Raw genomic sequence first — 144,179 nt, forward strand, 5'->3', positions numbered from 1 at the left:
TATATGTGCCTTTTCAATAGTATTGCACTACATTAAATTCAACAAATATTTTGCAAAAACGATAGCTACTGGAAAAAAGATTGCTCTCTTGTGTATTTGCATATTCTCTTCGAAGCAAACAAGTAATGCAAATATCTGTGTTTTACTCTGACAGCTGTTCTTGCGTGAAATTTAATGTTTAAAATTTTTAATCTGCTCGTTGTTGAAATCATGCTTAACATTTCTAACAATTTACTAAGTTTCTTAAATGATTTTTGTTTTGTTCCTTAGATTTTGGAAGTCAAAATTCGGTGAGATTTATTTATCCAAATATCTGATGGTAAGCAAATATAATAATTATTAAAATTGTTAAGCAAAAGCTAGAACCACAACTTATCGCAACTGAGTAGCAGTTTGCGGTTAATACTCTTCAATTGACAATCAAGCGTAGTTATTTGTGGACTTGCTGCATGGCTCGTCTTTCTCTTCAAATTTTTAAACGCTTTTTTTCTCGATCTTAAATATCTGATCTCACCGGAGCTTGGTAAACCTTCTAATCCAACATTCCCAGTGGTCTAAATTTCTAACGCATGATCCATGATAAATTAATAGTCTCAATTTTTCAGAGCAATAAAGTCTTCCTGAATTTGTGTGATTTATTCAAAACGATATTGTCACCGTTAGTATTTTCTCCGCAAACACATCAAGAAACTTCACCACATCATCATATAGTTCTCTATTTCTGAATCATGTAAAGAATCCAACAAATTTTCAGTAACATACATAAAGCCTTTCGCAAGCCACTGTGCAATTGTCTACACTACTAAATATTGAAGAAAATTCGAGACTGGCACGTCATGGATACAAATTGGAAACCAATTACTTTCGAATAGCAATCATGATATTATTACAAATCTTAATTTTGAAAGAAAATCGAATGGCAGTGATTGCTTTACATAAGTGTGAAATTTATGAGCTTCTCAAAATACTTAAGCGTTTTGCCCAAACATCTACAGTTGATGACAGAAAGAGAAGTGGTCGTTCCCGCATTCTTCGTAGCAATTCAGCCATAAAAACTGTGTACGAACCCATTCGCAAAAATCCCTTTAAAAAACAGAAAATGGTATCAAGGGAAATGCTATATTGGCCAGACCAATATCAAGACTTAATCAAAATGATCTCCACCAGTCGGTTAACTAGTAATCACATGGCAAATCTTAAGCAAAGCAAGTGCAAGTGGCGTCTATAGTGGTATGCAGTCAAGGGTCATGAAAAGTATTATTTTTACAAATGAAAATTTCTTCACTTTTAAAAAAGTTTTTAATAAACAAAACTTCCAAAGACGCAAAAACTGATATTACAAGGGTTTGATATGGTCACTGTCCAGCTGTTTAATGATTTGGTAAATAATATTCTGTAAAGGCGTTACACCTTTTTAACTGTGAGGTTAAAATTTCGAGTTACACTATTTACATCGCTCATTTAATATATGCATTATTTAATAAAACTTACCGTATTAGAAAATATATTATTATTTCATTTTTGTAACGGCTGAGCTTCTAGCAGAACTTATAGTAGAACTAAGTCCTTTAATGAAGTGTACACTTACTCTCTGTTTGTTGACAGTAATCTTTCACACAATACGTTCGATAGAACCCTAAATGCGACGTTGAAGAGGCTTATCCCACGACAGTTGGCGCAGATTATGGGATCTCCTTTTTCCTCCTCTCTTCCTTAAATAGTGCCAAGCTTTTCGTACTCACGCATTTCGGACTGTCTCTTTTTTGTATACTCTCGCAACAATGTTGCTAACGACAGTATTATAGTTTTGTTCACATAACGGTTGTTTGTAAGTCCTAAAACTAAAAGAGTCAGATATAGGGTTATATATACCAAAGTGATCAGGGCGACGAGTAGAGTCTAAATCCGGATGTCTGTCTGTCCGTCCGTCTGTCCGTCCGTCCGTGCAAGCTGTAACTTGAGTAAAAATTGAGATATCATGATGAAACTTGGTACACGTATTCCTTGGCTCCATAAGAAGGTTAAGTTCGAAGATGCCACGCCCACAAAATGGCGGAAACCGAAAACCTATAAAGTGTCATAACTAAGCCATAAATAAAGATATTAAAGTGAAATTTGGCACAAAGGATCGCATTAGGGAGGGACATATTTGGAAGTAATTTTTTTGGAAAAGTGGGCGTGGCCCCGCCCCCTACTAAGTTTTTTGTACATATCTCGGAAACTATTATAGCTATGTCAACCAAACTCTACAGAGTCGTTTTCTTCAGGTATTTCCATATACAATTCAAAAATGGAAGAAATCGGATAATAACCACGCCCACCTCCCATACAAAGGTTATGTTCAAAATCACTAAAAGTGCGTTAACCGACTAACAAAAAACGTCAGAAACACTAAATTTTACGGAAGAAGTGGCAAAAGGAAGCTGCACCCAGGCTTTTTTTAAAAATTGAAAATGGGCGTGGCGCCGCCCACTTATGGACCAAGAACCATATCTCAGGAGCTACTAAACCGATTTCAATGAAATTCGGTATATAATGTTTTCTTAACACCCTGATGACATGTACGAAATATGGCTGAAATCGGTTCACAACCACGCCTTCTTCCAATATAAAGTTATTTTGAATTCCATCTGATGCCTTCTTTGTATAATACGAGTATAAACATTAGGAACCAATGATGATAGCGGAAAAAAACTTTACACAAATACGGTATTTGAAAAATATGTAAATGACGTATTCTGAAATCTCGATTATCACTTTAAAATGCGAAAGTATAAAATGTTCGGTGACACCCGAACTTAGCCCTTCCTTACTTGTTTTGTCTGCAAATGTGTCTCGCTTCCCTCTTCAGCTCTCGGTATCTATCCCATCTCGCACGTATTTTGGACAATTGTAACACTGCGAGGTATGTATGTGTTTTTTGCTGCAGAGGCGGGTGCGTAACTTCGCCGCAACAAGATAGTGATCCGAGTTTATGCTAGGGTCTCAGAGGTACACTCTAAAACACCAGAGACGTGTGTTCCGTCTATCACAACATAACCGATCTGGTTGTTGGCTTAATAAATATAACCAAATTTCGGTCGCCGGCGAAGCCTCAACACATTTGTTAATGTTTCATCATGGATGCTTAATTTACCGACCGTTGTATCAAGCATGCATTCTCTGACCACCCTGTACTCTTAGAAAAAATCTTTAGTCACATCGCCCTCCTGTTACATAGGGCAAGGGCGCAAATCATCGATATGTTGAAGAACATTGCTTTGATGCGGCTTGTGGCTATACGTTCATTAACGGGGGTGAATGCCAGGATTCGGCGACGGAGTCTGTCTCTCACCACGAATCTCTCACCGAATTTGCGTTCCTTTATAGTCCTTGTCCCATCTATCGCACTTCTTAGACGGCGGTGATGTCAGCCTTACCCTTACGAGGACATCAATCCTCTGTGCAGCGGCATCTTCCCAATTAAGGGACCGGACATACCAGATGCACGCCCTTAAATCGTATTCATTAACACGTTTGCATGGGTCGTGATCAAAAGGGGGGTCTCTCATTTGAGGCTGTTTTGATCCTTTCATTGGGATAGCGCACAACTCTACGGAGGGAAGTCGTGAACTATTTGAGCCATATGGAAAAGCATCGTTTCTGGCTACTTTCAAGTGAACGTCGCTCAGAGCACTTCCCTCACTTATGTGAACTTCTGCACATGACGCCATCCTGCATAGCTAAGCACCAAATTTAGACATAGAACTATAATTTGGCTTAGAGAATTGCAGTAACAAGTGGCACTTGTGGTCTGAAAATTTCAAAAAGTGGCCGTCTTCTAATAGGTTTAATATACATATCTCATAGACCACTACAGCTGCAAAAGCTCAGGACAATTCTTATAAGAACTTTTACCGACAGTGTGAAAAGAGGAGCGTGGTATGAAATTGAAGCCTACACGAGATGCCGAACGTAACTCAACGTGTACATCCAGCGTCATTAACGATACCGAGCGTAGTCGTCGTAGCACGCGAGCGTCAACGTATACGCCAGGACATTGAAAACGCCGGCAGAAGTAGTCGAGCGCAGTAAAACGTGTACGATAAATGAATAACAAAATAACGTCGCGAAACATTGAATTTTAACGGGCCACACAGAACCGTTACCCTGACAGATGGTATTTTGCAACATAGATTAATACATATTATACATTAATATAAGTTGAGTGAAATAAAGTACGATTCGCAGAAGAGCCCCAATATTTACAAATATATTGTAACGAACCCTGGACACGGCGAGTATACCTCAGCAATTTATACTTGTAAGAAGCAGGGGCAGAAAAAAGCTTCGTTACAATATCTACTGAATTTGTCGGTGTAAAGATTGGATCTGTTAGCCCACTACATAGTTCGAAAACTGTTTGGTCGTACTCCACCTCAACTTATTGACTCTTAAAGCTTCTCGAAATCATCTTTTTTCTACATTATTAGCACAAAATATAAATTTAGCTTTACCATATATAGCTCGCCAAAGCATCTGCTGAAAAATTTATTTTGCCTCAAGTCCACAAATTTTATTAGCCGATATTACAATTTATTTCCTTTAATTACTGCTCTCGCAATAACCAATGATTTATATTAAAGAAAATAATAATCAAAGCAATTAAATCAATTCAAGAATATCTTCAATAGCACTCATACGCCCCGTAGGACCACATCTATGTACACTGTTTAAACAAGTTGTTGATGTGCACCTAAAAAAACTGTAAATCTATATTGCTGCAGATATATATGTATGTATGTATTCATGTATAGCTTAACTGTGCTGCACAGATAAATGCTTGAAAGCATTGCAAATCAACATTCAAATTCTTGCATTCAACATTTTTTGCATGTCTATGCGTCCATACAAAGCCGCAACCACAAATTGAACCGACTGCAGAATGATATCAAAAATTCCAAATAAGCCAGTGACAGACTGTTGGTGAAGTGGGGCTAGAAAAAGAATTGCAATGACAATGTCAAAGACAAAATCATACTTTCCTTGTGGTCGTACTTAATACAGTTAAGCGAAATTTAATATTAAGCAAATTTGCAGTCACGCATACAAACACAAAACAAACACACACAAGCACGCACTTATACACAAAAAGGATATAAGGACGACATACATACAAAATCCACAGACATTTGGTAGAAGTCTGAATTGTTCATTACGTCTGGCTTTTCAGCCGCTTTATTCATTTTTGCTCGTTAGTTATGCAATGCAAACGCAGACAGAGACGATTTAATGTTGATAAAACATCACGGATGCAAATCCACTATTTCCACATTTTTTCTCTGCTCTCCGAACACACACATTTTTCTCTCCAACAGTGTAAATTGAGTTGAATACACTTATAGCCGTGTATGTGCGTATGGCTGAAAGCCCATGCATTTGAATGCAACGCTGGCAATTTTGTCTTGGTAGTGCGTTAGCAGGCTAGTCGTCGGCCTCTGGCTGGCTGGAAATACAAGTATAATATGCCATCATTTGACTTCTTATTTGACCTCGCGTTGTTAAATAAATTTAACATTTCACGAAAAAGAAATTCATTAAAACGCATGCCATGGTTTTTTGCGTGGATTGAAAGAGAGATATAAGAAAGGCAGGCCTTTTCATAGGATATGTATACCAAGCGGAAGTAAATCAAGAGCTTTAAGCCTGGACTATATATTTTATAGTAAATGATGTTTTAAGACGTGTGGTTTTCAATGAGGCAATACTTTGGTCGACGTAATCGCCCAGCAGAGTCGGTAATTCGAGCAACCATGGACTTCCAACATTTACTCTAGTGGACAATGTGTTTTCTTAGAGACGCTGTAGAGCAGAGTATGGAAGAAGAACCGACTAAGTTCATCCTCAATTGCAACAATTGAAACTCTATCCATCCACTTTACGGAAGGTTTTGTGAAGGGATCTTTGTTGGGGGGTTAAAAAATCCAAGTCCTGCAGGAATTGAAGCCTAACGGCCATCAAGCGCGTCGCACATTCCGTGAATGAACCCAAAACGAGAAGGCCACCGATGATAATAATCCATAAGCCATTGATAAGAAGTCGTTAGATCGTCAAGAAGTTACTGTTTGGTTTGCTCTATGAGCAGAGGGAATCAGTGGCACATATTTTTGAAAAACTGTGGGCGGTTTTCTGTTTCAGTATTGTTTCAGTCAATGTGGACACTATAGAGCCATGATTAATGACTTCTTCTTGCTTGAATCTTATCATGTTGAAGTGGCCGATCTTTGGTTCATAAAAGATGGCGCTACATGTCATACAACCAACGAAACAATCAATTTACTGAAGGAAATTTTCGGAGCGCATTATCTCGCGTGCATGATGAGTGGCGTGGCGTCCAAGAACCTGCGATTTAATACCGCTAGATTACTTCTATGGGGTTATGTGGCGGTGTTTGTCTAAGCAGGTAGGTCCGAAACGATTAATGTTTTAGAACAGAATATTCTTTACTACATAAATCATTCTTAATATCGTAAATGGATGGATCCATTTACAAAAATTACAAATACGTAGGTAGATAGGTAGGAGTGCAGCCCTATCGGGCTCAATTAGCACTTGATGTGCCATTTTGATACACTATTCGTAGAACCTCCTGTATCTGCTATTCCGTTTCACCTTCTCTCTCAAACCATTTTGAGGCTTCGATGAAACTACTTATGTCCGATATGCTTTTAGTGGAAATCCATTCAAGGTTTGGTGCTTGATGGATTCAAAGTGTTTTGTGTCGGATCTGTGCTAGAGCTGGGCATTCGCAGAGAAAGTGGAAGATTGTTTCCTTGTTCTCTGCTACTCCGCAGCCACGGCAGAAGTCGTTGTAGGGCATATCCATTTTGGATGCATATTCACCAAATGGCCAGTGCCCTGTTGTGGCAGCTGTTAGTCTGTAAATGCTTTTTCTTGACCTATTTAATAAGTCGTTGGTTCTTTTCCTGTTATATTTTGGCCATAATTGTTTAGTTATACGTTATTTGCTGACCATTTAGTAAAAACCATTATGTGTAGTTAGGGTGTAAAATATTTCATAACACAGTTGAGAATTTCGGAACATTTGCAAATAAACTTTCCATTTCCGAAAACTCGGCAAGCAATATTTCAACCAAACTAGCAATATATTTCAATAATTGTCCATTTATTTGTTGTAGGTGAGTCTGTGTTCTAGCAAGAGCGCATTTTGCTCTTTGTCGGAGAAATTCCAACTAAAGCAAGTAAGAGTTCAAAAGATACAGGAAAAGCCTAACCGATTCATTTCAACTAACAGCTTTTCCATTATCGCCTTTCTACTCATTCCACTTAAGTAAATATTGATTACTTGATGGTTGACCGTGCGTAAATTAAACGAATAAAAGTCAAGGTGCAAACGCTTTCCGTTCACGACTCAATAAAACTGCAACGTTACACAAAAGGATCATGCCACCATACGATGAACAAATCAAGATAAAAACACCAGCAAAGCCTGGATACGATCTGGCATATTCGCAGTAAGAAATACACTCGCTGCAGATGTATTTATTCATCTTGGATATTTTTTGTCGACGCAGGAGCACCTTTCGATTTTCCTGCTAACGCTTTGTCTGACTGTGAAGAAATTGACTGCAGTTATCTTTTCGAATGCATTCGACCAGAAATTACTATGACTTTTTGCTATCGTGATAGCAAACTTGCAATACCTAAAACTACCGCTATTCTTTCTCTTGCAGAAATTTTCTCCTTGCCCCGATTTTGATCCTTTGTTTGCTGTCTGCTACTGAATTGACGACAACATCGCCGAATGTTTGCTGGTCGGTTGATTTGGTTGGCTCGACGCTTGTCGACATTTGACTGGCTGCGTAGTTGACTGCTAAAGCATTTAGCATAGATGAGCGACTGCCATCTGTATACATATACAATCAAATAATCGAAGTATTGAATAACCTATGTTGAACATTCTTTTTGCTGTTTCAGCTATTAGTAAAGCCTTTTGTTCTTTCATCAATTTGTTTCAATCGGTAGACAAAATCGTTTGTATGTTCTTGTACAGTAGCTGTATAAGATAGTTACTCACGGGCATTTACGTCTTGGTAACCCTACCCTGTACCCCACCAATACCAATCACGCAGTGTCTAGTTAGAACTTTTATTACTGTGGGAAGGTAAACTTTGGTGATGCCAAACGGATCCTGTACTTAGTCGCGTATTTGCTAGTATCTGACCAGGGCTTTCCGAGCTCACCTGAGATCAAACATCCAGAACCGCAAGAATGCAGTGGAGCCCCTACTCATTCTTATTATGCAAATAATGTGACAGAAGTGTACTGGCCTTCCTCTTGCAATCTCCTGCAAATCCGCTATTACCAGGTACTTTAGGTATAATCAGGAGTCGAGACATCCCTTCGCTAATCTTAAGCGTACGGTTAATCATAATACAATAAAACGAGGAAACGTGATCTCCCTAATTTTCATTGTTTTTCATTTAAACTAGTTAGTGGGAGCAATCATCCCGATCCGAGAGAACCTATATTTTATATGGACTGAGTAGACTATTGAGGAATATTATACTAAGATCCACCGACCAACAAAGTCAAAAAAAATGCCTTACAATCCGAGGCTTGGACGTTGATGTGTCGACATTGCGAGTTTTCAAGAGAAAGGTTTCGCAAAAAATGTATGGTCTTTTGAAATATACGACGACATGGACATAGTTCAGCGAATTAAAATATAGCGGCAACGCTGGCTAGGTCATGTTGTCCGGACGAATGGACGAAAACACTCCAGCTCTGAAAGTATTCGACGCAGTACCCGCCGGGGGTAGCAGAGGAAGAGGAAGACCTCCACTCCTTTGGAAGGACCAAGTGAAGAAGGACCTGGCTTCGCTTGAAATATCCAATTGGCGCCACGTAGCGAAATAAGAAATGGTGTCTACGCCAGTAAAGAAGAAGAAGAAGCGTGGATTTCGGGTTTATATGCAAGAAGAGTTCCGACCATAGCGCCTTCCCCGAAGAAAATTATATTTTTGTACTCCCTCATAGATAAAATTTCCTTCGAGCCCTCTTTAGTTCGTAGTTGCAGTAATGTTTGATTACAATATTCAAACAAACCGGGAAAAAATCTAAATCCGACGCTGCTCAATTTGTTTGCCATCGCCTGCTCGCCATTTGACGTTATTGGCACAAAAGCGACAGGTGGACATTGAAGCTCAATGGACAGCAAATGGCTTTGCAAAAATTGCAATATGAAACTATCAAAGCGGAGATGCTGAAAACGAAGGCGGAAGCGAACGCAGCGTTCGGAGGCAACCAAGCAGAGCACTTTTTGCTTATAATTTCGCTGTAAAAGCTCTACTCCTGCTGCCGCTGCCGGATTAGACAGCTGCATGAACGTTGCGCAGCATTCAACGAACGAGCTGTTTCTTGCACTACAACTAGCCACATAGCTACACATTCCATGCCACCACTGAGACGAGAGGTGTGTACCACAATCATGGCTTTAACTGTGCCACACACTGACAACGTCAATATTACCAAGCAGCAGCAAGTTATCATCTCAATCAGTCGTTTCTTGCGCATCACTGATTGCTCATTGCACAGTTTGCAAGGCGTCGCTGCACACTGGCTGATATGAACGCCATACCCGGTCGTTCAAATCATTCAATCTCCCAGTCACATACTAGTTATTGCTCCGCAATTCAACTACTGCGGCAGCACCCCTGCTCTGCCGCCTGGTCTCATTCTTTTTCTCATCTAAACAGCTGGCAGCAAGCAGCCATTCAACAGCTTTTTGGAAGCCAGCCATACGCTATAGTTGGTTTCGACTAAGAGTCAGCCAGCCAAGTAAAGCCGCACGGCACATAGCACACTAACTGACTGACAAATATTTTCGCATGGTTGAAAAGAATCGCAAAAGAGTGTACTAAAAAGCATTATCGATCAGGCGGTCCCTGCTGTCTTCGATTGTCTACTTTACCTTTTTTTCGCAATGATAAGAAACTGCAAACTATCGATGCAATTGTGTGTGAAGTTGCAAGAGGTTAGAATTATTAGAAATGACGCGGTATGGGCGTCTCGCTTCGAATATTGGTGTCATTGCCAAGTGCAGAAAATATATCGCAAACTTGTAAGCCAAGGGAATAGTAAGAGTATCCAGTAGCTTCGTATGTTTTCTGCTTTTAACATTTTAGCACGGAGACCACTGGCAGACTTCAATTTCCTAAGAAAGCAAATTCAGACATACATATAAACGCATATCAATTACTTTTAGTGGAAGAGGGTGACTGATTAGAGAAACTGTGTATTAAATTTAGATAAACAACTTTTTATCCATAGAGGAACGGCTGTAATATCCGCACGATTTGTGCTTTGATAGAAAAGTTGGCAGTTTTCTGGAATTTAGCCTACCTAGGACGAGGTGCTTCATAACTACTTACTACTTATCATAAGTAACATTTCTTAAAAATAGAATAACATAGAGAAAATATCACTGAGTATGGCATCTGAATAACTTTAATTAATTCTGACTTATTTCACCATTCAACTGATGATGAAACGTGTCCACAGACTTAAACATTATGGTTGCTAGATCTGAAAGCCTCTATCTTTATATAATAAAAAATTATACCATATACTACAGCAAGTTTCGGCTTGGCTTGGAACGAAATGTCTCAACCAATTGGAAGGATTTTATTTAAATATAAACTATCCTATAAACGGATTTTATGGGACAACTAAAATGCAACAATCTTTTTTGAATGATTTGAATTAGCTTACAAAGGCATACTTTCAAAATTACATATGTCTACCACCAGTAAGCCCTTTAGAAGTCTTCTGACCTCACATATAAATTTTTTTGAAGCCGGTATGCCTCGGACAGGTAGTAGTGATAAAGCTGTCATTACGAGTATTACCCAGTTTGTGCCACAGTCTGATATACATTAAGTCCACTCAGTAGCTCGCAGGATTTACAATTCCTAAAAAAACTTTTTTCTATTATATTGAACCATTGGGTGCCATGGAAAAAATACCATCTCAACTTCTAAAGTCTGTGAATTTATAGAGGAAATGTCGTGACCTTCTATCATACTGCACACATATTCTGCATTCTGCCGATTCCACTTTTTCAAGGTTTTCAACTTCTGAAGGACGTCCGCACGTCCGCTAAAAGACATCTTAAGATATATTTTTTAAAATAAAAAACACTCTTCAATATCAACATTAAAAAAATTTAATTTAATTAAATTTAAAAAGAAGTAAGGAAGGGCTAAGTTCGGGTGTCACCGAACATTTTATACTCTCGCATGATAAAGTGATAATCGATATTTCATTATCCGTCATTTACATATTTTTTTATTTTTAAAAAAGCCTGGGTGCAGCTTCCTTCTGCCATGTAAAATTTAGTGTTTCGACGTTTTTTGTTAGTCGGTTAACGCACTTTTTGTTGACATAGCTATAGTAGTTTCCGAGGTATGTACAAAAAACTTAGTAGGGGGCGGGGCCACGCCCACTTTTCCAAAAAAATTACGTCCAAATATGCCCCTCCCTAATGCGCTCCTTTGTGCCAAATTTCACTTTAATATCTTTATTTATGCTTAGTTATGACACTTTATAGGTTTTCGGTTTTCGCCATTTTGTGGGCGTGGCAGTAGGCCGATTTTGCCATCTTCGAACGGACGGATGGACAGACATCCGGATTTCAACTCTACTCGTCACCCTGATCACTTTGGTATATATAACCCTATATCTGACTCTTTTAGTTTTAGGACTTACAAACAACCGTTATGTGAACAAAACTTAATACTCTCCTTAGCAACTTTGTTGCGAGAGTGTAAAAAGTATTAACCGATAGATCTGTGATGAGATAAGCTTTAAAAGACTGAAAGCTTGTTTTACATTATAGGCGGCATGTAATGTAAATCTGCGAAATAAGATAAAATTTTGGTTAACTAGGCAGTGAAGTAGAGAGAGTCCATTCCTGTAGACATAGTGTCAGATACCGATTATAGCCGAGTTAACAACAGTGCGCCAGTCCTTTCTTCTTTTCGCAATGTGGCGCCAATTGGAGATACCTAGCGAAGCCTGGTCCTTCTCCACCTGGTCCTTTCCAACGAAGCCGAGATCTTCCTCTGCTTTCCCCGGCGGGTACTGCGTCGAATACTTTCAAAGCTGGAGTGTTTTCGTCCATTCGAACGACGTGACCTAGCCCGCGTAGCCGCTGTCTTTTAATTCGCTGAACTACATATGTTAATATCGTCGTATATCTCATACAGCTCATCGTTCAGGATGAGAATAATGAGTGACTTAAAGAGTTTGATTTTTGTTCGTCGAGAGAGGACTTTACTTCTCAATTTCCTACTTAATCCGAAGTAGCATTTGTTGGCAAGAGTTATTCTGCGTTGGATTTCGATACTGACGTTGTCGTTGCTGTTAATACTTGTTCCAAGATAGACGAAATTATCTACGATTTCAAAGTTGTAACTATTAACACAGTCGTGAGACGACTGTTTTTTGATGAGAGAATAGCCCTAGTCTACTACCAGACCCATTTGCTTCGCTTTCTTATCCATTTTGGTGAAAGCAGAACTAACGGCGTGGTTGTTGAGGCCGATGATATCAATATCATCGGCATACCCCTGCAACTGTACACTCTTATAGAAGATGGTACCTTCCCTATTTAGTTTTGCAGCTCGAATTATTTTCTACAAGAGCAGATTGAAGAAGTCGCACGAAAGAGAGTCGCCCTGTCTGAAACCTCGTTTGGTATCGAATGGCTCGGAGAGGTCCTTCCCGATCCTGATGGAGATTTTAGTGTTGCTCAACGTCAGTTTACACAGCCGAATTAGTTTTGCGGGGATACCAAATTCAGACATCGCGGCATAAAGGCAGCTCCTTTTCGTGCTGTCAAAAGCAGCTTTGAAGTCGACGAAAAGTTAGTGAGTGTCGATCATCTTTTCACGGATCTTTTCCAAGATTTGGCGCATGGTGAATAAAAAAAAAAAACAAATTAAACCCACAAAAAGTGTTTTGCAGCATGCGTATTCTAAGGAAAAATCCACAGAAATAACTCTAAGCTGAGAGGTAGCAGAGAGTGAAAAATTCATTATGGTAAAAGAATGCACCCTCATAGCTTTCCTAGACGCAGAGGGCGCTTTCAACAACATCCAGCCTAAGGCCATACTGAGCGCGCTTAAAGATTTTGGCAGCTCTGGTAGGTGGTGTCTTTTCTTCAAAACTATATACCAAAACCGCTTTCCGTGAACCAGGCCGCTGCAGTGTCTTCCAAGCTGTCATCTCAGCAACTAAAAACCTTCTTGTTCTGACAAGGACTGTTGTACTGATGAGGAAGAATAAATATATTTATACAAGTATATACAGATAGCCATGTGGCTTTGAGATCAGTGAAGTCTTTTCATGTTTCGTCTAAGTTAGTGAAAGAGTGCTTTGTTATCTTAGTGGATATAACATAATATTTTACAATAAATATGCACTGGATTCCAGGACTTACTATCCCAGGGAACCGTGAAGAAGATGAACTAACTAGAACAGGCACTACCCTACAATTAGACTCCGAAAAATAGGGAATTTATATGCCTCTGGCTACTTGCAGTTGTCTAATCGACAAATATCTTATAAACTTAGCTGAGTCTCGATGGAATCAATCCCTGGCTTGCTCAACAAGCAGTCAAACGTGGCATGAATGGAATATGGGCCGCACATGCCGGAAATTAAAATTTAAAGAAATTTTATAAGAATTCTAGTTGAAGTACTAACATCTTCTATGCGACTGTAAAGCTATATATAGGAAAAGAATCGCAACTATCGGTCGTGGGTTTCTTGACGACATTTCGGAGTTTTCACAGCTAAAACTTTTCCTACTGATGAACTTTATCAGAAGCACGGGATGATATAGAGAGGGCATCCCAAAGGCATAGGTGCGTCGTTAGGCAGCCACTCTACCAACCTACCTACCAATGTGCCCACAACAGACACTCAAACTTGAAGAGAAACTTCAACATAGGCTCCCTTAAAACTATAATAATAATAATAATAATAAAGTTTTTGAAATCCGTAAACACCCTGTATTTTCATACCTACAAATTTAAAATAATCTTCAAAGAAAATTGTGCCACTTTATTTACATTTGAATTGCTATGTGTCGATTAAACTTATTCATTTTATGCGAGAGGAAATTGAATTTTACCAGAGTAAATATTAGCTTAAAAATTTATGTTATATAGGTACATATGTATATTTGAATTTTGTTACAATAGTTATACGATGGCATTCAATAAGAGTTGAGAAAGTGCCACACATTAGCACATACCATATATTGTATTTTCATAACGCCGAGTGCAAGCGGAAAAGTTAAGGCAAGAATAATACCGATATCGAAGAAAAATATATGCTCTACAAACAAACAGTAACAAAAGTCAAACACTCACACCACAAATATAAAGAAATACTTCATAAACTTAAAATGTTAGTGGTTGAATTGCGCATGTATTTGTGCATTTCCATTTAGGCGTTAAGATTATTAAGGCAGCCGCCAAAAGTACAAACAGGATCAAATTGATAGACTGGCAGTCAAGAGGTTGCCAGTCTGCTAATGTGTATGTCTGTGTATTTGTATTTTCGTATGACTATATTTAGTTAAGGCTGCCAGTCAATGAAAACTCACAAGCACGCATTTATTTGCAAATATATATGTATGTATGGATGTAAAGCGCTTGTTTGGCAGCGTAAGAAAGCAGCTAAAAGTTAATTTTTAAGACAAATTAAATGCAAATATTCCTTACTTTATGCATATCTTAATATTCAAATGCACACAGACACTCACACACTCTTACATACGTATAACTGTCATAGGCAGCAAAGTTTATTTGTATGTGTAGGTATACATACATATATGTATGTATGCATTGTTCTCTATGTTTTCCTTATTGGCAAATTTTGAAGCTTTTGAAAATTGAAATATTTTAATTGAATCCCTCAAAAACGAGCAAAAAACAACAAAATAACAAATGCATCAATGCGTAATTTCTCATGCATATGCATAACTATAGAAGGATACATATTGCCTAAAGGCAATCATGTCATTTGCAATGCATTGAATTCATGTAAATACCAAAACACCCGCAGAAGAAACTCTGCTAGTAAAAGAAATGCATATATGCATATTTTTGCCAATTTCTGAAATATTAATATTGCAGTTAGTTTGAAATCAATCACGTTGTGGCACAGGCAAAGCAGCAATTCGACATTTTGTTAGTGCTTACTATGCCAAATGTGCTGAAAGGAATAGCTAAGAAGACTAGAGTTTGATAGATTTTCGCCCGACCCGATGTACAGATCTTCAAATAGTATTTTGGGTATGGACTTTTAACTGGAATACATAAATATTTTGCCATACAACCAACTATAAGAATTTAGACTTTAATCAGGATGTCCATTTGTACGAAACTAGTGTTTTCAGTGAAAATGATAGCTGAATAAAGTGTCCATACCTAAATTCCTGTAGAAAACCAAAACAAAGCAATTACAATACAATTCAGTAGCAAGAGGCAAGAGGTTGGAGTCATGAGTAGAAGTTCATGCAAGTGAGGAAAGTTCTCTGAGCGCCATTTACTTTGGAGTGGCCAGACACGATTCTTTTACATATGGCTTAAGCAGCTTACGACTTCCGGTCTTGAATCAAGTATCCTCTGGGTAACCAAAGAACATCCGTTTGAAGACGAGCTAAAGTTAGAAGCTGATGAAAGAAAGGAAACAATAGCCTCGAATGAGAGACCCTTTTTGATGACGACCACTGCAAACGATTTAAGGATTACGATATAAGGGCATGCACATGGAATGTCCGGTCCCTTGATTGTGAAGGTGCCGCTGTCCAGTTGGTTGATGTAAAAATGAAGGCTGACATCACTGCCGTCCAAGAAGTGTGATGGACAGGACAAGGACTGAGTTGAGTAGATTCCTGTGACATTTATTACAGCATTCATATAAAGGAGCACAAATTCGGTGTGGAATTCGTGGTGGGAGAGAGACTGCGTCGCCGAGTCCTGAAATTCACCCCACGTCTAGCCACAATCCGCATCAAAGCGAAGCTCTTTAACATATCGCTGATTTGCGCCCACGCCCCGACTAAAGAGAGGGACGATGGGACAAAAGATGGCTTCTATGAGCGCTTGGAAGGCACGTATGCAAGCTACCCCCGCCTCGACGTGGGCAAAGAAGTAGTACTAGATTCTAGTATAGGAAAATTCATCAAGCTACCTGAATGTCTCCGAATCAAAAAACCACCAAACAGATCGATCACGTTCTGATAGACGGAAGATACGTCTCCATTGTTTTAGACGGGCGTATGCTACGAGGTTCTACCATTAACTCGGACAGTTTCTTGTTGCTGCGAAGATTCGCACCAGCCTCTGAGCACCTAAAAACGTCAACAAACACAATGCAGATTCGACGTCTAGAAGCTGCAATCACAACAGACAGCCGAACGATTTGCTACTCAACTTGCACTCCTGTTCTCTGAGAGCACTCGTCAACAACTCAGTATAAGGGAACTGTGGGACTCCTTACGTATAGCTGCAACCGAAACCTTGGTTTTCGGAAAATGCAAAAGAACAGCTGTTACGATGAGGAGTGCCCTGTCGCAGCGGAAAGAAAACAGACTGCCTACCTCGCAACGTTACAATCGACCACAACACGTGCGGGATGGGATTGATACCGAGGTTTGAAGAGGGAATCAAAAGGCATTTGCGGACAAAAAAAGAGAGAGACCGAAATTGGAGTACCAAGTGCTTGACAAGCTGGTCGACAAGGGAATGCTCGAAAATTCTACGAAAGGATGCGGCGACAAACAGAAGGTTTCAACACCGCAGCATACTCTTGTAGAACTCCCAGAGGTGACCTAGTGACTGATGCCCAGAGCATAATATTGCCGGCCAAGCTATTCAAATACGACGTCGAAGAACTGATAAGGATCAACTGCTTTGTAGAATATGGTCGAACGAAAGCATGCCTGACGATTGGAATTTAAGTGTGCTCTGTCCAATTAAAAAAGGGCGACCCTACCATCTGCGCCAACTACCGTGGGATAATCTTCTTCAACATCGCATATAAGGATCTATCGAGCGTATGATGGAAAAGATTAAAGCCCACCTTATCACTGTTCCTTTAGGTCTTGAAAATCAACAACTGACCATGCGCCAAATCTTTGAAAAGAACATCGACACACAGCACCTCAACGATTTCAAAGCTGCTTTTAACAACACGAAAAGTAGCTGCCTTTACAGCGCTGTCTAAATTTGGTATCCCCGCAAAACTAATACGGCTATGTAAACTGACATTGAGTAATATCGAAAGCTCCATCAGGATCGGGAAGTACCTCTTCGAGTCGTACGCTGTTGATACTGATATCAATGTAGTGAACGAGGGCAAAGACGATATATCTCCTGTCAACAAACAAGCAGTTGTCGAACTCGAGGATTCGCTCCCACATCACTGTTAAACTTCGAAGTCGTAGACAATTTCGTCCATCTTGGAAGCAATACCAACAACAATGTCAGCCTCGAAATCCAACGCAGAATAACTTTTGCCAACAGGTGCTACTTCAGACTGAGTAGGCAATTGAGAAGTAAAGTCCTCTCTTGACGAATAAAAACAAACTCTATAAGTCACTCATTATTGCTTTCCTGCTATATGGTTCAGAGGCATGGACGATGAAAGCATCGGATGAGCCGACGTTACGAGTTTTCGGGAGAAAGTTTCTGCGGAAGATTTATTGTCCTTTGCGCATTGGCAACGCCGAGAATCATATTCGATGGAACCAGAGGACATAAAACAATGAGAAGATGCAAATTGAATTTTGTAAGTATGAGGCAAAAGTTTTCTTATCTTTTTAACAATTTTTTCAAAATACATGTACACTTATTTGATCATTCCTTTCATTTTTGGCCTTTTGGCTTATATTTTTATCGGTTTATATGCAATCATACATATGTACATACATATGTATATAATTATAATGAGTATAATTTTGCCAATTTATTGAATCCATGCAAAGTGATATTTATAGTCAATTTTCACTTGCATATTACTAAAAGATATTTTTGTATTATATTGCTTTCTAATAGAAATTAAATTTATAACAACAATACGTAGGTTGCTATATATATTTCTGCCCTAATAATGTAAATAGGCATATTTATCAACGAAAATGGGGTTTTTTTTTTTCGTCGATTGCTGTTTTGTTTCGGGCTCATACGCATAGATCCATGATTCGTCACCTGTGACGATCTTATAAACGTCTTTTGAAGCACCGCGATCGTATTTTTTCAGCATTTCTTTACACCAATCCACACGAACCTTTTTTTGAGCGATTGTCAAATTGTGCGGGATCTAACGAGAACAAACCTTTTTTACACCAGGTGTTCAGGCAATATCGAATGCATGCTGGCGGGAGAAATACATAGGCATGCCTCTATCTGAAGGTATGTTACATGACGGTCTTGCATTATCAGTTCACGTACGGCATCGATGGTTTCTGGCAAAAAGGCTATTTTTGGACGACCTTCAAATTTTTCTTTGAGCGAGCGTAAACGATTGAATTCGTTTACCAGTTTTAATATCAGTTATAGGTTTGGTGCTTCATAGATAAAAGATTTTAGTTCATCGATGCACTCTTGTCGCGATAATCCACGTCGAAAGTTGTGAAAAATGATCGTACGAAAATGTTGTTAATTCCATTTTTTGGCCGAGATGATTTTTTTAATTCCCTGTAAATTCACGATTAAATGACAAAACGTTCTGAGTGATGTTATGCTAAAAATGTCAAACTTTCCAATGGAAATGTCAGATTACACCTGGCAACTGTATTTATACATGCACATATGAATATGTGCGCATTCTGAAATGCAAATTATCATTTTATCACTTATCAATATACTGCATGTGCGCGCTTTGCTATATTTGGACATACACACATACTACATATATGTATATTTGTATACATTGCCGAACAATCAATACACAAGCATACATACATACATATGTATGCGTTTTTTTTTGTTTTCGGATGGAGAATCTTCAAAGATATCGTCATTTTTCCAGACGATATGCACGACTCGTATTGGCCGCACGCCCAAGCAGGACTTGAGGCACAGTACGCCTACGTACTGAACCTTGAACTGCGTTGTCACTGCTTGTATTTGGCCCACGGAACTGCCGTAAAGCATTACACCGTGGGACTAAGTTTAGCTATTCGGCTCTTCATTCACGCATTTTAGCTCTAATTCCGAGTAATCCTTCTGTTTTCGTTGTCACTCTTTCTTTCTTAACTCTTGCATAGCTATAGCTGCCCACGCTCTCATTCTGTCCCAGACCACCTTCAATTCGGTCATGTAAAGCACTATATTCTCTGGTGGCACTCGATCGTTTATCACATTCTCTATTTGTAGTCTTTCTTTTTCATATTTTGGGCAGGAAAAGAAGATATGCAAGTCGTTTACGCCGCGGCTGCTGCAGAAGGAGCAATTTGTTTCGTCATCATGTCCATATTTGTATAAATAGATAACAACTACGTCCTGTTAAAAATTGCGTAAGATAAAAATCAGTTTCCCCATGTTTCCGTTCTATCCATGGTTCTATGCTTCTAATAAACCTTTGCGTCTGTCTCCCCGTAGTTGCTTCGTCCCATCTTTTCTGCCATTCGTTTAGGCTCCTTCGTCTTTCCTGCTTCCTCTCTTCTTTCGTTAAGCGAGCGCCAGTGCTTTTCGTTTTATCGAATACTCGCTTAATTTCCATGACCATTGATGCTTTTTCACAGGCTTTCTCTATATGCGTCTTGTAACTTAACCTCGAGTCTATCATCACTCCCTGATATATCAAAGATTGCTGTGTGGTAATCCGTCATTATTAATTTTTCCTGCTTGAGATTAATACTGCTTCTGTCTTTTGGCCAGCTAGTTGAAGCTTTGACACCATAAGACATTCTTTGATTTTTGTCGCTGCATGATTGCACAGATTGCTCTATTTCATGAATTTCTTTCGCTACCACAGTCACCGCAATGTCATACGCGTATCCAATTATTTGCACCTCCTTGAGCAATGGGAAGCGCAGCACTCCATCATATAAGATATTCCACAAAAGTGGATCCAGGACTAAGCCTTGTGGAACTCCGCCCGTCACCATATAGCTTTGTGGTCCATTGTCTGTGTCGTATAGAAGAACCAGGTCCGACAGGTAGTTGCAGATGATCTTCAGCAAATTGAGTGGTGTTTTCTTTAATTAAAGAGCTCTTATTATATGAGACCAGTAGGCTGAATTAAAGGCATTCTTAACATCGAATGTGACCAGTACTCTTTAGAGCCATACATTTTCCCCACCGTATCTAGCATGAAGAGTGGTCGGTACGAGTTTGGTTGTCCAAGCGGTTTATTTGGTTTTTGTATTGGAACCAAACGTTGCATTTTCCAAATTTTTGGAAATATGCCCTGTCGTATGTACTATGCGAACAGTCTTGTAAACGGGTCAGTGTTGTGTTTAATCGCGATCTTTAGGGCCTTGTTAGGAATACCGTACAGCTCCGATGTCTTGTTATTGGCAAACCGTTCTACTGCCTCTACAACCTCTTTGTCAGTGACTGGTGCAGACATTGTTCCAGTTTCTTATAAGTAATATACATACTTCAAACGGTTGCGCGAGATATAGAATTTCTATTACAGACTTTAGTAGCGTGGGATAGGTTGGAGCTTGACCTTCGTGTCCTCGGACTTTTGTCATCACTATGCTGTAACCGTCATTCCATGGAGATCCGTCAAGTTTATTGCACAGCTCTTTGAAGCAGCAGGTCTTTCTCCTTTTTATAGTTTTATTTGAGGTCGTTTCGCTTCCTCTTAAAGCATTTCTGTAGCACTGCGTAATTCGTCGATGGTCACTGCGCGTGTATAGGACGCTTACCTGCCTGGGAGCTACTGACAAAAGTTATGTCAATCACAGAACCGCGCCCGTTACCAGTATTTAACAGCACAATGCCCAGCGTTGAGAACGCCTTCAGGAGCGCATCTCCTCTCCTATTTGTGTGGGTGCTGCCCCATTCTATTGCCCACACGTTGAAGTTTCCTGCCACAATGTTCATTGTTGTATTTGCAATATCTCGTACCAGATTATCTAGAACTCTTTAGTATTCGTTCCGTTGGACGCTCGGTGGGATGTAGCAGCTGTAAAAGTTTGTGTCACAGATTGTTGTACGTGTGTAGTAGGCATGTCCTGATAATAGCTTATTTTGAAATACCTTGTCCCCGCAGGCCTATACAACTGATTTTTTCGTTTGATCGGAGCTCCATTTTTCAGTACCAAGATTTTTATACAGCTCGCTTAGTATTGCTATGTCCACTTTATGCTCAAACAGCGTTTGCGTAAGTGACCCTTGCTGCTTCGTAGTGGTTGAGGTTAAGTTGCAAGACTCTCATGTTTTGGCCCCATGCACGCTTGTTGATACATAGGACATTTTTTGCTGCCAATTTAGTGGTCTATGCTCTCTCGAATATTTTTTCTACACGCGTCGCAGAATGGTTTCTTGTCGCATGTCTTCACAAAGTGCCCCTTTTCTCCACATTTGAGGCAGCACTGACCTCTGTCGCCGTATTCTAAGCACCTATAGGACTTCTTAAGGGTCGATTTCTCCCTGATCCGGCACACAACCTAGCCGATTTTTATTTTACTCGCATCAAGCAGTAATTTCGTTTGCAGAGCAGGAAGACTAGCATGTCTGTTTGCGTGCCGCATAAGCTGCTCTTATGCTTTTAATCGATGCTTTGTAAATGTCGCCTATCTCCTTTATTTGAGCACGTATAGCACTACACAGAGAACGTTTATCATAGACAGAGAACACGACACGGTAAACGTAAAAATATTTTTGGCTAACTCGGTCGAGATGAGCTGAGAATGAAATAAAAACTATGCTCAGAACTATATATTGCTGTTACCGACTTATGTTAGCTTGTTTGCTTTTATTTTTTAACCCTTTGACGACCACGGGGACACCGGTGTCCCAAATAGAAATAATACAATAAAACAGTAATTAAAAAACTTATTTTATCTTTTTGTTATTTTATCTTATAGTTTTTGAACGTACGTTTTTCATTTTATATGCTGGCAACACAAAAAAAATATCGTTCTTTGTCTATGGCTATCGAAAACTGAGACTTCGTTAAGCGCGCGAATCGAGTATTTTGTAACAGTACATAAAAGGTGTAAAACTATTTTTTAAGAATTTACAGTGTGAAATAATCATAGCCTGGTAAGTCAATTTTTATTTTATACATATATTTATAAAACTATTATTTATGTTGTGTATAACGATAAGTCATAATAAACATAAAGGGACACCGATGTCCCCATGGCCGTAGAGAGATACTATTTATGAGGAATAATTATGTTGTCGTACTGATGTTTTTCGTCAATTACCCTTCATTTTCTTATTCGTGTCGTTACAGATTATGTTTCGCAAAGGACGCGGCCTTTTCGAACTTAAAGAAAATGAAGTGCAACAGATTTTGATGGCTGATAACAGTGACGAAGAGGACAATTTACTGCTTGACGAAGAGGATCAAAGGCTTTTGACTCAGGATGATGATCAAGGGATTGTGGACGTGGAAATTGACGGTACGATAACTGAACATACTGACTCAACAAGACCTGAGCCTTCCACATCAGCACCTGTAAACGAAGCACAGCATCAACCCGTCTTCAAGTGGAATTCGAGAACATACGCACCAAATGTTTTTCGTGATGTGGAATACGACTTCGGGAAAGTGCAAATCTGTCAAGAAGCTGAAAATGGACTATTGACTCCCTTTGATATATTTTGTTCAGCGACAAATTTTTATAATTTAGTGCAATATATAGTACCGGAGTCAATACAATATGCTCATCAAAATGGACGGGAGTTTACTATTGATCTCGAAGAAATGAAAGCATTTCTTGGGATGAATGTAGTCATGGGCTATCATATCTTGCCATCATTGAGGGACTACTGGTCTACAGAACCAGACATGGCAGTACAATTCATATCGAATGTTATGCCAAGGGCTCGATTTGAAGACATTCGCCGGAACCTACATTTCTGTAACAACGAAGCGGTAAGAGACACAACTAGCTCTAATTATGATAGGGCATACAAAGTTCGGCCAATAATAACACAGTAAAACAATCAATCGACGAGCATATGATAAAATTTAAGGGTCATAATGTAATGAAGCAATACATAAAAAATAAGCCTGTCAAATGGGGCTTCAAATTATGGTGCCGATGTGATGCTGCGACCGGTTATCTATTTGAATTTGATCTATATACGGGCAAACGAACTTCTGGAATCGAGTATGGATTAGGTGAATCAATAGTACTACAGCTAACGAAAAAGGTTGAAGGCTTAGGATGTGAAATTTATATGGACAACTTCTTCAATTCACCTTTACTACAATATAAGCTGATTGATCAGAATACTAAGGCGTGTGGAACAATTCGAACTAACAGGAAACAACTTCCAAAAACTGCACCTGCTGACAAAACAATGAAGCGTGGCGATATTTACTCAACGAGTTTCCATGGCATAAGTTATGTCAAATGGATGGATAATAAAGGAGTACATTTGTTGACCAACTTTTTGTCGCCTGTAGAAACGGACATCGTAAAGCGCCGCAAAGCTGATTCAGCCGACAAAATTGATGTCAAATGTCCTAGGATTGTGTCACATTTAATAAAAATATGGGTGGAGTAGATCTTATGGATCAACGTAAGGTGTGCTATAAATAGATCGAAGATCGAAGATAAGATAGAGTACTACCTTCGCCTTTTCTTCGATTTGTTCGATATATCGGTAAATAATGCACATACCATATATACTAAGCTGCACAGTGAAAAGCAATTAGAGGGAAGCCTGCTGTCCACCTTACAGTTCAGACAGGTAGTCGCAAGGAGTTTGGTAAACGGCTACAGTACTAGACAACGTGGAGTCCCTACTACAAAAAATAGTGCAGTGAGCAAATATGTGAAGCGGCAATTATCGATGCACCCCATGGAAAAATCCTCCACCAGAAAGAGGTGCGCAAATTGTGCGAAATATAAAAAAGAAAATCGAACAAACAATATGTGTGTTCTGTGTAACGTTCACCTATGTTATACCAATGAGAGAAATTGTTTTGCTGATTATCATAACTAATAAACAGTATTTCTATAATATAAGCGTATTTATTAACCTATTACCCCATTCTCACAAGCAAACTTAATAAAAGTAAAATTGAGATTGTTTGAGTGAAACGTATCTATTATCGACCATAGGGACATCGGTGTCCCAAAAAATTCCAAAAACACTATAATAGTTTAGTGTGTTTTGATTTGAAAATTTATTTTTTATAGACCTAATGAGTCAATATAAATAGCTAAAATACTTGCATAAGGTCCCATAACCTTATGGTTCTGAAAGGGTTAATACGCTTTTATTAGCTTCACTGTATGTATGTTTGTTTGTAACTTTTTTAAGTGGTACTGATACCTAGAATATTTGAGCGACACTGTAGGATGGCTACAGTAAGTTTAAGCAGTTCACCAAAAAGATGCGCTTGAAAGTATGCAACATTTATATAGATATAAATAATGAATAATAATAATGAAGGAAAAATTCCTGCATTATTGTGAGAAAAGCATGGGGTGCTTTGTGACATATTTTTCATATATCGAGCATTCCACGCTATTTTCACAGTAATGCAGGAATTTTTCCTTCATTATTATTGTTAGTTTATACAAAGAATTATTTTTCACTTTTTAGTTTGATATGCTTGAAAAGCGTGTTTTTTTAGTTTTTTTAAACTATATTTCTATAACTTTATATGCAAACATATGTACATATGTATGTATGTATGTATGTACTCAAATGAATTTGTTCTGTGCATATTTATGAATACAGGTGCAATTGAATACATTTTAATTAATTAACTTTTTCAAAGCAATATATGTACTTATGTATGTATGTAGTTAATGGAAAAATAAGTCATACTTTTTTAATTATTTCTTATATTTGATATACATAATTATTTGTATACTTTATTACATATGTATGTACTTATGTATATATAAAAAGCAATCATAATGTACTAAAAAACTTAATATATTACAATAGTGATAATTGTAAGTACATAAATCCTATCATTTATTATCCAAACTTATATTCACATGTATCATGACCATATTCGTTTTCGCGAATTCAAATCATACTATTACCACTTATCAGTAATAATTTGTGCGCGCTGCTCATATGTATGTACATACTATAAGTATATGTATGTGCCTATGGCATTGACACACAAATTATGCATAAGCAAACCTACATAACCATATGCGTACACATGTAAATATGTCGCCCACAGAAACTACAAACATTGTTCTCCAAAAACAACATTTGTCTCAAATAGCACTTTCAACAAGCAAATTCGCTTCATTCCTAAAAGCAGCCACCGTCACATCTCCCCGAGCATGCCTTTGTCCACAAGCGTCTTATCGCGACGATGGCAAAAGCTAAAAATCATAAATTGAACAACTTTCTGATGATTGCTCTAGAAAGGAAAACTGACAACCGCGCAAACTCGCAAAACACAGAAAGAAGTGACAAAAGTGGCAACATAGCTGTTGTCGATTTATAATATTTGTCAATTCTAAAATATTTTTCAGTGGCTCGCAAACATCTGCGTCGATATAAATGCACGCTCATACATATTTACCCAAGTTTGTTGGTAAAGCTGTTAGAGCAGCAAGGGAATCGGTGACAATCGGCGATCGTTTGCTTATTTTTTCGGCACAGCTCGGATTTTCGATCAACAACACAATGTTGTGTCGCTTTGACGTCGCGTCAGTCAGTTCGACAGATTCACTCTTCGACATGAAAGCAAAGCACGCGAGCTTCGCTATTGGTTATCCGTGTCAACGGAGATTTCGCATGAAGTATTAAGTGTACATATTTACATACATATGTATGTACATATGTTGCATCTAGACAAATTATGGCCTGTCATATTTGTTTACATCCACACATAATTATAAATGAGCACATGTGCGAACGCTTGGTCTTTTTACATGATATCGAAACTTTTAATAACTCACTCTATTATATGTATGTATGTATACTTGCAAAGATTTTATGGAATACATCATAAAATAGGTCAATTTTAAAATACATACTTATGTGTTTTCATAACTAATATATGTATGTATGTATGTATACCGATCCAAAAATTATAAGCAGAGTCGTTTGTGCATAGCAAATAAGCGAATTTGTAAGCATACATTCCTTAACATTGGAATTATCATCATTTTTCTCATTTAACATTGAAAATGCTCAATTCTGCTATTTTCAAGTCCCCTGATGTAAAACTCTGGTGAAACACGCTCATAATTTGTCTGTGGTGAAACTCCCTCATCTCTGCCGAGTACCCCTACCAAAAGTTACGATATTTGAAACGTGATAAACGTTCTCACTGGTTCTGATACGTTCTGTGTTACCATTCTGCACAGGGTGGTGCTTCCTTTAAAGTAAAATGATTGAAAACTTAGCTACAATAAATTTATTCGCAGCGCCCTCTAACGGTTGATGTTGTAGCTTATATAGCAACAATCTGGGTTAACAGCGCCGGCTCCTCAATTTGTGGTTATTAGTCATCTGTCAGTTAAGTTCTTGTTTAAAAAGAGGTTTTTTGCCCAAAGAAGAAGTGTTGGTTAAGTTAACGGGAACTTAACTGGCAGATGGCAGCAAACCAGACATTGAGAAAACGGCCTTTAGTGATAGAAATGCAATTCAAACAAAGGACTTAAGCAACAAACTTAATTTAAAGCAAAAATATTTTAATTTAACACAATTCAACTGTCATCATATTCGGTTACATCATATATACTATAGTCGTCAAAATTATAATTAGCTCTCGCCGATGCTGCCACCGCATTTACGCCCGGCAAACCGCGCGGTCCTGGCACACCTGGTGGGCCACGCGGACCCATTGGGCCAGCAGGACCCGTAAAACCACGCGGACCACGACGACCGCTCTCACCTGTCGGCCCACGAGCACCGCTGCGACCATCATTGCCACGCTCACCCGGCCTGCCTACTGGACCGACATCACCGGGATCACCGGGCGGACCCTTCTCACCCGGATCACCATCCGGACCGACTTGACCGTTCGGACCAGGCAAACCCGGCGGACCAGGTGGACAATTACAGCCACCAACACTGAATCCAAAGCCACCACCACCGAAAAGTTGACGCGGCGTTGCGTAGAGTAACGGTGCATAGTAATTGAATGCTGTGTTGTTTCCCAGCCCCTGCTGTAACAGTTGCATATTGTTGATTGAATACGCTGCATTGGCATAAGCCTGTGACTGTTGGGGAACAAAGGCGAAACAGGAGCGCCAGCAGCCAATGAATACTAAAATAATGAAAAAGTTGTATTGAATTTCTTGAGTGAGGATTATTGGATGAGTGTACTTAGCAAAAGTTTGTTGACGAGCTGCATTGTTCCGTTGGAAATGCTGACGCGCATACAATTTTCCCGGCTTTTATACCTTCGATAAAAGAAATTTCGAGAGAAAATTATTTTGGTCTGAGATTTATCTTAGTTTAATTAAGTAGAACGCATAAATATTTATGGCGGCCCTTCTGGTTCATCAAGTATTTATGGCTTAATCAAGTTAATGCATTTTCATTGCGTTTCCTTAATTTCCAAAAGCTTGTGTCTTTAAAATGAGTGTAATTAAATGTTTAGTATCATTAAACTTCAACAAGTGCCATTAGATTAAATTTGAAAATATATATGTATAGTATGTTAGGAAATTAAATATAGGGAGCAATAAATTATTTAAAAAAATAAAAAAAAACTCAACATAAAGATAAGCACCAAATTTGAAAAACTAAATTTTTTTTCTAAATTCTCCAAGCAATAAAAAACCGATTTTTTATTTCAAATTTTTGACAATTTTTCTATAAATAGTCGACACAGCGCCGTCCTCACGCGCAAACGGCTGGAAAACATGGCTCTAACAACAGTTACTTTGTTCTGTAAGTAAAAGAAAATTGTTATTTCACACAGTTTACTCATCCACACATCTTACAGCTCTACTCATACCCGCCCTCATCAACGCCATCACTATAGAATCAACCGAACGTGAGCCACGCCGTTTACTCATCAGTCGAAATCGCAACAATCTTCCCAGCTATGCGACACCACAATGCATTTGTATGCCGGGCGCTCGCGGTAGTCCCGGTGAACCAGGTACAGCGGGGGTGAAGGGACCACGCGGCGAAACTGGTTTGAAGGGACCAAAAGGACCACAAGGTGCTATTGGTCCGCCGGGACAGCAGGGTGCTAATGGGCGTGACGGTTCTATTGGTGCGCCTGGTTTGCCAGGGCCCAGCGGAAGACGTGGCTTCCCCGGTGGACGTGGACCGCCAGGGCCAATGGGTCCACCTGGTCTGCCAGGACCGCAGGGAGCGCAAGGGGCACCTGGTGTTACTATAAGTGCAACGTCCACAACATCGTCGTCTTCAACATCGTCATCTTCTACGCGGCGTTAAAGTGAATTCATTTTAAAGCTTTTATGTTTTGTCGCAATCGTATTTTGTGTAATCTGTATAATAAATTATGTAAGAGTAATATATGTTTGTTTAATTTTATGCAAGAGAAAGATATTTGGAGGATAGACATAGGAGCTCCTCCCATAAATCCTGATTTAAAGTTCTTGCACCATAGAAAAGTGTTGAGACATTGGCTGTATAGATTTGAAGTACCTAAGCTCTCTTTGATCTCTGCTTCCAAACATTGTAAAAACAGTTGTTTGAAAAAAAATTAAATTGAACATATGGGTTAAAGCTTAAAAATGATTGTTTAAATTCGGCCGGATCTTAACCATACAGCTGTTGAAAATTCTTTTAGACGAATATACTACATTGAGCAAAAAATAGTAAGACTTTTTTCATAATTTTAAAATGTTTAATTTATTCTTCAAAATCTATGTCGTCTCCTCATGTCCCCAATACATTTGTGCCAATGTTATTTTTTTCAATCCTCTAAGGAGTTGTTAAAGTCAATTTCCGAAAAGACTTCAAAGCGCATTGCGATTCAGGTGAGATGTATTCAATTGACTCAAAATGGTTTCCCTAGTAGGTTTGCTGAATAGCCAGAACTACAACTACTAAATCAGACGAATACGGGTGTTATGGCACGATATTGGTTGAATAGTTGGCGAAAAAGTCATGAAGAATCAATACAGTATACGACGGTGCATTATCGTGGTAAAAAATAAAAAATAAAAAGTTGTCGGTCCATTATTTTGGCCTCTTGTTACGAATAACTTCGCGCAAAGGACGCATAACACTCAAATAGTATTCCTTGTTGACAGTTTTTGTCGGTCGGAAGGAATTCGGGGTGCACCACAACTCGATAATCAAAGAAAACTGACCATAACCTTAATTTTTGACTTGCTTTGACGTGTTTTTTTCAGCTTCGGCTCACATTTGCCACGATTTTCGGCCGATTGATCGTATGTTTCCGGGTCGTAAGCATAGATCCAAAACTCATCGCCAGTAATAACATGATTCATGACGTCGTGGTAGTCAGAAAGCATTGTTGCACAGAAGTTAACGCGAAAAAAATGAGTGATTTTGGAAAAAACGTGTTTTCACTTTTCTTAGGCACAAAGGATCTTTCAAAATGGTTCATACTGATCCTTCCGATCGTCGATTCTCAAGCACCAATTCCTTTATTTTATTGACGTGTTGATCATCAGTTGATCTTCATGGCCGTCCTGGACGTGATTAGTCGTCAACGCGTTCTCGATGATCTTTGAATCAGAAAATTAAAAGACAAAGACATTCTGAACTGTTGCCCTATCTCGAAAAGTCGAAAAGAGTTTTCGCCGCCATCACAGCAAACCGATGTTTGTTTTGAGACAAAATTTACAAGACACCAAATTCAGTTATTTAGTTTTATCAAAAACACACTTTTAGGTTAGGTTACTTCAAAAATGGTTGAGAGATCGTAGAAGACTTCCCTTGTTTTGGACGACCTTTGAAGATAATATTAAGAAAATCGTCAGGTAAGTGTTAGAGAGATGGAAAGAGTGCTCGACATATACTAAATTCGTTCAAATAATTTTGCTGGATATTTTGGGTATGAAATGCGTTCTTACTCGACTCATGCCGATAAAGCTGAATTTTTTTTTTTTCAAAAATAGTACGATTGCGAATGAATTAAAAGACCAAAATTCAATGGGTAATATCGATCAACTACCATATTCACCAAACTGAAATTGCCGCTCCGTGGAACCCATTTTCAGTCGATGGAAAAGATAAAATGATATTCGCTGAAGGAGCTGAATGCAAAGTGCAGAAAGTGCTTATGAAAAGTGTTGCGGGGACTGGAAAACTCGTTGACATAAGTGTATTACATACATCTGGTGGAGATTACTTTGAAGGGTACAAAATAAATATTAATGAGTGATTACATATTTTTCGTTTTATTTACAATTTCCAGGTACTTTTTTGTAGATGTATATGTAATGCAGATCAGATAACCCATTTTTTCCAAAAAAACAATCGTCGTATGCCCTTAAGCATTGTCTGTCAACTTTTTCATTGCAACAATATAACTTTAATGAGCCTGTATAGAAATACATAAACATGCACACACACGAAAACAGTTTTGTTTTTGAAGATCACTCAAACTTTCCTCCGCGCAATTAAACCCGCTCTCCCCAAAGGCTCATAATACTCTTCTCTACAACTTTCAACAAGTTATTTATTTTTGTTTTTCTATTCCTATTGAGCTTTACGTACAATGAAAGATTGCAATTCCAGCATCACCTTAACGCCGATCATGATCATTAATTATGCATAAGCCAAAACGATCTTTTCGATCTTGTCGAATATCAACTACTGTTGTGATGCTCGCGCCTCTGTTTTGGCTATATTTTATGTTTTGTTTTGATCTAACTTTATTATTATTATCTGCCTTTTTGTGTTTCCTTTAATTTTTATTATTTTGTGTGGAAGGTTAATGCACCTTCTGTCACTAAGCGCCCAATCAATGTGTGTTATTGTGTCTCTTGGTTCGTTGAAAGGCAGCGAATGCACACAGAAGACGATGGTAAGTAAAATGAAATGAAATGAATATTCAAATCGGTCCATAAAACCAATAAGCAATGACGTTGCTTTTAAGTGGCAAAGAAGAAAGTTTGGCGTAGTCAATCTTTGAACTTGAAGAAAGTTGTTGAAAAGCTATTAAATTAAAATGAAAAAATATAACGCTGATGTAAAGCAAGTACTTAAGGAGCGCTAAGCCCTGGCAGAAACGAACGCGCCACAATGAAGAACTAATTAGCATAAAATAATTCTTAAAAGACCTTCTGGCTTAAAGTGTGTGGACAGATTTTGGATAGCATATCATTACTATTTTTAAATGCATACCAGATACTAAAAGTGTCTTAAGATTCAATTCAAACGAATTTAGATTAAAATATTCATATAAATATGGTAGAAGTCATATTTCCCGAAACATTCATCATTAGTTGTTCCTATTCCCTATGTCCTTTGTTTTGAACGGTAAAATTAATATAGGTTTTGAGAAATTGTGATCTGATCTGAGATTGTTCTGTGTATTACCCTAGATTAACTTAGTGTGACTTCACTTGTTGTCAAGCTATTCAGCTTCATTATTTCCGTATAGTATCCCCAAAGAGTTAGTCAGTTGGTACGATTATTAAACTTACTATATCCGATTGATTTGGATATACTTAATACTTAGTGACTTTGGTATCTGCAAGATTTCCTGGCTTTGCCAAATGATTCGAAGACATATTAAGAGATAGGGAAAGGTCACATAGCGAAGGATAAGAAAATTGTGCAGGAATATAACTCTCACTTCGACATTTTTAATTTCGAATACGAAGGTGTTGACTCAAACCATAGAGTTATGGTCTTCTTTAGTCACTTATACAAGGGAACTCTTTCCAAAGAAAACTTAAAAGCAATTCGTTTTCTTCTCTTTGATTAAATTAATTTTATAAAAACTGACTAAATGTCAATATTACGGTTGTTCAGTATTAGCGCTGTCAAGGTGAATGCGAATCATACTATTTTTCACGGTTTTGCTCATTCCAAAATCTTTCACGGAATGTTCCTTATTAAAATTTAACATTTAACATGACTTTCTGAATTTATTTAGCCTTTTCCGCCAATCAGGTTTTCAGATAACGAGCTAAAATTTCGCACACGTCACTTTTCTTCCCAAAAAGCTGCTCATTTATCGGAACCGCAGATATCGGACCACTAAAGTATATGTCTGCCTTACAAATTGAACGAACGGGATAAACTTCTTGCATGGAAAGTTTTCTCATTTTAAGAGATATCTTCTGAAGACTTGGCATGAAAACTTGGCACTTCAAGGAGCCGCTATAGCGCATACAGCGACCATACAAACTGACGAACAAAATCAAATGCTTTTAAGTATGTTCTGAACTAAAGCAAGTTTTGACTTGTTTGAGGCCTCCAAACGTCTTTCACTTTATTTCAAACGAAATTTTCAAGACTGAGCACCTTTTCTACATACATATATGTATGGTATGCATGTAGTTAAATGATAAAAATAATGATTTAGCGATGACACCTAGTACTTATTTTAATTTTAATGCTATTAGTAATCACTCGTAAACCCATTGCCCAGCCTCTCCCCAGAATTATATCATATAATTTTTTGTTCAGTATCTCGCTAAGGTCACTTGATGATTTTTTAAAAGATAAACGTTGGCATTATTCACACTTTATGCATTATGTAAGAGGAGGTAATGTCTTTACAACCGTTGGACAACTTCCATTTGACTATACATATGTATATACATACTCGTATGAGTATAATATATACAGACATTTTACGCCAATAATACAATTTACTATTTCTTTCTTAGTGCAAACGAATACGTAACAAATCATAGTGACTTAAATACAACAACACTGAGTCAACAACTAAGGTGTCAATACCAAAAATCAATATGCCAATTTTAAGTCGATTATTTAAAACGAAATATTAAAAGCAAATTTAAATAAACAAAAAAACGAAAATCAGAAGTGCAAATAATTTCGCTTTCTTTTGAAAACAGATTAACACAACAAATACAAAACCAAAACCTTAAAATGTAGGTTCGAAATTTCAAGATGAGCTGCGGCGCTCTGTGCCAAACAACTCGAGCATAAAACACATTCAGCAATTTGAAAGATGCTGATCGAGAGCATTGCGAGCAGCATTTTTTCCTGCGGCAAACGCGCACTGAGACGCCGCCAGCACGTCACCATTATTGTCATTGTTGAGCGGCGAAATTGATTTTGGTTTTTACTTTCATTTTTACATATGCCAACAACTGCTAGTACTATTTTTCGTATACGTACATATATACAATCTGGTGTATGTATGTGTATATATAACTGTGAATGTGGTTATATGTATGTATATCCGCTAAATATCCAAACATAGCTGGGTATATAAAAGACGGCGGCGTTGCGCTGAATTCGCTCATAAAGATCGCGCAAACTGCAGACTGAGAAAGTAAAATACGAAATGGGTGTCCGTGTCTTTAACTGCTGTGCCGGTGGGTTTCACCAAATTAATAGCAAATAATAAAAATAAAAAAACACTGTAAAAAATAATATAGAAGACACACATTTTTAGTGTTTCCATTTAAATTTTGTATTTTTCAACAATTTTGTCGCTTTCAGTTTTACTAGCGGTATTTTACGTGTGCTTTGGCGCCACTGACGCCGCCGCCATAAATGGTGGTCCTCGCAGCGCAAGCGCACGCGCCTTGACACCAGCCAACGAAAATGTGCACGCGGTGCGCGTCGCCCGTCAAGCATACTCTGATGAAGACGAATCTGAGGAGGAAGATGATATACAAGCGCAAAATTTCGCACAACAGCAGCAACAACAAATCCCCGACGATTCACAAGAAGACAGCGATGAGGATGATGCCGATGATGATGGTGATGATGACGGCACACGCCGGCGTCGTCGCGATACACAGGCCGCAGAGAGTGCGCAATCTGAGTCACCAATGCATGGGGAAAGCGCCACAGTACCAGAACCTTTACCAGCGCCGGCCACAAACGGCGTGACCGATGCAATCGAGAAGGAACCCGAACACAGCGCTGAGGCTAACGCACCTACCGTGGCTGCTGCGCCTAACGCACCCTCACGCAATACTTCTGTACTCATACTCATACGCGATGCATTGAAGAAAGTGACCACACTGCCCACCGAGCAAGTGGCCACCAATGCGCTACAGTACTTCCAGCTCTTCGAACATTTCATACAACAGACCATAGAGAATGTGATTGGCGATGATGATGATGATGAGGATGAGGCTGCTGGTGTTGCGGCAACCACTATCAAGCCGGATGGTATTTTTACGCCGGAGGAAGAAGAGATTATTGCTGGTGTTGAAGAGATTCTGAAGGAACCCGAATTGGTCAATAAGCAACCAACTCAGGAACCGAAACCAGCTGAGACACCGGCGGCAGTAGAAAATGTAGTGGGTGAAACGAAACCAGCTCCTCTTCCGGACATGGTTACAGAAGAAAAACCAGCAACGGCTGCGGTAACAGCTGCAAGCGCGGCTTGATTGTAGCAGTTTGAATGGGTTTCTTCAGACATGTAGTTGTATGTATTTATTTATTGCATAGTTTTTTAGGAAAATAATAAAAAAAGTTGTTCGTAAAATTAAATGTTTTTTTTGCCAATATGCGTAGTCTTCCGATTGCTTTCTTCCAATTCGCATAGTTTGTTGTTCCATTGAAATACATTTTTAAAAAAATTTAGACAAGAAGATTTAAGAAAAAACCGCTAACCTTCCTTTCACTCACGTAACCATCATTACAACAAAAACAACGAATGGATCCGAAGTTATATTTTTGTTCAGGCCGACTGTAAGAATATTTATGTATATAAGTTTCAACTCGAAAAAATTTCGAAATTGATTCCTCCAGAAAAGTTATTAACCACAGATAAGAAATTTCACTTTATTAAATTTCAAAATTATCGGAGTGTGTTAATTCGACAATTGATAGACGATTTATTTTGAATATTAATAAAAATGGCTTATCTGTAGAACCATTTACCGATTTCGATTTTCAAAAAATATTTAAAAACAGTAAAGAACCCTCCGTAGCTTTTATAAGAACTTCTAAAAAGTTTTGGAGTTGCCACTTTCAATTAGTAACAGTAAGAGCCAATATCAACACTAGCCTTTTCTTAAAATTTCCACCATAAGCCAACACATCGAAAAGAGCACGAAAAAAAGTGAATTAAGAGCCACGCCAGCTGTGTTAAAAAGCGGCGAATACAAGGGGCGTTCCAAAGTTCCAAAGTAAATAGGAATCTTTTTGAATCTAGCGCCTCCTGGTGGCGCCATCTATATGTCGACTGGTGCGTTAGAATCGATCTTTATCGATTGTCCAGTGAGAATTTCATGACATTTCATTGATTGAAAGTGAAATTATTGCGTTTTAAGTGTCAGTATATTTGTGTTATCGGTGCGAAAATGAGCTTCGAACAAAGAGCCAACACTAAATTTTGTTTTAAAATTAGTAAAACTTTTACCGAAACATTTCAATTGATGAAACAAATTTAAGGCGATGATTGCCTATCCCGTAGCAGAACGCACGAGTGGTGATCACCGGAAATTCCATCGAAACTGTGCGTGAATTCATCAAAAATCAGCCGAAATCAACATTGAAATTCATGGAAATGGAATTGAACATCTCCAAAACATCGATTTATCGCATTTTGACTGAACATTGAGGCTTACGAAAGGTGTGTGCACGGTTTGTTCCGCACAAATTGACTGACGACCAAAAATTGCTCAGAATCCAACATTCGTAGGATATCATTAACCGATTATTTGACCAAAAATCACATTTTAATCATTAACCACTCCCCGTATTCACCTGATATGGCACCGTGCGACTTCTTCCTTTTCGGAAAAATGCATTTGTCCATGAAAGGAAAGCGTTATGCAGACGTAGAGGCCAATCAAAAGGCTTGCACCGTCATACTGGCGGCCATACCGGCCAACGAGCTAAAACACTCATTCGACATGCTTTGGACCGTGCAAAAAGCTGTATTGAAGCAAAGGAGCCTAATTTGAATAAAATAAATTGATTTTGCCGAAGAAACCATTTGTTCTGTTTGTTTTTAAGTCCTGTTTACTTTGGAACGCTTCTTGTAATATCAACAGCTTCACTAGTTTGCGATGCTAATATCTGGCTTTAGAGAGGTAACTCATGTGCTCTCTTAAAACCAAGACAAGTGCCTAATAAGTATATAAATATCAAACCGAAACGGAATCTAAAGACACAACTCGGAAAATAATCTCTAATCTTCGGTTTTTGTAACTAGGAAAAAGTTCTTATAAAGCCTGATCGTATAAAATGTCTGAAGATATCAAGGAACGCATCACCAAATCCAAGAAGAAATACTAGATCGAGCATTTTGTGACTTTAGGCTTGACTCAGCAGTATATTTTTAAATTCTTTTATAACCTTTTATGAGAACATATGTATGTATATGCTGGACCCAATGGAGATCATTTAGATCAATTATCGAAATGAAAGACAGAAGAAGTGTGGTGTGCTACTGCAGCTTAAGTGGAAATCGTGATAACCATGTAAGCTTAAAATCGAAACCGTAAAGAAAACTCTGTGGTAAAAGCCATTATGTATTATACAAATATTCTTTACTAAGAAGAGAACACACATATAGATATATATAAAATTTCTAATAATGAAATATGCTTAATTTCTCTAGCTACTTGAAACCAAAAGTTTTCCGATGTCACGTCGAGACAATGCAACCGCTATGAACTTTCACTTTCCCAAACAAAAAACCGAGAAAGAAATCATATCGACCAGGCAGTCGAAAACAAGTTCTATGCAGCTAGTAAAATGTAAATTCGGTTGCATTCAAAACTATAATTACATCATTCTTCGATGGGTGTATAAAAAGACAATGATGACACTTAAGTGGTGGCAAACGTCAAGTGGAAGACAAACCGAGGAAATGCAATTGAGGGAAGCAACAACGGCTGGCTGCTTTTGTTTAGGTTGGAAGTTTGAAAAAATAGAGTACACATACTTATAGAAAACCCTTTTCACATTTTCCATATTTTTATGTCGAATTATAGTGTTGATCTGGTGCACTTGGTTCACGCAAAGCGTAAAAGCCGCCAGTGTAGGACGCCCAGTCCCAAATGCCTACGCGCCACAAAGGCATCTGAACACACGCGTTGATGAAGTAAGGAGTGCTGCAAGCTATAGGCAAGCTGATTATGATTATGATGAAGAGGAAAATGAGGATGAAGAAGTTGAGGAGGAACTGGAAGCAGCTTTAAGTGGCGCCACAAAAATCGGTGGAGTAAATGTGGAAGCGGAGGAAGGAAATAATGGCGACGATGATGACGAGGAGGAAGAAGAGGACTATGAAGAAGATGATGAAGATAATGGTGGTGAGGAGGGACGCGCAGTAAAAAGAAAGTTTTTAATAGAGAAGTTTGTGGGAATAAAAATGTAATAACAAAAACTTTAATTAGAAATACTTCTCATTTCATAGAAAGAATTTCAAGGAAAAAAATTTAAAAACCTGAAGCTGTTGTCATTGCACATACATATGTATTAGAAAAGCATTCGAAAACGGATAGTGAATTGTTCATTTTTCCTTTTAATCTCAGTTCCAAACCTTTTTTTTTATTCATCTTTTGAATATTAGTTACCTACAGTCAATTGATTAACTTCAGAGTCTTTCCTATATTGTTGAAATGAAATAGTAACATAATTATTATTCACCTACAGCTAGGGAAAGGGTTCCCTAGTTGTACGACGACGCAAGGAAAAATTACCTAAAGCCTGACTTTTGTTGTCGATACATGACATCCATCTATTAGAGATTTTCTGACTTCAAAGTCTGTATTTAGAATCCAATTTTTAACTCTAGCTTTCAATTTGGGACCATAAACAGGCGCTACAAGAAAAAATAAGTTTGCCTTTAACCTGATCTTCTCTCACAAATGATTTTATATGAACTGCGAGAATTCCACGATTAAATATATATATTTTTGCTACGATTCTTTACTTTAATCACAATTTTGGAAGCAATAGTAACTGTTTTCTGTGGTTAAGAATTTTCTACACCCCGAAGAAACGTTAGAGACGCAATAATGTATACATATATACGTTTATACATATAACTTCAGTATATATAATATACACAGCTGAGTCGCTTTAGCCGTCTGTATATCACATTGGCTGCACCGAAGCTAATATACCCTTCACAGCTGCATTTCTTTTAGTAACTATGTGTTCAGTTTATATGAAAGCTATATGCTATAGTAATCCGATCTGAACAATTTTTTCGGAGATAATATTATTACCTTAAGCAGTAATCCATGTCAAATTTCGTGAAGATACCACGTCAAATGCGAAAGTTTTCCATACAAGTTGATTCTCGTTCGGTTTGTAAAATATATGCTATAGTTAAAAATATATCTTCAGTTTCTCGTTATCTCAAATTTTTCCAATTGTTCTCCTATTTTTTTCTGAACAATTTCTTCTAATATTGTTGTCCCCCATTATATCCAAATGTAGACCCGGTCACATTATATATAAGCCGATAACAATTTCTTCGGAGATTACATTGCTGACCTAAAATAAACCTGTGCCAACTTTTGCGAAGATACATTGTCAAATGTGAAAGTTTTCCATACAAGAACTTGATTCCGATCGTTCAGTTTGTATGGTGGCTATAGCTATAGTTAACCGATCTGAGCAATTTCTTCGGAGATTACATTGTTGCCTTAGAAAATAATCTATACCAAATTTGGTGAAGATACATTGTCAAATGTGAAAGTTTTCCATATAAGAACTTGATTCCGATCGTTCAGTTTGTACGGCAGCTATATGTTATATGTCCGATATCGGCAGTTCCGACAAATGAGCAGCTTCTTGAAGATAAAATGACGTTTGCAAAATTTCAATACGATATCTTAAAAACTGAGGGACTAGTCCGTATATATACAGACGGACGGATGGACAGACAGACGGACGTGGCTAAATCGACTCAGCTTAACATACTGATCATTTATATATATATACTTTATAGGGTCTCCGACGCTTTCTTCTGGGTGTTACAAATTTCGTGAAAAACTTAATATACCCTTTTCAGGATATAAAAATATGTGGTTGGTACTCGGTGTAGGATTTCATCAAAACCACTTGGCAGCCAATATGATATACGTAAACTAGGCCCTCATTTTTTGAGATGTCGATCTGCACACACCTTCTTTTCTCCTGAATAAGCTGATCATTTGTAGGAACCCTCGATTTTAAACCAGTATAACTTAAAACTGCCATACGAACTCACCGATCAAAATCATTCTGAAGGAAATTATAGCTTCAGTGCAATAACTAAAATTGAAGCAAACGTTACCATCAATAGTGAGGACTATATTCAAATTTTTCGCGTATTTTTTGTTCCATCTTTTTAACGCCAAATGGTTCCAGCCATACAGTACGCAAAAGCAGAACTTCAAGTGGGACAAAACTTTCGCTGGGCAAATCATACCAATAAATTGCCGTTTAATCATTTCGGCCTTGACTTTAATAGACAATTCTCTCGAAATACGGCCGGTTATCCTGGAGAAATTGTTGGAAATTTTAACGGATAGAACTATCTTCGAAGCGACTTGTAGTTTGTTCACGGTTTCTAGTAAATCTTCTATCTTCTTTTCATGTCTTCTTCAACTTGAAAACTCTTATTGAAAGAATTATTTTTCTCGTGGCAGTATACATATAAGATTTAACAGCGCTATAGATGCCCTTCTTCCCATTCAGTAAAATAAAGAATTACCAATGAAACTCGCAGAGTTTGTGACTAACAGCCTTTAAACTTAATTTTAAAACCATGAGGCAGAAATAAAATTAGTTTCAACAAATTATTTAATTATATCTAATAATTTTATTTCTTCGCTATGGTAACTTATTGTATAGCGATGTTGGAGAAACTTCTCTCTTCAAAGCGCCCTTTAAACCGATACTATTCGCTTTAAACGGGATCTGCTGACCACCAATCGATAGTGTCACTGGCAGACCAGGCGATGAGTTCACATATATCGGTATGGTTATGTAAATAGGATTTCCGCTATCTACGGCGAGAGGCTTGAGTTTTTGTGGTTTTAACTAAGAGTAAAAGAAATAATGAATATAAAGTTAAATAAGTGCTGGTTATGATAAATATCATTATACATACATATGTATATGGAAAATATATTACAAAAATAAATTAATGATTACATTAGGTCAGTGTAATGAATACCTAACGTTATTGCTATGATTTAAATTATGTTGCTATCGCACTCACCACAGCACTATCAGTAACACTTTGTGTATTCTCCTCGATATCTTCAATGTTATTAATCAATTCGCGGTTATTATCATACTCCACTGCTGCCTTCTCATTCGACACCGCCACTTCTTGTATGTTTCCTTTGACTTTTTCGCCATCCAAGTTCTCCTCCTCAGCCGATGCAATTTCTTTAGCACGCTTACGCGATATTAACGGTACTTCCTTATATTCATAAGCCCCAGTTCGATCAGCATTGGGTGTCACATGTAATTGGGTTGCAACAACAGTTTCTTTTGGCACTAGCGACAGGTCAGCGGGGTCATGTGTAATCAAGTGTCGATAAGGCAGTGCGCTCACGAGCGCAACAAAAGCGCTGAGAAGAAAAAACGCTGCAAATATTTTCCAAATATTCTAAATGAATCAAGAACTCAAAGTCCATATTTTTTTTTAAATCCTACCAAACAATTTGGTGCTGGACTGCTTCATCTTTACGCTTTGTAGATAAAACTAAATTTCTCCTCGAATGTTTTCGCCTTTTTATAGAAATAGCGCAAATCTGTAAATGTGCCAACTCTCACAATACGTATTAAGTGTGGTAAAATTTTGAAAAAAAAGAAATGAAAAATAGTAGTTAACAACAACAACCTATATGATATGCAGCGTTGAGAATAAAACAACAAAAAGAATTATAAAAACGCACAAACCCGATACAATCTATTAATTGTATGTGGCAAACTTTCTATAAAACAAAGAGTCGACATAATTAACGGTTATTATAAAGTACGAAAATATATTTATATATTGCCACAGTTTATCTTGAGTTTATTTTATTGGAACCTTGTATAAGTGAACACTTTTTAATCTGCTCTTCTCCGCGTATTGTTTCACGAGAGAAACGCATATCCACTTGATTAAGCGGTATTCTTGTCTAGGATTTTGAAAAAAATCGATTTTTTTTGCATTCTTGAAAGTTTAGACTTTCAAAAATATGACCTTGGAAGGATTTTTCAAAATTCGACTTATTTTCGGAGATACAGCCGATTTTGTGACGTGGCGTCCGTGTTCACTAGAATTGTCTCCTAAACTTTAAACGCGTTTTTCTCAAAACTGACTTTTTCGGAACGATACCCGCGATTCTACTGGACCGATTTACTTGAAATTTTTATAGAGTCTACTTTATAGGCTTGTCTATGGTAGGAACAAGCTCCATCCTCAAATTTTTATTTTTATTATTTTTAAAAAATTCGAAATAGTCAGAAAAAGTGATCCAAAAATCTTTTTTTCAGGCAGTCGCCATTTTGTGAAAAAAAAATTTTCCCACTTTTCCGTAGTTCCGGCCATTGCGACATTATTCTAGATTAATAATCTTTTTTTTTTGGTTTCAGATAACTAGGAGGGTTGAAATCATGGGTATGGTCACGTGGAAATTTTTAGAAACCCCCCACTTCGTCAGCTCATAATTTTTGAAATTTTTTACTTTTTTTAGTTTTTTTCTGTACTCTTGTAAAATTAACAAATAACTAATAATAAAATGGATAGTAAAAATATTAATTATTACCCCCTTAAAGCCTTTATATGTTCTACTGAAGACAAATCACGAACTACGACAGTCGACAATATTGTAACCAGAACGCACCCGAATTGATGAGTAATGAAGAACCATCGCCATCGAATTCTTACATTATCCCAATCGAGTCTTTAAAATATATTAGAAAGAAATTTTAATATAATACAATGAAGCAGTTTATTCGAATAGATTTCTTCGATCTTCGTAAAGAAAACGGGTACGATGTATACGTATTTATGGAGTCGATTTCGAAAACAAGAAAAGGACTGACTTGAGTTTTTATAAACTAAATTTTTTACGGATATTATATATTAACAGAATAATATCAGATTGTCTTCGGCTATGAAATTCTTTCCAGGGTCTGAAAACTCGGAAAACCTACTGTTTCTTTTAATATGCGATAGTTCCCTTCTCTGAGCAAAATATCGGAAAGATCGGGAAAGTAATGATATCCTTCCAACGTTCGAAGACTTTATAAGCGTTGTCAGTTATTTTTTCCCTTGGCGACCTCTGAAAACTAAATATTGCATACAAGGGCTCCAGCCTCACTGTTCAGGTTTGAGCTATAAGAGATTACCATAAACCGAAACTCATCATAGCGCACAATCTACAAAGAATTAATTTATGGTCTTTACACAGAAATCTAATACACAAAATTCGAAATCCTATCAAAAAGTAGATATGGTATTGTATAGAATACAAATATTTTGTTTGTTTCTTACAAATATTTTGTTTGTTGTTCTTTTTTAAAATTTTTTATTTAAAAGAAACATGTTAAACATTCAATGAACAACAATTAATTTTAACCTTTATTGTAGTAATTGGATGGCCCCTTATTGTAGTAGTTCGGAGGACCTTTATTATTTTGTTGTTGCTGTGCCAGTAGTAGAGGATATGTATAAGCTGCTTGATAGGCATTACAATCGGGACAAACTCCAGGCTGGCCAGGGGAACCATGTGCTCCAGGTTCGCCAGGTGCACCAACAACACCAGGTTCACCAGGTCTACCGGGTAGACCATCCACACAACGACCTTCAGGACCTTGTGGACCAGGTAACCCCATTGGTCCGGGATGACCAACCCCATCTTCACCGCGATCACCTTTTTGTCCCTCCGGACCACGGGGACCAGTCTCACCTTGTGGTCCCTGCAAACCTGGTAGGCCAGGAAAGCCACGCTCACCGGATGGTCCTTGTACTCCAGGCTCACCTAGATAAAAATCGAAAGTAGCAATTAGTTTTGTTAATGGGTGAAGTGTAGCATACCTTGTGCGCCTGGATGTCCTGGTGGTCCAGGACGACCATTGCCACGTCGTCCAGGTGGACCAGGTGGGCCAGTTAAGGTTTGAGAAATTTCACTTATGTAGTCTAATCGCAAATTGATTAATATTTATATATTATTAACAAACATATGTATATTTTTTCGTTACCTCTTACAACAGCCAAGCATATCTCACGTATTTCGCGTTCTTCTATATTCCGAACTTCATTATTTATTGTACCAGACTCACCGGGAGGTCCAGGTGGTCCTGCTATACCTGGCAAACCTGGTTCTCCTTTTGTACCCGGTAGTCCTGGCACCCCACGTTCCCCCATACCACCATCTAATCCGGGCAAACCACGTTCTCCCTTTTGGCCATTTAAACCCGGTAAACCAATATCACCTTTCGGCCCGGGCGAACCCACAGTCACATTACGTATATCTTCTGTATTACGTATATCCGCTGTTACAATTCCAGGAAGACCTGGTGGTCCTGGTGGCCCAATTAAGCCGGGTTCGCCCTTCGCACCTGGTAAACCATCCCAACCACGTACTCCGTCTCCTCCGGGTAAACCAGGCAAACCAACATCACCTGGTTCACCTTTTTCACCTTTACTTAGGCGACCATTTAGCTGATTGGCGTACGGATATGACTGGTCCGGTAAACCCACTCGTCCCTTTAACAAATAAATAATGGGCAATTGCATGCAATGGAATATTATTAGCTCACCGGCGGTCCTTGTGGTCCTGGCGGTCCCGGTGGCCCTCTTGGACACACTTCAGGGCATGCATGCAACTCCTGTCCTTGCAACGCAACTGGAGTGGAAGACAAAAACGTCGGGCGGTAAGTGGTAGTAGTTAGAAAAGTTAAATCTGGGCGCTGTGGTGTTGGCGACGGCACCACAGTTGCACGGGGTGTGGTAAATGACTCCTTTGCCGAAGCTCCCTTAGGTGCCTTTGCATATTGTGGTAGGTCTTCACATGTGGCACGATTAGGTTTATCAACATCACAACTAAAGATCATCCATTGCAAGTCAATCTGTAAATTGAAATATTTTAAAAGTCACCTAGACATTATCGCTGGGTGATTACTTACTGGTACTGTGCTTTTCGTTTTACAGTCACGTGCCACAGTAAAAGCACCTTCGGTCGAATCAATTGGGCTGCGTACATCAAGTGGAGTATTCAAATTGCCACTGCGGTCCGGTACGGGCTTGCAATCAACCCAAAGGCGCACAGCGTCCTGTGTAACTCCAAGCATAACTTTATGCCATGAATGATCAAATATCTGTGTTAAGTGTGGGCATATAATTAGCAAATAAGAATTATCAGAATTTTCTTGCAACTATTTACTTCCAACTCCTCAAACGTGACCGTCTGCAAAGAACCATCATATTTGGGTAATGAGAATTCGAGCGCATTATAAAGCGGATTCATAATGACGCTCATCTGTGATTCATATCTATAATTTGAGATTTCGAAGAGGTACCACTCATTTGGTGGATCATATTCAGGTACACGAAATGTGCATTCAAATGAAAAGGCGTCGGGTACACCCTTCGGAAATGCCTGCGATGATTCGATCGTCATGTTGGAGTACTCTTCGAAGTGATAAGCTGTCTGATAACCAGTTGAACCGACTATTTGTTGAACTCCCTGGTATTGATGATATGCTTCGTCGAGGCGATACGAAGAAATGATATCATAATTGGTGAGATCCGGATCACCAGCTCTTTGTATGCTACAAGGGCTTACCGGCACAAAGTCGGCATCATCAACCTGATCATAAATGTCCAAGTCGTTGTTGCCTGTGGTATAAAGAACAGAGAAAAAATATATGTATGTCTATAAATATTGTTATGAAAATAGCTTAAAACGCAATAAATATGAAATCCTATAAGTTAAGGCCAAAACAAATTCTACAGTATGCATTTGCTATATAAAATCTAGTAAATATAAATCCATTATTTATGAAATACACGTCTCTCTTGGGGCGAAATTCGATTTTTCACCATTAAAGTCATAGTTCATAGACATGAACGGGTAGTAATAACTCGGTGCCATGTCCATACTGCGTAAGAAGTAACAACTTAATCTTCCGGAGTTTCTAACGAGTCACTATCGATTGAAATTTGGTCCATGAGGTTTTTGCCTTAAATCTTATAACACCCATACTTCGGACTTGATTTTGTATTCAGATTAATTTACTATCTGTTGTGCAATGTTTAGCTCCTGGACAATCGAAATAATGTTGACATGACATTCAGACCCAACGATTTAAATTTTGCCAATCGAACTTCGACCAATGCAGTTAATCTCTCCTCTCTCTTTCTTTAACGATATTTAAGGGTGGATCAAAATGAAAAGAGTGCCAATTTATACAAAGCCTGAGATAGCTTTGTATGTCTTGTATTATTTGAAAGCACAAGAGTGCCTAATGTTTAGTTTTGAAATTTGATCTTTCTTGGCCGAGAGTATAAGAATCTTGCAACCAGTTGCTACAGAGTAATATAGTTTTGTTCACCTAACAGTTGTACGTATCACCTAAAACTAATCGAGATAGATATACGGTTATATATGTATATATAAATGATCAGGGTGACGAGAAAAGTTGAAACCCAGTTGACTGTCTGTCTGTCTGTCCGTCCGTCCATCCGTCCGTGCAAGCTGTAATTTGAGTAAAAATTGAGATTGAGTTGAAACATGGTGTGGATGTTCCTTAGTACAAAAAAAGTTCGTAGATGGGCGTGATTGGACCACTGCCACGCCCACAAATCGCCATTAACCGAAAACATATAAGGTGTCATAACTAATCACTAAATTAATAAAGCTGTAATTTGGTGTTAGGGATGGTAGTAGCAAAGGGCACTTGTCAGCAAAATTTTTTGAAAAGGTAGGCGTGGCCTTGCCCTCTAACAAGCTTAATGTGCATACATATCGCCTAAGCTACTTAAGGTATAATAATCAAATTTGCTGAGAACAAATCTTATAAGAACTTCTATAAATAAATCAATATCTAAATACGCCAGAGATATTAAATTTTACCACCGAAATGGTATAAGAGACGTTTACATATAAGAGCTCTTGTGAAAATCGGCGGATGGTCGTGGCACCGCCCACTTTTTGGTGAAATCTCATATATCAAGACCCAACCAACCGATTTCGACAAAATTTAATACGTGGCTAAAACGAGATAAAGCTTTGCACGAATAATGTCTTTAGTGAATGCCACCTTATGATCAAAAATTGCTTAAATCCAATGAAAACTGTTAAAGCCCCTAGGTACCAAATATTTGAACCCAGTACATATAGTTGACTTTTGATCGAAAATATTGGTGAATGTGTGAGATTTATAATTGAAATTCAGAGATAGTATTTCTCTCCCAATGGTATTCCTGTATATCAAAAATGCGTTGAATCGGACTAATACTTCCCTTAGCCCCCATACCTGTGATCAAATTGAAAGGTGAATTTTGTCCATTTCATCTCCTCCAAAGTAATCCCCTCCCGCTGCTATACACTTATGCCAACGAATTTTCCAGTCATCATAGCACTTGGAAAAATCCTCAGTCGTGATGGCCATGAGCGCCTTCTTCGATTAAGCTTTTATATCCTCAATTGAGTCAAAACGGTGTCCCTGGAGTGGTCGTATGAATTTGCTGAATAGCCAGAAGTTACACGAAGGTAAATCTGGCGAATGCGGTGGTTGCGATATGATATTCGTTAAAAATGTGACGAAATGATCACGATTAACCAATGCAGTAAGAGATGGTGTAGTATCGCACTTCTTTGTTCAATAAATTGAGGCATCGTAAAAATCTCAAATACTAATGAATATTTTAAAATTTAGCACAGATGTTACTAACAGTACAACCAGCGATTCGAAAAAACACGCAATGTAAAAATAAAAATTCACCTTTCATTTTGATCACAGTTTACCTAATATAAAGAAAATCGGGTGACTTGAAACCGCATATATCGGCCAATATGTGAGTTATTTCAATGAAAATAAGACAGCATGTGTTACTTATAACAGTGTACCTTCGTGCCTAAAATAGATAAATCGAAAACTTGCCATACCCCCATATAACTTATAACATGACTTTCGAACATCCGGCTGACTTTACTCTATATGATTAGTTTTTTAGTAAGTGACATGTTAATAGTATGTAGTATTGGGAAAAATAGATGAAATCTGGTCGATACTACTCCAACTTCCATATTCTACATATAATCGTTTTCGTTTTTATACCAAACCTTATGTGTCTGTCAGTATAGGAGTTATGGGGTTATGTCCATTTGTAATTTTGAAAAAATCGGAATTTTTGTATTGCATATTTTTAATGTCTATATATTCGAGAATATTGTCTATAAATTTCATAGTAATCTGGTAAATAGTTTCGGAGTTATAAACGTATTTGTAATGATGTCTTCGACCGTTTGAAAGTTGGCGGAACCGTAACCCGGAGTAGCAGCAAAACTTTAAATGCATTTTTCTCGAAACAATGTTTTCAAAGTCGGTGAGGAAAATTTCTCCGAAACGGCTTGATCGATTAACTTGAAATTTTCACAGGATCTTCTTAGATACTTTTGTCAGGTAATGATAGAAGGAATAAAGTTTCTGATAAAAATTCCGATTTTTAAGTCATTTTAAAGTGTAAATTTTCGTGCAAAACAAGATTTTTTTGCTGGGAAGCCCCATTTTGTCTGAAATCAAAACTTTGACCATTTCTTAGATTCATTGCCTGTATTTATCTATCCTAAAAGTAATGCTTTTGGAGTTTTTGTTTCAGATAATTTGGATCAGAGATATCTTCCTCACCGCCAAACACCTTTTTGTGGAGGACTTTCAGGAGACCTTCTACATGAACGACGGAACCCAATATTTTTGTTAATTAAATATGAATTCTTAGAATACGCTAAATTCGCTAATTGTTCATATATTTTATGTATAATTCAATAAAAAGCCTCTCTAAAAAAAAATTAACAAAAATTGTTTTGAACTTACAAGCGGATATAACCCCTTATGTAAAGTATATCGTCACCTAAAATGCAAAATAACGTATCATCAAAAACTCAAATTGGTATATTGATTACTACTCACACTTCATATTAATTTATGGAACTTACAAGCGGATATAACGCCTTATCTAAAGTATTTGTATATATAAAATTTCTTGGATTTCGATCCTCAGGTTGACGTTTTACACCATAAAGTATTTCCCTGCCTTTGATTCTTGTAAGTTGCAAGAGTATAAAATGTTCGGTTGCACTCGAACTTTGCCCTTCCTTATTTGTTTATTTTTTTTTTGTTTACTGGAAAAGTTTTACACACTAAAATATTCTAATTCAAGTTATTTGCTGTTGTCACCAATTTACCGAACTATCGGTTTGAATTTCGTAAGTCATTAATCCATCGATGCCGAAAAATTTTAATTTAAATTGGCCTTCAACAATCAATTTCTTTTACAACAAAGAGTCCCAATTCAAGCGCTTTTTATAGTGAGTACTAGCATGTAATAATTGTCTATTTTGACTTATGTACATATGTATATAGTTTATTACTGTAAGCTCGCGCTATGCGCTCTTCCTCTGACTGAGGAAATAGTGTCAACAGCGGAGGTTATCAGCAGTTGCGTGCACTAATAATTTAGGCAGACGCTAGTGGCTTGGTGGAATACAAATATTTCTTGGTGCAGGTGGCGAGATATTTGTTTCGAATTAACGGTTAAATAATTTTAATAACACATGTCGTAGTTATTTTCCTACTTTTCATAGAATCGTTTTTTATTTAAATTTTTATCGTTTTTTGTTAATTTGAGATTTTTTAATGGGTTTTATCTTACATACATTTAATTTATTAATATTTACTTGATTTGGCTTTTATTTTATTTTATTACATTTGTAGTATTTGATTTCATATTATTTTAATATTCTTTTTTATATTATTTTTCACAATAATTTTATTTCAACACCCATACACACCACTTTGACGCTTTGAAACTGCAGCAAGATTCGGTAGAGGCCCAAGAACGAGCATAACCGCCACTATGTTGTAGAATAACTTCATCGTTTGATATATTTTCACAACAGCATTTAATAATAACACTAATTCATTCAAAGCCTTTGCATTCTAAGTTTTTGTTCTTCTTGTTAAGCCAAAGCTCCTTGGTCACCGAAGACCGCCACGCAACTAAATAATAGAGTAATTGAATTGTCTCAGGCAGCCATGGCCAACGAACTACTCCCTAGACTTAGATTCATACAAACACATATGAGGAATATATAAGTTTATATTGTAATCCCCTAATCTACTCAGTTGTCACAACAACGAGATATATTCATGAATGCTGTTCTTTTTGTTTTAATAATTCTTATTCCATATGCATTTGCCATCTATGTCTAATTTACACGCCCCATCTTATCGCTCCCCACTTTTTTGTTGCCAATGGAAACAACATTTTCATTTTAATCGATCTAGCAGTCGATCCATTAGAACCATATGTTGACCATTTAGTACAAGTACAATCTGTTCATGACTTTACACTCTCACTGAAATAATGAAGCAATTCTTTGTATGTCCAATGTTTGTTTGTTAGACAATTTTTAGACTTTTTGTGATTTCGAAACCCATAAGTATATATATATTTACTTCTAATGAACCACATACATAAGTTTAAACATAGTGGCACATAAAAGTCATAGCAATGCTAAAAAACTATACAAAATTTTGGAAAAACGAAGTGGGAACGAATGAGCTCATTGCAGGTGTTTGAAGGACTGTGAGATGAAACAAACCTTAATTATTGTAATCTAATCGACTTTTACTAAGTATGCAAATGCATTATTGGTAGCATTCTTATGGTAGTGTATATGTAAATATAATATAAGTAATCTATCCAAAACCAATGGAGAGCAGCAAACCGTACTAAAACGGTTATATTCATAAAGTATGAACGAGAAATTAAAATACTTAACAAGTAAAAACTTAAAAAAGTAGTCTTCCAGATTGCCAGAATGTGGAACAGGATTGCTTCTCTTGTTAAATTGATAAATATTATATATATAATAATACATATGCATAGTTATATATAGGTCAATCCATCCAAAATTTACATTCACATTTTTTTCTCCAGCGAAACATTTTGTTTTTGTACTTTGCTCTTTGAGGCAAAATATTGGACACTTAGTTTTTTATTTCGAATCAATAGTATAAAAAGTTATGAATTTTAAAAATTTCAACCTTTGAAAATGGTATCTTTAAACATTTGATTGCCGATAGACTATTTTTGTTCTCCGAAACGGTTATAATTGGTTATAATTCTCCGAAAGCAAATATAATTTACAATAATAAATACTTGGATGTACCATAAATATCATCAGCCACTGTCTTCTTGTATGTAGTATATGTATTTCAACTATGACCTTGACCAAAATTTCTTAAGAAATATAAAATTCGCTATAATTTTTGAAAAAACCTGGTAGATAAGTTTTCACTGGCTGAATATATTTCAGACTTACGTAAGTCGATTTAAGTAGTTCTGACAATTTGTTTTATGCTAAATAAGTTGTTCGATACTCTCCATGTGCTTAATTTTAAACACTAACAATAAAATAACAGACACCATATATATTCATCCTATCTTCTTCTTATCGAAACATTTGTTTGAATTTTACCACTTTTAATTGTGCAGAGAATCGATCTAAAACCTACGAGTATTCCTTCCACCTACTGCCCAGTGTGATATGTGAAAAAAATAAGGTGACATTGTATTTATTTTGAAAATTCTTTATTTATTCTTCCAAATCAATGTCATCCCCTCAAAGTAATCCCCTCCCGATGCAATGCACTTATGCCAACGGATTTTCCAATCTTCGAAACACTGGTTGTAGTCACTTTCCGGGATGGCCTTCAGTTGCGTCTTCGCTGCGGCTTGAATCTCCTCTATCGTATAAAAACGGTATCCCCGGAGCGGTCTTTTGAACTTGGTGAACAGCCAGAAGTCGCACGGCGCCAGATCAAGTGAATACGGTGGTTGCGGAACGATAAGGGTTGAGTTTTTGGCGAAATGATCACGAATTACGAGGGCAGTATGGGATGGTGCATTATCGTGGTGTAAAAACCAAGAATTGTCTTTCCACAATTCCGGCCTTTTTAGGCGGATAGCGTTACGCAAACGACACATAACGTTCAAATAATATTCCTTGTTGACTGTTTGACCGGTTGGAAGGAATTCATAATGCACAACACCACGATAATCGAAGAAAACAGTCAACATGACCTTGATTTTTGAGCGACTTTGGCGCGATTTTTTGGTCTCGGCTCTCTTTTGGCACGATATTCGCTCGATTGATCGGTTGTTTCGGGGTCGTAAGCATAGATCCAAGTCTCATCGCCAGTTATAATGCGTTTCATGACACCCTGGTAGTCGGAAAGCATCGCTTGAGGCCCAAAACATCCTTCAAAATGGTATTGGCTGAGCCTTTCGATATGCCAACTTCATCAGCAAGGTCTCTAATTGTTAATCGACAGTTTTTCAACACCAAATCTTTGATTTGTTGAACGTGAGCTTCGTCGGTTGAGGTTGATGGTCGCCCTGGACGCTCTTCGTCTTAGACACGTTCACAGCCGGCTTGGAACTCACTATACCTCTTGTAAACATTTTTTTAGAGATAGCCTCATCACCAAAAGCTTTCTGCACCATCCTCAACGTATTCGCAGCAGAAAATTGATTCCGTAAACAAAATTTAATGCAAATTCTTTGCTCAACAAATTTCGACATCGCAAAAAACGAAAAACTCACTTTTAGCAGCTCACAAAACGACACGTATCTCAAACACTAATAAATATTTTGACATGAAATTTGACATAAATCTGACTGACAGTACTTCTTCTTCTTAATTGGCGTAGACCGCGATTATAGCCGAGTTAACAACAGCGCGCCAGTCGTTTCTTCTTTTCGCTACGTGGCGCCAATTGGATATTCCAAGCGAAGCCAGGTCCTTCTCCACTTGGTCCTTCCAACGGAGTGGAGGTCTTCCTCTTCCTCTGCTTCCCCCGGCGGGTACTGCGTCGAATATTTTCAGAGCTGGAGTGTTTTCGTCCATCCGGACAACATGACCTAGCCAGCGTAGCCGCTGTCTTTTAATTCGCTATGTCGATGTCGTCGTATATCTCGTACAGCTCATCGTTCCATCGAATGCGGTATTCGCCGTGGCTAACGCGCAAAGGACCATAAATCTTTCGCAGAACTTTTCTCTCGAAAACTCGCAACGTCGACTCATCCGTTGTTGACATCGTCCAAGACTCTGCACCATACATCAGGACGGGAATTATGAGTGACTTATAGAGTTTGGTTTTTGTTTGTCGAGAGAGGACTTTGCTTCTCAATTGCCTACTCAGTCCGAAGTAGCACCTGTTGGCAAGAGTTATCCTGCGTTGGATTTCTAGGCTGACATTGTTGGTGGTGTTTACGCTGGTTCCAAGATAGACGAAATTATCTACGACCTCAAAGTTATGACTGTCAACAGTGACGTGAGTGCCAAGTCGCGAGAGCGACGACTGTTTGTTTGATGACAGGAGATATTTCGTCTTGCCCTCGTTCACTGCCAGACCCATTTTCTGTGCTTCCTTGTCCAGCCTGGAGAAAGCAGAAGCGCGGGTGTTGAGGCCGATGATATCAATATCATCGGCATACGCCAGCAGCTGTACACTCTTATAGAAGATGGTACCTTCTCTATTTAGTTCTGCGGCTCGAACTATTTTCTCCAAAAGCAGGTTGAAAAAGTCGCACGATAGGGAATCGCCTTGTCTGAAACCTCGTTTGGTATCGAACGGCTCAGAGAGGTCCTTCCCGATCCTGACGGAGCTTTTGGTGTTACTCAACGTCAGTTTACACAGCCGTATTAGTTTTGCGGGGATACCAAATTCAGACATCGCGGCATAAAGGCAGCTCCTTTTCGTGCTGTCGAAAGCAGCTTTGAAATCGACGAAGAGGTGGTGTGTGTCGATTCTCCTTTTACGGGTCTTTTCCAAGATTTGGCGCATGGTGAATATCTTGTCAAGTTGTTGATTTGCCAGGTCTAAAGCCACACTGATAAGGTCCAATCAGTTTGTTGACGGTGGGCTTTAATCTTTCACACAATACGCTCGATAAAACATGGAATGTTGAAGATGCTTATACCACGGTAGTTGGCGCATTGTGGGGTCTCCTTTTTATGGATTGGGCATAGCACACTTAAATTCCAATCGTTGGGCATGCTTTCGTCCGACCATATTTTACAAAGAAGCTGATGCATGCATTATCAGTTCTTCGCCGCCGTGTTTGAATAGCTCGGCCGGCAATCCGTCGGCCCCTGCCGCTTTGTTGTTCTTCAGGCGGGCAATTGCTATTCGAACTTCTTCATGGTCGGGTAATGGAACGTCTGCTCCATCGACATCGATTGGGGAATCAGGTTCGACTGACAGTACTACAAACCAAAAAAAAATAATTCTCCAAATCCTTCGACGCGCGCAGTTTAAATTCAAATGTAACCTTATTTTTGGGCAAAGTATGTATGTATGTATGTCATAGGATTTTTATGCACTCCACTATTGGGCTTTATTGAAGCTGCTTAAAAAGAATATTCTACCTTTAAACTAACTACCTTAAAGAGCCATACAGAAAACCGTGTATTGGATTTAAAACCACAGAACTAAAAAACTCCATTATTTCTATTACTACTAGCAACCGAATTGTATCCATAAATTTAAGAATTTTATTAAACTGTCTAAACATTGGAAGGATGTTATTCAAAATGAAATGCGAAATACAATAATTTCATCGAAACAGATACCACTTGCAAAAATTCTCACAACTATTAAATAAATAGTCAATTTGAACAGAAAGACAAGAACAATTCAAGTCCTTCCCAAACTTTGTGACCGAAGACATGCTTCTTCTTTTTTTATTGGCTGGTACTGAATCGAAAACCTATAAACCTGGAGGGTTCTCTTCCATTCGGACAACACGACCTAGCCAAGGCAGCCACTGTCCCCTGATTTGCTGAACTATGTCAATGTCGCCTCATATCTCGTTCCATCCACTGCGGAACTCGCCGCTGCAAATGCGCAAAGGACCATAAATCTTCCGCAAAACATTTCTCTCGAACACTCTTAAGGCCGACATATCAGATGATGTCATCGTCAATGCCTCCGGATCATTTAGCTGGACGGGAATGACGTAGAGTTTGATCTTTGTTTGTCGAGAGAGGACTTTACTTTTCAATTGCTTACTCAGTCCAAAGTAGCGCCTGTTGACAAGAGTGGTCCTGCATTGAATTTCAATACTGATATTGTGTTTGGTGTTGATGCTGGTTTCAAGATTAACGAAATTATCTACGACTTCAAAGTTATGACAGTCAACAGTGACGTGTGAGCCAAGTCGCTAATGCGATGAATGTTTGTTTGATGACAGGAGATATTTCGCCTTGTCCTTGTTCACAATCAGACCCTTCCTCTTAGCTTCCTTATCCAGTCTGAAGAAAGAATCGGCGTACGCCAGCAGATGTATACTCTCAAGGGGTTTTTCTATAGGGACGCTACAAAAGTAGACTGATAGGGACAGCAAACGACGCCATGTTTTTTTCCGCTCATTTTAAATAAAGAATTTTATTAATATCCCAAACCGTTTTTGTTTTATTTGAAAAAACTTCTGTAGCGCTCTTATTGAAGATGGCACCTTCTCTTCAGCGCTATAGCTCGTATTATTTTCGAATGGGTTCTTCCCGATACTGACGGAGCTTTTGGTGTTACTTAACGCCAGCTTACGAAGTTATATTAGCTTTGCAGGGATACTAAGTACAGACAAAGCGGCATAGAGGTAGTTCCTTTTCGTGCTGTCGAAGGCGGCTTTCCTTTCACGGGTCTTTTCCAAGATTTAATTTAGCGCATTGTGAACATCTGGTCGATAGTAGGTTTTTTCGGACTAAGCCCACACTGATAAGGTCCAATCAGTTTGTTGATGGTAGGCCTCCGTCTTTCACACACTACGTTCGATAAGAATTTATATGCGGTATTAATGAGGCTTATCCCAAGGTAATTGGCGCAGATTTTTTGGTACCCTTTTTGTGGATTGTGCCGAACGCACTTAGGTTCCAATCTTTTATCCGACCATACCTTGCAAACAAGTTGCTGCATGCACAGTTAACAGTTCTTTGCCGCCGTATATAAATAGCTCGGTCGGTAATCCATCGGCCCCTGCCGCTTTGTTTTTCTTCAGACAAGTAAATGCTATTCGAACCTCATCATAGTCGGGCAATGGAACATCTATTCCATCGCCATCTAAGGGAATCGCGATCGCCATGTCCAGATGTTACACTTTCACTGCCGCTCAGCAGGCTAGAGCAGTATTGCCTTCATAAAATCAGTATGCTCTGAACATCAGCCACTAGATCACTACTTGGGGTCCTACAAGAGTAATTCCCGGTATTTGGTCTCTTGGCCAGCTTTTCAATCTCTTCATACTCACGCATTTCGGCTTCTTTATTTTTTGTTTGTATATGAGTCTCGCTTTCCTCTTCAACTCTTGGTATCTATCCGACCTCGCTCGTGTTATCGTCGATCGCAACATTGTGAGGTAGGCTGTCCGCTTTGTCCAAGTACTCTCAGAGAGCAGGAGTGCAAGTCGAGTAGAAAACTTTTTCGCTGTCGGTCGTGATAGTAGCTTCTCGACGTCGTACCTACCCTGCGTTTGTTGACGGACTTGCTTTGCTGTACAGAGGCGAGCGCGTATCTTCGCTACAACAAGAGGTCCTCGAAGTACACGCACAGGACACTGGATACATGTCAACCATCTATCACAACATGATCATCTGGTTTCCAACTTTTCGATCCCAAGACACCCAAGTAGCTTAATGTATATTCTTGTGCTGGAATCTGGAACTACAGAGAATTATATTTCGGGATCCTGCGAAGTCGGTCATCCTCAACCCATTTGGTGAAATTTCGCCACGGAGGCTGAATTTTCCGACGGTTTTACCAAAGATACTTTCTTTGCCCTTGCCGTTAAAATTACCAAGCACAAATTTTACATCGTGGAGGGGGCAGTTGTTATAAGCGCGCTCCAGACGCTCATAAAACGCATCTCTAGTCATATCGTCCTTCTCTTTCCTCGGTGTGTGGCCGCAAATCAACGTTATGTTGAAAATTTTTTCTCTGATGCGGATTGTCGTTAAACGCCCATCCACCAGAGTGATTGCCAGTACTCGACGACGTAGTCTTTCTCTCACCACGAATCACACACCGAATTTGCGCTTCTTTATATGACCACTGTGGTAAATGTCACAAAGGCCTACTCGTCACCGTCCTTGTCCCGTCAATCGCATTTCTTGGACGGCGGTGATGCCAGCCTTCACTTGTACGAGGACATCAACAGCTGAGCATCGGCACCTTCGCAATTTAGGGACCGGACATTCCAGGTGCATGCTCTTAAATATTTTTTTGTTTCTTTGCAATATTTATTGGATCTGATTATTGTTTTAAAATCCTAACAATAAGTTATAGAATCTTAAATGTGTTTAAAAACTAGACAAGCTCAAGTAAGTAATTGAGTTGTTTTGGTGATTTGTTGCTCTTTACTACGCAGGCATATCTCTTCTTAAGGCTTCTTTTAAGGCATGTCTCAGGAACGTACCAAAGCATTAGCCAAGGGGTTTGGGTGACCTCGGAGATTGGAAATATATTTCATTCTGCTGTCCTCTATTTCTTTCTTTGCCCTAGGAATACCAAGATCTTTATGGATATTTTCAATTCGCATGTACCACGGTGAACACGTGATTGTTCTAAACATTTTTGATTGGAACCTTTGTATAATATCAATATTAGATTACAAGATTACAAGATAAGTTACTTCATTCGCTTGGGATACTAAAATATTGTTCATTTTTACTGCTGGGCATATTTTTGGTCTTTGGGGAAATGTAACATGCTTACACTTTTGTTCATTCACATTTATACGCCAATTGGCTATCCATTCTTCGACAGAACTTAAATGCTCGGCTAATATTCTTGATGCTATTATGTGCCATTACGGCTCATCCGCAAAAGTTGATGTCAATACATTATTAGCTCTTGGAAGATCTGCTCTTTATACATACATATGATGTACAGAGTTAGGCCTAAAACACTAATCTGTGGTACACCAGCCCTTACCTGTCGTTCATCAGATATGTTCTCCCACTTTTACCATAAATTGTCTATTATTTAAATAAGACTCCAATGTTTTATGCAATTCTAAAGGTAGTAATTTTATTTACTTGCCCTATTGTGTCATGTTTTGCACGAAACCTGAATTGGTGAGTTGGTATCATATTATTTTGGAGGAAAGGAGACATCTTTGATAGTAACACCTTTTCAAATATTTTAGAAAGACAGAGTAGAAAACTGATTGGTCTGTATGAAGATCAAGTTAATCTGCGACTTTTTCCATGAATTTAGATAGTATCCGAAACTCAGAATTGCATTGAAAAGCAAAGAGAGCACCTCTACAGCAAAATTTGGTAACTCAATTAGCATATTTGGAGTAATATTATCATGTCCTAGTGACTTTTTTTGGTTAAGTTTTTTTATGATTCTAATAACTTCAGAAGGTGAAGTCTTAAAAGACTCGAGTGACTCGTTAGCTGTGTTGGGTAAGCTAAAAAGCTTGAAGTTGTTCTTTTGGAAATAAGGTTAAAATACATTTTCTATATCATTTGCAAAATAATTAGCCTTTTCCTCGTCACTTCGAGCACAATTTCTACCCAAGTCTCGTATAGGCATGTTGGAGTCAATTGGTGGTTTCATGGACTTTTGGGCTTTCCAAACGGAATTTCGTTTGCTTTAATTTCAACACAGCTTCTTTATAATTATATATTTCAGTGTCGAATTCTTCTTCGCGTTTAAACGCTTTTTTTAATTTACGTGTAGCAGATTTCAATTGAAGCAGAGCGGAAGGGCAATGATTTATCTGCCATTCTAGTCTTGCACGCCATTTTCATTTACAAGCTTTTCTATTTCACGTTTGCTATGGTCGTCATCAAAAGTGGGTCTTTCATTCCGAGCTGTTGTTTCTTTTTAATTGGGAGTGGTTTCAAACTGACGGGTCCGAAATCCAGCGCACAACCTCGCTAGTCAAGCAGTACAAAGTCTTTTACACATTTATTTATATAACGATCCACTTGTTTCAAGACAGACGCCCTCTCGCAGCCGCACTTCTGGTGAGTAGACGCTGCAATTACACTTCAGCGAATCCTTTAATCGAATATGTCGGAGTGACTCCGCTGAAGCTTCCTCTCTTTTAGCCGTGACCCCAAGCTCCACACGGGTTGGCTACCACATCTTACACAAGGGTTACTCACGTTTCCAGAATGCGCGGCAAGGACGCATGAGTAGGAATTTGGGTATAGCACTACGAATGTAACTGCTTACCCAGAAGTATGACTATACCCCATTACACCGATGCTTAGTAAAAAAAATATTTCTGATAAAACAAAGCGTGTCTTAAAATTAAATAAAACTAGTAGAATTCACAGTTTCTCAGTTAACTTCCAACCAAAAATGCACGACAAATGTAAAAAGAAGCTTGACCAAGTATAAATGGAAGCGAAAAGCGTCGTACTTGTATATACATCCTCTACCAATAAGGATGAGGTGGCGGCTATGTTTGTTTACGGATTTGTCTAAAATTTTGTCAGTGTGTTCAGTAAGGTTTGTCATTTCATTATGTCACTTTTCACTTTGGTGGAACGCTTGGAACAATTCCAAGATTATTACGCAAATTCATGTTCTCCGGTGGATACTGTAAGTGAAAAATCATCTTCTCAAATGAGGAGCATTTCTGACTTATAAGCTTCGTCAACAAAAAAGATTGTCACTATTGGGGTGAGTCAAATCCTTATTTATTTCGAAAAGTGGCAGGAAATACCAGTACCATCGTACAGCGAGCGCTGTAAAACGATGTTGAACAAATTTCTCGGAATTTGATGGAATCGACACGGATGATCGCTATTTTCCAACAAGACGCCCAAGGTTTAACGTATACATTGCGTGCAAAGTTTGTCGACTCGTCTTTATGTCACACCGCACTTATTTTTTATAAAATTTAATTTGGAAAAGTTTTCTCAAGGCGTACTATTTATGAAAATCTTACGCCTCTAATCTAATTTAAATTCGTTCTTCTAATGTGAACCGTTCATCATTGAGAAGGCAATAAATAAGTGGGAAAAAAAATTTTTAAGTTAATATAATATTCGGAGAGCAGATCTGCTTAACTGTAAAACGAGAAATAAACGCTTAACTTTGAGAATAATCTAAAGAACTCAATTCTTCATGCCACTTGTAATTTAAGAATCAATTTTCGCAAAGTTTAATTTTGCTGAAACGTGACGCGAATCGGTGAAAGTAACGCACTTCAACTGGGCTCAAGTACAAGTATCCATCGTTTATACAATTTCTTTTTAACAAATAAAAAAATTTGATAACAACAGCATTTCAATTTCTCTCAAAAACTTCTTGAAGTATACAACTTTTTTTCTGGTGACTGCAAACCAAATACCGTAAGGGGAATAATTCAAGCGAATCAAAATAAAAATCAAATGACCCAATTACCAAAAAACCGGCTGCCACCATACTCAACGCAATAAATCGCATCTCCACTCGATATTTGTTTGTTCAAAACATTAAGAAGCTGAAACTTCTAGGAAGCTGACGAGCGAACGCACACCACAAACACGGCAGACGCGCATTCAAATTTCACCCAAACGAACTGCGGCGGCTTACACATACGCAACGAGAAAGCGGAGAAACAAACAGTAGCAGCCGCAACCACAGCTGGAACTGTGCGATAAGAACACCGAAGAGCGATACCGAAGATACCAGAAAACAAAAACACCCAAGCTTGAACAAACCAGTCAATAAGAAGAAGACACTAAAAGAATTCCCAGTTAAACACCTTTTTTTATTTTGTATTTCACCTCTCTCTTACAAGCTCACGTATCTTTAAGTTACTTAAGCAGCCCGCGGCTTGCTAGCAAGCGCAGTTGTATAGCGCCTGCGCTTACGTAAAGTTAGCTGTTGCACGAGTGCTTTCCTACACGCCAGAAACTTCATTCGAAATCGCGTTCCAAGACAAAAATATGCAGTTTTACAAATTCACTTTTATTTCGGGTAAGTTTCTTGCGCTTCCTAAATAGTTATACCGTTAACTAAATTTGCATGCTTCCAGTGCTCATTGTCTTGCTAGCCATCGCCAGCGGAGAGGCCAAAAAACACAAAAAACACAGATCCTCGTACAGTGGCGCAGCTTCAAGTAAGACCAAAACCAAAACCAAATGGTCCACCTCCACCGACTTGGGACACAATAGCGCACAGCTTGCCACCGAGGAACACGGCTACTATGTGAAACGCACCTTCCTACCAATGAACGCTACGGCAGCACCACGAAGTCCACCCTACCTGGGCATACCGATTGCTTGGTTTGCCTGTGAAGGTGCCTCTTGCACCAAAGCCAACACAGCGGCCATAAGTGGTAGCGCTGCGGTGCTGCAAGAGGGTTTCCTCTGCGACGATGATTGCGTAGAGCCGTACGAACCGATCTGCGGTAAAACGCCTAGTGAACTGGCTGTGTTCTACAATAAATGCAAGTTAAATGTGGCCAAGTGTCGTACGCATGGATTGTGGTTGGACGTGGGCTATGAGGAGTGCCAGAAGACGCATCCCAAAGAGGTGGCATATGCTGAGCGCAAATTCAAAACATCACCATTTTTCAAAGACACCAAAACCACCACAGTGCAGAAGAAAAAAGAGGAAGATAACTCATCTTCTGAGGAGGACGATGCTGTATTAGACGTAGCATTGCAGGCATTGGACAAAATAGGCCATCAAATTGCTGCCGCCGAGGCGGAAGCTTTGGACGAGGCCGCCACCGCCAGTACGATAGTGAAAAGTGAAGTGCAAGCGCCCATCGCGAAACCAGTTCAGGCGGATCGTATGCAGGAAAACGCCGCGATCGTTAAACCCGTGAAGGAAATCAGCACAACTGCAAAACCTATTAAAGCGAGCGTTGCACAAGCAGTAGTGGAGAATAATGTAAACAAACCAGTTGAGAGCGCTCACTTGAAGCCAACAGTTGGTGTTGCTGCACCCGTGGCTGGCAGTAACGCTGCCACAGTAATTGTTAAGAAATAATTATGCGCAGGCATAGTTATGTGATATTCCTTTTTCGATATTTTTAGAACATTATATTATACACTACAAATGTACTTATGCCTACATACTTATATTAGCGAATAAATATTTATTACTTTGAAGTTGACGATGCAACAACTTGTATAGAGCTTAATTTCTATGCAATAAAGGTGCTTGGAGGAAACACAAGTGTATTATACACTTTAACTTAGCTATTTTATTTAGGTTGTTTTTCGAAGAGAGAGTAGTAAATATCTTAAAGATTCTCGAAATAATGAGAAAATAAAATCATCTGTAACCATCTTCCACTAACATTTGAGCGAAATGTGGCCAATGAAAGCACGACTAACAATCAAACCTCAGGTGTACTCTAGAAAATCCAGTTAAAATACAAAATGTGTGATTTTAGGAGTTGTTTTTTTGTGAAATCATCATCAGGCACTGTGTGCTGTCAAACTTTTTTGCGTAAATGGATAAATCATATCGCGAACGAACCGATTTTCAAGATGATTGTAGCACTTAAAAGTCAAGAAAAGGTCAGAAGAATAATGGCTTCAAAGACGCTTTACATAACATAAAAAAGAATTGATTTTTTATAATTACTTATACATAGTAGGTTAATAAAATAAATCATGGTCCGAATATACATCCGGATAAGTCACATCAATCATTTGGCAGGTGGATACATTCTCCCCTAAATTAAATAGAAAGAAACAATCAGCTCCACTCAAATGATAAATGATTCCTTTGGAACCAGTATCAACACAAGGGATATCTACTGTTAAAGCCTTAAAGTCCTAAAAATAATTTAAATTAGTAGAGTAACCAGAGAAATCTTGTTCACGAGGCTATCAAAATAAATAAACAACTTGAAATCAGAGCAGGTTGCTTACTATTTTAAAAAATGTATGTATAAATAAACTCAAATATTTATTCTTCTTTATTGATGTAGACATCGCTTACGCGGTTATAGGCGGGTTTACAACTGCGCGCCAGTCGTTTTTTCTCTTCGCTGTTTGTAGCCAATTGGAGATTTCAAGTGTAGACAGGTTCTTCTCCACCTGATATTTACAACGGCCACTTCCTTCCATCTGCTTCTCCCGGCGGGCACTGCGTCCAATACTCTGAGAGCTGAAATATTTTGATTCATTCGGATCTAGCCAGCGGAGCCACTGTCTTTTAATTCGTTGAACTATGTCAATGTCATCGTATAACACGTACAACTAATCGTTCCATCGACTGCGGTATTCGCCGTTGCCAATGCGCAAAGGACCATAAATCTTTCGCAGAACCTTTCTTTCGAAAACTCGTAACTTCGACTCATTAGATGCACCATATAGCAGAACGATAATAATGAGTGATATATAAAGTTCAGTCTTTGTTCGTCGAGAGAGGACTTTATTTCTCAATTGCCTACTCAGTCCGAAGTAACACCTGTTGATAAGAGTTATTTTTGTGTTGAATTTCGATGCTGACAATGTTGTTGCTACTACTACTGCTACTACTGGTTCCAAGATAGATGAAATTATCTACAACTTCGAAGTTATGTCTCTCAACAGTGACGTGGAAGCCAAATCGCGAGCGCGACGACTGTTTGTTTGATCACAGGCGATATTTCGTCTTGCCTTGAACTTAAAGAAAATTTTTCCTGTTTTGATTACTTTAAACCCTTAATAAAAATGTAGAAACCTTCCTTTGACTCAGATGTTAACGGAAAGTTTTTAAAAATGAAATCCGCCGCAAGGGGTCGTGCGCTCGAATCGCACAGCTGGCGATCTTTAAACGCGTTTTTCTCGAAACAGTGTTTTTTGAACTGGTACTCACGTTTAATTTTTTTTGGAATTTTCAGAAAAGACTTGGCACAATTAGTAACAAAAAACAGGCAAAAAAACAATTAAAAGTTGCACTAATTGTTTATTTATCAATGAATTGTTTCAAAAGGCCATCCAAAATGTCTCCCGTTCGTTTCAGAACATCTACAATGGAGAAATCGTGGGTACCACTTTTAAAGATGGCGTCTTCCGGTCACCCATATCTCCACCGGATATCAAGAAAAATTAAGAAAAAGTTTTTTCTCTGTACTATATTACATGTAGAATAACAGATGAAAAGCCTGAACTCTCAAATAAAAATTATTGAAAAAAGGTTGCTTTTACCATACTACCCCCTAACTAAACGAAAATAATTACTTTGCCATAAAATATGGGACATAATTATTCTCGATCTAAAATGTTATAAAATCTGACATTTACTTGATTTCAATAATATTTCATATAATTAAAAAAAACGACTTCGAGAAATAGATGCCTTTTTTTAAGTGAAAAAGTAAATTGAGGAAAGTCTGGATTCCTTAGTTAACTTACTAAGGAAAACTGGAATAAAAGGTTGCAGATATAATAAAATAATATAACACTTTCAATGTAGTTCATAGATATACATATGTACATACATAGTATAAACTTATAGACGTATATATATATCCTGTTTTCTATCTATTACTTTCGCTATGTCTTTGGTTACCTTCGAATGTGAGACATAATTGTATTGTATAATGTTGCATTAACAGTTTCTTTCATTTATTCCACATGTTTACTATAAAAATATATTTCATTGTTAAAACTTCTCTGACCTCATTAAAGAGCATTAAAGAGAGTTGGTATAGCTTAGTTTAAATTTATCATCGGTTGCTTTTCCTTTAGTTAATTGTTGGACAATAAACTCTTCGGTGACTGAGATAATTTTTTGTATAAAATAGAATTGAAGATTTAATGAAGTAATCAGTCCATCTAAATTCATTCCAGCAGAGTCTAATCTCTGTGGTTCTTTCTCCAACAGAGAAGAATATTAAAAACGAAAACTCTGCGTATAACAAGGAACTGAAAAAGACATTTAAGCAATTGTTGTTACCATGAATTCGCTTGCCACTTAAGTGGTCATATAGGTTTTGAGAAGTTTCTGAACGGCTACTGAAGTATATTTCATGGCAGAAAACACTTAAAAGTTTGACCCTGACAACCTTAAGACTTTCACTAGATATTTGATCGTATTTGCAAATCGATGCGTTCAGTAAATTTTTTGTGTCCGAATAAATCAGGAAAGACGTTGTCTGGCAAAAAAAATTAATTCTATTTTAGGCGATATTTGAACCAAAGACCCTTATTGCTAGTTACCAAGTTAAATTTATGTCAATACAAGTACATAGTATAAAACAAAGTCGCTTTTTCCGTCCCTTCGTATGCTTAAATCTTTAAAACTACGCAACGTTTTTTGATGCGGGTTTTTTAATAGATAAAGTGATTGAAAGGGAAGGTTTATAAGTATTATACATAGCATCCATTAAATAGTGGAAATAGTGGAGAAATACTGTTATTTTTGAGGTTTCTAATGTGATGTTGTAAACAATTACATTTTTCCGCTTACATTGCAAACGCAGGCTGAACCCTACGAGATTTATTAAAACAATGTACTAAGTATTGTACACATTGAAAAGGTCTACAGAAACTCTGCGATGGTATATATGTATCTATGTATATCTTATGGATATTCCACAATAAATTTTTTTTGTCATCTATTTTTTACGACAAATAATGGCTAATTTCCGAAGCGATTTTAACCAATACAGCATTCATACTTATTCAATTAAATACCTTAAATAGTTTGTTGATTTAATATAGGTCTGTATGGCTCTTTACTGCATATGATTTAAAGGAATATTTTCGAAGATATTACAGCTTTAAAAGTTGCTAGACGTAGCGTTTGCGGCGGTACAGAGCGGCCGGGGCGGGAAGCATGCCTATAAATAGCGCGTCGGAGGTCGCGGTTCTCCATATAACACTTTGAATTTAGCAGTGATCGGACGCGTTTATTATCGGAGCACTCTAACGAGGAATATTTAAACGGAACGGAAACGATATGAAGTATATGCGTACAATTTCAAACTGATCCTTCCTCAAAAATAATACAATTGCTAAATATTTGGAATAATAGAATAGAACTGCAACCAAATACGCAGTGCAATGGTTTATAACTGGCTCAGTTATCAGTCGATGAATGCCAGCCGACTTTTTCGTCTTTCCACTGGAATGGCTGTCGATTAGATTCCAGTATGAAATGTTAGAGCCATGTTTCTATTGTCACACACCACGCAAAAATTCGGCTTTATTACGATTAAAGAGCACTCAGACACTTCTCGGAATTAGAAATTCGTTGTTTTGTTAAATTATAAACTTGCGAGGCACCCACTTTGCTCATAGCTTTTGCGGTGCCCATTTCGCTTCTTTCCAACTTAGCAAACCTCTTTTCAACCAGGGAAATCGGTGCACAGCCCAAATTCAACAGTATTTTTCTCCCAAAAACCAATGCGTTATTAACGCACGAAATACTTTTTGATTCATTTTTTTGTAAACACAAATTGCTTCACCAAAAATATGCTATATCACCTTAGCTAATAGTTATAATCTAACTAATAGAAATCATGGAGATGGTATTAGTAGTACTATCTATGTATGAGCTACAGTACAACGTGTACGGGTCCTCTAGTTTGAGAATAAAAAAAAAGTTGTATCTTATCTTTCAAAAAAATTAAAGACTTTTCCTCTTCATTTCGAAAAAAATGCAATCACAACTAAACGTCATTCTCTCTCTTGAATTCCGTATCTCTTCTCTATCTACATATATGTATGTATATACCATATAGTAAGTATGTATACATTTAGGTAACAGACAAAAATCTTTCAAAAGGTTTAACTTTCTTTTATTAATCTAGTAATTGTCGGCGCCTTTTTGGCTCCATTTCATTAATTTAAAAAGTAAAGTCAATAATAATAACTAATGAGCCACCGAAAGCAAAATCAAGACCCCAGGCTATACAGAAGTCAGTAGTGCTTAGTTCATTAACAGTTAAGTACCACACTACTTTCTTTCATTGAACATTCATTACCACTGCGCTGCGTCCGCCCACAATCCACTAGTGATCGACAAATAAACATATATAAAATTAGACATACGTTGGCACATACATATATAGGGTGTTCTTTTTAGTGGAATACAATTTCAACGCATTTTTAAACGAGAAAAAGTTCAGTTGGTTCGGCTGTCAAACCAGCTGCCAAAGTCACATAATTTGACATGTATTTTGATGTATACATAATCAGAGAAAAATACCACATAAACTCTTATAATGGAGTCATTCAAAAATCATGAAAATTATTTCGAAAACTCGCGTTCTGTGCAATAAACTGTCAAACACAATTTTACCGTTACATTATCTTCCGCAATCAAGCCAATTTTCGGCATAACGATTACAGAAATCCAGACTCTCTTGGGAAAGTTAATATCTGGGTTTTCTTATGAAATTAGAGCTCCATGTCTCCCATAAAGCACCCTTTATATCAAAATAATTATCTATGCAAACAGTTAAGTTATATGAGTGATTGTGCGTTGCCGCTAAAGAGTGATTAAAACATGATGAGGCACTTTGATAGTTTTGATTGTCTCTCAAGAGTTGTATTAAAGTTCGCTTCACATACATATGTATTTAACGAGCAACTCATTAAAATAATTTCTAACCCGAAGATGCTTGATACGTTGCGGCGCTCATTACGCGTTATTGATGCCACTTCTATGGCAGCGAGAATTTGAAGGGTCAACGCAAAGAATAAAATTAGCTGCGAGACAAATGGACTTGCAACCAATGTGGGTAAAGAAGTAGCCTAAAGTCTAAATATATATTTTTTTTTGTTTACGGACATAGTTTTTTGGGTTCTTTGAAGTGCTTGCTAGTAGGAAGTGAACGCCGACAAGATAACGGTATAAAAGCATGCGCAAGGTCGACGCAGTGCTGCATTAACAGAATGGCTACACGAAAAATCACTACAGCAACACTATACTTCGGCTTGATGTGTGTTGGTAAGGCTAAAATGCATGCGGCACTACTTCTGCTTAGAATTTTTTGTAGCAACTGTTATGCTTTTTTAACTTCCTTGCAGTGCACGCAGCCGCTTTGGAGCCCACTTTGGTGAATAACACCACCACGAGCGCGCCTGAGAGAGCAAGTGTCAGTACGAGCACAACCACAACATCAACAGCAACACCGCTCAATATTGTAGACACCACAATTATAACTCCAAACGAAAGTCAGCTGGACAATGACGAGTATATGGCGAGACAAGCTGTTGAAGAAGGACGTGCGGTCACGCCGATTGACACCAAAGAGTTAGATGGACGTAGCGCCTACATAAACAATCAATATGTGGCCGACGAGGCACCACTGTCATACAATGATACCTCTCCGCCACTCTATCAATTTCTGCAGGAGCAAATGGAGCAAATACTCGCCTCGAGTTTGCCTGGTGAATATCGCTTGGAGAATAATGCGCCAATAAAGAGAGTAGTGCAGTTGGCAAAGAGATGGCCACCAATGGTTATGGTGTGCCAGCGCTACAAAATACCGTAAGCAGTCCCGTATTCGCCTATGGCGGCACCAATTTTCAGGAAGAAGACGATGATTTGGTAGGAACCTATGGCAAGGGACCGGATGATAAGTATTATCATGGCATAGCGCCTACCAAGCCAAGCACGCTGGAACTACCGAAACCGATAAAAGTACATAACATTATTACACGCCCCAAATTAACGCACACAGCGACAACAACCAGCACCACCACAACCACAGAGACACCGAAAGCACCGAGCTTGGGTGGCTATGGAGGCGGTCAGGTGTCACTCTCAGCGGTTGCCGCAGCGCAGCAGTACAAGCCACAAGTGTCCAACAATAACAATAATGGTTATGGCTCACAGCCTATGTCCAGCTATAAGCCACAAATCAAAGAAGAGTATTATTCGCCCAACCCGAGCAAGTACACTTATGTGCGTCAAAATAGCACAGTGCATATGCGCAAACGTCGTATCACATTTAAGACGGTGGCGTCTGCATCACAGATCATCTCCACGCCGATGGCAGATTTGATGTTCAAGTACTCGATTGGTGTGGCGAAGCCTTCGATGGCGGCCGGTGGCAACTCTTTGTACGAGCAGGATGATCAGCCCGTACATAATTCTCCTTCAAGCGGTTACAATGATAATCTGGATCTGCCGAAGCACACGTATAGCGGTAAAATATCACATAGCAGTCACAGAAAAAATTAAGTCGCTACAGCTTAGAGATATTCTTATATATGTATATTATTTATTGTATGAAATAAAATTGTATAAACTATAACGGAAGATGCATGAATTATTTTCATTTTTTCATTTTTATTCTCTAACGCCATGTTTCGTCACAAACGCCACATTCGAAAACTAAGATCGAACATTTTTAACTTATGGTAATATCGAAAGTTGACCTTATACCGAGACCTTCTACAGTAATATTGCTGTTGTTGTTGTAACGGCAGAAAACATTGCTGAAATAATTTCCAGGAATGATGCCAAGTTGAGGTTTTGGCCGAATAAAATCCGGATCCGTTCTGGTTACTTGGACCCAACTGTCGTGGGAACGGTTCTACAGTACAATATTCCTCATCGCTTCATTTTTTATCAGAATCACTATTTAGGCAATATTGATCTTTCTTTGGCCCAGCCGAAGCCCAACGATCTAAGCTAACTATCGAAACGAACATATGAAGGCGATCCTAAAAGTTGACCACCTACATATAGTATGTATATGATACCAGTTCCACAAGAAATATTAGGCGCAGGACCCACACCAGTGGAAGAAACAGTCAAAACATGTCTTGTAAGTAATAGTCTCTGTTTTCAGAATCATATGGTGTGATTAACATCAACTACTGAAGAAGGGTAAAATGATCACAAGACTCCGTGATGTGCAAAGCTCAATCATGACGACGCACTCTGGTCGATTTCATAAGCCAAAAATAAAAAGATAAAAGTTTGAAATTTAACACTGTTTGTATCGAAGCTATTTCTTAAAAAAACCAATAAAACTAACGGTAAATACACTATTGCTCTATGCTATTCGTACGCGCTACGAAAAAGGAGAGAAGTGAGACAATAGAAACACGCGGACTGTGCAGTGAAAATAGCTTAAAAACAAGAAAAAAACGTTTACTTCGGCTGCACCGAAGCTAATATACCCTTCACAGATTACATTGGTGCCTTAGAAAATAATTTATACCAAATTTCGTAAATATATCTTGTCAAATGCAAAAGTTTTCCATACCAGCATTTGATTCCGATCATTCAGTTTGTATGGCAGCTATATGCTATAGTTAACCGATCTGACCAATTTCTTCGGAGATTACATTGTTGCTTTAGAAAATAATCTATACCAAATTTGGTGAAGATACATTGTCAAATGTGAAAGTTTTCCATACAAGAACTTGATTCTGATCGTTCAGTTTATATGGCAGCTATATGTTATAGTGATCCGATATCGGCCGTTCCGACAAATGAGCAGCTTCTTGAAGAGAAAATGACGCTTGCAAAATTTCAAAAGGATATCTTTAAAACTGAGGGACTAGTTCGTATATACATATACAAACAGACGGACGGACAGACGGACATGGCTAAATCGACTCAGTTCAACATACTGATCATTTATATATATATTTTATAGGGTCTCCGACGCTTCCTTCTGGATGTTACAAACTTCGTGACAAACTTAATATACCCTGTTCAGGGTATAATTATATCTTATAATAAATTAAATTGCAATATAAAATCATATGTCCTCTACAACTAATTATAAAATCGCAAAATGATGAAGAGCACAAACAAATTTGAAAAAACTTTAGACCTTCGTCCACACGCTATTGCCGTCTTGTTCGAATTCAATTTCAAAAGGCGCTAGATCCTGCTAGGGAATTAACTTCAAAATATTCCTGGTATTTCTTCCGTCGTCAGTCCACAAAATTTAGTACCTAGCATTCTCCTTACATTGTAAGGAGTCTGAGTCCGTATTGCTTGACTCAGCATATTGAATAACATCGGGAGCGTGAATTAAAATTTTGTGGACTGACGACGGAAGAAATACCAGCAATAAGGACGTTAAGATGTATCGACTCCATCATACACGAAAGAACTAACGGGTCGATACAAATCAGGACTTGCTAAACCGATTACTTTTGAGCTTAGATCCTTTCATCAGCAGTCAAAGAAAACTATCATGCAAAATTAAATCAATTTTATTAAAATCAGTTTTTGATTTAGTTAAATAATATTCAAAAAATTCCTTTATTCGTTTATCAACTGTTTCAATTTAATATAATTAATAAAAATTCATTACCATCGGGGGTTGACGGAGTGCGAAACGAGAGAGGGACATTTTAAAAAGCTTTGGCAAAAGTTTCACTTTTATATAGGCAGTGGAAGTATTTTTGGCCGCTGATTCCATACAAGACAGACTATTGTGCGACGGTACAGCAAGGCATTACATGATATTGATATCATCGGCCTCAACACCCGCGTCGTTAGTTCTGCTTTCTCCAAACTGGACAAGGAAGCAAAGCAAATGGGTCTGGCAGTGAACAAGGGCATGACGATATATCTCCTGTCATCAAACAAACAGTCGTCGCACTCGCGCCCTGGCTCTCACGTCACACGTACGTTGGCTAGGTCATGTTGTCCGAATGGACGAAAACACTCCAGCTCTGAAAGTATTCGACGCAGTACCCGCCGGGGGAAGCAGAGGAAGAGAAAAACCTCCACTCCGTTGGAAGGACCAAGTGGAGAAGGGCCTGGCTTCGCTTGGAATATCCAATTGGCGCCACTTAGCGAAAAGAAGAAACGACTGACGCGCTGTTGTTAACTCGGCTACAATCGCGTAAGCGGTGTCTATGCCAGTAAAGAAGAAGAAGAAGTATATAAGTAGTTAATTCGGATAATGAGTAGTCAAGCTTTAAGTTGTTGGAGTTAGAAATAAAGATAAGTGTATAAGCATTAAATTTTGACTTTTATTTCACAATCCAGTAATCAACTTCAAGAGTGAGTTACAAGGTAGACGATTTATTGAGAAATCCGTAACAATTGCTGTCAGAGGTGGGTGCAGGAAGCCCAGTTGCAAAGCATATTGGGCAGAGCGGAGCAGTTAAAAGTGGGTGAGTGACTGCTGCGTCGACTATGGAAGAGCGAAGACGGCCAAAGCTCCCTTGTTTCGAAATTGATTGTTCCGAAAGTTCTCATCGAGTTGCATAACGGTCCAAGGTACATATATGTATATTAAAAACACGATTTATTTTCATCATGCATATACAAATGTTTATTAGTCACACCTACATGCATATTATTATATTTAAAGCTGCAATCGATAATTTTACAATATAAAAACAGTTCTTTTTAGTTACAGTTTGAGACAGATTTCCTTGTGTAAATAATTAAAAATATTTTTGTAACCTTTGTCTAAACGTTTCACGTTACATATCAGTTCTAGTAGTTGCATATTTAAATAAGATTGTAAAACACCAAACATTCAAAACTAATTAATACGATATGCAACCGCTTCGTTGGTACTCGATACTATATTAATACATACATACATATATGAAGGTGAATTTTAGCTGCTCAGCATGTGTGTGTATGTTTACAAAATTCGTTCTGGCTTACATTAGAGTTTAACAGCAGCCTTTACAAAGGTACCGTATATACAGCTAATTGAACAATTTTTATGTTTTGACAAAAGTCAGCAGATGTTAAAAAATCAGAAGTATCAAAAATCATCATGTCGATTCTTACTTAATACAAAGGCCAAAATTTTAACGCTATCAAAGGCATAGTCACACCGGTCACAATGCTGGAAATCAAATTGACACTGTGATTGTCTAATATGCGTAAACCGCTGATATGTCGCACACCCTTTCCAGGACATTCTACAATTTTGCCTTCCTTATCGACACCCGAGTACTGCATTGTAGCACCAAGCAATGAATCCAACAAAGAACCAAGAAGTCCAGCAACGCCACCAAATATTATAAGCGGCCACTGCGAAGGGCTCGCTTGTAGCGTGTGCGCTTCGACGGTATAACGCACCGTTATATAGTAGATGACTCCAACAAAAAGGCCACCAGCAAGGCTGGCCACTAGTCCTGGTATAGAAACGCCACCGTTAGTGCCGCGTGGCACACGGCGACGCGTTGTGATGAGGAATGGATCTTTTTTTGAAAGCACACTGCCGAGCTCACTAGCCCATGTATCGCCATTACAACAAGCGAAAGCGCCTGTCAAATATTTTTCTTTAACCGCTTTGACAGTGGAAATTTATTTTTTTTTACTTACTCATAACTGCAACGCCTAACCAGCTGGAGCGATACTCATTGGAAAAATCAATGGGACGCTCACAACTGCCGCAATCTATGAGATATAATAGCGCTAACTGTGTAGCCATGCCACCATTACACAACACCTGCACCCAGTTGCGTTGGCCTTCACCTGCGTATAGCAAATTTAAAATAATTCTGTGGAAACTAGTGGAGTCCAACACTCACCTTCTTTGAAGTCTTTTTCGAATTTTCGTTTCAAATGCGCACGAAATTTGGTTGCACGTGACGAAGTGAAGAAAAATGCCGCCAAGCTGGCGAAGAATGCATGGTTGGCGATGGATAAAATAAAGGAAAATATTATACCCAATGCAGCACCTGATTTATTAACGGATTTTCTGCGTAGCGCAATTGTCATAAGCGTAAGTGGCGCTAATGTTGAGAACAGCCAACGTGTTGGGGGTATGACGGGCGGTTCTATATTAGAAAATATAAAATTACAATTATTACACACACAAATATACCAAGGCAATGGGTGGTGAGCGACTTTTAGAATCATTTAAGAGTTAATTTACCTTCAAACTCATTTGAATGCCAAAATTTCGAAAAAGCCAAATTACCCAGCCACATAAATAACGATAATGGAATGGAAAGACTGCAAAATATCACCGGCAACCAGGCGTGGACGTCCATCCTGAACAAACAAAATTGAGTATTTCAGTTATTGAATATAGAATGCCGACGTACAAATGTTGGATAAGAGAAATTAACTTTCCTATATTTCTTTTTAAAAGCTTTCACTTACGTGCGGTGATAGATGCGAATGTTGATAGCAAAACAAAATAAAAGTAGCACACTCTTGTTTTATTTTCTTTAAAAAATCGAAATGAAATCAACCCTGTCTTTGCTGCAACACAACCCCCAAACTATTTGAGTAAATGTCAGAAGTAATAAAACAGAAAAACACGTTAAACAAATGAAAAGGTAGTCGGCCGGTAATATTTCTTAGCAACGAGAAACAATTATAGCTTCTAGAAAGTTTCTACAGAAAAAGATTGCTATTAAAACGTAAGTTTGGTGCAAAAGAAATAAAATCCAATACTAAAAATGGCTGATGGTGATAAGATTGAAGTACGCGATATTACGCGCATCGAACGTATTGGCGCGCATTCGCACATACGCGGTCTAGGTCTGGACGATGTGCTGGAAGCGCGAGCTGTGTCACAAGGCATGGTTGGCCAGAAAGATGCACGCCGTGCCGCTGGTGTTGTAGTACAAATGGTGCGTGAGGGAAAAATAGCTGGGCGTTGCATATTACTAGCGGGAGAACCGAGTACAGGTAAAACGGCGATTGCTGTTGGCATGGCACAGGCTTTGGGTACCGAAACGCCATTCACCAGCATGTCTGGTTCGGAGATATACTCGCTGGAGATGAGTAAAACCGAGGCACTATCACAGGCGCTACGCAAAAGTATTGGTGTACGCATCAAAGAGGAAACGGAAATTATTGAGGGTGAAGTTGTGGAGATACAAATTGATCGGCCAGCAACGGGTACTGGTCAAAAAATTGGAAAGGTATATCTAAATTTGTTTTCAATGAACTGCAAGATTTATTCGTTTGTTATATTTTATAGGTTACTTTAAAAACGACTGAAATGGAAACAAATTACGATTTAGGCAATAAGATCATAGAGTGCTTCATGAAAGAAAAAATACAAGCGGGCGATGTTATCACCATCGATAAAGCTTCCGGCAAAGTTACTAAGTTGGGTCGTAGTTTCACGCGTGCACGCGATTATGATGCCACCGGAGCACAGACACGTTTCGTGCAGTGTCCCGAAGGAGAATTACAGAAACGTAAGGAAGTTGTGCACACCGTCACTCTGCATGAAATCGATGTCATCAATAGTCGTACGCACGGCTTTCTCGCGCTATTCTCCGGCGACACTGGCGAAATAAAGCAAGAAATACGTGATCAGATCAATAATAAAGTGCTAGAATGGCGTGAAGAGGGCAAAGCGGAAATTAATCCCGGCGTACTTTTCATCGATGAAGTACATATGCTAGATATTGAATGTTTCTCCTATCTGAATCGCGCTTTGGAATCGGATATGGCACCGGTTGTCGTAATGGCCACTAATCGCGGCATTACACGCATACGCGGTACAAACTATCGCAGCCCGCATGGCATACCAATAGATTTATTGGATCGTATGATTATCATACGCACAGTGCCATATACCGAAAAAGAGATTAAAGAAATATTAAAAATACGTTGTGAAGAGGAAGATTGTCTAATGCATCCAGACGCTTTAACCATTCTGACACGCATTGCAACGGACACCAGCTTACGTTATGCGATACAATTGATTACAACAGCGAATTTAGTGTGCCGACGACGCAAAGCTACAGAGGTAACCACTGAAGATGTGAAGAAAGTGTACTCATTGTTTTTGGATGAGAATCGTTCCAGTCAAATTCTGAAGGAATATCAGGATGAATATATGTTTAATGAAATACAGGAAGTTAGCGATTGTGAAATTGAACCAAAACGTGAGGAGACTGGCGGTGGGGACGAGCAGCCTATGGAACATTAATCATACATTAGAGGGACGTAAGGGAGGACAATGTTCAGTTCAATTGCATACAAACCTTCATTTTACAGATACATATTTTGCACTTTAATTGAAACTGAAACCATGTTATTTTTAACGCTTTAATAATAAAAAATATATATACCTATGTATTATAATAGCGTGACAATAGTTACTCTTTAGTACAATAACAAAAGTAAGTACGTAAGGTAAAATAGTAGTGAATATATGTGAAAATATACAATTTCTTGTGTAATATGAACTTTCGCTTTTAAATTAAACAATTAAGTTAGTATAATAACTTGTGGTGGACATTGCACATATAAATTTGTATATAACTTTTTTTTACATATATTGCTTGGGTTGTGTATATATAATGAAGTAAATTTTTATAAAATACTTCACTTTGCCTCTGCTACGCTGCATCTATGCAGGATAATTGCATAATTATTCGGCGCTTATTTTTATATAAAACATTTTTTCATATGTATTAGAGTGTCCGATATGTTCAAAGTAGATTTTTGTTTTGCAAAGACCCTCTGAAGTTTCAGTTTTTGCCCTAACCAAATGATCCAACGTAAGCAAGGTCATACCCAAATTATTTAACTTTTCTCTTACATTTTATATGTGATTTTTTACCATTTGCTATTAATTCTTTTATCTCCAAAACAATAAACCTGCGACTAAAAATGATATTTCATGTTTTCATATGGTACACCACGTCGTATGAGCAACGAAGAAATCACTTGCAAAAAAAATAAACTTGGAACATAACGGACACCCTTACATATATATACGTACTTCAAATACATACTTCAATAGCTTTACAGCAAGAAAGATGTTTTACATATGAAAATTTGTTGCTATTTACAACACGATATATACAACAAAGTGTGCCTGAGCTTGACATAAATTAAAATTAACTACTGACTAGTAGGCTGTAGATTATGTAGCTGCAAAATTACTAAAGTACTCATGTTTGCGAAGGCCAAAGCCATTATCGCTTTAAGAAATATTAGGTTCAATGTAAAAATATAAAACTTTATGAAATGATAATTATGACTACGAAAGTGAAAAATTAGCTATGACTGCATTACAACTTCAAACTGTAGCACCAAACAGCTGTTTTTTGTTTTCTTTATTATTATTTGATACACGATAATCAATTTGGGTGCGACAAACTCTTAAACGTTTATAAAAAATATGTCTTTAGCAAATTTCACTTTTTAACAGCCTTTTTACTTGCACAGCTAATACATCAGTGCTCTTAAAATATTAGTAGCTAAATATTTTTTACAATTTACTATTAATCAACGGTTGGCTTGAAAATGCCTAATTATTGTTAAGCACCTTTACTAATCTCGTTTGTCATGTGCGGCATCGTTAATAGTTGGCGAAAGTGTTGTTGCACGTCCGAAGGTTGAATCTTGTTCGCGTCGTTTTGCGGCACGTACATAATATTTGTAGGTTTGATAGAATATTGTCCAAACCAACACACCAATCAACACGAAATAATTGACGGCGCTATATGCCTTCATCCAACGAGAATAACCAAGCAATATGAAGGGTGTCATACACCAACCAATGACGAAGAGATCGTAAAGTTTTTGTATAAAGTACTTAAGTGCGGGGTAAACAAATGGAGGACTAACAATATCAGCGTACATGTCAATATTAGTTTTCGCCCAGACGCTGGCAAACTAAGCAATTCAAAAAAAGTTTGAGTGATGAGTTTTTTTTTATTACAACAATACTTACTTGTTTCTCTATTGTCACGGTCATGTATTCATTAAAGAAAGCCATGTAGTAGCCACTGTGAAAGCCATGCCACACAGCCAAGAAACCCAAAGCCGCTGCATAACTAATCGTACGATTGTTAAGGAACTTCAGTCGCTTATAAACGTATTGACCAAGCCATTGATTGGTATTTATATTGAAAGAGTGTACGTAATGCTGCATTGTGTAGCCAGTCTCCAATATGATCAGATTAACATTAGAGCAACCAGACCAATCGTGTTTGCCATTTTCCTGCTTGCCCGCATAAGATATGCCTGTTCGAATGAAGAGTGATAACATAAATACTTCCGTTATAATTTTTACAATTACTTACCCAGAACTATGAGCGCACCCTCCGTCAGTAGCCAGCATGCAACATACTTGTAGATTGCAACTTTCGCCCATACGCCCAAATAGGCTAAACGCCAGAAGTATGACACCTTCGCATATTCATCAGATAGAATATAGGTGTTGGGGAAATAAACAGCACCAATTTGGCTAACAATTAAGTAAACAAATCCTACTGACATACGTTTGAGACCTGCCTCCAAGTTGCCATCGTGCTGATTGAATTCACCTTCGATGAAACGCTTATAACGCCGATACGGAAATTGTGGTCCAATTAGAAAAGAACATGGCAAATAAGCGAATGCAAATAATTCGAGTGGTGAAGGAAGCTCTGCAAGCGCACACTCCTTTTGTTCTTTAGAAAGTTTGTCTTGCTCTTTCAGCCCATCGGCTAAATCAAAACCAAAGCCGATTAAACGTAACACCAGCACACAATGCGGCATAGTCCAAAGTATGTCATATTCATCACTTTCCGTAAAATAGTAGCCAACAAGCAGATATGACATATGAAAAACGAAGTTTAAAATTTTAAATTCACGTGGACAGCCACGAAGTAAACGCGCCAGTACATAAGTTGTGGTGATTGCAATTAGTGAATGATATGTGTCAAAGCCAAAATTAAATAGGCATATCAGCAAACCGCAAATGACGAAATAAAGGTGATGCAGTTGTTTATTGGGTTGACCTACGACATGTTTGCGATATAGAACAGCAATTCCATACCCTGGAAGTGAAAATTTGTTTAAAAACTGGATAAATGATAATAAATTAATGTTTATCACTTACCTCCAAAAATTGAGAGCAACAAGCGGAGCGCGGCTTCATTTACGCCAAATGATTGCGCCAACTTCCCTATAAGACCAAGAGCTGGCACCGCGGCACCATCTAATGTCGACATACTCAAGTTACAATCACACTGCAATTACAAAATAAATTTATACAAAAATTCACACAACTTATTTGCTTGCATGTATACATATGTACATATAAGAGTTTCATACATGAGCATAGCTCTTATCATTTATAAATATTATTATTTAAGTGGTCTGGAGCGTACAATAACAAGGGTAATTTCTAAAATCGCAATAAAAGTAAATAAATTCATTAAATAAATGTCGCTTTATAACGGACACAAAACATGCAATCTATAACTTCATAAAAAGTAAATAAGTACATTATATGAATGTCACTAAAAAACAAAGATCAATATGACACATTAACATACTGACCCATTGGCGAGTAAAACCAGTTATAGTACGGGCTATCGTACTATGAACCTTAACTAAACCTTTTAGAGCATTTTGGCGGATACATAGCAAATGTATAATAATAATATAACCGCTAATATGCATGCAGATTAGCAGATTTAATTATAGTATGAGAAAAATAAAAACAAAGATTATACTTGTGATTGTGCGCAGCACAATGGCAAAACGCCAAGCGAAGTCACCTTAGAAAATTTATATTTGCGAATACAAAAAAAAATCGGCTGATTAAAAACAAGAGGATAAATACAATTACGATAATTAGGTAAAAATCCTATTTTACATTGTATAATTAATTTAATTATTATGCTTAGCATATTTTTATACACACCTTTTTATTTATAAATGTTATTGATTATAGATTTATGTTAGTGCATCACGTAAAACCTACAAGGGCGCTAACAGAAAGAGATATACGAATGTTTCAGCGATAGGAAAGACACTAAACAAATAATATATTTAAAGACACATTTGCGGGGAGTAACTGATAGATTGACAAAAATAGATTTAAAAAAATTCAAATGAGACTGCATACGTATTTATATGTATTTGAATATTATATATACATAGTTAACCTGCACATGATAACCTATTTTGTACGTTATAGCTATATACTTATGACTAACATTGCGTATGTTTTGGTGACAGTTGGCCATAATACTACATGGATAAATTTTCACTCTATATCAAATTTAAATTAGCATTTATTATATTGATTACGTCAATAGCCATGTAAATAAGAGCATTGCAGTTTTGTTTACCTTGACTTTGTTATGATTTTGCTCAGTGTTCTTCCACAAAGACGTTTCACAGTTGTTACCACTTAACTAATGGCTAACAGAGTACGTGATACCAATCGCGACTTATATTTGTTATGAAATTGATTTTACTACTAACTTTTGTGTGAAACACTTTAACTCTATTTTATCACGCACTTTTACACTACTCAGTATTGATTTTCAACATTTTAAAACTATTAATTTTGTTAACCTAAAAGATGTTTATAGAAATAGATATAAAAGAATACTGAAAAATTTACAATGAATCCCATCAAATGCAAAAAACAACTGCTCATAAATATTCACAGCTGTTCGAATTTATTTGTTTACTACATTGCGAATGGTCACTGCGCAGAGTTGCTATGCAATTGCCTTAAACAGTGCTTATTTAAAGTGTAGTAAAAACATTCTATACTTATTAAAATATTAAAAGAAATAAAAACAAAAAAAATGTATTATATTGGTATACATATATATGACAACTAAATATCTTTTTACTTTCATATTAACGCCGCGCAACTAAAATATAATGTTAGATTTTTATAAATGCGTTCGTATTGTTTAAGAATATACTTTAATTGTTTTTATTTAGAGTATTGTTGTTTCTTTAATTTGGTGGAATTGATTGTGAACTCAGTCATACCATTCATTCACAGTTACATGTTATTAAATTCCAGCAATAAGATATAATTACTTGCAGGAAAACAAATGAATGTGTAACTAAAAACATAGTAGTTATTAAAACGCTCAGTGAATTCATTAACAAAGGAAAAAGGAGGTGATAAAGTCACAACAACAAAATTCAAATACCTACTCCTGTAGAATCTACATTCCACTCAACTGACGTGTCAAAACAACTTGCATTAAAGTAACAAATTTATAATTTCACAATATAATTTAATAGCCGTATTGCATTGATTCCAATACAAACCTGGCGCATTCCGGCAACAGTATGCGACGCAATAATTATCCGTATCAACCCCTTAACCAAACGGCAGGTCAAAGTGCTTTACCACACGACGCGCTAGAAGAGGAGAACGAACGCGCTGCTGAGGAACTAAAACATAAAATAGGTGCACTTAAGTCATTAACTATAGATATTGGCAACGAAGTTCGCTATCAGGACAAGTTGTTACGTGGTATCGATGATGACATGGATAGAACGGGTGGATTTCTCGGTAATACAATGGCACGAGTGGTACGCTTAGGGAAGCACAGTGGTGGCCGTCATATGTGCTATATGTTTCTTTTTGTATTGTTTGTATTTTTAATATTATACGTTGTCATTAAAATTAAGTGAACCGATTGCTTTAATTAAATTATAATGAAAGGTTTAGCTGAATTATTACTTGAAACGAATGTGAAACTTTCGACGTGTTGTGAGCTACCTAAATGCAGCCATACTTGTTGGGACTGTTAAAAAAAGAGCTATTAACAACTGCGATTACTATGTATAATAGAATAAACTATTTTTGTAAACATAAAAAATATATATTTGTTAGATTTTTAAATGTAAATAAAATCTAAAAGAGCATAAACCTACAAACTAGTTATAAGTATTGTAAAAGAATTTATGTACCATCATCATTACACTGCACGATTTCTTAGCTTAATTGATTCGTCTCTCATAATTGAGGGGATTGTTCTTATAATTAAAAAAGTGGTGAGCCACATACAAAATATTTGGACGCCATTTGCGCTACATATAGTATAGTTCATGGTAGCAACATTGGAGACAGTCGTTTGACATTATCTATGTTTGATAGGATGTCTTCATCTTTTTGCTGCGACGACTGAAATCTTGTTCATCGCCATCCGAGCTATCTGCCGCTGAAGCTTGATACTCTTGATTCAGTTGTTGATACTCGTTGGGGTCTATCACATAGCCTTTCTTTGCCTCTTCCAACATGCGTACTGAAAAACCCGAAAATGTGTTTGATCCACTTTAATTTAAAGAAATTACAGCGGAAACCCGTACTTACTTTGCTGCTCCAAAATTGCATTTTGCTTCTTAATATCTTCTACGTCTTTTTGATTTGCTTGTATCTTTCGTCTCATTACTTGGATGCATTCCGTCGTTTTCTTTAGTATTTGTGCACGACTGGCCTGAAGTGGAAGTTCCGAGACACAATCAATTACACCATGTTTTGAAAAATTTCACTATCATTACCTTTTCACCCTTAAGTGTTGGCACTGCTTCACGTAAACTGGTAAAACTCTCCTTTATATGGTCACGTCTTTTTCTTTCCAAAGCATTGTGATGTGCACGTTTCTCAGCCTTAAAATGTAAAAACAATTTATGATTTCGTAAATAATTCTTATACGAATTCAAGTCTGCGACGGCGTAAATAAACAACCGAAACGGAGGAAAAAACCACCACCACCCAACCCAAATTAATAGAATGATTGGTGTAAATATTTGTTGGTGTGCGTAAGCATGTGCCAGCAGCACGCGCTCGCCAACACACACGGCCACAAACAGACAAACACTCACCTGCGTAAAATTTTGTGTATTTGCATGCCTTGATGACTGTGCACCCGTATCAGAATCGTTATCATCCTATGAGTGAAAAAATAAACGGTGAAAAGTATGAAAAAATAACATTTGAAATTATTGTTTTGATTAGCGATTGTTATTGTTGCTATTTGTTGTGGCAATTGATTCCTTACATCACTTTCAATGTCAATATCCCTTTCTTCGTCGCTCATTATCATCAATGCGAGGCCAGAACTTGGCTGTTAAACTCGATTAAAAAACGTTATTATGTTACGTTGCGCAAGACACGATTTTCAACAATATATTTTATATTACTCTTGCAAATATATCACAATTATTGATACGCACTTAAATCTGGGCCTCAAATTTTCATGCAAAAGCAAATGCGACACTCAAACAAACGAAAAACGTGCATGACACAAAAGGAAAAATTAATCCGAATGATAAGAAAAGAAGAATACTAAATGTTTATTAAAAAGAGTTGCCAAGTTAGTGAGATTGAGCATTTTCTTATTTATAAAGTAAGCCTTGACAGACGGCAGCGTTAATCCGGGTTAACTGCACACTTAATCAATCCAAATTTTGTAGGTGACAGACGGCAGCTATGCGAATTTGAAACTCTTTTAAACAGCTGATTGTAATTTTTATAATATTTTCAATGAAAATGGCACAGTTCCGATTTCTTTGGCGCCACGATCTGAAGGTAACGTTGGGAAGAGGAAGTCCTCCTCATTAAAAAATGCGGTTATAGGTACCGCAAACGCTTAGTTTACGAGGTATTCGACTTTAAAGTTCGAAAATTCCCAAAATTCGAACATTTCAACAAGCTATTTCACTACATTTAATACATTTTATGCACATTTTCCCTTCTCATTCATTTAATTAAACTGTAAGCATTTAAACAAATTCTCAATTTACACTTTTTGCAGGTTTTATAAGTAAGAAATTTATATTTTTAAAATTACTTTTTACACTCGTAATGAGCATCATTTATGTGCTAAAAATTATAAGAAAATGGAGCGCTGCGATATAATAATAAGCAAATACAAGAATGTTAGAAACTTTCTTTCTTTATCATTCTTGAAGCAAATATGAGCAATTCGCTGAAATTTCTCTTTTTCGCTATAATTCTTCTTTCTTTCTTTAGCAATCTCAGTTTTAATAAAAACAAGTGTCTATAAATTATATTTCAAATTAAAATGAGGATAAGCAATCCTTCCATGCATATGGATATTTTCTTATCTAAATTTAATAAACAACTAAGTAATATTAAATAATAATATTATGTAATAAAATACATAGATTTTTAAAGGAGTACTACGCAAAAGTACCTATTTGGATTTTTGCCGTGGAAACGTGTCAGCTGATTGCTCTCTCACAACGCAGGGTTGCCAATATCGATACACTGTAGTAATTATCAACTTTTATAATTCAATCTGTTCAATATGTTTGAAATTTTCATAAAATAACTCAAATTCAGAGTCGAATGCTATTATTTATAAATATATAAACTATTTTTGATAGTTTGTTTTCAGTTTTGGTATTTTATATTGTAAAAAATTGTAATTGAAAACAAAGATGTTCTCAAAACTATATGCGCATTGAGCAATGGCAACATTGTTCAAATGTAAACAAACAAAGATGGCTGATTTCTGCGACATTTTGCTCGATAAGGAAGGAAAAGGAAGGAAGGGAGTAGCGTTTTTGAATGTTTCTGCTATAACACATTTTGCTCGGTAAGGAAGGAAAAGGAAGGAAGGGAGTAGCGTTTTTGAATGTTTCTGCTAAAAAAAATTTTTTGCCTAACATGATTATCAAGGGTCTGACTCGTGGTGTGTAGAAATGTACATTTGATGAAAAGAGAATTGAAATTTTCCCGTTATTTTCAGCTAATAATGTAAACAAAAAACATTGTTGCAGTTGAGTGCATTATCTACTGCAGATCAGTTGTGTAACTATCCATATTTTTTGTACGCATTAATATTAAATCGTAGTATTTTATTTTTTGTATATTTGTAAAACAAACATGTTAGTTTGTGACTTGTTAAGTGCAAGTTGTGTGCGAACAGTTGGAAGCGAATTTCGTTGCGCTAATTGATACGTCAAGGGGTTAAATGGGACTTACCAACTCCTGAATTAATTCCGATTAATGCAGATAATCCGGATTAACGTTGCCGTCAGTCAATGCTGTTAGATTGAGGTTGTGTTTATAATTTATTAAAATAATCTGGACAAAAAAGTTTAGGTATAAATACCAAGATGTCAATATTGAATTCTAATAAAATACCGACAGTATGTTATTACAATTTCTTTTAAATAGTGTCGCAGGCACGATTCCGATTACTTTGGCGGAGGGGTAAAAAACCGAATTTCCGTATAAATGAATAGATAGGAATATCCAAAAATAATGTAAAAATTTCTTATATTTTTTAAAAAATTCACGATTAAAAGTTCAAAAATTTGCTCTAAGAAAACATGTTATTTCTCTATGTTTCACAAAATTTTTTCACATTTTTTACTTTGTATATTTAAATACACACTCTAAGCTTTGAAATAAGCTTACATTTCACTTTTATTTTGCTATATTTTACCTAAATTTATTAATTTAAAAATCACTTAGCACACCCATCGTTGAAAAGGCTACCCTGCAAGACGGGTAGCTGTTAGCAAACGTGTAAGCGGCTTGTTATTGTTCACTTTTGCATTCGTTAAAATATTTGTTACTTTTGTTCAGAGAGTGGGAAAAAAGTAACACATAGCTATTTGATGTTCAATGGTTATCTCGCTTTAACCAATGGCAAATATCGCATGCTGCCTTGTTCTAACAGAATACATGCATTTGTTAGCAAATCTCTTCACAGTATGTTACGGGTAACAAATTCTTTTGTTAGCGCATTGCTTACCTATGTGTTATGGTTAACAAAAAGTATTTGTTACCCGAATATCTGTTAGTGTTATTATTTTCGTTATCAGTTTGTTACCTATAACATATAAGCATGTTAGCAAGAACAAGCAGTAACAAGATTATCTGTTACCCATTTGCTACTTCTAGCAAATTCATTTCTTTTAAATAAAATTCAGTTTTTTTATTATTTCGCTTTATTTAATAATAACATCAAAATAAAGAAATATTTACTTAAACTAATAGCGAGCTCCATGTAATGCTCGTCCTCCAAGTCACCGGTGATGCGGCTAATTGAATGGTGCGTCTTTGTTATACGCATCCAAACGCTCCAAATGATTTCTGTAATATTAAAAATTTTAATTACACACACGACATTTAATTCACAATGCTTACCTTTTTCTCGTTGTTAATCTTTTTTGTTTACTCTATATAAAAGAAATTAATAACATATATAGTATAAATGTATATAAGAAATTAATTATAAAATATCAAATAATGAAATAACGAACTTACCTCTGTAAAAACCAAAATAAACTGCGCTTTTCGTTTTCTTCTTCTTGAAAAATTGGGCATTCGTCTCTCCTATTCTAGCAAGTTAATATTACAATATGTTTAGAATGTCGATAGTTTTTCTCTATCTTACTTACGTATTTTCCCATTCAATTGGAAATTCCAGAAAATGTAACAGTGTTAGTGAACAGCTGAAAATGTTTCAATGTGTTTGTGCAATCTGTTACCTCCGTCTTGCAGGGTAGATTGTTTACAATTATGAGGAAAACGAGCCTTGCCACATCTTAAACAGTAAACATGTAGGATTTTTAACAATTTTTCTTTGTTTGTTTTATCGCGTGATTATTTTTTCTATATTAACCGATTAACGAATACCCGGGGTGACTGAAGTACTTTCGCGTAGTACTCCTTTCTGCGTTAAAAATAAAAAAATATATTGACTTTTTGTTATAAAGTGGTGAAAGTGGTTATATTCTTTGGTTATTATGCACTCATATTCAAACAAAATTTAAGTTTTCGTTATAAAATTGATAAATTTTGATTATTATTTCTGTCAGCGATTTCCATTTATTTTTTATGATACATTGCCCTGCAAGACGGGTAGTTGTTAGCAAACGTGTAAACGAGTTGTTATTGTTCACTTTTGCATTCGTTAAAATATTTGTTACTTTTGTTCAGAGAGTGGGAAAAAAGTAACACATAGCTATTTAATGTTCAATGGTTATCTCGCTCTAACCAATGGCAAATATCGCATGCTGCCTTGTTCTAACAGAATACATACATTTGTTAGCAAATCTCTTCACAGTATGTTACGGGTAACAAATTCTTTCGTTAGCGCAAAGCTTACCTATGTGTTATTGATAACAAAAAGTATTTGTTACCCGAATATCTGTTAGTGTTATTATTTTGGTTATCAGTTTGTTACCTTTAACATGTAATCATGTTAGCAGGAACAAGCATTTCTGTTACCCATTTGTTACTTCTAGCAAATTCAATTATTTTAAATAAAAGTCATTTTTTTAATTATTTTGCATTATTTAATAATAAAATCAAAATCAGATATTAATTAAATTAATAATATGCCTATTATTATTGCATTCGGCAGAAAAATTATATACAAGTTATTTGAGTATAAAAATTATAATTGTAAAAATTCATATTTTTAAAAGTAAAATTAGACACTTCAACTTAGAACTAATATATACAACAACTTAAAACTAATATGTACAACTTAAAACTAATATTTACAACTTAAAACTAATATATATAAGTAATAATAATAAAACTTATATTAGTTTAGCCCTTAGTTTATGTTTCTTCTGTTTAAAACGATTGTGGCTTAAGGCCACAAATCTCCGGAGCTCCCCACATATACTGCTTTTATCCTTGTCAGGAAATAATGGTACATTACATCGTCTGAAAACAAACCACGAAGTACGCCGTCCACACTGCCTTTTGCGCCCTTTGATTTCAATATTAGCCGCATCTGTAAAAAAAAATTACAGTAAATTATATTACAATCGCATAATATTTAAAAACGAAATATTTACCATAGCATCCGTGCTTTCCTTTTGGGAAAGTTTGTCTTCCACGAAGCGCACGTGCTCTTCCGATGACATGGGCAGTTTCGAAGCGAGCTCCACGTAATGCTCGTCCTCCAAATCACCGGTGATGCGGCTAATTGAATGGTGCGTCTTTGCCGCTATGACGCGGCATTCGCGCAATAATTTACTTTGCGCCTGCACCTCGGCCTTCACTGGCATCTAGAAAATTAAAATATAAAAATTAGCTTCTGTTTTAATTTGGTACTGTAATACTGCGTTACTTACTTTGTCTGTTAGGGACTTCTCAATGGCAGTGAGACGGGTCTCAATAGCATTCAGCTTCTGGATTATATCTGAAAAACATAAATGTATTTTTATAAAACAAATACTAATATATTTATATATTAATACATTATACCTGCATGGCCGCCAGACGATGGTGACGGTACCACAATTTCTGATGGTTCTGCTGGAGGAGCGCAAAGAGGTTTGAAAAGGTTTTCTTATTCATTATTTAAAACTAAAACTTAACTGATTGATAGGATCCACGTCGAAAACTAAAAAAAAAAAAAAATATTATATAATTATTATATAAAATTAAAAATATTAAGTGGTCGTTTAATTAAAAAATACAATATAGCAACAAATATTACTTTGATAAAGATTTTTGATTTGTAAATACTTACAAATAGTATATTACAGGAGGAAAATATAGTTGAGAAGTGTCTTTTTAAAAGAGAATATCTATTTCTTAATTAATTTTTGTAAAATAAGAAAACATTATAAGGGAAATATTTACTGATTTACCGAAAAATAGTATTTCTGTTTAGGACACATAATTTAACCCTTTTTTACTTGCGACATATCTTTTTGAGATCAACATCCAAGTAAAGAAGTTGTGTATTTCAGCACTAAAGAAAAGACTATATAAATAGTTTAAAAAAATTAAAATGTAAATATCCTTTTTTGAAAAGACACTCCTCATTTGCTTGAAGCTTGAAAAAGTTTAATTTTAATTTAATTTTTAAAATCCTGCTTAGGAGCAGAAATGCGTATATGTATGTTTATGATGAAACACTAATGTTGTTTTTATTTTAAACAATTTTAGATATTCTGCATGCGAACAGATATCTTGGACGAACAAATGAACATTTTTAATTATGGAGGAGGTTATCCAGTTCAAGAATTTAAATATTCGAGATATTTGCGTTTAAAGGTGGGTTTCCAGCTCTCAAAAAAAGCAAAAACTTCATATAAAAAAACGCTTATGAAATGATCAAGAAGTTTTCTGGTGTAAATTAATTTTACACTTACATATATTTCGCTTTTTATGTTCACTAGCACTTCACTAATTCTGAAAAACCTCCTCAATCCGACAATACCCATTTTATTCCCGAAATCGTGGGACGGTATTCTAAAGTCGGCACAATTATAATTGTAACCGCACAACTCGTTTCAATTTAGATTTTAAATTTTTTACATTTACACATGTATGTATGTATATACATACATATATATGTAGATATAAAGTACAAATTACATATTTCACAAAAATGCATAATCTATAGCAACTATTTGAAATAAATATGCGCTATTCAGCTTTACTAATTTAAAACTTACTCTCTTATTTGTTTGTTGTACCCAATATACTTGAATCCTCCAAATGTTTTCTGTAACATTAAAATTTTTAATTATACACACAACATTCAATTCACAATGCTTACCTTTTTCTCCTAGTTAAGCCTTTTAGTTTCTCTATACAAAAGAAATTAATAATATACATATGTATATATAAATAATATAAATTAATTATAAAGTATCAAATTATCAAGTAACGAACTTACCTCTTTAAAATCCAAAATAAACTGCGCTTTTCGTTTTCTTCTTCTTGAAAAATTGGGCATTCGTCTCTCCTATTCTAGCAAGTTAATATTACAATATGTTTAGAATGTCGATAGTTTTTCTCTATCTTACTTACGTATTCTCCCATTCAATTGAAAATTCCAGAAAATGTAACAGTGTTAGTGAACAGCTGAAAATGTTTCAATGTGTTTGTGCAATCTGTTACCTCCGTCTTGCAGGGTGGTTTGTATATTAGGTGATGATATATATATTATTATATTTAAAATCTGAGTTTTGGATATAAAGTGGTTATATTTTACGGTTATCATGCACTCATATTGAAACAAAATTTGAGTTTTCGTACTGTACTGTAACCTTACACTTTATTACGTAACATTATTATATAATATTACTAATGCATGTATATAATATTACTTATTTGCTTAATAAATTTAAAAAAGAAAATATCCATTTGCATGAATAGAGGAATTTTTGCGAAAAAGAGGAATTTCAGCGAATTGCCTTGTCATCACATGGCAGCGCTGCGTTTCTTCGTAATTTTCGGTAAACAAATGAGGTTCAAACGAGTGTCAAATGTAATTTTTAAAATAAAGATTTTTTAAATAAAAAACCTGCTAAAAGTGTAAAATGTGGATTTATTTAAAAGATTATAGTGTAATTTAATTAATTTGAAGAGAAAAATGTGAATAAAGTGGGTTTAACGTGGTGAAATAGCTTCTTGAAATGTTCGAATTTTGCGAATTTTTGAACTTTAAGGTCGAATATCTCGTAAACTAAGCGTTTGCGGTACATAAAACCCTATGTATTTTTTAATCAGGAGGACCTCCTCTTTCCAACGGTACCTTCAAATCGCGGCGCCAAAGAAATCGGAATTGTGCCGTGTCGCAAAATAAGCTTGAAATAATAAATGTCTTAAATTATAACAACAAATTTGATTTATTTGGTGACTTGTCTCTGCTTATTGACAATAATTTACTTCATCAACTCACAATAGAAGCACAAACAAATTATGGACAAATAAGCGATATCATCCACCAAATGTACAAATTATAAATTTATAGTTGAAGTGCAAGCTATAAAAACTAAAGAGACATTCGAATTATGGTTCATATGCCTTCGTCAATTTTTTCGATTACATTCATAAAGCAATATCGCATATGTGAAAAAATAAGGTCATGGTTAAGTGAATTATTTTATAGCAACGACGTATTTAAAACATACTTGCAGGTTCGACTGCGAACATTTGAATTCGTGAATGTATGCAAATATGTATGGTTCACAATTTTAACGTTTTGCCGTCGGCAATTCAATATTGACATGTAAACATAATTATGATATGAGTATAGTTTTGTATGAATGCATGCATAGTAATATTTATAGTCAATTTGCACTTGCATATTTAATAATTTTCTTTGATTTTTACATAATATACTATTCTAATAAATATTTTTATATTATATTTCCTACTAATAGAAATTAAATTTATCACAACAATATATACATATGTATGTATGTATGTATGCATGTATGTACATCTTCTATCATATTAATCTTATGTCTCTGCACATGCTCATATCATAATCTTATTATATATACGCATGTGCGCATTCAGAAATTCAAATCATGATTTTATCACTTATCAATATAATGTATTACATGCGCGCGCATTGATCTGCATGTTCATACATTCATATATACTTACATATATGTATGTACATATATTTGCATACACTTCCGAACAAATAATGCACAAGCATACAAACATACATATGCGTACACATGTGAATATGTCACCAACACAAAAATTGAAGCATTGTTCTACAAAAACAACAATTGTCTAAATAGCAAAAGCACCACAAGTCAATATGGCAGCCGAATTGGCGAAGCTCAAATGTAGTAAATTTTACAACAAAAAAGATTTCATTCATAAACGCAGGCGCAAATTCCACAAGCGACCTCGCTTCATTCATAAAAACAGACGCCGTAACATCTCCCCGAGCATGCCTTTGCCTACAAGCGTCTTTTCGCGACGATGGCAAAAGCTAAAAATCATAAATTGAACAACTTTCTGATGATTCTTCACAGAAAGAAGTGACAAAAGTGGCAACATAGCCGTTGTCGATTTACAATATTTGTCTAAAATATTTTTCCGTGACTCGCAAAAATCTGCGTCGATATGTATGCACGCGCATACATCTTCATACATATTTACGCTGGTTTGTAGGCGACGCTGTTCGAGCAGCAAGGGAAGCGGTAACAATCGGCGATCGTTTGTTAGTTTCTTTCGGCACAGCTCGGATTTTCTACCAACAACACAATGTTGTGGCGCTTTACCGTCGCGTCAGTGTTTCGACACATAGAAGTACTGAACACAATGAGCGCGACCGACTGCAAACGAATATATTAGAATACACACGTTCTTAGGGACACAGTTATTGAGCCAGCTGCACAACTACATAACTGTGTCCATAAGAACGTGTGTATTTGACAGATGTCGCTTGCAGTCTGTCGTGCTCAATTTGTTCAGCACTTGACTCTTTGACAAAACGCAAGTTTCGGCCATTGGTTGACCGTGACAACGGAGATGCGAAAGAAGCGTGCGACACTTGTTACTATGAATGTATGTACATATGTATGTATATGGCTCGCATTTGCTTTCGTAAACATACAGACAAATGTGCCAAAGAAATAATATATGTATGTACAAACAATTGTATATGCCATAGAAATTCTATTGGTGCAAATATGGAAATGATAACGAAATAATGCGAATATGCATATTTCATGAAGGTCATCAATTTTCTTTGAAGAAATGAAGTTCATTTGACACATCTTCGCTTTGTAATAGACGAAATAAATATAACTTTTTTGAAATAATTAAAAAATTAAAAAATAAAATTAATTATTTTTTATCTAATTTTTTACGATTTTGTAAAAAACTAAAATTTTTACAATTTTTCTGAAAAAATGGTTCATATGATACAAGATCACGCATGTGTATGTGTCTCAGAGAATGCTTCTTTACATTCTTTGTGTGACTTTGCATATTTTTCTTCAAAGCATTTCTCTTTATTCATTCTCGCATGAATTCAGTCGTTTTACATATATTTCTGCCACTGCACGTACTCAATTCTGCTAAATAGCCAGAGCACGGCGAATTCCTTCAAATTCTATCAGCTCTGTTATTCTATCAGCTCTGTTAAAGCATGTCCCACATAATGCGTTTAAAGTAGCCAAGCAGAGGAAGAGGAAGACCTCCACTATGACTGACCAGAGAACATAAAACATATAAAATATATATAAAATATATATATAAAAAAATATATATTTTATGTTCTCTGGGTGAACCATTATCCCGCTGGGATGTTGCGAGAGTATACAAAAAAAATAGATTTAACATTTGCGCCTTTTCTATTCATTAACATTATTTGCCCCTGCAACATGTGCTGAATCTGTCGGTGCTGTTACCCCAGTAAGTAACATTGGATAAAGAGCTGCTTAACATTAGCTGAATACTTTTAGGAGCAAAGCGAGTTTCGCACTAATATTTTGACGCTGTCGATAGCGCGCGAAATTATTTAAAAATAGTTGACTGGGGATAGCGACAGACATTCACCTGCGTCTACAGCAGCACGGCTGGGCGACAGCACATGCGAGCATTTGGGCTTTGCCTTTGATGGAACCTATGTGATGGGACAGCCTCTGCCTAGACGTGCTTAGCTATAAATACAACGCTGGACAGGTATGATGGGCAGAAGGTAACGACGTAGCCTTTTCACGGTGTTAACTTGCATTAGGGAGCACGGCTAATAGTGGGGCGTTGAGCTAAAGCGGGTTAACGTCGTCAGCCGTGTGTAGATACATATGTAGCATATACGGGTGAAAGTGGTGCTTGCTTCGTGTGTTGAGCTTGATTCGTTCATGACGTCTATATTTTTTGGTGATGAGTTTCGTACCGAGTGTGTCCTTCAGTCACAGCGACTGCGACGGCGGTGTTAACGGCTTCGGCGATGGCAGAAGAGTGAAAGGTACAATTAGACAAGCAAGTAAATGGGACAAGGGAACATTCAAAACAAGAAAAATAAAGAAGTACAAAGCAAAAGGAAAGCGCAAATAAACAAATACTTTAAATACGGGCAAGTGTGGTGGTAATCGAGCAGACAAGCAGATTATTTTAGAGACCTAATATATATATATATATATATATACTATATATATATATATATGTATATACACGTATAATATAGAATAACTAGCGATAGATATATGCTTCCAAGTGGCCATAAAAACGACAAACAAACTGTAACGCCAACAGATAGTAAAACAGCTGCTGCCCGCACTTTGGTGACAATGACTATGCCGTACTAAAATAGCATTGCTTTGCGTGCGTGTTTGCCGCTTTTTTTCGTTCTGCCTCTTTGCTTGATTTTCCTAACCCGTTTATTCTTACGCCGACGGAAGGGCGTCCCTTAAGCACAGTATTATCCATAATTCTTGCGTACTTAGTACTTGCAATCTGGTGACACATATTTTCCCCACTATGGCTTTTCGACGTACCGTACCGTTATTAGCTTTGCCGCTTTAATGTACTTAAACATTTTGGACATTGGCTAAGTTATTTCAGCAAAATGATGGATGTGGAATACATTAGATCCATTATTTTTGCAATAAATTGAAGCTTTTATTTGGTATAGTTAGAATGATCCGATTTAGGAAAAAAGTGTAACGTTTTGTTCGACAACTTTTTGCATTTAGAAGAAAAATTCCAGGACTGAGCTGGTGGACGTCATTGTAGATGATTTCCTGTCAGTAACAACAAGCAAATAACAAAACATTCCTGACCATTTGCACCGCCTAATCTCGATTTGGTCACAATCGTACGAGACCCATTTTGCATCAACAGCAACAATTTGTTACAGAAATGGATCAATGTATTTGCTTTCAGCAGCGATTCGCAGATATTAATTTTTGGATAAAAATTCTTTGCTGAATAAACAAGTCTAATATGAGCGATTGTCTTCTGAAACAACTAAAATTATTAATTGGTACAAGCTTTTCCAAGAACACTAAAAGCTGTCAATTGGGAATGCCGCACCAAAAGTACCAGCACTTCAAAAACAGGTGAAAACTTTCAAAAAATTTTATAAGCTATAGAATTACCGTTACCACACAAAGTTATTTTCAGATGTTTTGGACAATATATGCATAATTACGTATTTCCTATTTCCAAAGTTCGTAAAATCTTTAAAAAGAGTAGTAGCATGAATAGCGCTCGGCTAAATGACCTTAATAAAACTTGTAATTTCCGCAAAAAATCTACAAACGAATCCTAGCCATATAGTTATTGCATTGTTGTACAAGGTCGTGGGGTCCATAAGAATTAATTATCTTGAATTTGTGATCAGTTTGCATGAAACAACAAGAAAAATCATCCCGAATTATGTGAAACCGCAGCCCAATCGAATGCATTAAATGGGATAACCTCCCTGCCACCTTTTCTTTTTCTAAAGCTAATTTGCGATCCGCTTCCGTGCGACTGCAAGATTCTTGCTCTTAAAAAAGTTCGTCTTGCCACAATATTACGGGTTCTTACAGGACATTGCCCAAAAGGCGTTCATGCGGTAAGTTTAGAAGTCTTGACAGATGCAAAGCTGTATGGAAGAGGGTAAGGTGAAAACGTCCACGCATTTCCTCTGCCATTGCCCAGCACTTGCAAGACTGAGAACGATACATCTCGCAAGTCGTACATAGCCGAAGCTGACATTGATTGTCTCAGCAAATTTGTGATAGGTTCTAAGCGCTTTGTCCATTTGTAAGAGCATTATGATCTATTACATATGAGTTTTTTAGTTTCAACAACGGACCAACGTTCTAAGATGTTCACGTGAGATCCCTGTCACGATCGACCTATTAACCTAACCTAAAAATATGCTCACAGAAATTTAATTTTGTGAAAAATGTTACGAACTTTTCAACGTGCCTCCCTGTGGTGCAGTGACAAAGTACTGCACTTACTTATATCCAGTGAGGTTTATGACTTTTACGTTCCAACCTACTTTTAATTTCAGGTTTGTTCGCAATGAATGTCTTATCCATCAGTTGACTATCAAAGTGAACTTTTTGGTCCTAACCTTGTTTTTTCGATGACGTAGGTTCCGGTTTAAAATACATGGAAAAAATTAAATAACTGCTGTTCTAATACGATCCAAATTTTGCACTCGTTATGCGGCCCGATTCCTGTTAAAGATTAACGCCTTTTTGATTGTAGGATCACTTATGATTATTTCGATTGTTTAATTTATTAAAGAATATAAAAAGTAATTTTTATTGTGTAGCAGAAAAAAATAATTTTCTCTTTAACATAATACATAGATTGCATAATGTGAGTTGTACTAAAACCATGCATAAATATGTATAATTGAAGTAATATTATTTACAGAATTAACGCCTTTCATTTCTCAAAGCATTCTCAAGTTCTTTATGCGCTTAGCTGCCTCAACATAATTTCATTTGTTGTAGCTCCTTGCACTATGCGGCATGGAAAAGCTTGTACGTGGCTTCGTTATTGTAATTTACACCAACTTGTTAAGTCCATAAATCTTTAAATATTGATTTTTAATGGAACTTCCGGTACAAACGCGCCGCTAATTCCTATTATGATGTTGCTGTTCTTCTTCTTCTTAGCTCTTCTCTGAATTTTGCTCCAGATGAGTCGGTATAATTTGTAATTCAGGTCATTTTAACGCCACTTTATTGTTGCCTCGTGGCGGAAAGCGGTAATCGTTGTTTTCAATTTAACAACTTTGCTGGTTTGGTTATTTTGCATTATGATTATCCAAAACGCTTGCTAAAATCTTGGTTTAATAATGGCATATCAAATTAAAATTTGACCAATACCTAAAATAGACTTTTATTGAAGCCGTAGAAAGTAGAAATAAAGTGTTTTTAAGGTATAGAAATTTTATATTAAAGAAACCATCAGGGCTTTATTAGTTATTTTACTTTCTAACATTTATAACCTTATAAGTCGGCAGGTGAGGGTGGAGTTATCTAAAATATCATTGCCATTCCTAAATGGTTGCCTTCGATGTACATTGGGTATTAATGGTGAATTTCTAGTTCAAGACAAGATAATCTCCAAGCGGCGACGTCTCATTACAGATAATACCTTTTTCATATTTGTTTCTGTTTCTGAATCTTTTGGTTATCAGTACTTATTCAGCGTAACGAAATAATGGCTGAATAAAGAACTGAATCGCAAAACCACTGAGAAGCTTAGTACATATGTACTATTACTAACCTTAACTTAACAATGCGGGAAAGCTTCTTCTGTTTGATAATTTTAGATTTTTTATAAATAGTTACTATTTATTTTCCCAAATAAGAGCTCATCTAACTTCATTGAAGGGCAGTGGTACATTGAAGCCCCTTACCGGAGAAATAAATGTAGAAGGCAAATGAAATCATACCCACAAAGTGCATATTAGAATCATAATAAATATTAGAACTACGGGCAGTGAACTGAAGCAGCACACAAATTTGTGAAATGATACCTTTTTATGTAAGCATGTTTGTGTACATTGTGTCAAAAAAGCAACCGGAAATTGTAATTAAACTCCCCGGGTAAATGACATTCCAAAAAAAAAAAATATTGTTTTGCTAAGTTGGTAGGACTGTTTTTAAGGGGGTATTCTCATGTAATCACTTCGAAAAATCGATGTTTTTTTATATTTTGACAGTAAAACCTATTGAAAATATGCCGTGAAAAATTCAGACTGAAATTCATAGCATTTGATAAGTTACAGCTCATAGTCGTCGACGTGTCGTAAGCGACTGTCTACCAGGCGCCATGACAAGTCTCGCATTTTTCTCGAATCATCATTTTCTGAAACTGTCATGGTCCTAAAAAAAAAGTATTCAACCGATTGCTTTAAAATTTGCATATGTTCTTCTACTCATTTATAGTTATCGTCCCTACCAGAATTGTTTATTTTCGAAAATATTTTCATATTTTTTTTAACGATTTTTAACGAAAAAAACGAGATTTTAGTGACTTTTTTTGAAGTTCGACATTTTTGTTTTTTTTTTTAATAAAATTGATTATATTTGGTAGGGACTATAGCCGCAGAACTACTGAATAATAATCCATTCGATTTTTTTATTTCAGACAACATGAACAGCCGCTATCACCATGACCAGTGGACTACTTTTTTTTTTTTGTTGGAGAGTACTTTGATTTAAAAAAAAAATATAACAAAAATGTAAAAAACGAAAAAATTTTTTTTTGTACATTTCAAAATACAAATAAAAATATATTAAAAAATTAAAGTGATTGAATTTTTTTGTCGCATAAAAAAAATTTTCCTAAAAAGTGGTAAAATGTATGCGTTCACATGAGAGTACCCCTTAATTACTAAGCTAAATATGAGCGCGATTTGTCAGCCAGTTTGTTTACAACAGCTGCTTCAGTCGGTACAGCTTAGTAGTGCGTTCCGATTTTTACAATGAATGAAAATATCGAACAAAGAAATTGTCTTAAATTTTGTATTTCTAACCGAATTTCTTGTGCGGAATCCTTGCGAGTATTGGAAAAGGCTTACGGTGATTCAGTTTTATCAAAAGCAGAAACCACGAGTGATATAATGCCTTCAAAGACCGTCGAGAGATCATTGAAGACATCGATCTTCGACCTCTTCAACCGATGAATATATTAAAAAAGTGAAGAATATGGTGCTTGAAAATCGTCAGGCAAATGTTAGAGAGATGACCAGAAAACTCGACATTGGGTATGAAAGCGTACTTGACCGACTCTTCCCGATAAAGCTGAATTTTTTTCAAAAATAGTGCCGTAAACTTCATTGTGCGAATTCCGATCCAATATTCATGGAGATCATTACATAACTAACGATAAGACATTCAAAAAAGTGCTTATGAAAAGTGTTACGAGGATTGGAAAAATCGTTGTCATAAAAGTATTACATCTGATGGAGATTACTTTGAAGGCAAAAAAAATATAAATTAATGAATAGTTAAATATTTTGCGTTTTATCTACAATTTCCGGCAACTTTTTTGTCACAATATATATAGAACATATACCTATATACGTATATACATATAGGTACAAGTAGATGTGCTATATGTGTATATAAAATCATAATATTATTTTTATTCAGCAAATCCTCCCTGCGTTCACCAATTGTACTTTCACTGAAAAGCGAACATCTTAAAAATTACAATTTGCATTCCCATGACACCAACTGTCCGCAAATGTCAGAACAGCAGCAACACGACGAGACAGTGGTTACAATAAAATTACTACAATGCCAACAGAATGAGAAATGCGGGAGTTATTTAAAAAAGAAGTGAAGAAATTATGCACATACAATAAGAAAGCGAAATCTTAGCAAAAGCAAAGCAAAGTAGCAGAAGATTAAAAAAAATGTCCGCACACAACTATAAATATACGAGGGCGGTTCGAGAAATAGTTGGCAAAAGAAAAAAGAAAATTTTGGAAAAAGTGTAATTTATTTTCCAACATATTTCCTTTTAAGCTCAATAAATGTTGACCCAGTGATGCTCCAAAATTTTTTAGCCCGTCCAAAAAACTTGTTTTCTGTAAGTGTGTAAAGTAGACTCCCACATTCGACCCAAATCTTTCAAAGAAAGCAATTCCAATCAGGATTGTGGCAATACAAGATGGTAGACTTACGTCACGTTATCTGCTGCATAAGCGAGTTTCGGGGCATCTGGGCGTGGCTCATCAGTAACCATGTGTGACCACGTTAAAACTCGTTAAACTATTTTTGACAATCGCCAACTAAGGATGAGACTCACTGTATACAACATCCATGCGATATTTGTTTCCCTGCTTCGATTTCTCTTCCAAAAACAACAATCGAATAACTGTGTTAATACCTTTATTATTTTTTTTTAATTTTTCAGCCTCGTTTCCGCATGCGGTCAAAACAAACTTGCGACTACTATTCTGCTGTTGACAGTAGCCATCTTCAAGAATTTATCACACGATTGCGAATCGCTCTGGCGCTTATAAGTAAGTACTTATCAAACCGTCTTCGCATAGTGGACAAAGGCTTCTTCATGCTTAGCCATGTCACTCAGCAAATCTCAGTGGAGAGAGCTGACAAGCAGAAAATGGAAAAAATATATTTTTGTCTGGCAAAGAAAAGAGAAAATAGAAACTCAACAATCTTTAAGAAATACCAACACGTTTTGTAACGTTTGTAGTTGCTGTTTTTCATCATTTACCATATTTGGCAGCTTTCGCAAGATCAGGAATAAAAACAAGCACATACACACATTATTGGCGTTATGGTACAAAACGCTGTCCACCGCTGGGGCAGATGAGCCTGCAACCTGTCCGCTAAGGCAACTAACTGTGAATTGCTGAGTGCCAACTTGGCGCAGCTGCCAAAACGAATATACATACTACATATGTATATACACACATACACTTAAGCTTGCTCGAAGCGAGCTGCCGTGCGCCCTTGACCTTTAATTCGATATACACACAAATACACTCAATGCCTTGCACACATATACAACATAGCTAGCTACAATATGAATGTATGCATTTTGTTGAAAGTTTAATGTTTTATGCTTACTTTGAGTTTTTGTTGATTTTTTGTTTGAACCTTTACCCAGCGCTTTTATAACCTTGTTTGTTTTGTTGTTTATGTTGGGCTTTGCTTTCAATGCGCCTTTTATGCATTTATTCTGTCTGCGCGTCAGGTTTCTATTTCTCTTCAATTTTTCACTTTTGCATTATTTTTTTGAGTGGATTTTCTCTATTTTTTTCCCCTTTTTAAGTGAAAAGTAAACATTCTCAAGTCTTACGTGCAGGGATTATGTTAATTTCCAATGCTTTTTGTGGATGCAAATTTTTTCACGTTATTATTACATTTTCCTTTCTGGTTTTTTGTGCGCAAATTTATTGTAAATTTGAGAGTCATGTTGTAAAAATTGCCCCACCGGGTGGTCTTGCATTGTTTGAACAGCTCTTAAAAACTAACGGTTAGGCATGCTCACCCTTAGTGAGATAAAGAAGGAGTGAGAGAAAAAGAAATGAAAGAAAGAGAGGGAGATAGGAAAAGAAAGAGCAGGTGAGAGGGATATACTCGTTACTTAATATCGGCTCATGCGGCTTTATTTCAGTATGGTAAATAATTTAACAAAAATTGAATCTCACGAAGTAGTGTACACGAACAAACTTCTGCGTTCAATAATACTCTCATACACTCTACCTACATAGTATGTATATATTTTTTTTGTTTTTATAGTAGGAGGAAGCATCGAAAGCCGAAGTGCGGAACTTTAATCCGCTAAACCTAACCTACTCCCAACTCAGGACTCTCCCACGGAACCACCGGCTAGGTATTACTTCGTGGGAGGAACAAGACATTTAAGTCTCCTCTATTGCGCGGACTGACGGACGCCTAGTCTGTTGAAAAGATCTCAGTTTGGTCATTATGAACGCTGACGCTTCGCTGACAGCTTTCCATTTATCAGTCGACTGACACATGAGTGTCGTCAAGTTATCGACCGTAAAACTATCACCGATTGTGGTTTTTAGCTGTTCCCTTGTATTCGAAAATCGAGGGCAATGAAATAAAACATGTTCAGAGTCTTCTATATACTCTGTACACGTCGGACAGTTCAGACTGATGTCATTGTGGAATCTGAAAAGGTAGCTTCTAAAGCATACATGTCCACTAAGTATTTGGGTCAGGTAGAAGTCTGGGGACTTAGATTGTCGTCTGTCTATCCACGAGTGGATGTCCGGTATAAGTCGATGGGTCCAGCGCCCTTTGGATGAGGAATTCCACCGCTCCTGCCACATTTTAGTACTCTTGTTTCTCTCCTCTGTCCTTACCGATACTGTTTTAGGCGTTGATAATTGATATAAACGCTCGAGTATGTATATATGGCGATATGTTTGTAGATAAATCCATAATTTAACACTTTACACTTTTTATTACTAAAGCACAGTAAGTTCTGTTCCTATCGATGTCACTTTTAGATAATGGGATGCCCAATTTATTCCAGTGTGAGAGCGCCTCAGAATAAGCGTTTTTTTATATCATTTTCCATTGTAGCCAATAAATGTTTTTAATAATCCCTCGTTTCCAATTGCTTAACGTCAAAACCTCCTGAACTCGATCAACAATCGAAGTCAAAAGTCGGTTGTTTTAATGTATCATGAAATCATAAAAAAAAAATATTAAAATTGTTTCATCATAATGTATAAGACTGTGGACTTCGATTTTTGAAAATTTGATAATTTTGTTTTAAATAAATAAAAAAAAATATTAAAAAAAATCGGCCCACTCCGGAATTAGCAAGGATAGTTGTCAAATTAATTGAAGTTTTTTTTTTGAGGAAAAAAAAAATGGCGAACTTCCCAAAAAAAATTACGATTTTGCTTAAAAAAACCGATTATTTTATATATGTAATTGATCGTGGTAAATTTTTTTCGTGTATTTTTTCGAAAAGTTTATTCAAAAACAAAAATTTAAAAAAAAAAGGTCCCCAAAAGTCAATTTCTACAAAAGTTATGGCTATTTGAAAATAAAAAAGCCATTTTTTTGAAAAATTCATAACTTTTTTGAAGTTGGAAACAAAATTTTGAAAAAATTCTGAAAAATGTTTTCCAAAGGGTCGAAAAGGATGTATAAGTTTCAGCAAAATCTAAAGGGGTCGGGTTCAAAAGTTGTCGATTTGGTAAGGAATACCCCATATATAAACTCTAATGAATAAAAGAAAAATCATATGTTGCACACAAGAGGCGATTTATTATTGATTACTGAAAATATTCATAAGCGCAATATACTTCCGTTTGGCGCACTGTCAAATAGCTTTGCTAACCAAAAAATAATAATCCTTTATTACAAAGAAACTTTCTGTTAGGCATGATTCTAGCTTTAACTTGTTTAATATCAACACAGATTGCTCCAAACGAAAATCTGACTTCAGAAACTTGAGAAGATAGGTCGTACCATGATCAGGTCGACCTTAAACTACAAACAATCTAGAAAGTTACTTGTACTTTAAAATGACATGTTTGAAAAAAACATGGTCCTTCATCTAGAAAACTGGTCTAGCATTTGAACTTGGCATATCTCCTTTCTTTAACGAAAAATAAGAAGTCAATATGACTAAAAATTCATATTGTTAAAAAAAAAAATGGTAAAATTCGATCTTGGCAAAGGCAGAACAATAGAGAATGTAGTGTAAAATTGTTTCCACCGCGTTTTCTCACAAACATTTCTACAACTGGCATCTGTAAGATTCCCAGCTTTACCGCGTGGACACCGATAAGATAATGGTCACTTAGAATCCCTATAACTGGTGAAATGCAGATATTATTAAAGGCGATCAGCTCACTAAAGTCACTCTTGTGAAACAGTTTGCCATCGATTTTTCTTCTGATTTCTGACATTGTACATTTACATTATGAATTACTGTTGACGGTTTTGCCGTGTTCAAGGTAGTTGATGAAAATTAATAGATGTATGTACTTTCATGTCTATCGATTAGGGATGGCGCCATATTTCGGTGTTTGCTATATATCGATGCGAAAATTCAGAGATATTATGTTTGAACATATAAAATCATATTTTGACAACATGACTCAAACCTCAACCAACAGTTTGCGCTCACTAACAGTAGTTTGCAGTATTACACAGGAGTAGGATTTATCTTGCTATTACCTCTACAATATATGCAGTAGTCAAAGCAACTTCAATCACCAGAAGTTAAAGAAATCATTTGTTGTTGTTTTTTTTATTTTGAAATTTTATTTCAGCAGTTGAGGAATTTCATTTGCAATCAATTAAAAGCAACGTTCAACAAAATTTTTCCATTAAATTTGCATTTGTAACTTCCCGCCATCCCACCTCTTTTGCCACTATTTCCGTTTTTATTTCGTTATACCAACATTACTCCATCGTCATTATCAAACTAAACTCATTCGCATTTTGAATGAGTTGAACGTGGGTGGACTTTTGGTTTTTGTTGTTTTTTGTGAGGAAAAATTGCATATCATACCACCCGAGCCATTGCCGTGCACGAGGCCACCGCTCCGCAGACCGTATTCGTGCTTACAATGTTAATCAATACAAAGCCATGCAAGATAAATAGTGGAAGTGATCCGCAAATGATAAACAACTGCATGTAGAAGGACAACGTATGCGTGTGCCCCCCCTCACACATCAATACATGCACCTAAACACACACCCATTGACATGCGCATATGTAAATGTAAATTTACGTATGTAAACATACACATACATACATGCGCACATATGCGCATATCTAAGTGCAAGTACAATTGCCAATCCCACAGTTGCATGCAAACGAACTCATTAAATCACTCAATCACTGCAACGTGCACCGAAGGAATGCCAGCCACTGTGTATAGAGAGCTTCTATGTTGAAGTGAGAGAGCGTGGACTGCGGTTGCAGCGGAATGCGGCTGGCCAAGCACTTTAGGAATGCAAATTCAAAACTGACAACGGAAAAAATACGCCATACGCATTCATACACATATACATACATATTAAGGTAAAAAAACTGCAACTACCACGGAAAATAATGCGAAAGAATCGTAAAATCAGTAGCTGTGCTTTGATGAAGAATTACGTGAAGTTCAAAAGTGAAGAAGACTTTACAAAAGGGTGTTATGGAGAGCTAGTATATGTATTTTGTGCCCTTTTATACAGTTACTAAACTAAAAGGTGAGAAATATGGCTCGGAAGTAATAATTAACTTTATTAAAAGTGGTTTATTCTATTTTTGACTTCATATTGAGATAATACAGTAAAGTTTAAATACTAATAAATAATAAATACTAATAAATAATTTTGAAACATTTTATTTTTTTAGTATTTTATCTTGTAGTTTTTATATCTTAAATATGTATTAATATACCAAGTGTCATGAAAGTTGTAATATCCCGTCGTGGAAGAACGTCGGAGACCTTGTAATGAATTTTCATATATAAATGATCAGCTTTGCGAATTGCCTCGATTTAGCTACATATGTCCGTATGTATATTATTGTCAAAAAAGTCTTGCGGTATTTTCGGTAGTTGGCGCTGAAAGCGCGTACTTATTTCGCGCGTTTTATTCGTCGCATCGGGTCATGCTATACCTTTTTGGAAAGCTCATTTCACGCGCTAACACGTATTTGATTGATTGTCGTTTCTTTTAAGTCGTTCGTGAGTTATAGCGTCGCAAACATGGAGCAAAATAAAGAGAAAATACGGCATATTTTACAGTACTACTACGATAAAGGCAAAAATGCATCTCAAGCCGCCAATAAAATTTGTGCAGTTTATGGACTCGATACAGTTTCCATTTCCACCGCACAACGATGGTTTCAACGTTTTCGTTCTGGTGTAGAGGTGGTCGAAGATGCGCCACGCTCCGGAAGGCCTGTCGTCGAAAATTGCGATAAAATCGCTGAATTGGTCGAAAGAGACCGGCATAGTAGCAGCCGTAGCATCGGTCAAGAGCTGGGCATGAGTCATCAAAAATTCATTTAAATTTCAATAAAAAAAAAAAATTCAATAAAAATACCGCAAGACTTTTTTGACAACCCATTATTATAGAACTGATTTTTCAAACGTCGTTTTCTCTTTCAGAACCTATTCACATCTCACCTCTTGTGTTGAAAACTTTTTTTATTTGACAAAGTATCTTCATGGAATTTGCATACGTTATTGTCCAAAAGGGTACAATGTTAGTTTAGACCTCTGTGGCAGCTATAATATTCAAACTGACTAATAAATTTCAAGATAAAGATCTTCAAACCCTTTTTTGCTGTCAGAAATGCACCTGTGATCAGTATTGCAGCTTAATTTTTCTTGTTTTTGGTTTAAATAAAATTTAGTTACGTAAGATCACAAAAATTATTTTGAATTAGATTTTGCAATGTACAGTTATATGCATTTTTGCGTACATTTCTCTTAAATGATACAATTTACAAGAATTACACGTTTGTATGATTTTTCACAACTCATCTCTTTTTGTTAGCTTTTGAATTCAAATGAGTGGATTTCGTCTGTTCATAAAACATGCTTAAGCTAGAGGGACCAGTTTGTTCGATATAAAAAATGTCATTAGTCTCAGCGACTAATCTCGGTCCTACTTTATACTTGTCGTTTTTTGAAGGGCCTTAGTAGTCATATGAGGAATGAAGTTAAATATGATTTTATTAGATCAATATTAATATATAAATTAGGCATAGGACACATATACAATAGAAACATGCTGAACTCTCGCAAGACCTATAGATCCCTAAATCAAGCGTTAGGAAGCAAGAGTAGAGCGGAATTCCAGTTAGTTGGCAATTCGTTCCAATAATCGGATATGCAGTTTTCAGGTAAACCGCTTAGTTTCAGCGCAATTTAAATATCTTTTATGGAACTGAGTCAGTTAATTTTTGTAAAATTTGTTTCATACTCCACAAAAATTGCTTACTGGCGAAAACTACATTTGGAAAATAAATCTCTCGACACTACAGCATTACACGCCTCTCAATACATCCCTCCTTTTTCTCACTTTGTGCATAAACTTGTATTAAGTGCATCTTGTGTTCGGGTAATGCATTCTCATAAAAAAAAAAAAAAAAACAAAAAAAGTCATTTTTATTGAGCACTATCTGTGGTGGAGTGGAAGAGTAGGCATAAAATTCAAAAAAAAAAAAGAAAGAAAAAGTAGTTGCTGACGTAGACGAAAATGTTTGGCAGCGCACGCATACACACACGTTAGCGGATGACCGCAGCAACCGAGGAGTCTCGGTGTACCAGCCAACCAACCAAACGAGCGGTCGAGCGTTGCAGTGATTGCTACTTCAAGGACTCGCAGACGCACTCAAATTTCCAGCATGCGAACAGCAACCCGCGTAATTCGTCAAACGGTTGTGTGCACTTTATTACAGATTCAGCGTCGAGTAGGCGTATTTAGATTGGCAAGTGCGACGTTTACGTACGCTATGTAGCGTTTTCAGTATTATGTGAACGTACTTTTTACACACTATAAAGCTCACTGTGGCAACAAACGTTATCAACACCAAGTACTCAATGAAGCCTATATTTTGCCACATATACATACATACCCAATACCGTAAACAATTTGCCCAGCCAAATCGGAGAATAGAAGTGAAAAAGTGAACAAAATTGCTGTTAAGCGCCACAAACGGAAAATCCTCGTATTTAGTGCATTGCGGCATTGGCGGGCTTTGACTGTTGCCAACGTTGTTTTCTGACTCTTCGGCAGGCGCGCTTTCCATGTTGCATAAAAGTCTGCGCTTAACGCAGAATTATCACCACCGCACAAACAAACATTTTCTTTTCCGATTACACTGACTAAACGATGCTATATTTTTGGTGTCTTTTTAAAAGTCCATTGTGGAAATGCGTGCGAGTACCTCATAATATGAGAGGATGTTTATGTTATAATTTGATTTTTGCAAACGCCCCCTGAAGCTTCAGTTTTGCCTTAAAGTAAGGATGCCTAAATCATTTTACTTACTTTTCCCATATATAAACCGGGGGAATTTTTATTTTTTGCATTAAGCAAGTAAATTAACTTGGAAATAGTGATATTCTACCAAAAGGAAATAATTTTTTTCTTAAAAAAATTAACAGTTAAAATATATACATATCATATTATATATATCAAATGCATAAGCATTTATACAACTGATTTATACATTCTGTGTTGCTCATACGACATGGTGTACTATATGAATACAGTATATTTGATGCATAGCTGTAAACAGCATATATGAAGGGAATGTTTTTATGAAAAGAAGCCACTAAGACCATTTTTTTAGAACGGAAAATTTTGTATCTGTATCTGCCATTTTATCTAACCTCGAAACCCCTTTTCCCTAAGGGACTGTCATTTGCAGCCAATAGCACACCTCCAAGCAGTTTCTGTTCAAGTAATTAATGAATTTGCTAAACATATACAATGACGAATAAAGCCAATAGGACCTATAGGCGGCAGAAGATCGAAGGAAAATAGGATAAGACGGTTCAAGACTTTCTGAACTTGATATTTCTGAAGATCTTCTGTTAGTTTATCAGTTTAAAAATTCTGTACTTAATAATCCTCTATTGCCGTAGTGTGCCTCTTCGAGTGTGTCTGGTCAATTTTTTGGAGCTAATTGTGTTCGAATCTCTACATTAGTTCCTGTTCGAGAGCATCTAGATTCAAGATCAATAATGATACAAAAAAATTTTGGTCTGCAGGAACTCACTTGGTTAGTAGCTCATGAAATGAATACATGAAGGGTATTGCTAATAATTACTGTAGTATTCGAAATATATGAAAGCTTAAAACGTAGAATATTTATGTAAATGGTGATCCAAGTAGAGGCACTTTTTTCAATAGCCTTATGACAGTTCACGCGTGAGAGCATTTATTGATAGAACATTTCGAGTAGCAGATAATTTAACATTTTGGGCAGACCGATTGACCACCAAGATCATATGATATCACACCGTTAGACTTTATCCTGTGAGCTTAAGTAAAGTATAAAGTCTGTGCGGACAATTCGGCTTCGACCAGACCTTGGAGCAAAACATCACGAGTGTCATTCGCCAGTTACGAGTCGAAATGGTCGAATAAGTGACTGAAAATTGGATCAATGGAAAGAGATAATCTTCAAAAAATAAATGCCAAAGAATGTTCTTTCGAATGATTCCCCTCGATATGGATCAGCTTTTATGAAAAAACAGCATTTTGCTTTATTTTTATATTATAAAATTTGAGCCCTTGTCGGGATACAGTTTCGTTTTGACGGCTTATGCTGAGTGGTCTGGCGGTGAACGGGTTTCATCTACAAAACTTCAACCAAAATCTTTAATTGAAGAGATGGATGATAACTTAATGACTAATTATTTATAACGCACTGATCTCACTTTATTTAAATCTTAAGCAGGAGAAAGGTGTCTGACATCACCTTGAGCAACGAGCATGTGAACGGATTGATCTCACAATGAAGGGTGGCTTCCTTGTCGGATCATAGAATCATAAGGTTAGCACTAAAGGTAGAGGTCAAGCAACTCCCCCCCTGACGTAACCCTTGAAACGCAAACTGGAATACCTTCCGGAATATACTAAGTAGGAATTTGAGCGGGGAGGGGCAGACTGATAATAGTGATACGGGTCCATGACTGGAGAGCAGGTTTTCCGCGATAAACAAGTCTATCATATACGCGTTTCATTGCAGCTCCCAAAGAAAACTCTCGGATCTCAGGAAAATTATACGGAGGCTGTTTAGTAAGGAGGTCTGTGAGGTATATAGGGGCAACTTAACCTTGTATAAGGATATTAGGTCTGCAAAGCAGGCAAGTTTTAGGATATTCTGTGAAAATCTCACTTTCACACCAGAAGCAGCTAGGCTGCAAAAGTAGCGACGGGACGTATAAGACCAGCGCAAAAGATAGAGCTACGGCGCTTCTGCGGGCACACTTCCCGGAAACAATTTGGGAAGACCAGTGTCTACCTGTCGAACACAACGGCGGAACGATTCCACTCTCGAGCTGCTGCTGAGAAATAGTACAATCAAGTGGTACACTGACGGCTCGAAAACGTCGGAGGGAATCAGGCTGGGATCGCTGGATCACGCATTAAGCTCTCCATACCTATGGAAAGGGCATAGAAATAAATCTCCAACACAACTATCGCAATGAGAGTATAACCATATTTAGCGATAGTCAAGCTGCACTAAGATCAATTTCTGCCCGTTCACAGAGGTATATAGGACGTGAACCCTTCATTGGAGTGGGTCCCCATACCATAAAGTAGTTGCTCCGCAAGGAAGAAGGAGTAGGCAAGAAAAGTCATTGGCAACAACTGCATGGCATGCGACATGCCAAGTTGCTAATGTGGGGTACAATCTCAGCAGGTTTAAATATGCAATAAACCTCCCTTGGGATAAACTCAGGCTACTGGTCGCGGTCATGTTTCCGAATAGTGATCGCATCGCTTCACTAACACCAGCAGAAAATTGGACTTTATCAATATGTTGGAGCTATGTGAGTCTTTGTGATTTAGGAGAGGGCACGATAGACCTAAGGTCACGATGCAATCCTCATGTAATAATTTAATCTAATCTAATCTAAACCCTTAAATTCTTTGCGAATTAAAAACTGAGAACGGGGCGGGTTCAATTTGGTAAAATCGCAAAACTAGTACAAATGCTCGTAGATGGGCGTAATGAGACCAATGCCACGCCCACAAATCGCCATTAACCGATCTTGAACACATAAAGTGCCATAACTAAGCACTAAATTAAGTTATAAAGCTTTAATTTGGTATAGAGGAACTGTAAAATTTATCTGTGGACGAACTTTTTTAAAAGAAAATGGGCCCTCAATCAGTAAACAATGAATATATCTCTTAAAACTTAAGCCTGACTCGATCCACGGTGTGAAAATGAATAAAATCGAAATACCCCGACATTTGGTATGAAAAACTACTAAAAGCATGAAATAAAATAAATATACCAGAAATAGAGTACATGAAGTACTCTCTAATAATTTGGTATTTTTATACACTCACCTCATGGTTGTACGTATCACCTAAAACTAAGCGAGATAAATATAGGGTTATATATATATATATATAAATGATCAGGATGACGAGAAAAGTTGAACTCCGGTTGACTGTCTGTCCGTCCGTCCGTCCGTCCGTCCGTTCAAGCTGTAACTTGAGTAAAAATTGAGATATCACGGTGAAACTTGGTATGTAGGTTCCTTAGTACAAATGCTCGTAGATGGAGATTTTATATGGATATATCGGCCAATATTTGAGATTTCAATGGAAATTTCAGAAGGTATTTGACTCAATAGTATATCATTGTGCCTAAAATGAATATAATTGGGCGAAAAACTTCACCTAGCCCCCATATGACCATAACCAGGATTTTTGAACATCCGGCTAAATATAATATTTCTTAGTTTCCGATCCTCTGATTGACGTTTTATATCGTTAGGTATTTCTCTGCTACAATTACATCAAGTCGCAAGACAAAATATTATAAGAACTTAGCCTTTCCACGGTTTTTTTAACATGAATAAAATCGGAGAATAACACTCCCCATATAATGGTACTGTTAAAAACTACTAAAAGCGCAATAAATCAATAACTAAATATACCATAGATATTTAGATTTATCTCCGAGAGGTCTGTCCGGACCGTGCAAGCTGTAACTTGAGTAAAAATTGAGATGCATGATGAAACTGGTACACGTATTCCACTTTTTAAGAAGTGAAATCCGAAGATCTCGGGACCTGACTGACCATTTGGCGACAAAATCCTATAAAGTGTCGTAATATTCCTATTATATTTATATATCACAGTGCGAAAATGGATCGGTCTACAACCACGCCCACTTCCCATATAACACAATTTTATATTCCAATAGATTCGTTCACTTTCCAGAATCCTTTTCCTGCAGTAGTTATTCCGTGTATCAAAAATGGGTTTAACCGGGTCAATACTTCCCTTAGCCCCTATAGACTTAATATAAAGGCTTTCGAACTTCCTGGTGATTTTATGCTGGATATATCGGCCAATATTTGAGTTATTTCAATGAAATAGTATATCATTGCGCCTAAAATGAATACAATTGGGCGAAAACTTCACCTAGCCCCCATATGACCATAGCCAGGATTTTTGAACATCCGGCTAAATATAAAATTTCTTAGTTTCCGATCCTCTGATTGACGTTTTACATCGTTAGGTATTTCTCTGGCTTTGATTACACCAAGTCGCAAGATTATAAAATGTTCGGTTGCACCCGAACTTAGCCCTTTCTTAATTGTTTTTTTTTTTTTAATTTTTGGCAAGAGGGCACAGTAAAAAAAGAGCGAATAGAGAAATGGAGAAACGACAAGCAACTGCCATAACCAAAACACGATAAAATGGAGAATATTGTGAGATGATAATATTATCGCCTTTTTACACAATTTTTAAAGGCCTTAAATTTGCGAGTTAGAAACGGCAAATTGATTTCTCATATTTAATAAAATAAAGATGGTAAACGATTGGTAAACTCAACAAAATAGTTTTTCTTCAATTTCGTGATTAGTTGCACGGTGAAGTACGTCTTTTAAAGAAATATTAAAGACACTACACTTTGTGAATAACCAAAACTAACATAAATTAATTTTAAATAACAAACCACTGCACATCTGTGCTAAAGGCTGGGCAAAGCTTCGCACGCACTATTTATTTTATTTGATTGAAATCTCACATGTTTTATGAAGCAAAGCTGGTTAAAAATATTTTCTTGATTCACGATTTTTATAGAGTTTTTTTTTTTTTTGCTAAACTTCGCTATTGGAAGAGAATTTTTCAAATTGAAATAAGGAATATACGGAATCACATTGCAAATAGGTGCTTTGCTCACATTTCGAAAGAAAATTCAAGTAGCCACGCTTGAGCATGTCGAAATGAAATCAAAAGCAGCAAGCAAACAGAAAACCGAAGCAAATAAAATGCAATAAACGTGAGAAAAGAGAGCTGGCTGAGTGAGCTAGTAGAGGCTGATGTGAGTGTTTGGTTGAGTGTTCAGGCTTTTTGTATGCGTGTGTGTGTGTGAAAAGCAGGGCTAAGCTTACGCTGGACGTAGTTCGTACATCATAAATTGAGATATATTTAGTGTTGTTGTTGTATATATTATAAACACACAACCGCTTAAAGTGAAAAATACACATATAGAGTTAAATATATAAATATGTACATATGTATATGTTTGTAGCGTGTGTGTTTGCTTATGATATGCCTAAGTTACAGACAGCCGGACGACGTAGCCTCTAGACGCTCACACCTGCGTTTAAGATTACGACGCTTCCGCATGTTGCATGGATTTAATGCACAAATATAGCATAACTAACTGTATGTACATATGTATAGAAGTAAACTTATTAAGTCACCTCTACTGGAATGTATGTACTTTGTATGTGTATTTGAGCTTGTGCTGTAAATGGGAAATGTGAGGAAAAATTGGGGTCAAACGTGATTTATTCAGACATAAAGTAGCATCAAAACTTAACATGTGCAAAAAAGAAGAGGAAGAAGCATATAGAAATACACACGAATGAAAAATCGTATACAAAATAAAACAAGTAAGGAGGGATCAACTTCAGGTGTAACCGAACAATTTAGTTTGGCAAAACTTAATATGTGACCTGGTCTACGAAAAGGGAGCTAACGTGCGAAAACTAGTTTTCTGGGAAAAGCTGTTAAAAATAATCGTCAGTTTCTCGTTATCTCATTAATTGTTCTCTTTTTTTTGACACCTAAGCCCCCTTTCCGTAGACCAGGTCACATATAAAAAAGATATTCTACAAGAACTCCACATGAAGGAAGTAAGCTAAGAAATCGGAAATCACTGTAGAGAATATTGAGGCTGGGGAAGAGATTTGTTCTTAGCAGTCTACAGGTGCTCCTCACTGGTGCAACCTCCTGAAACAAATTTCAGCTTTGGTTCTTAATTTGGAGCTTCGCTGTGGCAATTTATAAGTTTTTGCTTAATGAACATTTGTGGGCGTGGCAATAATCTGATTATGTACATACACAATACCATAGTCCCATTCGGTTGAGCAACAAGTGTTGACAATTCTTTTACGATATCTCCTTTTATACTCAAGCTATCGCTTCCACAGGCGGACGGACGAACAAGCGGTCACATGGCTTTCAACTCGTTTCGTTATCCGAATCATTTATGTACATATATAACTCTATGCCTATTTCGATTAGTTTTAGTTGTTACAAGCGACCGTTTGGTGAACAAAACTATTATACTATGTTGCAACATGTTGCGAGGCAAAAAGTATGTGTGAAAAGTAGCAGAAAAGTTGGCAAGAGTAAAGGTTGCACAGTAAACCATATAAATGCCAGCTTATTTTGCCAATGCTTGGCGGAACACGCATGACACACCCACACACACTTACAAGCTTAGCTGTATATATGTCTGTACGTCTGTATCTTTAAACATATATGGCAGTTTAGCTCACGGTTACTGGGATACCTGCAATTAGGGCCATAGATGTCAGGACTTTTTGACACACATACAAACGAGTCAACACTCAAACCCATCCATTTAAGCTTAAATCCACATTTCTCTGTACATATGTGTAAGTAGCACTTTCTTACAGCTTTCGCGCGCTTCGCTGACTGTCTGTTGCAACGCGATTGCGGCTTTCAGTTGTTGCAAGTTGGCAATTGCCAAGTCAGTGCCGTTGATCTACTGTGTGTTGGCGTCTTTGATGGATGATATTTGCGTAGACGTAGTTCAAGCTGGTTGGCGACAAATGTGGCAAGGAAAGCAAATAAATATACGTCACACACATGCATGTATATATGCATATATAAGTATATATATTTATATAAATGTATTTCGCAGCAAATATATGCGGTTATACTTGCCACATACTTTCTTATAAATATTTTTGTTGTAAAATTGAAAAAGTAATCGATCTTGCAGCTGTTGCACGGCACTTGTAGCAGCAAAATTGCATGCATACTACTATATATGTATGTATAATAGATGAATGTGGACAAATGAATTGTGACATAACTTATACATATCTTCACTTAGATATACATATGTATATAAGTATGTATATGTACAATCGTAAGTATGAGACATGTCTGAGGTTTCGAGATTTTCAGTCATCCAATCGTGCCACAAAGCAGTCGCCACAATTGTTAGCGTATATACATACATATATACTAGTATGCGTGTGTTGTGACATCTTTGCACTCTGCTCAGTGGGTAAGATGTGTTTTGTGTTCATGTCGGTTGGTGTTGCGTTAAAAATTTTCGAAAATGTCATTCGCAACTTGTCAAACGTTTGATACAATATTTATTTTTGTTGCACCAGCGCGCATATGTGTCAACGGGTAAAGTGTTTGCAACATCCGTTGCATTTATATTTGCATGCAATAAGCAAAGTTGATTGAATTGACAAGCGAATCTGCTTTAGTTTTGGTGTGTTATTATTAACGGAAAAAATTGTTTCACAAATAATAGAATTGCTTTTTATTTAAATTTGGTGGAAAAGAAAAAATGGGATACCAATAAAGTAGAGAACAGAATAAATAGTGTTTTCAGTGAATCGGGGGAATAAAAGATGTTATAATGGGTGATCCTAGTAGAGTTGACAGCTAACACGTGAGTCGTGTCAAGCTGTCATGTTAGTTTTGTTCAGTATTGTTTGGCATTTTATCATGGAAAGATTTACAAATCGTTTAACTTTATTACGAAAATTCACGTTCTGTAAAGAATGTGTTTCGCGAACTTATGGTCAACATAATCGGCCTACTGAGCATACTATCCGCAACAGCGTCGCCCATCTTGAGACCCAGCACGCAGTGAAGAGAATATAGGAGCCGTAGCTGAGAGTGTACATGAAGACTGTGGAGAGTCGATTCGACGCAGCACCTCGGTCTAGCATCTGGAACTACTTAGCGCATTTTACGTCGAGATTTTAAGTTGAAAGCGAACTTCTTCAGCTTGTGCAAGAACTGAACTGCTCGACCTTCCCAAGCGACATCGCTCTATGGGCGCTTGAAAAGTTTCAATAAGATCCGACGTTTTCAAGAAAAATTTTGTTCAGCGTTAAGACCCTTTCTGGCTCAAAGGGTATGTAAACAAAGAAAATTGACGCATATGGAACGAAAGCAACCTAAAGGGATTCAAAAGCTGCCATTTTATCCAAAAAATCAACGGTTTGTTGTGGTTTGGGGACCGGTGGAATCGGTGGAGAGAATGTAACCGTCAAAGGCGACCGTTATCGCGGCATGTTTACCAACTATTTGAAGCCTGAAATTGAAGCTTGTGATCTCGTTGACATTTGTTTTCAACAAATAATGTATGGAAAATAATACTCTTTCGAATGATAATAAACATTAAAGAATTTCAACCAGCTTATGTGAAAAGTACATATTATACTAAAAAGTTACATTTACTGAATATTTTTTATCCTTGTCTTCTGTTTCAAAATAACAAAACTTTGCACAAATGGTACAAAAGGACTTTAAGTCATACCGTCTTACGTTCGAATCGAAATTGAAATAATTTTTCAAGCCTTTTGGTACCGAACATGTGGACCACAGTGAATATGGCTGACTTCTTCATGAAAATATCGGATATATTAATGACACTCAAAGATTGTCTTTTACCGTTAATAAGATAAACTTGTGTCAATACTTTACCTGCCCTCCATATACCTAACGTAATAATTTTCCTATTTCCGTTCAGTCCTGTCATTTCCGACTTTCCAGTTGACTTTGAACCCTTGGACCTCGCGCCGTCAGTTACTTTTGTCTCTTATATCAAATTCAGCTGAACTTCCATAACTCGAACTTTATAACACGAAACTCTTTATAACTCTAACTCTTGAATTGGCAATAGAAGTCAAATTTCACATACATTTTCTTCCATAAATCGAAGTCTCTATAACACGAACTTTTTTTTATGGATTATGGTGAATCGAGTTAAAAAGTTCAACTGTACGTTAAATATCCGTTCCTTTAGTAGAGCTTATGTCTCATATGTGTATGTCTATATCAGAGCCGCTCAAAATAATTCATGCCTATATACTCCGAGTAATAGGCAAGCAAATGCAGTCGAAACATGCACGCTATGACGCTAATTCTGCCAGCGTCAAAAATACACTCGAAATACAGGAATTCAGTTTCAAATAAGCATATAGAGGACTTAATGAGAATCAAAACTTACGATCTTGAAGTCGATATGGAAAAAATCATGGAAAGTTAAAAAAATTAACAGACGTATTTGCTGTTTTTGTTGTTATTATTGTTGTTCTTAATTGCTTTTTTAATCAAAAACCATAATTTTTAATTTTTTTTTTAATTTTTAATAACAAAATAAACAAATAGCACGATTTCACTCAGTGTACTAAGCAAGCGCACGCACACAATCATCCGCTAGCAGATATCAAAAGTGAAGGATGTGCTGCCCGAAGGATGTGCTTGCGTTCCACGTAGAAGCTATCGTGTAAATTTAATTAATCGAGGTCGCGGTATTTTTATGAAATAAGTTTTCGAATAAGCAATAAAACAGAACGGATAAAAGCTCGGAGTGTGCCTTCCCGACACCGCATTCTTATCATGAGTATGAGTAGACCCATAGTTATGTCAGTCTGTTCACAATGACTTTAAGATAAATATCACAGGTATGAAAACTAAGTGATTAGCTGACTTATAGAGAAGGTAATAAAATACCAAATATGATTGTAAACCATTGAAAATAGAATTTATTTATTTTATTAAACATAATCCTGTCCTTAAAAAGAGTGGCTCCATTATAATTTTGGATTATAAAGATATACTAATAAAACTATGCAAAAAATTTTAAAATTGTAGTTTGAGAACTTTTCTTCAAATCAAAAAACCTGTGTTTTCTCAATGAAACCAACATGTCGGATACGCAACGTACACATTCATACCAAACACGTACATAGTGCGTATTGATCCAAATCGGCAATGTATCAATGCGAAACGAAAATTTGCAATTTTCAAGTCAAATAAACTGCACTGAAACCAGATGAAAAATAAAAAAAAAAAAAACAAATAATGGCGAAAATCTGAAACAAAAGTGCTTTCGGCCATTTTTTTCGGCTACATCCGCTAAGGACGCCATTACTTCCGTTACACGAATGACATGTTGAAATAGTGCAATTGCAACATTTCCGCCAGCCATGCGCGTCACATTGGCCACATTGGCGCAGCGCCACCGCATTTGGGGTAAATGTCTGAAAATGCTAAAATTTCCATTCATGCGTTTATACAGCACACGAAATACGTCGAGCGTTGTGATTTTTTGACGCTGATGCGCAGTGGCAATTTAATCTGCGGTTGTTGCTGTCGATTTTGCTTTAAACTGCACTTACTATGTGGTAAGTGAGTGCAAATCTTGTTGTTGGAATTTTTAGATTTGTTGTTTATGTTGTTCTGATGCAGCTGCCAAACAGCTGCTTTGATATTCCCACTTTTGTTTCATCACACTCACATTCTCGTCAATGCAAAACACATAGCTTTTCAATTCATACATACACATCTCCATACAAATCTACAGTATATATCTATTTGGCCGCCGAAAATTCTGTGAAGTTTTGTTACTGTTACATATTGCGTTTGTGCGTGATTGTTGTCTCTCCCGCTTTACAAATTTGTTTGCATACGCTGGCCGGCTGCAGAAATCCCCTGTCGCATTCAATGTGTTACTGTCAGCACCAGAAAAAATACTATTTTCGAACGAACGCACATTCAACTGAATTTGTGAATCGGTATATTCGATAGCTATATATAACTGTATCTTTATATGAAAGCAGCTTAAGTTGATTTTGGAGAAATTGGAGATTTTGGCTTTTAGCAAATATCTGATCATTTGAAACAACTGCTTTGTAGTTAATATTTCAAGAAATGTGTCTTATCTCGAGAATCGCACAAATAACTAAAAAAGTTCGGATTAACTTAAGTAGACTTAAGCTATTTTAATAAATTAACAAAATGCAAATATGTATTATACAAACATCGTGTAGATTATTTATGCAAAAAAATAAAAGGTATTACTCGTATATGGACGATTGTATATTTGATTTAAATTCTATAAAGCCACAAATTTTGATTCGTATATGAGAAGCTACCCAACTAAATACATCAACCTCGTTGAACACTTCTTCTGCTGAATGGCAGTGAAAGCATAACACCAGGAGATAGTGTACCCGATCCCCAATCGAAGACGATGGAGCAGATGTTCCACTGCCCAGCCATGAAGAAGTTGAAAAGCAATAGCGTCTGAAGAACAACAAAGCGGCGGGCGCCCATGGATTGCTGGGCGAGCTATTCAAACACGGCGGCGAAGAACTGATAAGGAGCATGCATCAGCTACTTTGTAAAATATGGTCGGACGAAAGCATGCCCAACGATTGGAATTTAAATGTGCTCTGCCCAATCCATAAAAAAGGAGACCCCACAATCTGCGCCAACTACCGTGGGATAAGCCTCCTCACCATTGCATATAAGGTTCCATCGAGCGTATTGTGAAAGATTAAAGCCCATCGTCAACAAACTGATTGGACCTTATCAGTGTGGCTTTAGACCTGGAAAATCAACAACTGATCAGATATTCATCATGCGCCAAAACTTGAAAAAGACCCGTGAAAAGAACATCGACACACACCACCTCTTCGTTGATTTCAAAAGTTCTTTTGACAGCATGAAAAGGATTTGCTTGTAAGCCGCGATGTCTGAATTTGGTATTCCCGAAAAACTAATATGTCAGGAAGCGAAGCAATGAACAAGGGCAATACGAAATACAGTGGACCAATAAAATTTACATACACCTAGTTTTATTAAACTACAACACATTTTTTGGTTTTAAAATTAATGTTTATTGTCGTTTTTTTGTATCTATTTCAAAATATGTATATTTAGCATATATATTGGCTTATCAAAATTTTTATTTTTACACAAATGAAAAAAATACAGGTACAAAAACTTAAAATGAGCTTAATTCATCAATACAAAAATTTGCATATTTAATATTTTGTTGGCCCTCCTTTTGCTGTAAATGCCTGTGACGTCGTGGCATACTTTTTACTAAATTTCTGGTATCATTTTCGGTGATTTTGGCCCACTGTCGATAAAGCTTTTAGGGAGCATGACACACACCATGTTTTCGTATACGCTTTTCTAATAAGTCAGCAGATATGTTCAAACAATTAATGTCTGGTGATTGGGGGGCGTAAGTTGTTTGCAATTGTATAGCAACCATTCACGTACTAGATAAGACGTTTTTGGGTCGTTATCCTGTTGAAAGTAGTAGTGGTTGCTATCAAGACCCAATTTAACCACTTTGGACGTAAATTATTTTTAAAATGTTCAAATACATGTACTTATCCATTTTTTCAGTAATAAATTCATTGTCCAACTCCAGAAAAAAACCATTACATTAACCGTGCTTTACTGTTGGCAATAAATTTTTTTCTTGAAACTCCTCATTGACCTTTCTCCACACTTTTTGTGCCCCATCCGAACCAAATATATTAAATTTTGATTCGTCGCTGAATATAATATTTTCCCAAAACGAATTCGGTTTGTTTACATGTTCTATAGCGATGAAACAATTTCATTAACCTTGCTTATGTATGGCTTACGGCGTGATCCATGATAACCAGCACTATACAACACATTTTACAGTTTGGGGATTTATTTTTTTGTGTACAAATGTCTTGAGTCGCACTGCGGAAATTCTTGGATTTGCACTAACTGCTGTAACGATATTGCGTTCTTCACGGGGCGTTAAAATTTTTGGTCTACCCGATCGTGGCTTTGAATGCAAATTCCCAGTATTAATATACGACTTGATAATAGTTTGCACACTTGAATGGGATTTTCCAGCCACTTTACCAATTTCATTTCTTTACCACGACCCATTGCAACCAACTAAGTCACACTTTTAAGATAAAATGACAATAAAACGCATATTAAACTTACCATTTCAATATTATAATTGTTTACAATCAACAATTATGGGAATGCAACAACTTTGTACCGTTCAGTGAATATTAACAAATTAGGCTGTACTGTGTGTATGTAAACTTTCTTGATGCGTTTTTTGGGGTTTTTCTCTTTCGCAGCGACAATGCCAAGCACAGGTGTAAATTTAACGGGATTAAGATAATGCATCACAATGCACGAATGTTTATCGCAAAAAAATCAGTCGAATGAGACTCGAACATGTTTTAGTTAAGAATAAAGGGTGTATGTAAACTTTATTGGTCCACTGTATCTCCTGTCATCAAACAAGCAATCGCCGCACTCGCGACTTGGCTCCCACGTCACTGTTGACAGTAATAACTTCGAAGTCGTAGATTATTTCGTCTACCTTGGAACCACCATTAATACCATCAACAATGTCAACCTCGAAATCCAGCGCAGAGTAACTCTTGCCAACAGGAGCTACTTCGGACTGAGTAAGAAATTGAGAAGTAAAGTCCTCTCTCGACGAACAAAAAGCAAACTCTAAAAGTCCCTCATTATTCCCGTACTGCTATATGGTGCTATATGGTGCAGAGGCAAGGACGATGACAACATCTGATGAGTCGCGCTACGAGTTTTCGTGAGAAAGGTTCTGCGGAAGATTTATAAAGCATTATGCTCTAGTTTCAAATTCTAATATATTTATATAAACATGAGAATTATTTCTCATTAGATATTCTTAAAAAGATCAAGCTGATCATACAACCGAAACAAACAATTTTCTGCTTTTCATCTTGCTTCATGATTTATATGAAGTTGTTGTAATAAACACGGCTAAGGTCTGAACATTTTTGTATGATATTCCTAATGTTATCCAGCAAAAACTATGAAGAATCTGGAGCAATTTTATTCTTTACTGAGGTATTTCTAACATTCCCCAACGAGTAACTTCTAGTGTTATACTTTGGTGATCACAGTATTATATTGTATATAGACAGTCGCAAACTCCAACTTTAAGAGAGTTTTTTTTTCAAGAGAGACCTCTTAAATCACAAAAACGAATTTTTTTGGCGTATAAATCAAGTCAAAGTAAGTATGCTTTTTCGATCACTCGCCTTTATTCACTATAAGGTTTTATAATTATATGTTATGCTTTTTAAAACTCGTTAAATTTTCAAAGGCCACCTGAAGAGGTTGGGGATATGAACATCATTATCCATAATCTGATTTCGTGTATACATCAAGACGTATAGAGGTTATGCTAAGATGTACTCCTCTTATTAATGATTATCATCATCACGTTAAATCCAGTTTTCAAAATAAATATAAACTTTGTAATAAGAAAATTGGTTGTGTTCAATAAATCTGTTTACGGGTTAAAATTTTAAAGAATAAAGAACCTGAATCATCTTTTATTCTTACACCATTTAATCTTGAAAATAACTTATCTTTCTATTATTATTTCGAACTGTAATTGCCTAAGCAAAGTCGTGTCCCTTGTCTCTTCGTTTTATGAGTTGGCGCTAATTCGAAATACCAAATAGAACCAGATTCTTTCGAACTTAGTCTTTCCAATGCAGAGGGATTTTCCGTTCTTCCTTTTATAAATAGCTGATTCTGATGTGGTTCATAAATATCCGAAAATTGATTGCAAAATGTTTGAATCTAACACCCAAAACACTTTGCCTTGCAATACCCTTGGAGGTCAGCATAATCTATAACCTGCAATTACATACTCAATCCAAATAAAATAAATCTACCTATTTATAAGAACCAATGTTGAGTAACCTGTCCGATTTCGGTGTGATAACTTAATCTAAATCTAAAGTTACCTGATTACTAATAGAACAAACTAGGTTTATCTTGTTTAACTTCTTCTTCTTTATTGGCATAGACACCGCTTACACGGTTATAGGCATAGCCATGTTTACAACAGCTTCTTTTTCGCTGTTGGACGGCTCTCCACCTGGTATTTCCAAAAGAGTGGAGGTTTTCCTCTTCCTCTGCTTCCCCGGCGGGTACAGCGTCGAACGCTCTCAGAGCTGGAGTGTTTTCATCCATTCGAACGACATGACCTAGCCAGCGTAGCCGCTATCTCTTATGGTAATTCGCTGAACTATGTCAATGTCGTCATATATCTCGTACAGCTCATCGTTCCATCAACTGCCGTATTCGCCGTTGTCAATGTGCAAAGGGCCATACATTTTCCGCAGAACCATTCTCTCGAAAACTCGTAATGCCGACTAATCAGATGTTGTCATCGTCCATGCATCTGGACCATATAGCAGGACGGGGATGATGAGTGACTAGTAGAATTTGGTCTTTGTATGAAGTAGCACCTGTTGGCAAGAGTTATTTTGCGAATATAAACTAGATAAACGAAATTATTTTATTTAAATAATATTAAGGGAGCAGAAATATGATCAAAAAGTGTTAGAAACAAATTCATTAAAGCTTTCACTGGATATAAAGCCAACAACATCAATATTAATGAACAGATTTTTTATTTTTATATCAAATAATACAATACTTTTATTAACTGTGCTAGGTATGCACATCGCGAGTGAGACAATAATATAAACCCTGATCGTTATAAAAAGTACTTCGTGTTTGCAATCAAATCAACGTAAAACAATTTAAATTAAATATTAAGCTTGTTGCGTCGTTCTTTAATGGCTGAGTTACAAAAAAACAGGTTATTACCGTACTTCTAAGTGGTAGATCTTTCTCCTTGGCATGTTACTTCTATTGACGTGGTGTTTTATTTAAAATTTCATTCTCATTACAAGAGAAATTTAACTAAAAAATTGTCATGTTAAACACGATAAGGTTCATTTCAAAATACGAAAATAGTAAAAACACTTCATTTTTCCGAATAATTCAATTTAATGTGGTTAGCATGTGCTGCCATATCTATGAGTCACATAAAACCATCTAAAGTATTGGAAACCACGCAGTGGGGAGAAAAGTTTCCTTTTTACCACAGCACACATAGGAACTTGCGCATATACATACATATGTGTAAGCGTTTTAAGCTTAAACTAGCTTAGCCGTGGTTACATTGTTGTTGAAATGGTTGATGAACAATTTTGGTGCACCTAAAATCGCTACAAACGGCCACTTAATCTAAGCATATTCCAATACCCATATGTGTAATGGTGGTGAACTCATTCAAATGGATACTGTATACCGTGGCGTAATATTGGGGGAAAATGAATTAAAAAGATATTTCAGGAAAATCTGTAGAGCTTTGGCGTTTTCCAATATTCATATGAAATTTGAACAGCTGAGGTCTAATGTTAAGTCGTTATTGTAGGCCCTGTATTGGACTGAGAAGGAAAAAAAGAAAAGATGTCTAGTGAATTATGGACATTAAGCTCTCATTATTCCTAAGTCTGCAAAAAATATTCTACAAGATGCGTTCCAACTTAAACAGGATTAAAAAAAAACTGAACAAATGGTTTTTTCGGCAAATCAATTTATTTTATTCAAAATAGTCTTTTTCTCCTTCAATACAGCTTTTTGCACGGTTCAAAAGCATGTCGAACGAGTGTTTTAGCTCGTATGCCGGTGCAAGCCTTTTGATTTGCCTCTACGTCTACATAACGCTTTCCTTTCATGGGCAAATTTGCCATATCAGATGAATACGGGGAGTGGTTAATGGTGAAAATGTGATTTTTTTTTCAAATAATCGTCCTTCGAATGTTGGATTCTGAACAATTTTTGGCCGTCAGTCAATTTGTGCGGAACAAACCGTGCACACACCTTTCGTAAGCCCAAATGTTCGGTCAAAATGCGATGAATCGATGTTTTGGAGATGTTCAATTCCATTTGCATGAATTTCAACGATGATTTCGGCTGATTTTTGATGAACTCACGCACAGTTTCGATGGAATTTCCGGTGATCACTGATTTTGATTGGCCCACTTGTTGATCGTCGTTTATGTCCTCACGACCACTTTGAAAATGTTGAAACCACTCGTGCACTCTGCTACGGGATAGGCAATCATCGCCATAAACTTGTTTCATCAATTGAAACGTTTCGGTAAAGGTTGTGTTGGCTCTTTGTTCGAAGCTTTTTTTGGCACCGATAACACAAACATACTGACACTTAAAACGCAATAACTTCACTTTCAATCGATGAAATGTCATGAAATTCTCACTGGAATCGATAAAGATAGCAGATTCTAACGCACCAGTCGACAGATTCAAAAAGTCGTTTACTTTGGAACGCACCTTGTATTTTCAATTTTGGAATCAGTATTAATTAATTCCAATAGATTGGCTTATGTTAGGTACCTCACAACAGCCAAAAGCTCCAATGAACTTAGATGAAATCTCAGTAGGTTGTATTACTCAAAATTTTTTTTTGGGAATTCAGGGTACTTAACAACAACAACAACATGCTTAATGAGTGATTGCTATAAATTTGATCCAGTATTGAAGATATGTTTCAGAAATTTTGATTTAATGAGAAGGAAGATCTCAAATACGAAACATCTTAAACCTACAATAACCTGTTGCGGATCCTCAGTACCGAAAACACCATTTCGAAACGAATAGAATGAGTAAGAAAATTTCGGTTACTATTTCCTTAAAGTCGGTACGGAAGTCGTACTCTTGAAGTTATCTGTAATACTGTAATCTGAGATTTGTATCAGGAATGTACGACAAATGCGTAGACTTTGTCTGGAAGACTCCAACTGTTATCATTGCTTATTACTATCTCCACCGTAACATTTTCTACAGCAGTCTGATTCTAACTTGGCTTTAAGGACTGATTTCATTTCGTTTTTCTATTATGTTAAAATTATAATTATAGTTCGAAACCACTATACAATTATTATACATCAGTTGCTCTGATTGATGGCGGAGATTGAGTTTTTTCATTCCTGTTCTTTGTCGATTTTTACGGGACACACCTAATGTTACAGCCTGAAAACAAAAGAAAAAAGTAGAATTTTTAAATAAAAAAAATATATTTATCAATTGTTTTAAAATTATAAAATAATATATATTTACACATATTTGCACTGAAGCTATAATACCCTTCGATCTGAACAATTTCTGTGGAGATTGCATCATTGCCTTAAATAATAAATTATGCCAATTCCTTGAAGATAACTTGTTTAATGATAAACAACTTTTCATACAAGCGCCTTATTCCAATTGTTCAGTTTTTATGACAGCTATATGCTATAGTGGTCCGATATCAGTTGTCAAATGAGCAGCTTTCGACAAATGATTTGTCAGATCGATATCTCAAAAACTGAAGGACTAGTTCGCATATATACAGCCAGATGGATGGATGGACAGACGGACATGACTAAGTCTACTCAGCTCGTCACGTTGATGATTTATATATCTATCTCGGTTTCATTTGGGAGTTACAGATATCGTCGCAAACTTTATATACCTCGTTCTGGATATAAATATATATTATATTTTAAGAAAAAAAATTAAAAATTTCTCGAGTTAAACGCGATCTATGACGGCGCTAAAAATGTTCTCTGCTGTTGCAGTGATTCCGTGGATGAAATCTAAAAAATTACATAAACCAGAAAATAGTTTCCGTACAAATGCCTGCGGTCGAGAGGAACCGAAATCGGAAAAGTTTCGACGTTTTTTACAAAAGAGTTGAATTTTGTCCAAAATTGTGGTATATTTTGTCGAAATTCAATACTTCATTAGTTCAAAAAACTGTTACATCATTGAGAGAACTAAATATATGCAGAGCTAGTAAGAAAATGTATACTGATCAGATCATTTGTCTCCACATAATCACTGATATAAATTTCAAAAAATGTGGTTTTGAGAAAAACTCGTTTTAATATGAACTGATTGGCCTAATAAGACTAAGCCTTTCGATTTTAGAAGGTTTTAACTTAATTTCTCCCAAAATATGTTTTCTTTTTGGTAACTTTTAATTTTTTTAATTTGGCAAATAAATCCTCTGTGCAGCTTACTAAGTATTTCATGCTGCTTCAGGTACTGTCTTAATATTTGAAGGACTCCTCATATAAATATAAACTTCAATTAGTGTGGTATTATAATATTATTAACTTTACACCACTGTGCGACGATGCACATACAATTTTAGTTTCCCTCATTGAGCTGGTAAATGTGATTGTGGTCGAACCATTTACGCATTGAATGACAGGTGGTAGACTTTTTGGAATATTTTTGGTTGTCTAAAACGGCAATATTAAAGCATGGAAAAGAGCTCTGCATGTCGTTTGGCAGGTACCAACCGAAAATGGGCTCATGTGCGAGCAATGAAACTGCAGTATAAGCGAGAGATAAGTATATGAAACAGCTGACAAACGAACATAATGTGCATGTATGCGTGTCTGTCTGCTTGCGGTAGTGCGGTACATGTTAACGATTATCCGTAGGGACTAAAGCAAGTACTTTTCGAAAAACAAAGAAAAAATGGCTACATGTGCTAAGAGACAGCTCAGCCTCCATTGTAGGTAGTCAAAACGGGTTAGATTGTCTGCATGCGAGTGTGTACGGGCTCGAGTGTAACCGGCAGCTGAATGCCGTTTGCTAGCGACATGGAAGTCTAAAACACTAGTGTATTCTTTTGATGATAGCTTATGTTTGTAGGAATCTATGTAAATATGTATGAATGGCTGCATGTTTGTATGTTAAAAATCTGGCGTTCTAAAAGACAATAAAATTACATTTGAATAGTGAATGAAGAGCAATTCGTAACTATTTACACACATACATACGCACCGTCGAGTTCACATTTGTTGTTGTGAAATTAGTGTGTGGCTTTATATTTTCATTCACTTTAAAAGCGGTAGCCGAAAGTCAAGATGTGGGATTCCAAATTGCAAAACCCTATAGTGGTAAGTTCAAGATGGATTTGGTTAGAAATTATGCCCGATATCTTCCTCGAATCCCTTTGAAATAAACATAAAGCGAAAGGAGCGTAAGAAACACTATACACTGTTAGGAAAAAGACCAAAAAAATTTAGTTTTCTTTAACACAATATTCGGATAATTTAGCCTGAAATATGCTATAGTTGTCAGTTCTGCAGTTCTTGCGGTATTAATTATAAATTATTATATTATATTACCAAATTATATTACTAAAAGAAAGAGATTTCGTTTTAATTACTGAAAACATAGCATAAATATTGATTAATCGATAAAATGGTTGTTTCAATTACCATAAATCAAGTGTTTTACTATATTAAACGAGTTTGATCTTTTAAGTATTACTGCGATAATGTTTTTTTTTGTAAAATCGTTGTGAAAATCAAATGGTTTACGATTTGATTAATCGATACAATAGGATACAACCCGAAAATCTGATATTGCAAGCGATTTTGATTAATCATATTAACAAAAATCTGACAAGGTTTTTTTTTAGCTTGAATATCTTTGATAGTGTAATTATGTGCTAGCTATGAGTCGCTTGTTAGTATAAACCTATGTTGGGTCTATAACTTTGTGCGGTTATTTTTGGCAATATTTGAACGCATATTTAAGAAAAATATGTGCAAAAGTATTACTCAAAGTATTATCTAACTGAAGCTGTTACATTTTCTGTTCCTACTAGCAAGATGTGGCTTCAAGTGTCTAGTCGAAAATTCAGCAATTGCTCACTTCAATTTGATGAGTTGTGCATGGTAGTATTCCTCATTATTGCTCTCACCCGGTTTTATAGGCTCATAATACTGCACACTTCTCTGGTAGCAGCAAATACAGAGCATTACCTTGCAGTCATGGGTATTCGTGTTTGAAATTGATTTATTTTTCATCACCAGTCTCAATAATATGCAAATCGTCTTTCAACTTATCTTGCTTTCAATGCTTATACCACTTAGCTTCCTTACTTTTGAATGAATTCGACTTCTTTTAAACGTTTTGAAATGGCTACTCGAGTGAGTCCGAAATATTTTGCGACCTATTCTTTTGTTTCGTAATGCTTTCATCAGTTCCTCATCTTCAGGACGTTCTTTTTCCTCAAAGTCCAATTCACTACTCCTAAAGGACAGTAAGCCATTTTTCTTTATAATTTGTTGTCGAAAAGTCTTGCGTTTTTTATTGAGTAAATTGAAATGAATTTTTGATGACTCATGCCCAACTCTTGACCGATGCTACGGCTGCTACTATGCCGGTCTCTTTCCACCAATTCAGCGATTTTATCGCAAATTTCGACGACAGGCCTTCCGAGCGTGGCGCATCTTCGACCACCTCTACACCAGAACGAAAACTTTGAAACCATCGTTGTGCGATGGAAATGGAAACTGTATCGGGTCCATAAACTACACAAATTTTATTGGCGGCTTGAGATGCATTTTTGCCTTTATCGTAGTAGTACTGTAGACAGAGGACAGAGGACTGTAGCTTTCCAAAGTATGTTGAGAAAATTGATACAATGGAATAATAATCAAGCAACCGCACGACCCAATGTATATATTTTCATTGATTTCTTTTACCTGATATGAGTAGGTATAAATGATTTTACGATGAATCGGATATGCTAGTTTTGATATGTCGTCATCTCCTGAGCAATGTCAACGTGTCGCTGGTATAGATCGAAAGTGAGCAAAGATAAACAAAAATCGAAAACGAACCAATATGCGTCCAAGCAAAACAGGTGTGACAAAAATTAACAAAGCATTCCAAATGACCGACCTTGTCAGCATAATAACGGGATATAAGTATTAACATAATGCAACAAAACAGTCGAAAACCCAAAACATGTAGCCCACGAAAATTCAAAATTCGCCACAATTTTTGTTGGAGCCTCAAATGTATGTATGTATGTTTTGACGTTAAAGAAAACCTGAAGTGTGAACATAACATTCATGTGACAAAAAAGTGGAAGCTGCCGTTGAGCCAAGATCGAAAAAAGCGCGCCAAGTTAAGTCGGATGTGAAGATTTTGCTAACAATTTTCTTCGATTGCTGGGGCGTACTGCATCATGAGTACTTGCTAAAGAATCGCACGGCGAATAAAGAGTGTTATGCTGCAAGTTATCCCAATTTGCGCGAAGCATTCTTCCAGAAACGCACGTATTTGTGGAAGAACAAATATTGGCTTTTGCAGCATCGAAAAGTTTCTGCTCATGCACCATGAATATTTGGCCAAAAACCACACAAGTGTCAAGGAGAAGCTAAACAAGATTACAAAACATGACTTTTTAAGTGATTTGAGGATTGGAAAAAAAGTTATCAAAACTGGAATATATATATCTCGGGGTGATTATATCTGTCAGAAGACTCCTTAAAAATATGGAAAAGACTATTTGTGGTAGCAGCAATTTTGGTATTAAATTTTGAATAATCTTTCAGCTAGCACTTTACGAATAAAAACTGCTGCCTTGCCCACTGGGAAAAGACAAACATTCATGGTGCATACTAATTAATATATATTGGAATATGTAAAGATACCTACATGTGGAAATGTATAAATATATTAAAGCAAACACAGTTTAAAGCTAGAACAGGGAAAGGCCAACTTAAAAAGGATAACTGCATGTGGTACCTCTGCCGCAAACACAAAACGCCCAATGCAGATGTTGTGTGCATGTAAGCCCACAAGGACAGGAAGCTTAAAGTCAGTGTCAGTCCTTATCCAACCATATGTGCATGTACGCACACACTCATTCATAGAAATCATACACAAAGATGCCCATTTTCTAAATGAACACATGCCTTTTTGCGCCTGCAGTTGACAGTAAACGCAGCATGCACTTGAGCAATGGATCTGATCAACTTTCATTCTCCTACCAATTCTTGAGCGAACGGTTGGAGCTCTGAAACTGTAGGCCTTCCTCTTATTACAATCGATATGTGCATGCTGGAGCCTACGTTACTTGATACAAAGTTCTGCATGCAGTGCTGCAGTCAAAGGCATTTCATTGCACAATAATATTGTTCAGCAAATGTGCAGGCTTTTTAATATGTTTGGCGTATAAACAGAGGTGCTTAGAGGGATTCCAACGTTTGAAATTTCTTCCGATTCCGAGTTTAGTAAGACAAAAAAAAAAAAACATCAACTAATCGGAATACAGCTAGTTTTAAAGCAGTAAAATATATAATAATAGTTTTATTTTATTTTTGAAGTTTTGTAGCCAAACGCCCTTATGCTAAGAGTTAATTAATATTTGAAATATATATTTGAATAGTGTTGCTGGCTACTTAAAAATATTGCCATCAACAACAATTATTATGCCAAAAGACTAAATAATAATAAATAAGGTAAATAAAAAAAAAGTAAACTGAAGAGATTGAAAGAGCCTTACAAACGAAATATTTTTGTTTGGAAAACTGAAAACAATTTTTTGTTCATAACATGGTGGCTACTTAAAGTAAATGTAGATTTTTCACTGATTTTCTAACTTTTTCGAATTTTTAAATACCTAAACAATCGAATTATGAAAAAATAAATTTTTAAAGTTTTTTAAATTTCTAAATTATAACAAAAATTTTTGGAATTTGTATAGTTGTTGTTGTTTTTATTTACATATTTAGTACACACTTTTGGTAGAAAAATTTTGGTATTAAACTAAAGTCGTTTAAAATTGTTAAATTTGCAAATATTTTAAGAAGGACTGTCACATGTTTTATTTTGCTTCGAAAATATTATAGTATGACCTCTTTGATCATACCCATTTGAGAAATGTTGCCACCACAAATTAATAAAAATGATGGCATATTTATTTTGAATACTGCAATATTGATAAAATGAGAAATCTCACGTGTTATTGGAACTATCATCCCAACGAATTTGACACAGACTGATTAAAAAAACTACATTTACACATAGTTTTAATACATTTTTTTTTCGTATTCAAAGTATACAGCATGCCAACGCTTTATTCAATTTTCTCTACACTTGTTATACTCGTAATATGACAATACGAGGGCTGCTATATATATTCTGGCCTAGGGCAACACTAAGTGTTGCCAGGTGCAATCTGACATTTCCATTGGAAAGTTTGACATTTTTTAGCATAACATCACTTAGAACGTTTTGTCATTTAATCGTGAATTGTTTTATTTACAGGGAATTTAAAAATTCATCTCGGCCAAAAAATGGAATTAACTCGTGAACATTTTCGTGCGATCATTTTTCACAACTTTCGACGTGGATTATCACGACAAGAGTGCATCGATGAACTAAAATCTTTGTATGGCTATGAAGCACCATTCTATAGCACTGTGAAAAACTGGTACAACGAATTCAATCGTGGCCGACGCTCGCTCAAAGACGAATTCCGTGAAGGTCGTCCAAAAACAGCCGTTGTGCCAGAAAACATCGATGCCGTACGTGAACTGATAATGCAAGACCGTCATGTAACATACCTTCAGATAGAGGCATGCCTATGCATTTCTCCCGCCAGCATACATTCGATATTGCTTGAACACTTGGCTGTAAAAAAGGTTTGTTCTCGTTGGATCCCGCACAATTTGACAATCGCTCAAAAAAATGCTCGTGTGGATTGGTGTAAAGAAATGCTGAAAAAATACGATCGCGGTGCTTCAAAAGACGTTTATAAGATTGTCGCAGGTGACGAATCATGGATCTATGCGTATGAGCCCGAAACAAAACAGCAATCGACAAAAAAAAAAAAAAAAAAAAAAAAAAAAAAAACATTTTCGTTGATAAATATGCCTATTTACATTATTAGGCCAGAAATATATATAGCAACCTACGTATATTCACAAACCCACGCCTTAGTAAAAATGCGTTCGTTGAATGTACATAGGTTCTTCAGCTACTCAATGTTGATTTTGTAAAAGATCCAGGGCTTTCGGCTATCCCAATACACATTATTGACCCAAATATGTTGAGTCGATCCACGACATAGGTTGAGATCCTCTACTATCCCTTTGATGTCAACACGACGATTTTCAAGCAATGTTTCTTTAACTTATTCCATGTTATCGTCATTAACAGAGGTGGATAGACGACCTGCATGAGGCAAGTTTTCGTTACTTCACGTAGATTCCTCGAAACATTTTTGCAAAGCTTTCAAACATTCTTAAACCGTGATTCCATTGAAAACATAAAATTTCAAGTAAACTAGCTACATTTTTTTTAAGTTAAAAATTGCCAGATGAAGTTTCAGCGTCGTAAACAAACTGATGACCAGATTACACACTAATTGACATATGGAATCAAACTTCACACGAATATAGAAGGTTGCGCCAATCCAAGAAAACGTCTTTTTATCGGTTCGGTTTGCGTGCGTAGTTTAAATGGATCAGTCAGTGCAAAATTTAATCAGATGGTATTTTCTTAACAAAATATTTTATTTTACATTTCCAGTAAAGATTGTTACAAAATTAACCTGTATTAGTATTAAAAAGTTACTGCTGTTCTCATAACAAACTACAGCACTACTAGCCAGCTGCTAGAGGTGAAATCGGAAAAGTTTATTTTGTTTACAATTCAATTGACTATACGTGTAAGAGTAGTCAAAGTGCCAATTATTTGTAACATTTTTCTACGAGCATTACACACATACTTGCGTAGGTACAATCAACGTGTATACGCATACGAACGTGTGCGTACGTGTTTGTGCCTGCGGGCACGCACGTGGAAATGCAATTCAATTTTATTTCAGTTGCCAGAATTTGCAGTGCAATTGTTCTAAGCATTTGATAATAAACGAAATTTCTGTGTAATATAAATGAAGAAAGAATTTTGGCATTATAATGCAATTTAAAAGAATATATAACTATCTGTAACTATAAAAAGATAAGTGCTATATGAGTAACTGTAAGTATTTGTTATTAAAGTGCTGCTAAAGTGTTTTCTCTGCAACTCGCTACGGCACTTTGATATTAAAACGTAGCTTTCCTAGATTAAGTTTAATATTTTAATTAAAAGTTTTGCAGTTAAATGCTGCATGAAAATTTAAACTTCATAAATTTGTACGTGTGTGTGTCGACAAAATTTTTTACAATTAAATTGTGTGTAAAGCAAGTCACTTGAACACTTGATGCTAAAAGAGGAAAAAATGAAATGAACCGTAGAGAAAAAATTTTATTTAGCAAATAGCAGAAAAAGTTGCTTCAAATGCTTTGTAACTTTTTATAAAAATGTCACGTTCGACTTTATTAAGTTTTCACTTTTAGTAAGTCATTTGCTGAAAAGAAATGCTGCAAAAAAATTGGTTTTTTGAAATTTTATCTAGATTTATTTTTATTAAACGTTCATGAAAAGTAAACGCAAAATATTTATAATACTTACTAAATTGATTGTGGCATCTTTTTTCCTAATTATTAAATTTTCAAAACTTCGATGTTTCAAATTCAACAAAATGTTGCTCATACGCCCCGGTTTATAGGTTTAACAAGCGAACAAAACTATTGATCTGCTTTTTACGGTGTGTGTCGTCAATTTATTTCCGATAAACATATTTGGACCAACGAAAATTTGCTAGTTTTAACAAACAACTATGGATTATTTAAATTTTTTTCAAATAATGAAATTTAAATTAAATATTTGTGTTTGTATTCATGTCTGTTTGGATATAAAAAGAAGCTCCTCGTATGGGCGCTAAATATTTCAAAGCAAAAAAACCGAATTTTCCTCAAAAAAATCGATGCAGTTCCGAATGGGTCAATAATGACAACGTCTGGTCAAAATGGGCGGGATCGAACTGAACCGGGTAAACGGTGGCCAAGCCCAGGATTGACTGTCAGGAAGGGTTTGCCGTGATTTTGGTGGGATTGACAAAGAATCGTCTACTATGAGCTCTTCCCTGACGTTCAAATTCATAATTCGCATCTGTACTGTCAACAATTGGATTCTCTGAAAAAAGCAACCGGCCAGATTGGCCAATTGTAGAGGTACTTTGTTCCATCAGAACAAAAAGTTATCGAACAAAATGGTGCATATTTTACCCAAATCGAATAATTATAACTATGCTAAATATAATATTTACAAAAAAAAAAATAGTGAACTAATTTAACTGGACTTTATATACAAAGAATGGAGAACATAGCTCTCAGGTTTTTTAATAGGACTCTGCCTTCGGTATGTAACAACGAGTTGGAAATCACTGATCATATTTCTGCAATTGAAAAGTTATCCATAAAACTTATCAGCACCTTTTCAGAACTAACACACATTCTAGAAGCAAATGCGAGTTGTTATATGGAAAAGCATAGGGAATGTGGTTCTTATGTTCAGTTGTAAACAAACTACCAACTTAACCATGAACTCTAGTCAAATTAATGAGTTAGTAAAGTCACTAGTATGACAGTCGCATCTACATAAGCCGAGCGGACACGATCTTATATGCATCTACAGTTATTATGATAAAATATGTCGAAATAAACTTTAAGAGATAGTCCTTGATAAATAGTACATTTGTATCAAATATACTTTTTCTTTGGCACCACAGTCGTTGGTCAGATCACAAAACTTCCTCAGTTGCCTCTATGCTTTGCGAAGTCACCCCAGTTGTACATCTCAAGTGCAGGCAGCTCGCTGTGTACTTGGTCTTCCTATTGGATATGTGGTCGCATCGTAGGAATATTCACCGCTCACGCAGACGACTCCAAAGGACTAGCGAAGAATAATTCTCTTGAATACTCCAAGTACTTTCTCATCTTGGGTCGTCATCGTCCATGTTTTTGCGTCGTATAATAAGACGGTAATAATAAGAAAACATTGGAACTTAATTTTTGTTCCTCGAGGACTTTGCTTTCCAATGGCCCTCCGATGTCACAATACTGTCAAGAGAAGAAGAGTATATTCGTCGTCGGCCTTAAACAGCTCAGCATCCTGAGGCTTTGCTGTTCTTAAGCCGACTTGGAGCTTTTTTACTTCGTCTTAGTGGAGGGCGGTACGACAATGTTGTCACTGTTGATTGTTGGTGGAAGTTCATCTTCATATGTCGCAGTACAGCTTTCGCCATTTAGAAGTTTTAAGGGGGTTTTCTGGTCTAGAAATTTAAAAAAATCGATTTTTTTTATATTTTCAAAGTTTAACTATTCAAGAATATGTGTACAAGAGGATTTTTCAAAATTCAAATTATTTTCGGAGATATAGGCATTTTTCTGACCCGGCATCCGAACTGGTTCGGCCGGAACTAATCGAACAAAAGACTTTACGCGAAACTCTAAACGCGTTTTTCTCAAAACTGACTTTTTCGGAACGATACCCACGATTTTTCAGGTTCTACTGTACCGATTTACTTGAAATTTGTATAGAGTCTTCTTTATAGGCTTGTCTATGGTTGGAACTAGCTCCATCCATCCCCGGAAGTAATCGAACAAAAGACTTTACATGAAACTCTAAACGCGTTTTTCTCAAAACTGACTTTTTCGGAACGATACCCGCGATTCTACTGGACCGATTTACTTGAAATTTTTATAGAGCCTTCTTTATAGGCTTGTCTATGGTATGAACTAGCTCCATCCTCAAATTTTTAATTTTATTATTTTTAAAAAATTCGAAATAGTCAGAAAAAGTGATCCAAAAACTTTTTTTCAGGCAGTCGCCATTTTGTGAAAAACATTTTTTCCCACTTTTCCGTAGTTCCGGCCATTGTGACATTATTCTAGATTAATAATCTTTTATTTTGGTTTCAGATAACTAGGAGGGTTGAAATCATGGGTATGGTCACGTGGAAATTTTTAGGGATCCCCCACTTCGTCAGCTCATATTTTTTGATTTTTTTTACTTTTTTTAGTTTTCAAATTTTATTCTGTACTCTTCTAAAATTAACAAATAACTAATAAAAAAATGGATGGTAAAAATATTAATTGCCTTTTTTTTACGACATTTTAAAAATTACCTGAAATTCATGCTTCTAGACCAGAATACCCTTAAGAAGTACGAAGTGAATTTCTTTTCTGCTGACTGAGGTCCTGCTAGCCAGCATCTGAAGCTCTTCTACCTCTCTCTTCTTTCTGCCGAAAAGACTTATTTCTTCCTTTCTAAGGCTTCAAGCCTTTTTTCTTATTGTCGTGACTCCGAGATCCACACGGGTTGGTTAGCGCATCTCATTCAAAGTTGTTCACATTGCCCAGGATGTTCGACGAGGACGCAGAAGTAGGGTATGGTTGTGGTAGCTTAACTGTGGCTGGATACTCAACGTAACTACCACAAGTATATAAGTAATATATTTTTGTTTAGATAACAATTTTGAGCAAATTTGCATAATCTCTTTGTCTTTTACTTACTCATTCGAATGAGGTCAGTAATATCTTGGTTTAACATCGATTAGACATTTTTTACTTTAATAGAAATTATAACAGTTAATAAGTTTTTCTGTATTTTTCTGTAATTGTTAAATATTTTTGCCTACTATAGTTTATGACCTCCGATGTGTTTGATTTTTAAGGCGATCTTTTTAGGTCTTCTTTTGACACTTTATCCGAGTATGTTCTCTACGTGACTTCCCTAGTTTGAATCATCGACTTAAGTCCTTGTAGCAACAGACCTTAAATTATAGTACAATAAAAGTTATATTTTCTTTTTCTCCTGCAAATTTCAATTACTGCTGAAACTCTACTTGAAAAATACTGAGATAACCTCTACTTGTTATTGTGACGCATTATGAAGCAAGCAACCAAGCACTGAGAACTAACATTCAACTTACTTGAAATTCATTAAAAGTTTGCGAACGGCATTCTACTTTATAATTGAATAGTTCTACTGAACGCCAAGGTTTCCTTAAAGCAAACAATGAAGCATACTTTTGCTCGCGCAATTCATACTCACCATATCATAAACCTGGCGTTCATTTGTCATTATAAATTGCGAAAACGAGAAAAGAAACGAAGAAGAAATGCTTCAATCAGATCGCATATTATTAATGTTCGCACTTCACCATGTCATTTACATTCGCATTTTCGTAATTTCATTTCATCTCGCAAGTACGGTTATACCATACATGCATAGGGCGCGTATTCCGTGTACGTTTCCGTGCATCCCACAAGAGTAATGCGAAATAATTTTCTTTGTACTTAGCGCCAAATTTCTCCCCTAGCGAACCACTCGCATTGTTGGGGTGAGTGGGAAACTTGCAATAGCTGCAGGTGCAACAATAACAGTTACAAGACACATGGAAGTATGAGTTGCACTTTTATGTATCTTTCAATCACCATTTTACTACTCCCTGCTACTTTGACGCAAGTTTTTGTTGCAATTCCTTTTTTAACTGTTAGCTTCAACACCTTTGCTTTCCTTATATTTTTATACTATCGCAACATGTGGCACAGGGCATAATAATTTTGTTTATTTAACAGTAACAGCTAAAACTAATCGAGATAGACATGGTAATAAATGTTTATGTAAATAATAAGTGACTGTGACTGTCTGTCTGTTCGTCCGCCCAAGCGGTAACTTGACAAAATATATGGTATTTTAAATTTTTTGAAATTTGATATGCATGTTACTGGCCTCAAACTCTAGTTTAGAATGCCGGATTGCAAAACCGCGAGTGAGAATTCAAAAAGTGGGCTTTTTATAGGTTTAACCCACACATCCCAACAACCACTATAGCTATATCAAATAAACTTGCTCAGGACAGTTACTATCGGCACCTCGTTAGATAGTGTGAAAACAGGCGAGACCAGAGGATAATCCCGACCTTTTCTGTTGAAAACTAACTCACTAATTAAATATATTAGAAGCATTAAATCATACATCCACATTGGCACTGCCCACTTTGAAGTTATACATATGTATGTCCAGAACTACTTGATCAATTTCAAATATATTTTAGTAACATTACGGACTACAGCCAAGCCTACCCTGATGATTTTAATAATATTCGATACTTTCATTTTACGGTGTATAAATCTAGAATCAATGACATTAATGAAATAAAATCAGTTAAAAATTGCCGAAATCGGGCCATAACTTTTCAGGGTCTGATATGTCGAATAAAATGTCCTCACTGGGTATTGCTGACTTTTCACCAAAGATATACTAGGTAAATTTGTGAGATATGATATTGAAATAAGAACAGAATCTTTTTCTGATATTAATGTACCCTGATGTAAAAAATATGGAAAATCGGGCCAATATTTAAGGTTAACTTTATATCCTTCAATATGTAACTTATTTTCATGAAACTAAGAGAGCGACTCTTTCTTTCTTGTAATAATATGCTTCGCCGTCGAATATGGCAACAAACGAGTCGTACTACTATATCCTCATATAGTCAAGAAGAATTACAAATATCCGGTTGATTTTATACCGAAGATGTCTTAGCAACTTAAGCGAACGAATAACATTGGATATTGGCTATACCATAGTTAAGATGACAAATTTGATTAAGATTCATTCATAATCTCTCCTTGAATTAGAAACGTTGAATTATTACGCAAATTTTTATTTATATAATTTACAAAGGTTTGTCAATACCTGAGAATATTTCTCCTCCTTTGATCCTTCCAAATTGTGAAAGTATAAAATGTGATACTCCAATCGAAGTTAGCGCTTCCTTATATTTTCTGGTTTTCTTTTTCCACGGTTTTCTCTTAGCTACGCGTCGTTTTTACCGCAAAATACACCCTTGCTTATATATACGTGAGGTTTTTTGAGTCGGGTGGCAACGTTTACATAATGTCTGCTGCATTTGCCGTCAAGTTAAGAAGTTGCATTGCAGATTATCTTGTGCTAAATCTCGGTTGCAACGTACATTGCTTGCGTGAGCAACGAGGGTTTGAGTGAGTGGCGTAAATGCCATTGAAAGGCGATGGAGGGGAGAATTGTGGCATAATAAAAAGACCAAGGAGGAGTATTTGAAAATAGTAAACAAAAATGTAAAATGCTCACACGCACAAAAAATGCGCCAAAAATACAAACCATATTACCTTTACTCCTTAGCCCAACCGAAAATAAGCACCTAGAGTCTAAGAGTTTAGCTTCCGCAGCATCATTGTTAGTCAGTAAGCCATTCGGATGCACGCATAAGCTGGGGCACTTACCCGCTTTAGTCCACAAAGTGTCTTCATCAATTGTAGTTATTTTTAACTCGCAAGGAAAGAAGTTGCAGCTTCAGACAGATAGACGCTCAGCCAGTTAAATAGTGCAATTGAGCGTTCACTCTTAAGTATTTGACTTTATCATCGTTCTATCGTTTGTGGAAGAATTGAAAATTATTTTTTATGTGCAATTTTGGCAGCTAATGGATTTGGTTTATCTTCTTTAGCGTAGAAGTGCACGTGATTAAATTTGATGGATGAGTTATGAAGGAAGTACTATGCACCTGAATGGCGTGGGTGGGAAAATAGAAATGCTGAACATGAAGAGTAAGCAGCGTATTAATCATGAATATGCAGTTTATGACAGCTTCGGCTGTGGCATACGGCAAAGTAGTGAATTTGCAGAGAATTATTATTAGCATTATTATTATAGTTAGCAGAATGAGTAATCGATTTACTATCAATAAAAGACGAAAACTTTTTGTGCTGAGGAAAGCAATGCTATCTATAAAATTGCTCTTTAGATAATTTACCTGTTTAGAGATGATATTAAATGAACTTGGGTTTTTCAAAATCAAAACAAAATAAAGACTACAATTTAGGTTTGGTTCGAGTAGTGTACCGTGTAAAGGTGAAATATGGAACAGAAAAAAAATTGAGCGCAAAATTGAATTAATCTGATTGAATTCAGTACAGATTGCAAGTTAAGTTTTTTCAAAAACCGCAGAACTGAATAGAAAACACGCTCTCCCAATTTTATTAAGATAACTACAAGGTGAGTTCCAAAGTAAACAGGACTTAAAAAAAACAGAACAAATGGATTTCTTCGGCAAAATCAATTTATGTTATTCAAAATAGTCTCTTTCTGCTTCAATACAGCTTTTTGCACGTTGGCCGGTATGGGCGCTAGTACGCCGGTGCAAACCTTTTGAATGGCCTCTACGTCTGCACAACGCTTCCTTTCATGGGTAAATGCATTTTTCCGAAAAGGAAGAAGTCGCACGGTGCCATATCAGGTGAATACGGGGAGTGGTTAATGGTTAAAATGTGATTTTTGGTTAAATAATCGGTCACAAGCGTCGAGCGTTCTGAGCAATTTTTGGCCGTCAGTCAATTTGTGCGAAACCAACCGTGCACACACCTTTCGTAAGCCCAAATGTTCGGTCAAAATGCGATAAATCGATGTTTTGGAGATGTTCAATTCCATTAGCATGAATTTCAATGAAGATTTCGGCTGATTTTCGATGAATTCACGCACTGTTTCAATGGAATTTCCGGTGATCACGGATTTTGATTGGCCCACTTGTTGATCGTCGTTTATGACCGCACGACCACTTTGAAAACGTTGAAACCACTCGTGCACTCTGCTACGGGATAGGCAATCAACGCCATAAACTTGTTTCACCAATTGAAACGTTTCGGTAAAAGTTTTACAAATTTTAAAACAAAATTTAATGTTGGCTCTTTGTCCGAAGCTCATTTTCGCACCGATAAACAAACATACTGACACTTAAAACGCAATAACTTCACTTCCAATCCATGAAATGTCATGAAATTCTCACTGGACAATCGATAAAGATAGCGATTCTAACGCACCAGTCGACATATAGATGGCGCCACCAGGGGGCGCTAGATTCAAAAAGTTTACTTTGGAACACGTCATGTAACTATTTGGTATGAAGTCCCCGGAAGTTAGAAAATCTTTGTGTTAGGTATATCGGAGCAAAGGAAAGTGCTGACTGGGTTTAAGTCATGTTTGACACACAGACATGCCATTAGCAGGGAAGAATGCACTATAAATGTCAATTAAAAATCAGCAAGGAAGGGCTAAGTTCGAGTGCAACCGAACATTTTATATTCATGTAACTTACAAGAATCACAGCCAAGGAAACACCTTAAGGTACAAAACGTCAACCTGAGGATCGGAATCCCAGCAATTTTATATACTATATACATATTCTATATATAACTCCTACACTAACAGACATATAAGGTTTGTTAGAGAAACGAAAGCCATATATGTAGTATATGACTACATAGCACAAACTATTAACATGTCACATACTAAAACAACCCATCGTATAGAGTAAAGAAACCTGCATACAAAGTTTCATCAAAATATCTCAAGTTTTGTTCAAGTTACAGATTGCATGGACGGACGGACCCACAGACAGTCAACCGGATTTCAACTTTTCTCGTCCCCCTAATCATTTATATATATAAAACCCTATCTCTATCTCGATTAGTTTTAGGTGCTACGTACAACCGTTAGGCGAACCAAACTGTAATACTCTGTATCAACTGGTTGCAAGGGTATATAAATAAGGGCCGGCTCATATAAAGACTTCTTATGCCATCCCACGGGTAAAATTTACTGACTGTGCCTTATTTAGTTATTGATTTATCGCGCTTTAAGTAGTTTTTAAAACTACAGTTATATTGGGTAGTCGAAAAAGTCTTTTCGTATTTCTAACCAAATTTCAACTTAGTTTTTTAAATTTATATTAATAAATAAATAAACAAATAGGTATCATTTTGGTCGACCACTTTTTGCCATTTTTCCGCTAGAGACATTATTCCATCAGTGTAAATCGAAATTTTGAAATTTCCAGAACAGAAGCGAGCGAACCATTGTTGAACTACACGAACTGATACAGCATCGTCTTCGTAAACTTCACAAATTACATTGGTGGCTTGAGTGGCATTCTTCCCTTTTTTATAAAAAAAATTTCAAAATATAGCGAATTTCTTCATTATTTTCGCTCATTTTTGAACAGATTTTTTTGTCAACTTCGCCGAATTTATTTTTGGTCAAATAAAGCTTAAAATCTCACCTTTCTAACACTATATGGTATGGCACATTGATTGGTAGCAATGGTACGACTACAACCAATATATACATATATATTTTTATACTCTCGCAACAAAGTTGCTAAGGAGAGTAATATATGAAGTTTTGTTTACATAACGGTTGTTTGTAAGTCCTAAAACTAAAAGAGTCCGATATAGGGTTATATATACCAAAGTGATCAGGGTGACGAGTAGAGTTGAAATCCGAATGTCTGTCTGTCCGTCCGTCCGTCTGTGCAAGCTGTAACTTGAGTAAAAATTGAGATATCATGATGAAACTTGGTACACGTATTTAAAGAAGGTTAAGTTCGAAGACAGGCAAAATCGGCCCACTGCCACGCCCACAAGATGGCGAAAACCGAAAACCTATAAAGTGTCATAACTAATAAATAAAGATATTAAAGTGAAATTTGGCACAAAGGATCGCATTAGGGAGGGACATATTTGGAAGTAATTTTTTTGGAAAAGTGGGCGTGGTCCCGCCCCCTTTAAGTTTGTACATATCTCGGAAACTACTATAGATATGTCAACCAAACTCTACAGAGTGGTTTTCTTCAGGCATTTCCATATACAGTTCAAAAATGGAAGAAATCGGATAATAACCACGCCACCTCCCATACAAAGGTTATGTTGAAAATCACTAAAAGTGCGTTAACCGACTAACAAAAAACGTCAGAAACACTAAATTTTACGGAAGAAATGGCAGAAGGAAGCTGCACCCAGGCTTTTTTTTTAAATTGAAAATGGGCTTGGCGTCGCCCACTTATGGACCAAAAACCATATCTCAGGAACTACTCCACCGATTTCAATGAAATTGGGTATATAATATTTTCTTAACACCCTGATGACATGTACGAAAATAAATCGGTTCACAACCACGCATTCTTCCAATATAACGCTATTTTGAATTCCATCTGATGCCTTCTCTGAATAATATATACATTAGGAACCAGTGATGATAGCAGAATAAAGCTTTACACAAATACGGTATTCGAAAAATATGTAAATGACGGATAATGAAATCTCGATTATCACTTTATCATGCGAGACACCCGAACTTAGCCCTTCCTTACTTGTTTATAGAACGTTTTCTTCTAGGTGTTGCAAACTTTGTGGTAAACTTAGTATATCCTTTTCAGGATATAACGAAGCAAAATTGTATAGACGTAAAGTTCTTCAGAAGACACTGTCGCAATGGTCACATGCCCGAAATTCAAGTCAAGTAATGAATGCCGTAATGTTCGTGTGTTGCAAGTTATGCACTTGGTAAGATATCCATCAGTAAGAAAGAATATAAAGTTAAACACGATTTGGGTCATTAAATGCGCCCTTTATAATAAATTTGCCACAATAGATATCAGATTTATACAGCTATTAGCTTTTATAGACATTAGCTTTACATGTAATGAAGTACTTACTAAAACAACAACATTTACATAAACCATTTATTGATTTCAATGCGAATTTAACATTCGAACATGTTAGAAAATACTCAAATGATCGTTTAAACGCTACGCGCCTAAAAGCAGATTTCAAAGTTTTTGTTTACATACTTAATTTTACTGATTCTGTTTTGACTGTTTTACTTTTTCTCTTAACTGTATTACATTTGTGCGGCTGTCAATGAAAAGTTGGCATTAAAGTGTTACAATTGGGATTATTATCGACACCAGTTGAATTGAATGGAGTTTTACTCTACGACACAACCACACATATAGACTGACGAAGACAAGCAGCTACCGAAAGTTTTTTCGTTACATCTTTACGCCACATAGCTTAATTTTTTTTTTTTTGGTTACAATAATTCGCCACGATTTATGTGCGTCTTGGCGGATTGAAATGTCTTTTCCAATACCTCACTCATTTCTCAATGTCACAGTGGTGCAACAATATCAGCCGCTCTTTCGTCTGCGTTGCCGGCAATCCACAGTCGCTTAGACATTTATGCTTTGCCAAACTTTTTATTGTGTTTCTGCTTTGCCGGTCTTTTGTGGATTGCCGCTGCAAGATTTGCCATTTATCCATTTTGACAATTGATGAAGTCTTCTTAAAACTTTTACCACTTTCAAACAAATACAAATGATCCTATATATACATGAGGGTGTATGGGTGTAAATGTGAATGTGTTTGCTATAAAATCGCTTTAGTTTGAAGTGAGTATGCGGTAAGCTCAATGCGTCTGCTGGGACGTCAAACTTTGACATTTGACGATATTTGACATTATTTGCCGAAATTTTTTCACTCACATACATATATACATATCCTGCTAAAAGGATAAAAAGTGTCTACTTTTACTTTCTCTGTCCGCAGCAACTAAGTGAAAACTTACTCTGCTCCACAACCAAAAACACGAAAAAAGTGGAGTTCGAGTAAAAACTGCAAAGCGGTTGAGTAAATTTTATATGCTACTAAGTTTTCTTTACGTTTGTCTTGCCTTTCCTTAAGTTTTCTTTTATTTCTTCACGCAACTTGTAATTGACAGCAGCGCTGAGCAAGCAGCAAAGAAATGTTTGTCCGTAAAGCGGAAACCAGACCACAAGTAAGCAAGAAAAATACCAAACAACAAATAGAGAAATGCAATAAAGTAAAGTACATAAGCAAAGGAAAATGTAATCTTGCAGGACGGCAGCAAAAAAAAAAAAATAATAACAAAAAGCAGTTAACATTCCTTCTTTTGAAACAAAAAATAGTTGCGCTGATGATGACTTCAATTTTGTCTTTCGGAAACGGAAGTAGCGCCCGTCTTCAAGACTTTGCACCGTCAGTGGAAGTACAAGTATTGCACAGTGGCATTTGGGTGGCCAGTAATATGTTGAAAGTTTAATTTATTCAAATTAGAAACAGTAGAAACGTGAAGAAACTCCATGATAATGGAAAAAATATTTGTAAGCAGTTCTTATTTGCTTAGACGATTATTTTTATACCCTGAACAGGGTATATTAAATTTCTCACGAAGTTTGTAACACCCAGAAGAAAGCGTCGGAGACCCTATAAAGTATATATATATATAAATGATAAGTATGTTGAGCTGAGTCGATTTAGCCATGTCCGT

General features: G+C 36.6%; 13 protein-coding genes and 2 long non-coding RNA genes across 17 annotated transcripts in view; 7 read left to right on the forward strand and 8 right to left on the reverse strand.

Annotated features, from left to right (window-relative positions):
- The first annotated feature begins 22,024 nt into the window (after positions 1-22,024).
- LOC126762816 (piggyBac transposable element-derived protein 2-like) lies at positions 22,025-23,208 on the forward strand. Its single transcript, XM_050479859.1, has 2 exons — positions 22,025-22,301; positions 22,498-23,208. Exon 2 carries the CDS (start codon positions 22,501-22,503, stop codon positions 23,206-23,208), a length of 708 nt encoding a protein of 235 aa, XP_050335816.1. The 5' UTR covers positions 22,025-22,301; positions 22,498-22,500.
- A 3,700-nt stretch (positions 23,209-26,908) lies between these two features.
- Positions 26,909-27,385, reverse strand: LOC126762817 (collagen alpha-1(I) chain-like). Its single transcript, XM_050479860.1, has one exon. It carries the CDS (start codon positions 27,383-27,385, stop codon positions 26,909-26,911), a length of 477 nt encoding a protein of 158 aa, XP_050335817.1.
- A 559-nt stretch (positions 27,386-27,944) lies between these two features.
- On the forward strand, positions 27,945-28,616 carry LOC126763228 (collagen alpha-1(XXIII) chain-like). The gene is made up of 2 exons (XM_050480539.1): positions 27,945-28,100; positions 28,156-28,616. The coding sequence occupies exons 1-2, from the start codon at positions 28,073-28,075 to the stop codon at positions 28,614-28,616; spliced, it is 489 nt and encodes a 162-aa protein (XP_050336496.1). The 5' UTR covers positions 27,945-28,072.
- A 5,032-nt stretch (positions 28,617-33,648) lies between these two features.
- Positions 33,649-34,708, forward strand: LOC126763210 (probable serine/threonine-protein kinase kinX). The gene is made up of 2 exons (XM_050480515.1): positions 33,649-33,679; positions 33,807-34,708. Exons 1-2 carry the CDS (start codon positions 33,649-33,651, stop codon positions 34,706-34,708), a joined length of 933 nt encoding a protein of 310 aa, XP_050336472.1.
- Positions 34,709-42,769: 8,061 nt separating this feature from the next.
- On the reverse strand, positions 42,770-49,529 carry LOC126763160 (collagen alpha-1(IX) chain-like). Its single transcript, XM_050480417.1, has 7 exons — positions 49,292-49,529; positions 44,660-45,114; positions 44,403-44,594; positions 44,037-44,345; positions 43,476-43,983; positions 43,312-43,413; positions 42,770-43,255 (listed from the first exon to the last, which is right to left on the reverse strand). The coding sequence occupies exons 1-7, from the start codon at positions 49,374-49,376 to the stop codon at positions 42,849-42,851; spliced, it is 2,058 nt and encodes a 685-aa protein (XP_050336374.1). The 5' UTR covers positions 49,377-49,529; the 3' UTR covers positions 42,770-42,848.
- Positions 49,530-59,835: 10,306 nt separating this feature from the next.
- Positions 59,836-61,628, forward strand: LOC126763206 (uncharacterized). The gene is made up of 2 exons (XM_050480510.1): positions 59,836-60,491; positions 60,550-61,628. Exons 1-2 carry the CDS (start codon positions 60,461-60,463, stop codon positions 61,509-61,511), a joined length of 993 nt encoding a protein of 330 aa, XP_050336467.1. The 5' UTR covers positions 59,836-60,460; the 3' UTR covers positions 61,512-61,628.
- Positions 61,629-67,363: 5,735 nt separating this feature from the next.
- On the forward strand, positions 67,364-68,657 carry LOC126763194 (uncharacterized). Its single transcript, XM_050480488.1, is given in 3 exon segments — positions 67,364-67,418; positions 67,499-67,885; positions 67,888-68,657. Coding segments are annotated over 3 exon segments (1,212 nt in total).
- Positions 68,658-71,699: 3,042 nt separating this feature from the next.
- Positions 71,700-73,551, reverse strand: LOC126763203 (transmembrane protein 19). 2 transcript variants are annotated; one of them, XM_050480507.1, is made up of 5 exons: positions 73,527-73,551; positions 73,297-73,415; positions 72,950-73,198; positions 72,741-72,893; positions 71,700-72,682 (listed from the first exon to the last, which is right to left on the reverse strand). In XM_050480507.1, the coding sequence occupies exons 2-5, from the start codon at positions 73,412-73,414 to the stop codon at positions 72,201-72,203; spliced, it is 1,002 nt and encodes a 333-aa protein (XP_050336464.1). In that variant the 5' UTR covers position 73,415; positions 73,527-73,551; the 3' UTR covers positions 71,700-72,200. The 2 variants fall into 2 exon arrangements, with proteins under 2 accessions (XP_050336464.1, XP_050336465.1); XM_050480508.1 differs by lacking the exon at positions 73,527-73,551 and adding an exon at positions 73,469-73,499.
- A 120-nt stretch (positions 73,552-73,671) lies between these two features.
- On the forward strand, positions 73,672-75,473 carry LOC126763183 (ruvB-like helicase 2). The gene is made up of 2 exons (XM_050480467.1): positions 73,672-74,296; positions 74,356-75,473. The coding sequence occupies exons 1-2, from the start codon at positions 73,829-73,831 to the stop codon at positions 75,316-75,318; spliced, it is 1,431 nt and encodes a 476-aa protein (XP_050336424.1). The 5' UTR covers positions 73,672-73,828; the 3' UTR covers positions 75,319-75,473.
- Positions 75,474-76,415: 942 nt separating this feature from the next.
- On the reverse strand, positions 76,416-79,768 carry LOC126763180 (lysophospholipid acyltransferase 5). The gene is made up of 5 exons (XM_050480463.1): positions 79,466-79,768; positions 78,226-78,355; positions 77,426-78,163; positions 77,074-77,366; positions 76,416-77,015 (listed from the first exon to the last, which is right to left on the reverse strand). The coding sequence occupies exons 2-5, from the start codon at positions 78,335-78,337 to the stop codon at positions 76,671-76,673; spliced, it is 1,488 nt and encodes a 495-aa protein (XP_050336420.1). The 5' UTR covers positions 78,338-78,355; positions 79,466-79,768; the 3' UTR covers positions 76,416-76,670.
- A 349-nt stretch (positions 79,769-80,117) lies between these two features.
- LOC126763234 (BET1 homolog) lies at positions 80,118-80,825 on the forward strand. The gene has a single exon (XM_050480548.1). The coding sequence runs from the start codon at positions 80,436-80,438 to the stop codon at positions 80,781-80,783; it is 348 nt and encodes a 115-aa protein (XP_050336505.1). The 5' UTR covers positions 80,118-80,435; the 3' UTR covers positions 80,784-80,825.
- A 376-nt stretch (positions 80,826-81,201) lies between these two features.
- On the reverse strand, positions 81,202-82,405 carry LOC126763226 (protein max). The gene is made up of 5 exons (XM_050480537.1): positions 82,154-82,405; positions 81,978-82,043; positions 81,654-81,761; positions 81,466-81,589; positions 81,202-81,397 (listed from the first exon to the last, which is right to left on the reverse strand). The coding sequence occupies exons 1-5, from the start codon at positions 82,196-82,198 to the stop codon at positions 81,237-81,239; spliced, it is 504 nt and encodes a 167-aa protein (XP_050336494.1). The 5' UTR covers positions 82,199-82,405; the 3' UTR covers positions 81,202-81,236.
- A 2,224-nt stretch (positions 82,406-84,629) lies between these two features.
- LOC126763244 (uncharacterized) lies at positions 84,630-85,634 on the reverse strand. 2 transcript variants are annotated; one of them, XR_007667589.1, is made up of 4 exons: positions 85,533-85,634; positions 85,399-85,467; positions 85,279-85,310; positions 84,630-85,224 (listed from the first exon to the last, which is right to left on the reverse strand). It is a non-coding gene; the product is annotated as an uncharacterized LOC126763244 (long non-coding RNA). The 2 variants fall into 2 exon arrangements; XR_007667588.1 differs by having other exon boundaries at positions 85,399-85,634.
- Positions 85,635-86,620: 986 nt separating this feature from the next.
- Positions 86,621-87,803, reverse strand: LOC126762818 (uncharacterized). Its single transcript, XM_050479861.1, has 6 exons — positions 87,795-87,803; positions 87,472-87,496; positions 87,358-87,408; positions 87,225-87,292; positions 86,946-87,158; positions 86,621-86,881 (listed from the first exon to the last, which is right to left on the reverse strand). The coding sequence occupies exons 1-6, from the start codon at positions 87,801-87,803 to the stop codon at positions 86,735-86,737; spliced, it is 513 nt and encodes a 170-aa protein (XP_050335818.1). The 3' UTR covers positions 86,621-86,734.
- Positions 87,804-135,648: 47,845 nt separating this feature from the next.
- Positions 135,649-144,179, reverse strand: part of LOC126763248 (uncharacterized) — a 25,120-nt gene continuing 16,589 nt past the window's right edge. Inside the window, exon 3 of the long non-coding RNA XR_007667593.1 lies at positions 135,649-135,783. This is a non-coding gene — a long non-coding RNA (uncharacterized LOC126763248). The remainder of the gene's footprint in view (positions 135,784-144,179) is intronic.

The sequence above is a fragment of the Bactrocera neohumeralis genome, chromosome 6, assembly GCF_024586455.1.
Source record: "Bactrocera neohumeralis isolate Rockhampton chromosome 6, APGP_CSIRO_Bneo_wtdbg2-racon-allhic-juicebox.fasta_v2, whole genome shotgun sequence".
Lineage (NCBI taxonomy): Eukaryota > Metazoa > Arthropoda > Insecta > Diptera > Tephritidae > Bactrocera > Bactrocera neohumeralis.

Coding starts and splice junctions, on each gene's coding strand:
- LOC126762817 (XM_050479860.1), bottom strand. CDS start 27,385: ATGCAACTGTTACAGCAGGGGCTGGGAAACAACACAGCATTCAATTAC.
- LOC126763160 (XM_050480417.1), bottom strand. CDS start 49,376: ATGAAGTTATTCTACAACATAGTGGCGGTTATGCTCGTTCTTGGGCCT. Junction 45,115..49,291: donor AGTTTCAAAGCGTCAAAGTG/GTGTGTATGGGT, acceptor TTTATACCACAG/GCAACAACGACTTGGACATT. Junction 43,256..43,311: donor AGGACATCCAGGCGCACAAG/GTATGCTACACT, acceptor ATTTTTATCTAG/GTGAGCCTGGAGTACAAGGA.
- LOC126763210 (XM_050480515.1), top strand. CDS start 33,649: ATGGGTGTCCGTGTCTTTAACTGCTGTGCCG. Junction 33,680..33,806: donor TGTCTTTAACTGCTGTGCCG/GTGGGTTTCACC, acceptor TGTCGCTTTCAG/TTTTACTAGCGGTATTTTAC.
- LOC126763180 (XM_050480463.1), bottom strand. CDS start 78,337: ATGTCGACATTAGATGGTGCCGCGGTGCCAGCTCTTGGTCTTATAGGG. Junction 78,164..78,225: donor GTTGCTCTCAATTTTTGGAG/GTAAGTGATAAA, acceptor TTTCACTTCCAG/GGTATGGAATTGCTGTTCTA. Junction 77,367..77,425: donor GGGTGCGCTCATAGTTCTGG/GTAAGTAATTGT, acceptor TCATTCGAACAG/GCATATCTTATGCGGGCAAG.
- LOC126762816 (XM_050479859.1), top strand. CDS start 22,501: ATGTTTCGCAAAGGACGCGGCCTTTTCGAACTTAAAGAAAATGAAGTG.
- LOC126763203 (XM_050480507.1), bottom strand. CDS start 73,414: ATGGACGTCCACGCCTGGTTGCCGGTGATATTTTGCAGTCTTTCCATT. Junction 73,199..73,296: donor GCATTCAAATGAGTTTGAAG/GTAAATTAACTC, acceptor TTTCTAATATAG/AACCGCCCGTCATACCCCCA. Junction 72,683..72,740: donor GTTAGGCGTTGCAGTTATGA/GTAAGTAAAAAA, acceptor AATATTTGACAG/GCGCTTTCGCTTGTTGTAAT.
- LOC126763206 (XM_050480510.1), top strand. CDS start 60,461: ATGCAGTTTTACAAATTCACTTTTATTTCGG. Junction 60,492..60,549: donor CAAATTCACTTTTATTTCGG/GTAAGTTTCTTG, acceptor GCATGCTTCCAG/TGCTCATTGTCTTGCTAGCC.
- LOC126763234 (XM_050480548.1), top strand. CDS start 80,436: ATGCGACGCAATAATTATCCGTATCAACCCCTTAACCAAACGGCAGGT.
- LOC126762818 (XM_050479861.1), bottom strand. Junction 87,409..87,471: donor GACGTGGATCCTATCAATCA/GTTAAGTTTTAG, acceptor GCGCTCCTCCAG/CAGAACCATCAGAAATTGTG. Junction 86,882..86,945: donor AGGAAAGCACGGATGCTATG/GTAAATATTTCG, acceptor TTTTTTTTACAG/ATGCGGCTAATATTGAAATC.
- LOC126763228 (XM_050480539.1), top strand. CDS start 28,073: ATGGCTCTAACAACAGTTACTTTGTTCT. Junction 28,101..28,155: donor AACAACAGTTACTTTGTTCT/GTAAGTAAAAGA, acceptor CACATCTTACAG/CTCTACTCATACCCGCCCTC.
- LOC126763226 (XM_050480537.1), bottom strand. CDS start 82,198: ATGATAATGAGCGACGAAGAAAGGGATATTGACATTGAAAGTGAT. Junction 82,044..82,153: donor ATATTGACATTGAAAGTGAT/GTAAGGAATCAA, acceptor TTTCACTCATAG/GATGATAACGATTCTGATAC. Junction 81,762..81,977: donor ATACACAAAATTTTACGCAG/GTGAGTGTTTGT, acceptor TTACATTTTAAG/GCTGAGAAACGTGCACATCA.
- LOC126763183 (XM_050480467.1), top strand. CDS start 73,829: ATGGCTGATGGTGATAAGATTGAAGTACGCGATATTACGCGCATCGAA. Junction 74,297..74,355: donor CTGGTCAAAAAATTGGAAAG/GTATATCTAAAT, acceptor TATATTTTATAG/GTTACTTTAAAAACGACTGA.